Source organism: Accipiter gentilis, chromosome 14 (genome assembly GCF_929443795.1).
Source record: "Accipiter gentilis chromosome 14, bAccGen1.1, whole genome shotgun sequence".
Lineage (NCBI taxonomy): Eukaryota > Metazoa > Chordata > Aves > Accipitriformes > Accipitridae > Astur > Astur gentilis.
Window position 1 is genome coordinate 16197452 of NC_064893.1, and position 138280 is coordinate 16335731.

At 53.6% G+C, this 138280-nt stretch overlaps 2 protein-coding genes across 15 annotated transcripts; both read left to right on the top strand.

Moving 5' to 3' along the window:
• The first annotated feature begins 31950 nt into the window (after positions 1–31950).
• On the top strand, positions 31951–103322 carry EPB41L1 (erythrocyte membrane protein band 4.1 like 1). Of its 13 annotated transcripts, none has more exons than XM_049816195.1 (25): positions 31951–32052; positions 71431–71621; positions 72351–72515; positions 75459–75563; positions 75641–75683; positions 76357–76432; positions 76742–76960; positions 77066–77153; positions 77479–77631; positions 78423–78520; positions 78669–78844; positions 79237–79385; positions 79975–80010; positions 82000–82191; positions 83515–83613; positions 88561–91263; positions 91825–91932; positions 93178–93576; positions 94999–95109; positions 95507–95587; positions 95780–95842; positions 96764–96859; positions 97826–97906; positions 98859–98975; positions 100200–103322. In XM_049816195.1, exons 2-25 carry the CDS (start codon positions 71445–71447, stop codon positions 100206–100208), a joined length of 5544 nt encoding a protein of 1847 aa, XP_049672152.1. In that variant the 5' UTR covers positions 31951–32052; positions 71431–71444; the 3' UTR covers positions 100209–103322. The 13 variants fall into 13 exon arrangements, with proteins under 13 accessions (XP_049672152.1, XP_049672151.1, XP_049672157.1 ...); XM_049816194.1 differs by having other exon boundaries at positions 31957–32052; positions 71426–71621; XM_049816196.1 differs by lacking the exon at positions 31951–32052 and adding an exon at positions 63275–64885 and having other exon boundaries at positions 71426–71621.
• Positions 103323–103933: 611 nt separating this feature from the next.
• AAR2 (AAR2 splicing factor) lies at positions 103934–110872 on the top strand. 2 transcript variants are annotated; one of them, XM_049816266.1, is made up of 3 exons: positions 103934–104897; positions 106346–106575; positions 106794–107184. In XM_049816266.1, the coding sequence occupies exons 1-3, from the start codon at positions 104141–104143 to the stop codon at positions 106923–106925; spliced, it is 1119 nt and encodes a 372-aa protein (XP_049672223.1). In that variant the 5' UTR covers positions 103934–104140; the 3' UTR covers positions 106926–107184. The 2 variants fall into 2 exon arrangements, with proteins under 2 accessions (XP_049672223.1, XP_049672222.1); XM_049816265.1 differs by lacking the exon at positions 106794–107184 and adding an exon at positions 109652–110872 and having other exon boundaries at positions 103944–104897.
• Positions 110873–138280: the final 27408 nt, after the last annotated feature.

Here is a 138280-nt window from a genome sequence, read left to right on the forward strand (position 1 = left end):
TGCTCTTCAAAGCAGCAGTTGTAAGATGAAGAAACAGAAAAAGAGCCTTTGGCCCCTATTCTGACAAATTTAACTTAAATAAAAAAGCCCCAGCAGTTCTCTGTTGCCCTATGCATGAAGACATCACAGCTGCAGGCATCCGGCCTCCTGGTTTGGTGCCATTGTACTGAGACAGCCTCACCAGTCTGGCTTTAAAAGAAGCAGCAGCAGAGTTGGGCTGAGGAGGAAGAATTACCCATGGCTCCGCTGTCTGCTCCTGTGTACCCATGGCTCGTGCAAGCAACGATCTCACCGCTTTTGCCCATGGCCGATCTCCCCAGGCAGTGTGAAACCCCCAGCCACAGCCCTGCCCAGAGCTTGGCCTGCTGTGGCAAGTGGCTTTGATCCCACAGGGCAACTGCGCTGCCATCCTGCGCCGGTCCCTGCAGCACTGCAGCGCTCCTGGTCCCTGCTGGAACTCCACTTCCCGGAGGCTGATGAAGCGCTTCGATTTCACCCAAAAGCAAAATGTTCCCCCCCCTTGCCATGGCAGAGGCAGGCTAGAAAGTCTGATGGGAGCCCAGAGAGCCAAGGGCAATGTCCCTGGGAAAAGAGCCCCCTTTACCAGCTAAGAACAAAATGTGCATGTTCTGAGAGCCCAAACAGTGTGTTCTCAGTGCTCAGGGTTGCGTTTTGCTCCACCTCCACATCTGCACCCCCAGCAGAGCATGGCTGCCCTGAGCCATCCTGTCCTGTGGGCACCCGGCTGCGGCACATTGCAAGCCAGGGTGCCCAGGTCAGGGGCCATGCTGGGCCCTTTTCTGTGCTTGGTGAAAGCCTGGCAGACTTTGAAGAGCTGTGTAAATATCAACCCACTGGCAGCGCTCCCAGGTAAGATGGGGACACAGTTGTTGGGCCCCAGCAGCCTTGCTGATAGAAAGCCATTCTTGGTACAAGAAAAGCTTCCAGAGCAGCTTCCTCTCTGACCCTCTTTTTTTTTTTTTCAGAGGGTGTTGCAGAGAGATGCCTGTGCTTTCAGAAATCATCTTGGCTAGAAGTTAACTCCAGGCCAGCAAGGCTGCTGGAAGTGCCTTGGCAGGTCTCTTATCTGGCTGGTGTTAATCCCTCCAGACTGAGAGAGAAGGAAAATAAAGCAAACCTCACATCTTAATGACCAGGATCTGCTTACCATTTTTTTTCTTCTTTCCAGGGCTCCCACTGGTTTCTTTCCCCCTCACCTGTCAGGAAAGACAGCACTAATGCAGTGCTGAAGCGGGCAGAGCAGTGCATGCCTGCACTGCCTGCTCTGCTGCAGAGTGAGTGTGGCTAATGCTTAGAGTCAGACATCGTGTTTCAGGGGAGCTGTGCTAGAAAGGAAGAAAAAAAAAATCAAGTGGCCAAAACCAGATGAGAGGCTCAAGGCATCTCCTACCTCCTGTCTCACCTTGGGCAAGTCACTGCACTTCTGCCTCAGTTTCCCCTCCGGGGTGAGTTCACACCAGGTGAACTGTAGCCTGGAGACCTCGTAATCTGCTGCTGCCTGCACCCGGCAGCGCTGCCCGGGGTCGCAGGACCCAGCAGGCTGGCTGGGGGTGGGCAGTGCAGCAGCTGCAAAGCCGTGCTGCGATGATGAGGGGTGAGCCTAGAGCACAGAATGAACCCTGCACCCCTCAAACCCCTCCTGGGCAGGAGGGAAGGCTGGTGGATGCCCTGTGTTTTTCCCGTGGCAATTTTTCCCTGCGCAGTGCGGGCAAGGCTGTGCAGTGCTAGCAGCTATCTGCCTGTTAATGCATCTGTGGTGAAAATTGCCTGCCAGACGACCAGGCAGGGGGCACAGAAATGTACTGGAGATCAGCCGGAGGACATGAAAATGGAGCGTTGTTTTAACCCTGCTGCCTTTTGCAGAAGGTCCCTTTCAAATGGGAATGCCAGCTCCTCTGTGCTGGCGTCCATCAGTCTCCACCTGACAAACCCCCTTCTCCCCAGGGAGGTGAGGGGGTGCTGGCACCGCTGGAGGAAGGGGAGGAGGCAGCTCCCTGCACTGCACAGCCAGCAGCACTGTGCACCACTCTACAGGCTCTCTGCCCCATGGGGCGAGAGTGCTGTGGGTTTTGCTGTGAGGAAGAGCACTAACGAAACTCTCCAACACCTGAGCACAAATTTAATTTCTGGCTCTGGAGAGCCCGGTAACATGATGCTGGCACTGGCTGGCACCGGGTGCTCCAGAGCACCCCAGATCAGCTGATGGGGAAAATCCGCATCCAGCCTTAGGTCTCCTCTTGAGCTATGGGCATCATAGGAATCAGTTACTAAAGGACAAGCACAAACACCGTTGCAAATGGCAACCTTATTGCCAGGGAAAGCAGAGGGAGTAAGAACAACACTTGGCTTTCAAAAGCAATTAGTACTTTCAAACACTTTAATGAACCCCCACCTCATTAATCCAACCTTTTCAACAAGCAGTTATGTTCACTGTGATTTTGTGTGCTGCCTTCAACATTGCAAAATTTACCCCATTTCACTGCAAAATGAACGTCTCAATCTTCTACTGTTTTACTCAGTTTCTTATTTAGGATAGAATTCAATCAAAAAAGGCGAAACAAACTTGGTCCTTCCTTCCTCTTCATCATCCTGCTTAGAGCAGAGGGCAGATGGTGTTAGCAGCACCTAGCGCCGAGCACATCTGCCGAAGCAGGTGTGCTTTGCAGAGCTGAAACGGTCCCTGCAGAGTCACTGCCCCCCGTGTGGGACCACCGGCCTCACCCTACAGCACAGACAGCCTTTGTGGGCCATTTGCTGACCTGGTGTTAGGATAAAAGTTTCCCTGCACATGAATGATCATTCCTAGTGCACTCTGAATTGTCCAGCCTTCATATGGGGTGTTCCCTTTGATGTGGGGGGAGGTACCTGTTTTCTCCTGAGCTTGAGAGCCCCAGGGATACAAACCCCATCAATTCCAGGCTGTTGGTTGTTGATTTTTGACATTAGAGCTGTTTCTGTGGACAACACACAGTCCTCTTCCACATCAAAACCTATACTTCAACTCACCGAGTGATTCACAATCACGCTTAATGGAGGCAATTAGCAAGCAAACTGTGATCCCTTATTTAGATTGATGGGATACTGTCAAAAGGAGTTAGTCTTCCAACATGACTTGCTTGACTGCTTTGATCAGCTGTCCTCTTTTGGAGCGCAGCTGTGCAAGGCTCTTGGTGACACTGGCTCAGCTCCTGGTGGCCTTGTGCAGGAGAGGTGGTTTATCACGGCGTCACCTCTCAAAACCAGGTCTGGGTGAAGCAGCCTTGGCTGTAAACACAGATGAAACTCCAGGCAAGTGAGAAGCAAGGGCCATGTTTCCAACTGATGTTATCTGTTGTTTTTCCCCAGGATTGTGTTGCTAGAATGGAGAACACAGCTTCACCTTGAGCATTTTTCCTTAGAGAAAGCCACTCCAGTGCTTGTGGTCTTGAACTTTTGAGGTTATTGAAAATTGCAGGCTTAGAAATGAGAAAAGGAATAAAAAAGTCCTGAAACTGTGTTGTTCAAAATCACTCATGTTTCTTGGGGCCTGGACCCTGACTTGGGAACCCTTGAAAGCTGGAAGCACTCTGAGCAGTCTTGTTTGGCTGTAAAACTGGATGGTTTTGCCAGAACTGGCTGAAGGCTCAGCCTGAGCTCAGGTGAAGAGAAATGCACTCTCCTCAGGGTGGTGGGAGATGATCCTCCCCTTTAGCTCAGCCAGCCCTGATGGGTGGTAGTTGCTGGAGTGCCCCTGGCTGGGACCAGCCACGCTGGCTGCTGGAGGACTTTGCTCAGGATGTCACTGAAAGCTGCGTGGGACTGGGAGGTGCCATAACTTTTGAAACATCTCCTGGGTCCACAACACCAACATCCCCAGACTGCTTTGGAAGCTCCAGCAGCAGCCTGGGCTTGCTGAGCTGTGTCTGGGATGGCACAGGGGAGGCTGCTGGCCCTGGGTCCTGCTGCAAATATGTCCCCACTATGTCACAGCTGGGGAGCCCTGAAAGCCAACCCAAGTGAGGGCATCTGGGTGCAAGGAGGGCATGCTCCTCCTGGCATGAAACTGGGGTTAAAGCACTGCCATGTGCATGCTCAGGCTGTGTAACCCCAAAGTCGTGCAGCGCACCTCTGGAGAGAAGCGGTTGGAAGAGCAATGGCCCAGTAAACTCTGTAAGGATGTTAAAAACATGAATTTATGTTCTGGTTCCTTGCTCTCTGGTGTCACAGCTGGATACTGGTTTTATGCGTGTCTCCAAATCATTGTGCCCAGGGCAGTAGAAGCATGGGATCTCCCCGGTCCTAGGCTGGGAGAAGCTACAGCATGATGGCCCCTGTCTGCACAGGAGGAACCTTGGCAGGGTGCAGGGCTCTGCAGAGAAGGATCATCCTAAATCATCCCAAAGAGGTGAGAGGAGACGAGCACCCCCTGCCCTCCTTCCCTGATGGAGCTGGGTATGGCTGGCAGTCCTTGGGCTGCTCCAGTCACCATGCCACCCTCTTTATTATCTGGCCAGTACCTCAGTGAGAGAGGAAGAAATCAAATGTAAGGGAGCTGCTTCTACTGAACCCCTGAGCACCACAATCTTGCAGACAGGCTTGTTTGCAGGAGAACAAACCATGTTTCTACCAGCACCATTGCAAAGTGTGCACAGTCTCTTGCTGTGCCTCAGTTTCTCTGTGCGAAAACCAGATTGCTGTATTGCTGCCCTGTTGTTGGTATACATTGCCATTGTGCTCAGGGATGATGGGTAAGAGGCTGTCATTTACACGTAAGGATTAAAACTCTTGTATTAGCAGAAGTGAGATCAAAACAGGCCAAAGCTCCCTGGTTTTCTCATCAGTATTCTTGTTAATGACTGCAGTTAACCCCCTTTGCCCTCACTTAAGATGGATCTGGCTTTTTGGATGTTCTTTTATAGGCCTTAATTACTTATACATTTCCTCTTCTCCCAGCCTGGAGGTCTGGCACATCTGAGCAGGCTTGACTGTTGTTTTTCTTCACTTCCATCCACAATGTCTTTGCTGTGTCAGCCCTAGTATTAGTCAACCCACCTCCATGCCAAGGGCCAGGGTTGCTCCTCGAACCTCTCCCCGAAGTGCAGAGCAGTTCCCCAGGGCTGACGTCTGCTTCAGCCTGGCAATCCCTCCACTTCAGTGCATGGGGAGGCATCTGAGCCCCTTTCCTCCTTGCTAGCACTTGCCACTATTTCTCAGCTGACCTGCCTGTCTCAGAACAAAGCCCTCTCCCTTCCACACACCCAGCTGCACTCATGATTCAGTTCAACACTTTTGCTGTTTTAATTAACATGAGTTGCTTATATGACATATCTGAGCTGGGGTGCCTCCACACCTCTTGAACCTTACTGGGATGTTTTGGGAGGTATTTTCAATCCAGACAAATGGGCCCTGGAGCAGGAAGAGAAAAAGAAAACACTTCCAGAGTTGCTCAGCTGACGGCAGCCTAAAACCTTGCAGCAAGCCTTCAGAAACGCTGCTGTCACTTGCACGAGTTCAGAGAAGCAGTCAGAGCAGCATGTCGCAGGGAGGCTCCCCTGTGGCAGGAGGAGTAGCCCTGCTTGAAAGACACGATCTTCTGCATGTGTTCACAACATGGCTGAGCTGTGGACTCTTCTGGTTGCAGGACGTGTGTGCATCTCTTCAGGGAAGGCTGAAGTTGGGATCCTGCATACAGCAGCTGTGTATCAGCAGAGCTGAAGGAATGTCGTCTGCAGCTAAAAACACCACCAGAGGAGTATGGTCTTTTCCCATAGCGCAGAGGATCTGACAGCCCTTTCTTTACGCATCTGGTGATGTTAAAAATATTACTTGACTCAACAAAGATCCACAGAATTGCTGAGGTTGGAAGGCAATGCTGGAGGTGTCTCATTCAACCCCCTGATCAAAGCATGGTCAAGGGGAGCAGGTTGGTCAGGGCCATGTCCAGTTGGTCGTTGAGTGATGGAGACTCTACAATCTCCCTGGGCAACCTACTCCTGTGTTCAACCACCCTCACAGTAAAACAGCTTTTTCTTATGTTTAAGTAGAATTTTCTGTATTTCACTTTGTGTTTGTTGCCTTTCGTCCTGGCCCTGGGCACCACTGGAAAGAGCCTGGCTCTGTCTTCTTTGCACCCAACTTCAGTTATTTATATACATTAAAAAGATCCCTCATGAGCCTTCTCTTATCCAGGCTGAACAGCCCCAGCTGTCTCAGCCTTTCCTCATAGGAGAGATGCTCTAGTCCTTTTATCACCTTCGTGGCTGCTGGTGTACCTGTAGAAACCTTTCTTGTTGCCCTTTGTGTCCCTTGCCAGACTCAGCTCTAGGTGGACTTTGGCTTTCCTGACCCCATCCCAGCACACCTGGACAGTGTCTTTGCATTCCCCCTGCACTGTTCTCCCTGCTTCCATCTCTTATACACTTGCTCTTTATGCCTGGGTTTTGCTGGCAATGCCTTGTTCAAGTCCCCTGTTGCCTTTGCTCCATTCCTTGCTTGTCAGGGTGGACTGGAGGAGCTGAGCCTTGAAAATTAATCATGTTTCCTGGACACCTTTTCTCTCCAGGACTGCATCCCGTGGGACTCTTCCAAGCAGATCCCTCAAGAGGCCAAAGTCTGTTCTCCTGAGTCCAGGTTTGTGATCCTGCTTTGTTCCATTCTCTCAGGACTCTGAACTCCACCATGTCATGCTCTCTGCAGCCAAGGCTGCCCTCATCCTTCACATCCCTGACCAGTTCTTCCCTGTTTATAGGTATCAGATCCACCAGAGTGTCCTCCCTCCTTGGCTCCTCAATCACCTGTGTTAGGAAGTTGTTGCCAGAGCACTCCAGAAACCTCCAAGATTGCTTGCGCCCTGCTGTCCTGTCCCTCCAGCAGATATCGCAGGGCTTGAAGTCCCCCGTAAGGACCATGGCCTGCAAACATGAGGCTTCTTCCAGTTGTCTGAAGAAGGCATCATCTTCTGCTCCCTGCTCAGGCAGTCTGTAGCAGACACCCGCAACTACGTCACCCACATCAGTTTGCCTTCCAACCCAAATACTCTTGACTGGTTCATTATCCATCATAGGGCAGAGCTCCATGAATTCCTGCTGCTCCCTCACACAAAATGCAACTCCCGTTCCTTGGTTTCTTCTAGGTGAGAAGACACCAGGGGAGTCTTCCCCATCCATGGAATGAGGCAGAGATTTATGGAGAAAAGTCCACGAGTATCACTAAAAATGTGGCAAAGTGCCAAGGGAACAAATGGACACAGCTAACCTTCAGCCTGGCACTTCCCAGCTCCAGGACTGGACCTTGCTACCTTACTAACAGTCTCCATTTGAGCATGCAATTGCATTTCACAGTGCAAAGAAATTAACTCTGACAGCTGACGTCTGGCTCTCGGTTTCTCTTGCATGTCCCTCTGTTTTATCTCTTTCTCTGGACTCTCATTCATGTCTTATATTTAACTCTTCCCTTGTTTTCTGACAGTTTTGATAGCTGCTCAAATATGGCCATATTCCAAATGTCATGTCTGCTCGTGTAATGCCTGTATTTTTCTGCCAGATTTTGCCTTCTCTAAGTAGGATGCAGCTCTATGCAGGGGGTGCTGCACTGCTCTGCCTTCAGTGTCACAGCTGGGGATGTGACCTTTGCCAAGGCTGGCCTTCCCCAGGCACATACAGCACCTGCTTTGGGTAACTTCCCTGGGAAGAGAAAGGGCCATATGTTTTTCCCCCTCAGGATATGGCCTGTGAACATGCAATGTTTACACAGCTCAGAAAAGGTGTTTTGCATTGGTATTTTAAAAGGAAGGCAGACTTGTTTTGTTTTGCTGCTGGAGACACAATATACAAACTGGGGAAGTGATTTGGCTAAGCCATCCACCAGGTCAGTGGCTTTCCAGCCCCAAGCAGACCCCATTATAACCTCCTTTTTACAATCAGTAGATGCTACAGCATTAAGACTCCTGACTGTAATACAACAATCTTCACACAGCCAGACTCTTCAGAGTGGCTGGGGATCTAAGAACAAATGCAATAAATGTGGTATGGGGACAGCTGCTCCTAACTGGAGACTATTCCTTTCTTATCCACCCAAACACAGCTGGTGCAGGGACCTGCATCTTCCACTCTGCTCCCAATGGTTCTGCTTCGTATTGGCTTTGCATAGCCAGATCGTGTGTTTTGCTGTTTTCCTCAAGCCATCTGCACTGCTCTCTCTTCCGTCGCTCTAATTGTGGCACACACTACAGTGAATGACTGATGGCTGGGCAGGTTCAGGGCAGTCTCCTGGATTTTCAAAAAAGGAAGGAGGGACAGTCAGCTACGCAGGGGCCCCTGGCTCCTCGGCACACGTTTCCCTATAGCGTGGGCAGAAGTGCAGTTCTATATGGGTATGGTGGGTTTGCATGCCCATGGGTACAGTGGGTTTGCATACATTTTGACAGCAATGGAAGAGGAGAAGAAATCCTGCCAAGGTACCTTGGGCTGCACAGTAGAGTTTAGAAAGGCACCCAGGCAGGTACCCTTATTGCATCTGGGATACAGGAGCTGCCAAATCCTGTCTGGGTGCTGTAAGAACATGGGTTCTGGGAAATGCACACATATTTGCCAAAGACTCTGCAGCCCTGTGGGCATTTATAAACTTACCAACTACAGCAAAATGGGGAGTAACGCCCACCCCTGTTGGTCCAAGTGGCTGTATGAGCTGGGGCTTTTCACCTGGGCCATGGGACACAGCCTGGGGCTTTGGATGGACTCTCTTCAGTCCTCCTTCCCCCACCTGCCCTTAGCAGTGATGAGTAATAGAGCATCATGGTGGCAGAGCTCCAGGGTTTCTATACGAGCTGTGGTTTTCCTTAGCCCCACAGAGATGTCCCACTGCCTTAGCTGCTCTCTTTCTCATGTCTCAGCCTGGTGCTGAGGGTAGAAGGTCCATCCAAGGCACAGCAGAGTGAAGTCCAACCTAAAAGGAGAAAGAACTGCATTGCCCATGAAATCTGACAGGGGATGCCAAGATGAGCTGGTTTTGGGTGTTCCTCATCTGTCACCATTCCAATACTTTTCTTGCTCTTTCTTTTTCTTTTCTTTTTTCTTTTTCTCATGCTCAAAGAAGTTCTTGAGCATGCCAGAGCAATCACACCTTGCAGAACCTGCCTCGCTCTGCAGATCCAGTAGGTATTTAGCCCAGTGTTTGCTGGACTTCACAAAAGGCTCCTGCACATTTCTACCCTCGCATACCAGTAGCGACTACCCTCGCATACCTGTGTGACTCAGGAAAGCTTTAACTTCTTCAAAGCAGGTTCCACTAGTGCCGCTGCAAGGACCAGGGTAAGAAGAGAATGTGACAGGAAGAAGAAGGAGGTGGCTCCTCCTTCCACAGGAGGAACCGTGGAGAGAAGCTCCAGTGCCTGGGTCTGGAAAGGGACCTGGGTGAGGGAATGGAACACACAGAGTGAGAAGCAGAGGGCCCTCAGGATGCTGGTATTTCTGAATACCTGCAGTTCCCAGTCACTGCAGTCCAGAAAGGGCTCATGGCTGCAGGTCCTCGGTCTTGCAGTGCCCATGGGTGCTGAGCTCAGCCCCTGCAGCTGAGATTCCTGGGGCGCTGCGGGGGTTTGCTGGTTGCAGCAGTGGGAGCAAGAGCCGGTGGTGGGCAGGGGGACCTTGGTGGCTCTGGAAGGACGCTGGGAGCTGGCACTTCCTGGGGGTATTGCAACCAGGAGGAAGGATCCAGATTTCTAAGGAAATTGCCAATGTTTGCTCTCAGAGTTTTAGAAAAACATACTTTGATTCAAGAACAAGGCTGATATTTACCTTTTTTCCTCTGTCCTCAGCTGTCAGTTCAGGCCAAAACTGGTGATAGGAAATCCAGAAAACCAGGGAGGAAAGGGGTGAGCAGGAGCCTGTGGCAGGAACAAGAGAACAGGCAATGAGGAGAGACATGCTGGAGGATGGTAAAGAAGGAAAGCAGAATAGGAACCTCCATGGAGGCCTCCATCCAAGCTACCCAGCACTCCTCTCAGCCTGTCTTTCATGTATCGTAGTGTTTGGGTTTCTCTAAACCTAGAAGATTCCCACATAAAGTATTTTTTCTCTTATCAACAAGACTGCTAACACAACCCAAACTAAAGACACTACATAAGAACAAATGCTTAAACATAAAACCCACAGAAGTCACAAGCAAACACTGCATTCGTTATTTCTATACCAACCTCAGGAGCTCCAGTGATGACTGGAGGTAGCAGTGGGAGAGGAACCAGCAGAAATCAAGAGAACCTGGTAAACTTGGGAAGAAGCCAGGAAGGAGAGCACTGCGTGGGTACAGGACTCATGAGAAAAGCAGATTCAGGTTCCTATAAGCAGAATCCTACATCACCAGAGAAACATGGACTTGCCAGCACTCACATAACCTGAATTCTGACTCTGCATTCCATTTACAGATTTCATTTCAATCTAGGAATAGCTTTCTGTTTTTTTCTAGTCTTAGAAGTTCAATGTTGTTTTGTCATTTGTTCTGTGCTAAGTGGAATCCCCAGTATTTACTGCTTTACTCCACTACAAGCTCTGCATTTCCTCATGAACTGCATTTAGATACATGCAAAATCTGATTTTGTACCATGGATTTATTTTGCCAAGAGGGGAAGCATTGCTATTTCAAAGATATCTGGGCAACTGTCATCCTGAAGGTTAGAAACCTGTCTGACAGGCACAGGCACTGGCTCCTGGGCTGGGCTTTGCAGGGGCTGTAAGCTGCCATTGGCTTTGGAGTCTCAGCCTGGCGGGAGTGGTGCATTCTGGAAAATCTGGTCTCTTAGAGGCATGGAGCCTTTAGCCATGACCTTTTAGAAAGTTTGACCCAACATGTCTCAACCTGAGCATTTGACTGTTGCAGCAGACAACGTTTTGGCCAGATTCTGCAATCTTTACCCATTTTCATAACACTTCTCAGCCCAGCAGCTGGCACAGCTCCTTGGCAAGGCTCTGCTGTGGCATATCTCCTGTTCCAGATTCTGCTGAGCCAGATGTGACGCGTAGCAGATGATGTATCACCAGCCTGACCAGGCAGTCACATCTACCCATGGGAGCTCTCCAGGCTGGGAGGGGACTGCAGCGTCAGTGCAGAGACACAGCTTCTGCATCCTGGGAGCTGGCAGCAAAGTGGAGAGGTGAAGGATGAGGGATGACAGCAAAGGGGTGAGCTGGGGAGGTCTGACGTGCCTCCTAACATTTGTGATCCTGGCCATACCTGCATTGCCACCTCCCTCTGGATGTCTCAGCTGCCCTGACACCTGTCCCTGCTCCCTGCGCCCTCGATGCCACAGCGGTCTGCAGTGGATCTGGAGAGGAGCCTGCGGAAGGAATGACTCATCAGACATCCAACAGCAGAGCTAATTGCTTCCTCTCCTGACTCACTCGGATGGGAAGCAGGCCGGAGCTGCACAGCTCAGGTGCACACCCAGCCTTGAGTGTCCCCAAAACTGGAGACCCAAGACCTGAGGATGTGTAGCCCAGGCTGGACCAGTGAGCAGCTTCTGGCATCACTAGCCTGGCACAGCCTTTCCGAGGGCCTGATGGGGTCAGTGTCCTTCCTCACTTCCCAGAAGAGATCTTCCCTCTCCCCCTCCCAGTGGCTCCACAGCTATTGGCCATCCATGGTGCAAGGCAAAGCTTAGCCCTCCAGCATGCAGTGAGGAATGGGATCCGCATTTTGCAGCCTGCAAGAGCCCAGCTGTTCAGTGATGCAGTGGGAATGCGTTTGCTACTGCCCTATATCCCCCTCCCCTGCCCTTCATTTCCCGGGGAGCAGGAAATACATCCCACTCCATTTGGGCAGCATCTCCCACTGTGCCCAGGTGCCAGAAGGTTTGGCTGTGGGAGATCAGTCCTCAGTGCTGCATTGCTGGGCTGGTGCCACGAGCAGAACAGCCTTTGCTCACGTGCCTAATAAGCAGCAAGGCTGTGCTGGGGTCTCGCAGCCACCTTTTCCCCCAGCTGCTGGGCCTCACATGCATTATGGCATATTGGGGTGCCTCAATGGAATAGGCAACCTCTGAGTATCCTGAGAGGAAGTTTAGCACCACTGGGGAAGGTCTTCTGCACTAGTTATTCCAGCACAGCCAGGCACACGAACCAGGACCTGAAACCATCTCAGCATGTGGGTGTGGCATTGCCGGACAGCACCAGGACCTGGGCTGTGCAGCACTGACGGGGAACGGCAAGAAGAAGAGAGAAGGACCAGGAGCTGAAAGGCTTGGAGTAACAATATAGTCATTCCTCTGGGTGTTGAGGACAAAAGGACCTGTAGAAACCTCTGCTGTGCCCTTGTGCTGGGAGTTCGGAGACCACATGGCCATCAAGGGCAGTCACTGCAGGGGCTGGGCACGGCAGGGTTGGGGCTCGCAGGCAAAGTGCAGCAATTTCAGGGATTGCTCCCAAGCATTATGTTCATCTCCGTGCAGCCTAAACCCATCTGCAATGAGGGGGTGGAGAGCTTTAAGCACAAGCAGGAAGCACTGTCAAAAAAAAGCGTTTTCAGTGTTGTTATGCCGGTGCAATCTTGTCAAAAAAACCAAAAAGGCATCGCCACCTGCAAAAGAGCAGGCGCTAACTGTGACAGCCTTGGAACTCCCACCCACACCGCCAGCCCTCCAAGGGATGGGCACAGAGCTCGTTCCTCACGTCCCTGCACTCTGCACGACCCAGTCTCAAGCCCTGAGGCCAGTCTGACTCCCCCCAGCTGACAGAGCAGTTCAGGGTTTCCTCCACTCACCCACCCCACAGCACTGCACTAGGTCCCCAGGACCACCAGCAGCCTAAAGCAACCAATGCAGCCTGTGGTCCTGTCAGCCCCCTTGGCCCCAGCATGAACTCATTCCCAGCACTGCCAGAGACAGAGCCAGGAAGAAGATGCACCTCCTGCTTCATCGGCTGAGCCACAATGGGACCAGGCACTGACTCAGCCTTTCCTGTGAGCCCTCCTTGTAGCTTCAAACTAGGCAGTGTTGTAGCCCAAGGGCAGGGTTTCTGGATGTGCCAGCTGCATCTGAAGAACATCACTACCTGATGCTACCTGCTCTCTGTCTTCCCTGCCTGCTTATCTGTACAAGCTCCTGCTGGTACCTTGAGGAGATGAAGGGCCATACTGAGCAGTCCCATCCTGGTGCCAAGGGGAGGTCTTGCCTGAGCCTGGATGGTCTGGAGGAAGGCAAACTTGCTCCATGACACTGCCTTTTTTCCTAGTCCTGCCCAGCGACCCAGGCAGGCTGCAGGCAGCGTGTTGGCTTATGGGGGCTCCAGGATCAGATCCTTGAGCAATAATCAGTGCTCCTTCCTTGTCCTGCTGGCAAAGCACTGCCTACCAGTCTGAGTCACTGCCCAGCCACCCATATCCTCAGCACGGTGGGTCTCCCAACAGCACCAGCAGCCTGGGAGTCCTGGGGCACACGGGGAGTACAATGGGGTACTTACCTTCCTCTCTGCCAGCTAGATTTCAAAGCACCCGTACAACATCACTTCAAACCTGGCCTGACAGCAACAGGAGCAATATGTGCTCCATGCATAAATCCAAAGGGATAACAATCCCTGAGGATGAGCAAAACGCTGACAACAGCTGACAACAGCCTGCAGGAGCAATTCCTGCCAAAATGCTTATCTATCTCCCCAGAGAGGATTTTCACTGGTGCTTTCTGGCATCCCTGACCTGGGTGTTACCTCCTACAGGCTGGTGAGCTGCCTACAGAGCTTGTGCGTTCATCTTTCCGCTCTGCCACAGCAGTCATTGCCACATTCCTGACGGCCACAGCTAAGCTCTCTGCCTGGCATCCCTTGCATGTTCCCTCTGCACTGTCTGGTGGACCCGGGAGATGCAGTTCAGGAGGTGACTTCAGGAGTGAGCTGAGGATGCCTGGCTTCTGAACCCCTGCACCAGTGAGGCAACACAGCACCAGAGAGAAACGGAAGTGTCACAGGAACTTGGTCGGACAACACCGGCCAGGTACGTCAGTACAGAAGGCAGAACCTGGGAAAAGGGAATAGTGCAGCACTGCTGTGCATCAAGGATGTATGTATAAAGATGAATATGGAGGAAAACACAAACAGGGAAAGACAAAATCAAGCAGACTAAGGCAGAAAATGAGTTCCGCCTAGATGTATAAGCCTAGGGAAAAAAAAAGTGTCTATCTAGGAAAGTCTAGATTAACTAAATGGGACAGATAAGCAAATACCAGTTGATATGTGAGGTGGCTGAATTGTTTGATATCTTTTATGCTTTAAATATTTACACAATATTTAACTGTGACCAGATTACTATTAGCAACAAGAGGCTAGGAACAAGAACAGAATAACAAAGCTGAAGATATAGGATGGGAATATTCAAATTGTCAAGGTCTGATAAAACTTACCCTGGAGTACATAAGGAACTAGCCACCGTAATCTCTGACCCCATTAGCAATTATCTCAGAAAACATACGGAGCATGGGCGAGGTCCTTGTGGACTGGAAGAGGGCAAAATATAGCGCATAGCATTAAAAAGGGAGAAAGGAAAATACACTAGTCATACTAACTTTGATGCCTGAAAAGATACCGAATGAAATTATTACATGATCACATGTTAAGCATCTCGGGGATAACGTGATAAAGAACAAACAACAATGATTTGCAAATAATACAACATGTTGAACCAATTTAATTTCCATCATTGATGGGGAAATAGCCCAGCTGATAACAGGAAGCAGTAGATATGGTATGTCTTGACTTTCATGCGTTTTTAGCGCTGTCCCACGGGACATGCTCTTCAGGAAACACAGATGATGGCATGCAATTGACATTGCTGAGGTGGATGTCCAACTGGTTAAAAACCACTGGACTGCTCAGATGCTATCAGGCTGTGAAGACATGTTAAGTGAGGTCCTGTGAGGTCTGTCCTGGGTCAGGTCCTGGTCAATATTTTCATTAGCCACCAGGTTGATGAAATAGTGATTATTCTTATAAAATGCTGAAATAATAACAGATAGCAAAGGGCTGCAACTGTCTGAGGGACATGATCAGAATTTAAACAAAAACTCAATCACTTAGCAATTACTTGAAATTGATAAAATGCAGTTCAATAAAGACAAATGCAAAGCAAGCATCCTGCAATGCACAAACACTATGCAGAAACTCTGGCTGGAGAGCAGTACTGCTGCTGGGAAGTTTTGGTGGATGACTGCTGATGAGGCTCAGCAGCTTTCTGCTGCTGTAAGCAAGGCAAGCGCATGCTGGGCATTGCCAGCAAGGTGCCCCTGATAAGGCAGGGACAGCCACAGTGCTGCTCTGCTTGGCCTGGGGGAATTTCAGCCAGAGATTTGGTCTGGTCATCATAAGGAGGAGGTAGCAAACAGGAGAAAGTCCAGAGGAGATGCTTACAAGATTGGTTAGAAGTTTGAAAAACATGAGCTGCAAGAAGAGGAAGAGCAAACTGAATCTGTCTAGGTCTGGCAGGCCAAAGGGATATGAGAACAGCCTTCTAAAATGCTAAAAATCACTAGAAAGAGATTAGTGATCATTTATTCCTAGGTCTGCCAAGGATATTTTGTGCAGTAATTAGCTTAATTTGCATCTAGAAAGATTTAGGTTAGGTATTAGGATTGCAAGGAGATTTTCCTTGGGCCACATCATGTTGTACCAAAGGCTGGCTGGGATCTCGCTGCTCCAAAACAGCATGCAGAGGAGCAGCTCCTTGCAGTCCCGCTTGCTCTTTGGGGCTGCAAGGCACCCTGGAGGGACCCCACTGTGCCAGGCACCCTGGGGACACTTCCCTGGTAAATCAGGGCCAGGCAGGGAAAGGCTGGGCAGAGTCATCTCCAAGCACCCAGCACCAGGGGTTGAGGGACCAGGGGAGAGGGGAGGCAGTGGGGGCTCTTGTTCCCACTCCTGAGAAGCTGCCTGCCTCCTTGCCATGGGAGAAGGAGGTCTTTGCCCAGTGGCAGAGGGTGGAAACTTTTGGTGAGCTGTGCCACTGACTAGGAAAATCAGCTCCATAACTGTATTTCCAGTTCCCCCGCTTTGGATCTGTCCCTCTGCCACACCATCCTTTCCTCTCCCGTCTCTGCGTGCCTCTGTTTTGCATCTCCTCCATCATCTTTCTTCTGCAATACCCCTCCTGCTCTCCGTCTTCTCCATCCCTCCAGCTGCACTCCTCCTCCTTTCTAGTCTCTCCCTTTTTATTCTCATTCCTTCTCACACCAGCTTTTTAATTCAGCAGCATGACATTTCCATTTGAATCGCTTTCCCGACTCCATCTAGGACAGGAGCCGAGCCAGGGTGCTGTATCCTGTCCTAGCCCCACATTCATTAGCGTCACGTGGATGGTGCTGGCTGTCACCAGCAAGCCCATTCTGTATGCGTGGCAGCATGCTCCCATACCCTCCTCTCTGCCTGGCGAGCTGAGCTAAGCATGGATTACAGTGCTCCAGTCAGTGTGCAGAGAGGGAGCGACAGTGAGTCTCACCTGGAGACAGACCGAGTGCTCCCCATTGGCATCCCCAGAAGAGTAAATGGGCACTCTGCAGCCACCCATTTCCAGGGGATCTGCTGGGTCTTCAGGCTGCTTTTCTGAGGGTACAAAGGGACACAGGTCTGCGCCATTTCTGCCCATCAGTCCTTGTGGGCCAGCGTGGGAGCCCCTGGCCAAATCAGGCACCACAACAGCAAAGGCAAGAGATAAGTGTGGTGAGACGGATCAGCTGGTGGAGGGTGGATGTCTGTAAGATCTGCTGGCTGGGGGTAGCCATCAGACAATCTTTCTAGCCGGCACTAGGTTTGCTAGGAGTGAAGGTCTGGTCTCACCAGGATGGTGCAAGCTTGGGTTCACTGGGTGGCTGGGTGGGAGTGCTGGACTCAGCTCAGCCCCTCTGAAGCACTCGCAGTGCAGGGACCTCCCCAGCTCTACACGGACCCTTGGATTAGCCACTGGAGCCTGGCAAAGTTCATTCCTTGCCAAGGACCACCTCCACATGTTCCTGCTCCTCTGGGTGCAGAGGGTGGCGTTTTGGGGCAAACTGGCTGTATTCTGCATTTTCTCAAGGCCCTGCGAGCGTGATGCTGTGGTCTGTGCAAAGTATCTGTATTTCTCCTTATTTTCACAGCCATTGCCTTGTCCAGGCTGAAGCAGACGGTGTGTACGTGTTCCCTGAGGAGCATGGCACCAAGTTCCACGCTCCCAGAGCCATCCTCTGCCCTTCAGTCACCCATCACAGTGGCTATTTTTCTACCAGAGGCAGCAGTTCAGCTGAGGGCTTTGGGAGAGCCACCCCTGCTGAAACACCTGCCCCGACTGTCCCCACAGCACACACGGGGTGCGACGGCCACATGGGTTGGCATTGCTACACTGTGCTCAATGGTGTGCTCAGCCTCACCAGGACCCTGCCAAAGCAGAGCCAAACTGTGCCTTGTCCCTCCCTCCCTCAGCCTTCCCAGAGCCAGGCTCTTAGGTGAGAGTGCCTCTCCGGCTCTCCGCTGCCTGTGTGTGTGTACCCCTGAATGCCTGCTCACACACACGAGAATTCACTTCTTGCACATCAGCACAGGTGAACATCCATCAGGGACCAGACCACATCGTTCAGGGGTCGTTGAACTGGGCCTGGGACCCACTGTGGTGGCTCTTCTGCCTCCCCGGCCCCCCTGGCTGAGGTTCCCCAGCTCCTTCACCTGGAGGACAGAGAGCCAGGAAATCCCACCCTGTGGGCTACCTCTCCATGGATATGAGAGGCCCTGTTGTGAAAGTCCCCAAGAGCAGGACACAGTTCTGTCCCCAGGTGCATGTCCCCTGAGGTCCCTTGGTCTGGGGTGGAGGCCTGTGGGGCACATGGCTGCCCACCCTCCCCACCTCCTTCTCTCTTCTCTTGAGGCAGATCTCTACCTCTCTCCCTTGCAATCTTGCAGTCTGCCCAGCCTAAATAAGATTTATTATCTCCCCAGCACCAGGTGGACACACAGGCAAATAGCTTCCAGCCTCACAGGCTGTTTCTTTCCTTCTCTATCAAGTGCCGGTTAATGGTTAACTTTCAGGAGTTTTCCTCCTGGCAAACAGGGAGCCCTTCAACATTTTCTTTAACCTCTTGGTTAAAGAAACAACAAGAGCCTGTTGGTATCTGGTGAACTTCTCTCCATGCCAGGTGGAAACGGTGCCCACTTTGCAGAAGCCTCCTTGCAGGTGCAACGGCAGAAGGGCAGGGCAATGCTGCCAGACCAGTGTGGGCTGCAGGCAGCCAGCCATAGCTGCCGGTGCCACAATACAGGAGAGGGTCCGGGGAAGGTTCCCTTTCACTTAGGGGATGTAGAAGCTTGGTCTGATGAAGGGCTGCTTGAGGATGAGGGGGGCCTGCAGCGACCTGGCTGTTTGCTATCAGGAAAAGGGCTACGCTCTCCCATTGGGCTGTAAATTAAAATTCTGCCTATCTTCTTCTCCAGGGGCAGAGTGGATGGGAATGGGGTTGGCACTCTGATACACTCAGGGGAGCCTCAAGCCCTTTACCAGTAAACGCACAGGACACCCTCAGCATGCAGGCAGTTGGTGCTGAGGCATCAGGTGCTGGGAGCTCCCTGACAGCAGTGGCCATTGGCTTCCTCATCATGGAAGAAAAATGGGTGCACAGGTTTCCACTTACTGTCTCTAAAAGCAGAGCTCTTACCCAGAAGTTCATCTGTTTGAAAGAGGGTCGGATTCTGCTAGTAAGAGTGCAAAGGGGTAGAATATTTTGCAGTCTTTGTGTTTCACTGATGGCCATTCACAAACCATCGACACATGGTTACCCTCGGGCCACATGGGCAGAGCGATGGGGACTGCCCTTTGGTGGCAGCAGCATGGCACAGCACCTTGTCCCTTCATTTTTGACTGGTGTGTTAAAATGTCACTTGATTTCCATTCTCTCTGCCATGATGGAAAAAGCAAACAGGCGAAGAGGCTTTGTGCTTGGGTTGTTAAATTTTCATGGCAATTTAGCAAGGTTGGTCGAGCGTCATTTTCTAGCTAATTTCAGTTCCTTTGCACCACTCCTGGGCTGCAGGGCCTGGGCTGCAAGTGTGACAGCAGGGAGCTGCTCGTTTGCCGCTCACAGTCTTGTCATGGAAAAAAGCTGACCTGGGAAACATTGTTATCAGCATTTGATAAGAGATGATAATGCTAATTTTGATCCTAACATCTTTCCTCAATAGAAATGATCAGCTCATATTTATCCCAGCAATTACAGCTACAAAGAGCTCATGCAGTTAGAGAATATCCACCTTCTGCAGCTGAGAGAGGAGAGGTTTACATGGATCACGAGAACTAATGCTAACATGGCTTCTTGAAGGAAATTCTCCCTTTGAAGAATAAATCAGCACCTAGCTGTTAGAAATGGGGCCCCGTTCTCCCATGGGACAGGCTGTCCCACATCTGCCTGACAGACGGGTGTCTTGCCAGTCCCTCTGATGCATCTGGCTTTTGTCCTTGCAGGAACCAGGAGGCAGGACCTGGCTCTACTCCAGTGCCAGTGTGGCTTGTACTCAAGGTCTGACATTCTGAGTAGTATTTTTGAGGATGCCTGCAAGGGGCTTTTGCCAGAAAAATGTCCCTTCCAGGGTGTCAGGTCTAGGTGGGCACATGCATCCCAGCCTATGCTTGATCTCTGAATCCTTCTGAAGTGCAGCTATGTGCAGTGTGACCTGCTGAGGCGTCACCATACATGTACCAGGGTGTTATCATTGCTTGCAGATATTGGCAGCCCACATTTCTCATCTAGCATGTGTGGCCTGAACGCTCAGCAGGACACAAGGCAGAGCACGTATGGCTCCACAGTGGGGATGCTGGAGCTGCTGCCAGGGAGCTTGGATTTCAGGGGCACAGGCAGAGCTGCAGAGCCTTTGCAGGGCATATTCTTACATTTTGCAGCAGCAAGAAGAGAGTTTTCTAGCCTGCTCCAGCTCTTGCAGCACTCCAAAGCACAGTCCTTGACTCAACACAGCTCACAGACTGCTTTCCACAGCACCAGACATTAACCTTTCTCCTCTGCCCAAATAAATGAATGTGTCCACAGGGCCTTTGGAGCTGGTGAGCAATGCCAGCCAATGCTGGCGGGTTGACCGGGAAAGCGAGGAGCCAGGTGGTGCTGTGGAGGAGTGCGTCAGCCTGGTTTGTCTGGGTCTCATCTGGCTGCTGGGTGATTTGTCAGCCAGAAGGATCAGTGCATGCCACTGGGCTGGTGTGGCTGCTCACAGAGGTGCCCAGACCCCGGCCCTGGTGCCCGGGCAAGGCTGGCACTGGTGCTTCTGCCACATGGGTGGACAAAAAGGCAAGGGCTTAAAATGTGTCTTATGTGCAAAGCACCAAAGGTCCCACAAACCAGTCCAACTGCTTTATGCAAGCAGGATATTACTGGCATTTCTGTGTTCATGCTTATGTCTGGTCCAGGTCTCATACATAACAGTTTCAATTTTGGCATGTCAGGACTTTCAGAAATTTGACTCTTTGACTGACTCCAGTGATCTGGGCTTGTCCATGTAAGCACCTTCAGTGCAAAGCCTGCCAGTGCTGCCCACTCACGAAGGTCATTAACCATCATCTTCCTGTACCCAGTCCCGAAGAAAGGAAGCTGGCACCCACACTGGTCCCCTCCAGGACAGGGAAAGCACATGTGTTGAGGATGATGAGGCCCTAAGCCAGGACCCTGCTAGCCTGAGTTACTTGCAGGGTATGTCCCAAGTGAGGAGGTGGGGACCTGCTGTTTTGCCTGACATGGCTGACACCCCTCAAACACTGGCTTTGCAGTGGAGATATGCAAGGGTGGAGTAGGTCCCCCTGAACCCAGCTGACCATTGGCACTGGAGATGCCCAGCCCTTATTGTGAAAGACAAGAGCATGTCCCCAAAAGCACCCAGCTGTCAGCATTGGCTGGTGGTCCCCATGCCACCTGGGTGCAGTGGCAGCTCTGCCACCCAGCTGGGCTCCTCACCAGGCTCCAACATCTCAGAACAGTTATCAGCGAGGGCCTGACCCAGACAAGTGCCGAATACCCACATCCATCCCTCAAACTGGGTAACTGGAGTGTGTCACTGAGCCCAGGGCTTCTGTGGCTGCCACCAGCACTGGGGTCCCCAGCCCCTTGCCCAGGACATTTGGGGCAGGACCAGGAATCAGGAGATGTTTCTCCTGCACCTCCTCACCTTGCCCAGTGCACCCTGTACCATGGCCACGTGGCCCCTTTGCTGCTGCCAGCAGCATGCTTTGGAGGGGGACCAGCTGGTGGTGTGAAGCCTCCATGGGTTTGGTCCTTCCCCAGCAGCCCCCTGCTTTCCTCCCTGAGCCTGTGCTCGGCCCCCATCCCATCAGGCTGGGGCAGCCTCGGGCAAGCTCTGCACAGTCTGTGAGGGGTCAAGCAAGACCACAGCAACCACAGGACCCCTGGCCAAGGAGCAGAGCTGGCACCAAGGCAAGGTGCCTCCACAGGCCCCTTCCCTCCTCCTGGTCCCATTAATCTGCATCAGCTGAAGCTGGCAGAGGGCTGGAGCAATGCAAATAAATACCCTGAAAAGAGGACCCCACCTTCAATCCTGATCCTGTGCTGCTGGGAGAGGCTCCTGCTGTGTGCTGGACACCCCTGGCAGGGGCTGGCTGTGCACAGATCTTTATTTTCCAAATATTATTTGTGACCTGTATGTGATGAGCAATAATAAAGCCAGGATCTCACTGTGCGCTGCTGCCAGGGTGCCTGGGCCAGGGAAATTGGCTGTGGAGTCTGAAATGCTTTCACAGCATGTTTGGGGGGCTGAGCCCTGGCAGCCCCACAGCTGCAGCAGGGAGGCTGCTCGCTGCTCTCTGTGCCTTTGGCCATGGGGTCAGAGGCAGCTCATGCCAGAAGCTGCAGTGGAGGTTGCTCGGAGTCCAGGGAGGCAGGAATCTGGGACAAAACAGGGTTTGTTTCCCCAGCCATGACTTCTCTCATCAGCTCGGCTGTGGGCTTGTGTTCCCACGTCTCGGTGGGGTAGCATCTCCCAGGGGGATGCTCCTCTCATTCGATGGCATTTGTGGGGTGGAAGCCAAAGGTCCTGTGTCCTCACTAGAGCCTCGCTGAGGACCTGATGACCCCCTCCTTGTACAGCTGGTAGGACTGGGCCCTGTGGGAAGAGATACCACTGGCCGGGGCTGCAGAGGAGGAGAGCTCAGCAAGACCACAGGGCATCGATTGCATCCTGCAAGGGGCTGGGGTGGACAGATGCAGGTAGAGGGTGAGCCAGTGCCTTTCTGGGGCCAACACTGCTGATGGGTCACCTCCAGGCCAGGCTAAGTGGTGCCCAGGATAGGTACAACAGTGGGGAGGTGATGGTGCAAGCTGTACCAGTCCCACGTGGCTGGGACCCTGTGGCTCAGGGGCCCCGGGAGGGTGCAGAGCTCCCTACATTATCCTGCCCATGGGAAATCCGCAGGTGATCTGATGGTCCTAGCTGGGGCCTGTTGGACCGAGGCTATGAGGAGGGAGAGAGGTGGAGTGTCCCTTGCACCACAGGAAGGAGAGGAGAGCTGCTCCCCAGGTTTTGGCAGTGGTTTGGCCCCAGCTGGGGCTGGGCTCTGGTCCAGTCCCTGCACTGCCCTCCCACCCATGGGCACAGCCAGCATTAGGGGTACAGCCACGAGCCTATTGCTGGAGATTTGGCCGCTAATCCTCTCTGGAACAGATGATGGCTGTAATTTAGGAATATTGGCTCACGCTTTTGTTATTAACTTCTCTCAGGCTGCCAGATGCTTCTGGCCAGCACATCCAGAAGCGAGGGACTGCCCTCTCCATGCCTTCCTGGGCATTTGGAGTGGGCAAGTGGGTGAACTGCACACCATTGGTAGGTGTCAGTTTAGTGGGCAATGCTGGGGCTCAGTTCACAGGAGCCCCCCATCAGGGGGTTAGACCATTTGGGAGCAAGCCCTGTGCTCCAGGGCAGGACAAGTATGAGATGGAGCCACTTGGAGAGGGCAGCAAGGAGGCAGGTGCTTCCCTGTTTTGGGAGGCTGGAGAGGGCCATGGCTTCTGACCCTATGTCACCACCTAAAACAGCAACACTGGCCCAGCTTTTGCCCTGGGTCTCCGTGGAAATTTGCCAGCTGGTGGGGGGCCCTGATGCCTGGGCAGGACACTCATCACACTGCAATGGGCCAGAGCTGTTGGGCTGCCTGTGGGCACTGGTGGCAGCTGGGACAGGCAGGAGAGCAGGCATGGGGAGTGCTGCCAGGGGCAGGCAGGTCTGCTGGGGGCGGGCAGGAGCTTTCCCTCTCCTTTGGGAGAACCACCTGTGTGGGTCCAGCCAGCCATCAGCAGCTTCCCTGCCTGCTCTGGGTGGCAAGGGATGGAGGGAGCAGGCAAAGCTCCTGCTTCCAGCACCAGCAGTTTCCCACCTGGCAGCACCAGTAAAACCTGTGCTCCAACCAGGTTCGGATCCTGCTGCTTGCAGGCTCCCTTGTGTCCCCAACTCTCTCTCCTGCTGGTTAGTTATCAGGGAGAGGCTCACCTGCCCCAGGAGCCACAGAGCTCCAGTTTCCCTCAGAGCTGGACCAAAAGCCAATATTCCTGAGGGCTAGGACAAAGCAGTAGGAATTCAGTATCTTGGAGACTGCCTGGGATCCAGTGGGGAGTGAGTTAGGTGCCCACCAAGGAGGAAGCCTGCCCTGCCCTGCCTGCCACCAGCCCCCCTGCCCTGATAAAACCTGGATCACACATACAAGACTGAGCAAAGCCAGTCTCAATCCAAACTCTTGCCAGCAGAGCAAACTAAAGCCCAATTCGTGCCTCCAACAGATCCTGCATCAGAACAGTAACTGGCACAGGCTGGGAGCTAGCAAGCAAAGGAGGCTCCAGCTGCAGCAGCCATCTCTCCATCACAAGCAGATGGGAGAGCAGGCTCTGGTGCTGATCCGGTCTGCCTCTTGTGCCTGATGGAAACTGCCCCAAGCACTCATTTTGCAAACTATGTTGCCTAGGGTTAGGCAATTGAGTCTGTCCTAGTCGCTCCCTGCCTGTAAGACAGGCTGTGGACCAGTGGCCCTGCTCTCCTGGAGGTGGTCCCCAGGGGTGGTCATGCAGTGTGTCTCCTCACCGAGGCCCAGAGATGCTGGTTCTTTCCTGTTCTCAAGCACATCTGCTCCTGCTCAGCTTTCCACTGGCCATGGCCAGGACCTGGCAGCATCCACCCTGCTCACTCTGCACTCCAGGTTCAGGATGAGGAATTCTGTAAGATACTGCTGGAGCAGTCAGGACAGGGGTAGATCAATTTGAAATAAATCCCCTCCTTCTTCCCAAATGAAACTTGGGCTCTAGCTGACCTAATTCCACCTGTGTAATCTCACCATGCTATGCCAGCCTCCACACCATGGGGACTGTAAACAATTTAGTGCCTCTTCTGGAAAAGAAAATGAGTCTCAGGGCTTCTCTGTAGGGATCAAGTAAGCAGAAAGGCCAAGAGCCCCAGTAAAGTGCTTGCTGGTGAGGAGTCTCCTATGCCAACAGGCTTCTGGCTGCCAGTGCCAACTACATCACTGCTCTGCTCAGAGAACTCCTCCCAGGTGCCCTGCACGGGCTTCCCCAGTTTCTGCTGCCCTGCTGATGACTAGCAGTGTGATTGTGCCTGTTGGGAAAATGTGGGAGACTGGTCTCTTTTTATTCAGGGAAGGTTGGAGCACCCTCCAGCTACACTTGGGGCACTGGGATCTGTTTCTGATCAGTGCAATGTCTCTGGGTGAATTTCTAGCACATACTCTGGGATCTTTGGCGGGAGATGGGAACCATGTGAATCCTGCATCCAAACCCATGAATACCTTGCCAAAATCCAGACCTCAGTCCAGAGTGTTTAGGACCAAATGTGGCTTTAGCAGAGGTTTCGCAAGATGTTCAGCCCTCCCCACATGCTGATCCCAGACTAGAGTCCCTTTCCATTGTCCCTGGCAAATCCTTGCAGCACAGCCCTCACAATAATGTCACTCAGCCCAGATGGTTTTATGCCATTGTATCCAGGGGAAGTTTTCATGTACTACCTTCATTCAGAAGACATCCTAGGAAGACACTGTCAGTAACCATGGAGTGTACTTATTGCTTTGAAGATACTGGAGGGAAGCCTCTGCTCCTTGTGACCCACAGCCCTACAACATCTTCCCTGTCTCTGCATCATCAGGGAATGGGGTTGTGTCCACCTCTTAGCTAACTTCATCCCAGGTATGGACCACAGACTCCTGGGGACCCTTGGTAAAGAAAGTGTTATTCTTCCTACACCCACCCTGAACCCTTCCTGTACAAAACTTGGTCTTGAATGTGTCTTAAAACCACAAACATTCACTGGCATCATGTATGAAGTTGAAAGACATCCAAAGAGGGCTGTAAGCCCAGCCAGGGTCAGAAGAACCTGCCTGGCAGCAGCAGACTGAAGAACTTCAGCTCGTTGGGTTTCTCCAGGAGAATGCCCAGAGGTGCACGTGGGAGCTGTATGCACCAGTGTGGGGAGAGGCTTGTGCGTAACAGAGCACTCTGTAACCAGGTACATGCAGCAAGACCTAGTGGCTGGTAATTGGAGATACTTAAATTATGGCTGAGATGCTGCTCATACCGTGGAGGTCATTAACTTCCTTAGGACTGTGGTCAGTTTACCATCACTCCTCAGCTGATTGTCCCTCCCACAGACACATGTCTGCCCAGCCACCAGTCCTGGGCCTCATCGGAGGCTGTGGGGCCAGTTCTCCAGGCTTTGCTGTGCAAGGCACCAGGTTGGATAACACCATGGCTTGGTGCCTTTTCCACCTAAACAGAGCTAAAGATCATTTTGACCCTCTCTTGATTTGTTTTCTGCCATTCCAGCCTTTAGGTTTCCCATTTTCCTGTCTTTGCTGTACTTAGAAGTGTTAGAAGCTGAGATTTCCACATAGTCACCTGGTTCCATGAGCTGGGACACCGGAGGTTGTAACTGGTAATCTGAAAATCCAGAACAGATGGCTTTTTTTTTTTTTTTTTTGGGGGGGGGTGTCCTTTCATGCCTGTGATTCTTAATGGAAAAATCCATACAGTCTCAAAATGTTTGCACTGAGAAGTCATAGCTTAGGCAGCATGAGAGATTGTGCAGTACAAAGTCAGGTTCTTGGGCAGAAATACCAGGTTTTACCGGTGCAGTCCCCCAGATCAGCACTCCTGCTGCAACACTGGAATTAATATTGCACCCTTCTCTGCAGCTCCCCAAAGCAGAGCGATTTAGGACAGTCAGTGTTAAGGACCATCATTCTATAGTGAGGGGAGCTGAGGGATACAGGAGCCATGTGAGAGGACGAGACCCTTTGTTGGGGGTGCTGCGACATCAACCTAATCTTTCCTGCGTCAGAGTGGTGATATTAGCAGAGTGGTTGGCAGAATGGGTTAAAGGAGCAAATGTGACTGCATCCACTCCCAGCTTTGCACCCTGTTCTTCATCTTTCCCTGCTTTCTCTCTCTCTGGTACTACGGGTTTCTGCTGGGGGTCTCAGCTGTTCTCAGTGGGGCAGGCTGGTGTCAGACTCAACTTTGTTCAATCCCTGCCATCTTCAAGCTGGCAGTTAATTAAGCTGTCAGAGCCTTCTCTTTAATCAGAGCATGTCAGACCCGTGCCAGGGGCTCCCCTCAGGAGAACTGTACTTTCCTGGCAGCATCAGGATGGAAAGACACAGGGTATCCCATTGCTCTGCCTGTCGTGCAGTCTGGGGCAGAGCCTTGGCCTTGCTACATTCCTAAACAGGATGGGACTGATGCTCTCCAGGAACTCGCAACCCAGGATTGCATCCAGCTGGTCCATGCAGAAAGGCCAGCTAAGGAAGGAGCTGCTCCCACAGGGCTCTCGCCTGCATGGGGCAGGATGTGCACAGAGGGCTGGGGGTGCTGCTGGGAGCAGGACCTGCCCGGCCCTTCCTCCTTCCCCTGGCAGCTCACAGGACAGGAGTAATCCGTTGCCAGTATTGTCGCTCTCTTTGCTGGTGGCTTCTAACCCCATTGCTGATTCTCTGGGGACCCCGTCTGCCCCACAGGTCTGCTGAGATGGCCATAGCACAAGTGCTTTCTGTGGTTACTTTGCACCTCATTACAGCTCTGTTGGGTGGCATCAGGCAACCCACATCCCGTCCTGGTCTCAGGTTCCCTGCCAGTAAAGTGGGCAAATATTCCTCCCTTCCTGTCTCCCGGGGGGGGGGGAGTGGTGGGGGGGGGTGGGGGGTGGGTGGGTGGGTGGGTGTGGGGGTGTGGGGGGTGTGTGTGTGTGGGGGGGTGCTGCAATTCTTTCCACTGCAATCCTCCCACCCCTGCAAGGTGTCAAAGTGGGATGTGTCATGACTGTCACATGGGTCATTAATCTCTTGAGTTAAATTAAAAAAATGCATTTCCTGCCCCTTTTATTCCTAGTTCTCCACCAGGTGCATAACTATCAGAAGTTATGCCCAACTCTCTGAAGGTCAGCAGGCATTGACAGCAATTGGATACTAGGTCCTGTTCCTTGGGAAGCAGAGGATGAAGGCAGTGGGAGGCCTGTTTGTCCCCAAAGACTTCAGGGCTCCAGACATGCAGGGATAATAAGGGTTTGATCTGATGACTCTGATGACACCTCAGTCCTGGGGACTTTGTGCTTTGAATCCCATTCAAACAGCCTGGAGGAAGATGGCACCAAGAGCTAGAAATGTTTTTTTTGGATGGAAACATTTGCCTGGAGCTCCTGGAGGTGAAGCAGCCCGAGCTCACCACTGTGTTCGCATCATCCAAAATGCATGAAGGGCAGAAAGCGCTGAGCTCCCTCTCCTGCAGGGTGGCTATTTCTGTGAGCCCTCCTCAGCCCACGGGCACCCCCATGCCTTCCTGTGGGCACAACTTTGCTGAGGGGGATGGAGCTGAGGAGCACACAGGGAGCATCTCACTAATCCCAGCTGGCAGCCAGCTCCCCGAGCTGCACAAAGGGCCTTTTCATGCCCTGCATAAACAAGTGGTAGGCATGAAAGGTTGTTATGGCAGAGCATCAGCACTAGCAGCAGTTCAGGCGGGAATTCCCAAAATAACCGCCTCCCAAAACCACACAGACATGCACACCCCTTTTTCCGTGCTGCTGGGCTTTATGGAATAAAGGTTTTGGGTGCACGGAGCTCTGCTGCTGAACCCTGTAGCCTGAGAGCTGACTCACAGGCAGGGCTTGACCCCTGTGCCTGCCAGCGCCTCCTGCCAGAAAAGGCAGAGCTGGTGGTGCACCAGCATGCATGTCTGTGTGTGTGTATGTACACATGTGCATGTGCCCCTTGTGTCGGAAGTGAGGAAGAACACAACCACGCCTCAACATTTGCTGCATCCTTGTGTTTGTAAGTCTGATGAAGAATACTTTGCAATGATTATTAATAACTGATGGTGTGCAAAGGCTAATTAACAGTTTGCTCTGTGCTTGGAAGGTGGAGCTCCAAGAGCTCCAAGGTGCTCTTCCTTGGAGGAGGTTTCCTCTTCATAGCTGCACCTCTGAAGCTGGACCCCTAGCTGCACCCCTCTCTCTTCTCCAAGGAAGAGCAGGTTCCCATGTAGAAATACACTGAAGCGTCACTCCTGGAGGCTGCACTGATCCTCTGCTTTCTCTCCCATAAAGCCAGGCCGGAGTTGCTGCAGAATGAAATCGTTTGCTGGAATAAAAGAGCTTGGAGGCTCTCAAGGAGATCTGGCAAGAGCCTGGTGACCAAACCTCTCCTAACATTGAACCATGAAACATCTGCAAGCCCTTGCAATTTATGCCAGTCCTCATTTATTTGTATGGGCATCTGTGTTTTCTTATGTTGTTGTTTCAATTTGATTCTTCCAGACAATGGGAATCTGGCCAGGAGATCCTCACTTGGGTTGTAAAAATGACCTGACTCCCAGGAGAGGGTTTCCCATGGAGTTGGTGGCCAGCAGCAAGCAGGGCTTGCAGGCTTCTCCATTCACATTGCCGTTGCAGGAGGCTCAAAGGTTTCCCTTGTGCACCGCTGGGGAGCAAAGGTCTCCAGTGTCCAATGGGCAGGCAAAGAGGCAGTTCCACCTAGCTGCCTAATGGCTGGTTTTGGTGTTTAAAACAACTAACTTTTCTGACAATGCATTTGATTTATCTGAAAAAAATAACTGAACAAATGTCAGCTCCTTTAAATTTCTTTAAATCTTTTAAATTTTCAGTTAAGCTCCTGAAAACCTTCTAAAGTTTATACTTCCTCAGTGTTTTCTGGGGGAAAAAAAGTCTTACTGTCCCCTCCCCGCCACCCCATCTGCAATGTGTGGCCAGAGCAAGTATCTCCATCATTCCCATCACTGCAGCAGCAATCTGCCAGGGATGCAGGAAAGCTCATTTGTCTGTTATTGAATAACCAGAAGAAGGTCCAGCACATGGTGGGGTGATCAATAATAGCTCACAGGTGATTATTTCACAGATTAAACTTGTTTCCTCATTTCAGCAGGCAAAGAGCTATATGGCCAGGTACGTGCATAGATGGCATTTCTATGTCTTCAGGACTGTTGAAGAGTTGCAGGTTTTAGCTTGGTGGTAACTGGAAGACTGTTCAGGCCGGGCTGTTTGCACGGGTGCAAGAAGGGGAGTGAAGGATTCACTGGAGGAATTTGTCCTACACGTTCTTCTTCTGGCTCCTTGGCTTTGCAAGGGGAATGCTCCCTGCGGTGGGTACTGGGGAACCATACCAAGGATATCTGTGCTCATAACTCTGCCAATGTGGTCACCCACTGACTTACGTGACCCAAATTCACTTAAAAGTGAATTTAACATTTAAATTTCCTATATTTTCTTTTAGAGTATAACAGAACCCAACCTGTTGAGCAGAAATCACTATTTTTCCCTTGAATGACCCAAAAGATGAAACCAGAGAGTAACAGTCCTCAAGACACCGCACAGAGCTACAATTGCAATTATTTTTTGCAGCAATATGGTGCAACTTTTCTCCTGTACAAATTCCCTACAAATTCAGCGCAGCATGACACGCAAATGATATAACTTGCAGCGCAGCCACCCCAGCAGCGAGGTAAAGCACCTACTTGTCATCGCCCCTTAATGATGCACAGTGGTGGAGGACTGGAGGTGAAAACCATGCCTGGATGGGGAATCTCAGCAGCCTAGTTGAAATGTCTTTTATTTGTAAGTGAATGCCCTCTTCCAAGCTTGGCTCCTATGCTGTGGTTTTGGTTTTTTTTTCCAAGAGGTTCCTGCTATTTACCCAACTTTCCAGCTGGGCTTCTCCGAGGCACAAAGAGGCAGGACCTGCCTGAGTTTTTACAGTGAGTCAACAGCTCAGCAGGGGATTAGAGCCCACAATCCTGCTGGCATCTGCCTTGGCTCGAACCAGTGGACCATGCAGCCTCATTTTGTTCCTGGTACTCTCTGCTGGTATGTGGTTTGTCAGGAAAAAAGCCTCAGTGTGGCTAATAAAGGAGGCACTTTATAAAGAAGTAAAAAACCCGCCCACCTCGTTCCAGCACCTTGTCCCTGTCATGGTAGTGTAGGGGTCAGGCTCCCCGTGTGAGTGTGAAGGGCATGTTTCCCAAAGGCTGGTGGGGAGGAAGCTGAGGAGCAGCACCCAGAGGCGGCCGGCACAGAGCCCTGGCACCCACTGCTGCCAGACAGCCGACGGTGTGCTGACACACCGTGACGAGCTGCCCCGGGCCAGCCCTGGCTTGCAGAGGACAAGAAGAGGCAGCCAGGACAGACCTTCCCTGCTGGGAAGAGTCCCCAAGCCTCCCCTTGCTGCTGGAGTCCTGCCTTTGCTGGGATCCCGCACAGAGCTGCACCCTTCTAACTTCAGAGCACCAACACAGTAACTGATAGCAGATGTGCTGCGAGATAAAAAGAGCAAAGCAAAGGCCCCGCAGGGAAGTCCAGGGGCACAACATGCTGCTTGGAGCACTACATGATGCAGCAAGTGTTAGTGGGCATTGGGTACCAAGTCAGGACTAGCCACAGGCGCTGGGAACAAGGAAATAAGACCCGGTGTGAACCTGTGCATGACACAACCCCTTTGTCCTTTGCTCCTCAGCATCTGCGAGGCAAAGATGCTGTGTGCAGCGCACCTCTAGTCTCATTCCTCCTGTTTATGAGCACCAGTCTGACTTCCCTAAAGGTTTCACCTATTGCCATAGTGGCCATTGCAGCCATGCTGTGCACCCAGTGCATCCATGCTGTGCGTCCAGTGCATCCATGCACCCAGGGAATCCATGCTTTTCATCCAGGGCATCACTGCACCCAGTGCATCCATGCTGTGCATCCATGCATGCTGTGCATCCCTGCACCCGGTGCATCCATGCTGTGCGTCCAGTGCATCCATGCACCCAGGGCATCCATGCTTTTCATCCAGGGCATCACTGCACCCAGTGCATCCATGCTGTGCATCCATGCATGCTGTGCATCCCTGCACCCAGAGTATCCATACTGTGCATCCAGTGCATCCCTGCACCCAGTGCATCCATGCTGTGGGTGCATGCGCGTGTGGTGGAGCAACTGCTCCCCTTTTCATCTGCATCTCCTGGAGGGGGCTGCCTGACACACCCAAAGTACCCAAGTCAGATCTCTTGATGATGTGGAGACCTCCTGGGACCGGCTTAGGGGTGTCCCACCCAAACACCGCCTGCGCTTCTCTGGGGCCGTGGGCAGTGGGTGGGCAGCCCCGGCCGCTCCAGGAAGGGTCAGCCACCACTTAGGAGCTGAAAACCCTGCTGACATGTCCCACGGAAGAAAAGCTCCTTCCTTGAGGGAGCAAACCTCAGTCCGGGGCTGCCATTCTCGACGGGGAAGCGGCAGGAGGAGGCTCTGCAGGGATGGGGGGGTCTCGGGGGCGTGTGTCACGCATGGAAGGAGCCGTGGGCGGTTCCCACGCAGCGCGGGGCGGGGCGGCGCGGCGCTGCGGAGGGGGGGGAGCGGCCGCTCCCCCCCTCCGCAGGGCCGCGCCCCGCCCCGCCCCGCGCTCCCGCCGCACGGCGGGCAGGCAGGCAGCAGGCAGGCAGGCAGGGCGGGCAGCTGCCGCTGCGGCGTGGGGCCGCGCCCGGGAGGCGGCGGCGGCGGAGCGGGCTGAGCCGAGGTGAGAGCCCGGGCGAGCCGCGGGATTTTCTGGGGGGCGGCGGGGGGGCGTCGAGCAGCGGCGGCAGCCCCAGGTGCGCTGCCTGTAAGGGAGAGGCAGGCAGGGCTGCGGGCAGGAAAGCTTTTCCAAGCCGGGCCTGCCCTTCTCGGCAACGGTGGGAGGGAGGGAGGGAGGAAGGAATGAGGGGGGGAGGGCGTGCGGGCAGCGCATCCCACATCGTGACCTGCCTCCCGCATCGTGTCCTCCCTGCCCGCCGTGCGGGGCGGGATGCTGATGTCGGGGCGCGGCTCCCCACGGGGGTCCAGCAGGGCACGGGGAAGTGGGGGACACACGGAACCCGCGCTTCCCACCCGCGAAGGAGCAAAGCGGAGTGCGGGGAAACAGCAGCGCGGGTCGGGTCCTTGCGCCGGGATGAGCCAGCCCCGGGGATCCGTAGCCCCGAGCTGCGGGGTTGCCGTAATAGCGTTTAACTGCCGGGCTGTGATTTCAGGAAGACGATTTACATTAGAGGGAGAATGTGGAGAGAGCCAGGAACAACTTGGAATGGGTCCTCGCATATTTCTGTGGTTATTTTTGGAGTATCGTCATATGGCAGGAGGTGGGCTCTGGAGGTATCCTTGAGCTCAGCATTTTCTCCATAGGCTGGTTACCCGGGAGACTGTACTAGAGGACCTGCGTGGCCCTTTTCTCTATCAGTGGTTTCCGTATAAAACACTATTTCTCTTGCTGTTTCTGCGGTGGTATTGTTTCCCTCTGGCATGCCCAGCCTTCAGCGTGTTATGGTGGGGACCCTTCTGTGGACAAACAATGGTCTGGGTATGCGTGGTTGAGTATTCACAATGTGTTGCAGGAGCAGGCGATGGAAAAGCTGTTTGATTCAGCTGTAGATGGTGTGAGGTGACTCCTGATCAGCCCCCTGTCCGCTGCTGTGGATGAGGTGTGGCTTCTCCAGCATCCCCAGAGAGACCAGCCCATGCATCAGTCTCCTTCCTGCACTTAACTGCCGCTTTGCCTCCAGCTTTCTCATGCTAGACTTGTCCTAACTGATTTTTGCTTCCAAACAACTCAAGATGTGGGAGGCACGTTGGTACCAAGGTCTGTTTCTTGGGGCTGCCTTGCAGATATCTGTGTCCTTTGCGGCCCGCTGGAGGACTCTGCATGTGTCAGATCCCTTTGACCATGGCTGTGCAGGCTGGAGAGCTGTTCTGGTGGCCCTCAGTTGCATGCCCTTGTTGCCATCAAGCAAGTTTGGAGCTGAGGGGAGGCTGGGTTTGGGCAATGATCTTTGCAAGAAGGGAATTCCTCTTTAATTATATTTTTTTTAGAGTCTGGTTTGGTAGGCATGGAGCCTGTCTGTGGACGCCTTCCCAGGGTGCTCAGAGCTGGGGTCCCCTCAGGGTGCTCAGAGCTGTGCTCTCAATGAGGACCCTGGTCTCTGCTGTGTGCAGAAAGGCAGGGCATGTTCTGGAAGCTGTGGCAGACCCCGGCTGTTGTAGCATATGGCAGGTCCGCAACCACCCTCTTTCTCCCAGAGCATTCCTTCCTTATGCAGGGGTAACCTCCATGTTTGGTGTCAAAGGACTGTGATGTACCTGTCCCTTGGGGGGGGTGCGAGCCTCCTCCCCACCTGCAGCCCCAGCTAGGAACAGAGTATTGGTGTCTCCTTTCCTCTTTGCGCCATCCTTGTGCTCTGTTGATTGCTTTAGCCGCAACTTCAGATGGTAATGCAGTCATTAAACCAGACATCACTGTAAATAGCAGAGCCCTGGGTTAGGCTGCAGGGGTACAGGGTGTCTGGGAGGGCAATGATGCAGCTCTGGGTTAGCTGCAGAGCCTGTGTGTTTGTGCTGACAGTAGGCTGGCTTCAGCTGCAGGTGATGTGTTCTTCCCCTGCTGTTTTGGTTACTTGTTGATGTTGTAGCTAGAACTGTCCAGTATTTTTATTTTTACCAATTTTTGAGAAATCAGCATTTTCTAAAATGCTCAGGGGAGATGTTTTGTTTTGGAGGAAGCTTCTAAAAAAGGTTTTTGAAGTCTAGTATTGTATTAGTGGTCAAAAAGCGTAAGCATAGAAGAGATCCTGTGTTCCTGGCATGTGGAGGGTGAAGTCTTTGGTACCCTTCCTGGCCAGTGCAGGCATGGAAGCTTGCTGGGCCCCCTTTCTTGGGCTGCTGCCATGGACCACCACAACAATATTCCAGGCTAAGTGTCTTCTGGCGTGTGGTTTATGGGTGGCCAGGAGGGGTGGCTGGGTCAGCTGAAGAAGTCACTGCACTGTAGAATGGGGAAAATCTTAAAAATCAATTTTCTTCCCCCAGGCAGTTGAGCTCCCTGTTAAGCTCTGGGTGATGACCTTGGTCCTGGTGAGGAGCTGGAGCTCTCATTGACTTGCAGAATAACCTTTCCGCTTTCTGCTGGCAGTGCTGAGCCCTCGTCCCATGTATAACTCCAGCATCGCTCTGTTGCCTGGGTTCCTCCTTGCTCTAGTGTTCCTGCTGACTTCTGCATTACTAGAGGAGTTTTTCAGAGACAGACAGACCAGTCAGGTGCCTGATTAATTTTGTGCCTAAAAGAAGAAATCTTTCCCATAGCTAATTAGGATTTCTAAATTAGGAAGTCACAGAGAATGACCTGTCGGTTAAAGGGCAGGGAGTGGGCTTGGCTGTTCCCAGGCTTGCTTCAAGTTTCCTGCCCAGTCTTGCAGACATCACTTGGGTGTCCTTTGCCTTAATTTTTTTTGGCTATGGACAGGGGATATTTCTCTGCTGCCTTGGGCACAGTGCTACGGCGCCTGAGTGACAGCTGGGATACCGATGGGGAAGCAAGCGTATGCAAGGAAATGGGCTGAGTATGGGCTTAAGCTATGCGGCAGATCAGCGTGGGCGTCTGTAAGGCCTGTGTTTAGCTATATAGTAGACTTTCATGCAGTGCCTGTCACTTGGAGGTCTGAGCCGAGTCTGAAGCTCTGTTTTAAGCATAGATGCAAAAGAAGAAACGTGAAACGGTGGAGGTTCCTGAGTCCCAGATTGCTGGAAGCTCCTGTGCAGGAAGACTTGTGCAGCTACAAATAAATTACTCTCATATGGCATCTAAAAATGTGCTTGTGCTGAGGCTGTGACAGTGATGGCTGTGTGGCTTATTGTTCTCATTAGAGCAGTCGGGTGGCTCTGAGTCAGCAGGTTTGGATTTGTCACAGCTGGGGCGATTGCACCAGGGAGACCTGTGAGGTTCCATGGTGCTGACTGGAGGGGTTGACTGTCTCCTGGCTGTCCCCTGGCTGTCTCCTTCTGCATGGGGACGTTGGGGTTTGAGCCTGGACTCATGCTCACTGTTGGCTCGTGCTGTCACTTGAGCCTGGAAGGAGTTGTATGTATTTGTGGGAGCTGGAGGACAGTCTCCTTTGGGAGCTCCTTTCCAGCACCTGCCCTGTGCCGTTTGGGTCTATAAAGTTGAGCATCACTACTGCCAGGGAGGCAGCTTGCCAAGTAGACCAGTCTTTCTCACGCAAATCACCATGTCTGGATTACAGGAGATGGGAAGCATGATGGGAGGAGATCGTCTTTGATGGGGACGTTGCAGTGTTTCCTTGTGGCTGCAGATCCATCTTTTTCTCTCCTCCCAGCCCTTGGGTGGAAGCTTGTGGGTTGTCCAGGACCTAGGTTTGCCTTAAAGGGAAGAGGAGGAGATCTGGGCAACCACTGTCTTCCACTGTGGAAGTAGTGGCTGCTTTCTGCAGCAGCTTGCCTGTCTCCACAGCGTGCCCCTGGTGCAGAGCAAGATGTTGAGCCCAGGCTCCATGGATGTCCCTTGTCTTGGATGATAGTTGCTTCCTCTGCCCTGACTTTCTCCACAGAGGTGAACTGTCTGGGGGTGCATGGAGGCATCTGTACCAAGAGCTGTTGGGCTGAGCTTTTGTACAACTGGGACAGGAGCCAAGGTTTGCTCTCCTTGTGCCAGACAGGGAACTGTGGGACTGTGTGGAAAGGGGCACTCATCCCAGAGCCTTAGGTGGGTGATTTGGTATGAATACGTCATGTCTGCTTGTCCCAGTACACAGCTGAGGGTGCTCTGAACTGAAGCTGAGAATTAGGCAGTGTGCTGCCTGTAGTGTGTGCATGCCCATGTGCATGCTCATGCACACTCCCAGGTTTGCTGTCTGGGAGTGTGGGAGCAGCAGACAGAGCCTTCAAGTCTGGATGATAATGCTCTGGAAGAGGAATTTCTTACCATCTTCTGCTGATGGTCTGTCTTTTTGCCTTCCGGAGGGCAATACTAGCTCCCGTGGGGGGGCTTAGCACTGCCCTAGGCTGGGTTTGCCCCATGCAGGAGCTGCTGTGTCTGGGAGCAGCTGGGTCTTGGTAAGCAGGAGCATCCTGGGTCCGGAGGGATCACAGCGCAGAGGAGACTGGGCTGACCCTATTGTGCTCAAAACACGAGACAAATGAGGCTGAAGCTGCAGATCTGCAGTTGCCAGCAGGTCAGCAGTTTTGCTGGGGCACTTGGCCTCTTTGTGGAGATGAAATGTGGTAGCAGTTTAATATCTGCTCCATCCCCCTTTCAGAAACCAGCCCTCTGCCATGCCAGGTATAACTGGACCCTGCTGCCATCTCACTGGGCTTTGCTGTCCCTGACCCCTTCTCGGTCCCAAAAGCTGATGCTCCTTTGCAAGGTATTGGTGATGAGGTGGAAACCAGGACCAGGTGCTGCACTAGTGTAAAATGCATCCTGCGTTTGAGGCGATGCTGAATGAGGATTCACAGCCCAGCCTTGCTGCCAGGTTCCACCCACAGGCTCCTTCCTCCCTCTGCTCCTACTAACCCACTGCCGGGGCCCTGCTTGCTGCCTGGCAGCAGAGTGGGGATGTGTGCTGGTATCCTTCCCCGAGTATCAGATGGAGAGGAAGACACAGGGTGGAGTCATCTCTCGCACAAAGGAAATGTTGAGGTATCGTTTCTGCCTTCGGTGGATTTTTTTAGGTGGCTGGGGAGAGATTAAACAGGATCTTAACACATTCACAGCCCCCTTCCCACCTCATTTTCCTGTGAATCTGTTGCTGTCGTGGTATCTTTCAGAAGATATTTTTAGCTTTGGCTTTTCTTCTTTCCCCCCCCCCCCCCCCCCCCCCCGTATCAGGCTTTTGAAGGGAAACACGTTTCTATGGGAGAACAGAATGAGCCATTTCACGAGACATTTTGTTATGGGCAGAAGGGCCGAGAAATCTGATTGTGCGTTTTAAATGACACATTCCCCTTTGTAATCAGCTAATCGTACTCGCTGGGGTGAGTGCCAGCAGAAAGCCATCCTGGCTGGGCCAGGTGCAGGCAGGTGTGGACCCTGGCAGGCTGTGGGGCAGAACTGGGGATGGACCAGCCCTTTGCATCCTCCTCCTGCTCATCCACCCAGGACTGCCACCCAAGTGGCCACACGTGAAGGCTGCAGTCCTGGGAGGGGTCCGGTGGATTTTTCTCCTTAATGATTCTATTGGGGAAGCAGTTACCCCTGTGTATGAGAGAAGCAATTAAGTGTTCTAATTAGGTGCACTATTGATCTGGCAGTGTTTCTGCTGGCAGGAGCTCCTGCTGAACATGGCATGGCGTGGCACCTGACAAAACTTTGGGTCTCTGCTTTGCCAATGAGGAGAGGGATGTGGCACGTCACTGGAAACCGAATACTGTATTGGAAAACATATGAAAAATAACTTTGACCTTCAGGATATACAACACAAGCATTCCCCAAGTTGTTCTCCTGCTTCTAGCCCTCCCTAAAACCTTCTTGTCAGGAACTGTTGCCATGCAGAAAATCTTGAATGATTAAGATAAAGGAGAATAACCTGCTATATTAGCTTTGCAGAAAATGAACACTTTCAGGAACCATGCATGCACTGGGTCCAGGAGCCATGGTGAAATTCAAGGGGTCCTGACGCGGTGGTACAGGACAGCTGTTGCGTTACTGCTGCAGCAAGGTGACTCCTTACCTCTTGGTATCGTCTCAGTTTTGGTGGTGGGTTGATGGGGTACGGCCCCAATTTTTTGATGGGTTAATGTGATTAACTCAGTTTTGGCCATGGGTTAATAAGACATCGTCTCAGTTCTGGTGAGGGGTTGACGTGACATCATCTTCAGGGAACCAAGGTCTCAAAGTGGGAGGGCGGTGCTGTGTTAAGGCCTAAGGTGTGGTCATAAGGCTGGGTCTGCTGCTTGCTATGGGAAGGTGCAATTTTTGACAAGGATGTAAACCCAGCATTGGTGGTGAACTTTGGGGTGGGAAAGTTCCAGCCTGAATTCTCAGCAGTGTTGCCTTTTAGGAGATAGACTGCAAGTCCTGACAGATGAAGGTCCTGCAGAGTGAACTGGCCAGAACAAGGGAAATGTCCTTTGAAGTCTGATCTGGCTCTGGTATATGCATGCCTACATGACGCAGGGGCCATTACCCCTGCAAATTCACTGGGGCTCTTCTTCAGGGAACCAAAAAATGCTTTCTGGTAGTATGGCATGAGTAAATACCTGCAGGTCACCTTGGTCTGGTGTGTGATGCATTTGTAAGGAATGCAGCTGATGTTAGGGTGACCGTTGGAAGTACTACAGGACATAGAGAAAACGCAGCTGCCCATGCTGTGTTTTGGTGGCAACTTCACTGTCGCTGTAAGCTCACCTGGCCACTTCTGTGCTGTTGCAAGAGCTTTGGAGTTCAGTCCCACCCCGGCACGGTGCTGCTGGCTGCAGCAGCCCGGTGTGTATAGGCAGGGCAACCTGGAAGGCTCATGGTGTTGTGGTCCATGGTCATCTCCTGCTGAGCACTGGCTGAGCTGTTCCTTCTCAGCTCGCCAGAGCTGATATGGTCCCAGTGCAAGGTGGAGCCAAGGTGGAGCTGTGTACAGCTGGACCTCTCTCCCGTCATGCTTTGCCCTCGGCTAAGCTGCCCTGCGGCTGCCACGCTGCCCTGCCCTGTTTATGTTCATGCTGTGGTGGACACGTGAAGGAGACAGTATGAATCCTTGTCCCCTTCCTTGCCCTTCGTTGGACCCATCAGCTTTTTTGCAATGCGCTGGCCTAGATTGGAGTGAGCTGGGCTCAAGGTATGGCTCCCTCCTAACACCAGCCAGCAGTTGAGCCTGCCAGCGGTGCTGGCTGGGATCTGCCCCTTGCACAGACCATAGCCTTCGTCTGGCTGCCGTTGGTGTCCCAGCTCCTGCTTCCACAGCCAGCACTCACCCAGTCAGGGTCAGGCTGGATGACTGCAATGACGATGTTGTGACAATGTGGGTCACTGTGGGGTGTTTTTTGAGCCTGGGGCACTGTCTGTGGCTGAGATGGTGTATGCACTGGCCTGGCACCGGGGAGAGCTGCGTGGTAGGAGATTGCGATGCAATCAAGCATGGATTTTTGCTAGCAGGAGTGTTATGGGGAGCTGTTTGTTTGCAGGCAGAAGTGAGCAGGGTTGGGGGAGGGTCTTGCTCCCACTGCCTGTATTCTCAGAACACTTCATTAATATGATATTAATTGATGTAGTAGCTCAGAACCTGCTGTGGTGCAGCCAGCCCTGGTGAATGCTGCTTCACACAGTGGAAGGAGGGACAGTTGGTGTCTGATGGAGAGTACAGGGGCTTTGTTTGGCAGCGTTAACACAGGAGGGTTGGGGAGCATTGAGTGCCACTGTCCTGCCTTTGGTGACTGTATCCTCCATCCTCTCTCACAGGAGGAAGCCAGTGCAGCCCTGGCGAGCCCCGGGTGTCAGGGCTGCTGGTGCAATACCCCTTCTTCTGGTTGTATCGAAAGCTGGCTGCTCTTGTGCCTGCCCATGTGTCTGCCTGCCCGTCTCTGCTGCGTATCTCTTGACTCGCCTTTGAGCTGGGATGGGAGAAGCTGGGCGTACGAACCTGGGAGCTGCATGGGGCCCCCACAAAAATCACTAGGCTTGGCAGAATGGCAGCAGGGCCACGGAGGCTGTGCCAAAGAGGGGAGAGAGCCCCACAGATCCCTGCAGCTTTGCGTGACTGCGAGTGGGAGCACGAGCTGCTGGTATTGGAGTCCGTTCCCCGAATCAGCTTGGCCTATTGGGGCACTCATGTGGTCTGCCGCTGGGAGAGGGCAGAGCTCTTCTCCTGATGGAGCTGTCTCTCCTTTGGCTTGTTAGCCTCTGGGCAGTGGCATCCGCACAAGGAGGCAGGTGAAGGAGAGAGAGGTCTGTCATGAGCTCTGGGATCAAGGGGTGTGGGCACATAGGTAATGGCAATGGGACAGGAGCCTCCACATGCCAGTGGCATCGCTTGGTCTGTGGGCAGCACAGGCTCTGTGTGTAATCGTGAGTAGGTCAGGAAAATGCCATTTCCAGGTCTGGCAGAGCAGCGAGCCGTGCACCGGGGCATGCATTCAGCTCCTGTGCTGGGCAGTGGTGTGGAGGTGTTCAGGCCCTGTGACACTGGCCCTACAGTGCATGTGTGTGTGGGACCTGGGGCTGCGGGTGCAGCCAGCGCTGGTGTCGGCTGGCTGGGCACAGGGGTGCTCCCCGTTGCATCCCAGCCCTGCTCCCCATGTAGTGAGACAGCTGAGCGAGTAAAAACAGTCTACATGCTGGCTGCAAAGGAATCTGTCCCTGGTGAGCAGGGGTGTACGAGAGTGTGCCTACCACCCAATGACATCCTGCTTGCGCTTCCCCTTGTGTGAGAGCGGCAGAGAGCTGGGACAGGACCTTGCACTCGGTGGTGGCTGTAACTCCCCCCTCTTCCTGCATCTCTCATGCAAATCATTTGGGGGTGCAATTTCTCCCTGCTCAATGGTGACTTTGTTTCCTTGGAGGTGCTGAAGCGCCTGGCCTTATTGCATCAGGTTTTCTGCCTGGCGGACAGCAGTGGGTCCTGGATGGAACGGCCAGAGCCCCACATGGTAACTGCCCAGCCATGGCTCAATTGCTGCATGTCACCATGCTGCTTGGGGACGCTGTCCAAATGGAAAGTGGAGCAGCTTTTATGCCTCAAGTGAGCTCTTGGGGAAGCTGCTGTGGATCAGTGTCACTCAGCACAAGCCGTGTCAGGCTATGCACAGCTGATGTTTGCTTGTGGAGAGTGAAAGGTTTTTGCTGAATCCATGGGCGAGGTGGGTGCTTTGCATAGGCGGGTCATCCTGCCTGCTTTGCTTCTGTGCTTAAGGGAGGATGGTCCTTGCCTATTGAAGGTATGTTTGAAAATTAACCCTTGGAAAAACAAGGTGTCCTTGCTGTGCTGTGCGACTGTGCTTCCTCCTTCACATAACTGTAGTGCCTGCTGGGCTGTTTTTCCTCCCCCATTAGATGCAGTTGTCATCTAAAAAGCGGCCCTAAAAATGCTGTTGCAGGATTGGGGCTGTTCCTACTAAAACTGCTGATTTCAGTCCTGGTGTGCCAGAGCTGCTGGTCACTCCATGGACGAGTGAGTGGGGCTGCCTCCCGTGGGTCCTGCATCACTGACCTGCATCGTTACCTGGGGTAACCGTCCTGCCGACCAGATGTTGCCCTTGGCATTACCGCAGGGGCCACGCCGGTGAGCCAGAGGGGCAAGTGACAATGGGGTGGCACAGATGGCCCTGAAAGGAGAACTTGGGTAGTGCCTGGCGGTGTGAGCCAGGAAAGTATCTGTTTCATTTCTCGGAGGTGTGTTTGTTCTGCAGCACTGCCTGTAGTAAATATTTGCTTTTATCACTCAAATGAGCAGAGCTGGCTTGCGATGCACGCAGCGGGCAGGCTGACTGCATGAGAAGGTGCTGTTTTCACATCAGTCTTTTTGGGAGTAAAGCGGCATCTAACGTAATCTGGAGCTTACATTCTCCAGCAAGCAGATCTGTATGGAGTCTAAACACAGTGCTCGGGCTGTGCGGACACCATCTTGTGATGAAGTGCCTGGCTAACGTTCTTCCATGTACTTGCCATCATCTCTAGGAAGGGTCTCTCCCCTCTCTCCCCTCTCTCCCCTCTCTCCCCTCTCTCCCCTCTCTCCCCTCTCTCCCCTCTCTCCCCTCTCTCCCCTCTCCCCCCTCTCCCCCCTCTCCCCCCTCTCCCCCCTCTCCCCCCTCTCCCCCCTCTCCCCCCTCTCTCCCCTCTCCCCCCTCTCCCCCCTATTTCTTCTTTGCAGGTTCTGAATTGTGCCCAAGCAGAGTGCTGAGAGCAGCCCCTGGAAGCAGTGTGAGTTTATCCTGAAAGGTTTTATTCTCCTTTCCAGATCCCACGTAAGGCTGAGTGGGTTTTGCAGCATAGAAGGGGTTGCTCAGCGTGGAGCCAGTGCTGCAGGGAGGCTTGTCTGCCAGAAACCCCCGACAGGACTGGAAATCTGGCCTGCTACCACCAAAGCACAAAACTGCTGGGCTTGGTCTTGTTCTGGCTTTCTTTGTGTTGGGATTTTTTCCTGGTTTAGTTAGGGGTTGGGCAACAGCTTCTTTGCCAACAGAAAGGCTCCTACCGGCTGCCCGAGTCTTTGCCCGCTGACAGAGCGACTTTGGGATGTCACACTTAATGCTGAGTTTCCATGCTCTCTTTTGTGCGGACGATTCAAGGAAGGTGGCATGTTAGCAAACCAGCCATTGTGGTTTTTTTGGGTGTGGATCGGAGCCGTAGGTCCCTGGGCTCACGGGGGCTGGGCATGGCTGGCCTGAGACATGTCCAGGTGAGGCTGGCACCGCTGGGCAGCTGGGCGTGAAGGATGGGAGAGGGCAGCGATAGGTCTGAGCTGCAGAATTAAATTGCTGGGATGCCTGAAACAGCCAAGGGCTTGTGGTCCAGGCCTACTCAGGGACCCCTGGTGTCCATCCAGCTGAGTGGGCTGCTCTGCTCCAGGGCCCCATTGCACAGCGGGTTTGCACAGTGCTATCCCTATGAAACCAGATATGAGCTGCTTCTGTGCGTCTTGCAGATGGTGTGCAGCTGGTGATAGCTGGGAGGATAAGGTCTTGCTTCTGCTTTCACTCCCTGACCTGCAAGGTGAGCCTGGGCAGAGGGCAACACAGCAGTGCTACCCTCGCTCTGGGCCCAAAACGGCAGCAAGGTGTCATCATCTGAAAACTGGGGATGAGGAGCTCTATGGCTGCACCCTGCTGTCCTGGGTCTTTCTTGGGTGACAGGAGCCTGCGGCAGCATGTACTGTGAGGCTCACTGCATCTGTGGAACCCCACTGCTCACCCGGGTTTGGCTCTTGTCCACACAAGGTGAAGGGAGCAGAGGCAGGCATTGCCCTCGATGCGGGCAGGGTATCTGCATCCTTGCTGAGGGCTGTGATGAGCTGCTGCAATGTGTTCCTTGGGGCTAGAGGTGTCTCTGGCTTGGAACGGGGCAGCGTGTTACTTTTTATGAGCGGTTTCTCACTAGTGGTGCTACAAGACCATCCCTCCAGGAGGGCTCTTTGCGGGTCTGGCAGGATGCCAGCTCTGCCCATGTCCGCGGGCATGTGTCTGTAGGGAAAGCAAGGAGAATGACAGGGTTTCTTGTCCTGTCTCTGTATGCTGGAGTTGGGGTGCTGCAAGACCAGTTTTGGAATTGGTGGGGGCAGAGGTGCAGGCCCAACTTCAGTGGTGGATTGCATGTGATCCTGCATCACTACGTGCCTCAGTTTCTCTCCAGCATGGTGTGGGGTGCCTGTGTGCTTCTGCTCTGGGGCTCTGTGCAGGGAAGGCTGCTTGGGAGGTTGAGCACCAGTCACCACTGACGTGGGAGCATTCGGCTGCTGGCGATACCTGGCAAGCTCTGCCCCTACATGGGGGTGTGAGTAAGTCCCTGTTGGGGTTCCCCACACCTGGGGTGTCACAGGGAGTTGGAGGACACACACCACTCTGTGATGACCTCTTGTCCCAGCCAACCCCTTGCTTTTGCTAGTGGCCTCTGTGTCCCGGGTGCAGATGGGGGTTGGTGGCCCAGGTCTGGGTGTCTGGTTTCATGTTTCCCTCTTTCAGTTGCGTCTCATGAACCAGCACCAGGGACTTGGGGAAGCACTTGCACAGCAGAACTGCTTCATGGCTGTGTGCTCTGAGCAGACTCGCCCAGCCGTGTGCTGGTTGCCCACAGGTCCCAGCTCCCTGGCAAGTCTGGGCAAGCGAAGCCTTGCCAGCATGGCCTGGGCTAGTTGCTGCTTTGTGCTGAGGGCGGTGTGCTTCTGGAAGGGTTGGTGACACTCCAGTCATGGCACAGTGATTGTGCTGATGATGAGCTGCTCATTTCTCTGTTTTTCTACAGCTCCCTCACAGCTGATGTAGTGTCCTAACTCCTGGATGTCATGAAGGGCTTGCTGCTGGGATTTGGTAGGTGAACGGAAAGGACTGGCTCCTTGGGAGCTTGCTCAGAGGAGATGGTCATCCATCAGTTGGACTAGATGCTCATTGTAGGTCCCTTCCAACTGAGCTACTCCATCCTCCTCAGAAGGGGTGCACAAGATGTGACCATTACCTTGGGGAAAATGGCACTCTGTAGCCACTGCTTTAGACCCAAACAGGGCTCTTCTGGGGCTGCAGATCAGAAGACGATGACTGTAGGCAGAGAGCTTGGGCCTTCCTTTGGAAAGAAAGAGAAGATGGGGGAAAGGCAGGGCCAAGCCCCTTGCTCTAGGTGCTCTTCACCTACTGGAGCTCCTCTCCTCTTCCAGCACACTGCTTACAGGCTGGCCTTCTGGTTTCCAGGGTGTCTGGTCCTGTGTTCTTCTTACACTAAAGCAGATTATCTTGCCTGGCTGCTACATCCCAGCACAAGACAGCTGAACCCACAGTCTCTACCTTACTCTGCTTGCTTTTGTCAGCAAGCAGTGATTGCTGCAGAGGCAGCGAGTGACCTGGAGTGGGGACGGGAGCTGTTCTCTGCTGTTGCTGGCGGAGGAAGAGTGATCCCTGGTGATAGGTGGTGCACACGGTTTGCAACAGCCCCTACCTGCTTCTGGTGTGTATCTGAGGTGCCTTGCTGGTGCTCTGCAGTGGCCGGCCACAGGGCATATCTGCAGCTGGGTGAACTGGGTTCAAAGAGCACTGGTTGTAACCATAACAGCCTTTGGTTCAGTCTCACTCCCTCTGCTGCACCAGAACAGCCCTGGGCTCCATGCTGGTGCCACCCCTGCATGAGGGTTGGAGTAGGAGGAGAGGGAAGGCTGCAGTGCTGGTGGTCCTGGTGTCTCTCTGGAGAGCCTGGTCCCCACCTGGGCTGACTGCTCCGTTTGGCCGTGGCGTCTCTTGGGCATCCCCTTCCACATCCAAAAAAGCACACGGGGCCAGCGGGACATGGCCAGCTCCACAGCAGGGCAGCCCCATCCCCCAGGCAGAGCCCCATGTGCTGTCCGGATGCGTCACTGAGATGGTTTAGCCCCATAACTCTGGTCTCAGGCAGTTTCTAATGGCTGCAAAAGTGAAGACGAGCGCAAAGCAGCTGCTGAGGTCTCTCCCCAACAGCCTGGGCAGGATTACGTCCTTATTATAAGAATTGGCCCAGGATGCTGCACAGATCACCTTTTGCCTGAGAAATGCTGTCGGTCTGTTTTACGTAGTAGTTGGGAGGATGAAGCTGTTCTTTCCTCCCTGCCCTTTGCCCCGTGCAGTTGTGGGACCATGGCTGGGCAGGCAGTGCTGCCAGCCCCTGGCACAGCCGGTGGGAGCTGGTGGCACTGCTGTGGGGTGTGTGTTTGCTCCGTGGCAGCGCTGGCTGCAGCGGATGCTGGGGCAGTGCTGTGCCTGCTCCCCCTGCCCTGGCTCGGGGCTGCAGGTGCACTTTCCTCTTGATATGGGGCCTGTCCTCGCTGGGAGACATGCCTTGGTCAATGAAGCTTGCTGGGTGCCACCCCAGCTGCTTTGGCCTGGGCTGAGCAAACAGGTTTGCGGTATGTGGCAATGCGTGCCCTGAAGGCTGGTGAGAGCTGCCAGGTCCCTCTAACTCAGCTTGAGAAAGGCTGGCTTCTGGCCAAACACCCTGCTTGCTTTGGCTGATACTTTTAACCTCTTTTGCATCATGTCAGTTAGGAGCTGGGCTTCCCTTGTGCTGTGTTACAGCTGGGGTGAGCTGGGATGCCCACGCATCTCTGACCCCTTCTGCCTGGCTGTTGAAGGCTTCTCTGCCTGAGAGCCGTGCTGGGGCTGTGATCTTTCCCCACCTTTGACGTGTGGCACTGTCTGCTTGGGTGGCAGGAGATGGGACTTTCCTTGGAAGATGCAGCTTTGCTGCTCCAATGGCCGTGTGCTGAGTCCTTGGCAGGTCTCAGCGTGGCGGAGAGCTCTATCCCCTCGTGATGTACCACCCTCACCACTGGTTTTGGCCAAGGGTGTGAAGGGCTGGGATGGGATCCTGCCTTGCTAAACTGGTGATCCCAGCAGGGCTGGGTGAAAAGGAAGAGCTGTCTGTTCTCAGATCCCTGCAGAGGAGGACTTGCTACCTGGGACTGGTGTTTCAGCAGCTTTTTTGGCACAGCAGGACCCAAAGGATGTAGAGCTGTAGGCAGCATCTGAGCAGGGTCAGTGTGGGGTGGGGATCTGCAGGGCTTACTCCCAAGGGTGGATGCAGAGGCTGGACCATGTGGGAGACCACCTGGCCCTGGCATCGGTATGCTCCGGGGCATCATATTCCAACAGATGGGTGCTGGTGGTGGCACCTCTCTGGACCTCTTTCAGCCTGGCTCCCCTACAGCCCTTGCTGCTGTCCCCTTTATTCTGGGACAGAGGCTTTTGATTTTCCTTTCTTGCTTTCCTCCCTATTGCTGAAGGGGTTAAACAGTGTTTGGGCCACTTCCCAACCTCATCAGCTACAAGAGCAGGTGCTGAGAGATGCTCAGTGGGAGGCCAACAGGTTCTGTGGGGCATGATCTGCTCCCCTCATTGCAGCTTGCCAGGCTCAGCCCTATCCAGGGTGCGGGTCCAGGGCACTGGTGCTCACCTGTCTCCCTGGTGCCTCCCCAGGGGATGCTCCTTCTGTGAGGGCTGGGTCCTTGTCATGCTGCTGTGTACAGCATCTCAGCCTGCTGAGAGGGTCCTCAGCATGGCCGGTATTTTCTCTGCTGTGGCATTGCTCAGGGACCTCTGGAAAAAGCCAGTTCCTCATGGAGCCATATGCTGCCCTAGAACTCGGGTCTTGGCTTGTGTCCTTCTCCACCTGCAAAGAAGGCAGGATGCTTGGTAGGGTGATGGGGAAGCTGGCGGGGCACCAGAGGGAGCTTTGTGTTGCAGTGAGGAGCTTTCAGAGCCTCTGAGGCCACTGAATGTGCTGGATGGAGAGTGAGGTTGGGTCTCCTTGCCACTGGTGTCACCTGGAGGATGCTCATCCTGCTCCCATGTGCAAGTAATGGAGGCCATTTGAGGTAGCCACCATTGAGACAGCGACCGTCACTCTGCACGCAGCTGCCGCACAGGTCCCACTTTCCTCCAGCCAAAAGCCCAGGGGGTCCCGGTAAACCCCATGGTGGTGGTGTTTGGTGGGGTGAGCAGGAGTGCTGCCGCTCCCCGTGACCCTGGTGTGATGCTTCTTGTTCCTCACCACAAGGTTATGTTTTAATGATTGATTTTGGATGGAAAGGGCAGGAGAGCGAGGGAAGGAGAGGGCTGCTGTAATCCTGCTATGGATTCAGCATGGCTTTTACTGCACGAGACCACTCAGCTGCAAGTAAGAAGGTGCTGGTACCCAGGTTGCCGGGGAGACGGAGACGTTGGTGGATGCTGCAGCCATGCTGGGCGGATTGCTGTCCCACCCATTCACTGCCACCAGTGACAGCCCCAGTTACTGTCCCCGATGCTGTTGCAAGGGATGCAGTGCTGAGTGGTGTGTTTGCTGCCTCCTCCCAAGAGCCCCCAGACCAGTGGCTCCTGGTGGCCGGCGCTGCACCAGTACCCTGGATGGATGCCCCGAAGCCAGGGCCGGCTGGGGAGAGCCGGACAAATGTGGGTGCCTCTGGCATGGATCAGGGGCTCGTGCTCCAGAGCCATCTCCAAGTGGGTCCCTTGTGCCAGCCCTGGTGGGGTGATGCTGGTGGGGGGTGAGAGGCTGTCTGGGGTGGCAAGTGACCTTCCTGCTTCTCGGCTTGTCCACCTGGTGACCAAGACAGGCAGCCCCATCTCTTGGAACGTCTAGACTTTTCTCCTTTTCTAGAAGGCACCTGTCATGGCCCACCTTCAGGTTCCTGAGGAGTGACCAGGGACTGGTGAGCAGAGGCAGATGGTGCCGTGCCAGCCCGGGGATGGGTGCAGCATGTCGGTGCTCTGCCAGGGCTACAGCCCTGACTGCGTCCCCACATGGTCGTCAGCCATCCAACACCTCTTCCAGGCAAGACCACCATGCCTTCTTCCTGCACACCCAGCCCTGGGCATCCTCCGGCAGTTGCCTGCACTATTCGCACTGTTCCCCCCAGGCACCTTTCTCCTGGCTGGGGGTGTCCTGCCTACTGTCAGGAGGGCACGGCGGGAAGCAGTGAACCCATCAGAGATGGCTGCCGGGTATAAGAGGCATCTCTGTCTTGTTCCCCTCATGATGCTGTGAGAGTGCCGGAGCCTCATGCTCGTGGCAGCTCTGGTGTCACTGCTCCGTGCCAAGGAGCCCTGCTGCGAGGCTGGGCTGCGTGGGACACAGGGGTCAGGCTGGGATGGATCTGGCTGAGCCTGGATCTGCCTGGGAGCTGCCACTAGCTTTATGTTCCCAGTCCTGGCTGAGGCTGTTCTGGTTTAGCTGGGAGGGCAGGAGCCGCACCAGACTGTGTCCAGGTCTGCTAGGCACAAGTCATGTGCCGGGGAGTGCTGCCCCCTCTGCCAGCCACTTGTGTCCAGGACCTCCTGGACACAAATTTCTCCCTTGGGTTGTGCTGTGGTGGGGCCAGCTCGGCTGCAGCAATGGGGTCCCTGTTTCCTGCATTCAGGCTGGCTGCAGCACCCTCCTGTGCTGGGAGCAGGGTTTTGTGCCCAGGGTGCCTGGATTGGGACCTTCGTCTCCAAGCACAAGAGCAGGAGACACTGGTGGTTACCATGGGCTCTGCCCACCTTGGGGCTCTGCCCTTGGGTGCAGTGGGGAGGAGAGACTTCATTCAGGTTTGCTTTTTTCCCCCCCTTTATTTATTTTAATTTTTAATTTTTTTTTTAAAAACCAAAACTTCTCCAGCCCTTCCTGGCCACACAAAACCAATACACCTTCCTTCTGTTGTCGTTTAATTGTCCAAGTTCCCTGAATACCCGTCACCTGCCCTGGGGGTAGAATATGAGACACATCAAAGCTAGATTGAGCTTCTGCAGGCACAAAGTGTACATCCTCTGGGAGCTGGAGAGAGATTAAACAGCCGAGAAAAACAACTGCTCAGGATTGTCCAAGAGGTAAAATGGAAGAATTGGGGGAGAGCAAGGGAAAACCAGCAATATTTATTTACCAGAAGATGTCTGCCTTGTGCCTGGGAGGCTGGCTGGTGTGGTGGGACGCCCCCCTGGGGTGAGGCCTGGAGGATGCTGGATGGGAGAACACCAGGCTGGAGCCGTTCTGCAGTGGGAGCTGGGGGGTCTCCGTGCATCTCTCCCAGTTTTGACCCTGGCATGCATTTGTACAGCTGTTCAGGATTATATCTATGCATCATCTAAATGACTCTTGATTCCTGCCACCCCTCTGGCAGGGTTGGCACCTGGTCACGTGGAAGTAGAGGAGTGGTACCAGGGATGAAAAGGGTTAAAATTAAGTGGCAAACTTGGTGTCATACCTGAGCTGGGTTCCTACATGGGGTCTGCGGGCACAGCATTGGCAGATGTGAGTCTGGGCAGTGGGAGTGGACCTGCACCCACCCAGCTGCCTGCGTGCAGTGGGATGCTGCTGCCTGCAACTGGCAGAGACCTGCCTGCACCTGAGGGGTAAATCAGACTCCAACTTTCAGTTGGGGGGGGGGGGGGGGGACGGGGAGGAATTTTAAGCTTTGTATTTGGGAATAATATAAAGCCAATGGAATAAATCCCAAGTGGTGGCATTGTTTGTAGTCTCAGGCCAGATCAAGCCAGCACTTGGAGAGGTGTCAGCAGCTTGGTCTCTAGCAGAAGCCGGCTGCCCGTGTGCATGAGGGGGCATAGCATGGGCCTTAGCAGAGCGGCTTGCTGTGGCTCCTGGTTGCTGCCCTGGCCCTGCTGATGCCTTTGACCAGTCCTCTGTGCCTTGTTCTCTGTGCCTTATTAAACCTGCATTCAAAGAAGAATGGAGGTTTGGGGGTTTTTTTGTTTGTTTTAAAAAAATCCTATAGTTGTAGTAATTTTGTTGCAGAAATTACCTCCTTCCCTTATCTTAAAAGAAACCAAAAAAAACCCAACTCACCTAAGATATTCTACTCCCCTGAAAAACCTTTGGTTTTGATGATGCCAGTGAGCGAGCTGGGCATGGGATGCCGGGCCATGCCAGCTGGTAGCATCTCCCCGGCCATCCAGTGTGGCCTGGGTGGGGGTGCAAGGGAAGGTGGACACCACTGGGAGAGCAGCCTCTGGAGTCCCAACTGTGGGTATCTTGGGCTACTTTAATGCATGGAGCCTTTGCCTCCTGCGATGCTGGCACCCAATGCCAAGTTTTAAGGAGGCTGTTACAGGGTTGAAAGTTCATGGAAGCCCCTCAGCTTTTTTAATGAGACTTCAGGGCAATGTGCTTGTGGTCCCATTGATTTCTTGCAGGACTGATGATTAATCAGATTTTCAGGTTCCAAGTAGAAGGAAAAGCTTGGTTTGCTCTCTAGCTCTGACCCATGAGAGGTCAGACCTGTGTTAGAGACACCAGTGCTGGGGATAGTTTAAGGAAGCCCTAGAAGATCTATTTTCCAGTCCTGATTTTCCACAGTTAATATAGCAATTTCCTGCTCCTCTTTCCAGCCAGCTAATCTGTCTTCGCTCAGAAGTAAGATGAACAGCAGCATAAATTGCAGGCAGTGTCCAAAAAAACATTTGCAAGAACAATTCTATTCCTTGAGCTCCAGCTCCTGCCTGTTTCACTTAATGATCTGCTCCTGGTTCTCCTATGAACCTGTAGCATTTTCTTCCCTGCAAAGGAATTTTGAGGTGTTTGGAGGGATTTTCTCAAGTACGTTGGTCTCTATCAGTTGGGAAGCCACAGTGATGCTGAGGCTTGTGACTTGCCCTTTGCAGCTTGGGGACTTGCTAGGAGGGAGCCGAGCTGTGAAGGATGATGCTGACCAGAGCACGGGGGGTGCTCAGATGCATCGATGTCCCTGGGAAAGCAGGTTGTGTGGTGCTGTGGGGGATGCTCGTTCCCAGTCAGCTGGGCTGGCTGCTTGAGATGGCCTCAGAGGGCATGAAGTAGTTTGCATTTGCCCTTTTCCTTTCCCTGTCTAGCATTTATCAGCTTTTGGAGGCAGCAGCTGGACTTGGGGTGGAAGTTCTGTCTCATCTAAAAGTGTTGCTCCCTTTCCTGTAGGCCTTGGGTCTGAGGCAAGGCTGGGGGCTGAGATGTGGGGGCCGATGGGGTGCAGGGACAGATGGACAGCAGCGGAGCACGTCCCCGGCACCGCCAGGCCCCAGTGCTTCAGCGGGAAGGAGGAAGCTGGCAGATACCAGGTGGAGGTTTCTGGTCTCACCTCTGCTGCCAGAGCCGTCGTGCAGAGCTGGCGCTGCTGGCAGGGACGTGCAGGCGAGGTGGCTCCTGTGGGATGCTGGTCGCTAAGCAACCAGCAGAGGTGGAGCTTTCTGGGTACCAGCCGCTGCACCGCTGCCTGTCTGCTCCAGCATTGCCCGCATCCTCCCCAGGCAGCACAGTGGGAGGTCCTGCCACCCTGCTGGCTGCACCACACTGTCCTGGGGCAGAATGGCACCCCAGAGTGTCTGTGGGCACTGCTGAACCCTGATTTGGGATTCTTCTGCCAAAGATCGCCGACACCCTCACCTTGGGGAAGGAAGGTGTCTTGAAGCTCCTTTGACCCTTTTATTTGGGGCTTCTACCTCTGCTGCTTTCCTGCCTGATTTTGCCATTTTGCAGTGAAGCAGGGCAAAAAGTGGGCACCCCAAAGCTCCTGCACCCTGTGGCTCACGTGCAGCCCCTTGGCTGGGCTGGGGGCTGTGGATGCAAGGTGGGCTGGCTGTGAAACGCTGGGGGAGCATGTTTCCCCTCTGAACAGTTGTGCCAATGGAGCCTGGGTACCTTCAGTCCTCCTTAGGTGGTTGCTGTGTCGAGACAGGGGCGGTCAGGGTGGTACAAGAAGGCTGAGTGGTGCAGAAGGGTTTGGGGAGGTGTCAGTGGCTGCACTGCGCAGGTGTCCCAACTCAGGGCTGTCTCTCAGGATGACTGCAAACCTGCCTGGGTAAGTTGTGGCCTTGGGTCACTTTTTTTTATGACCTTCCCAAGGCTGGGTGTTTGTGAGGCACTTGGAAAGTCTTTGGATCAAATGACATCCTGCAGCGTGGGCAGGAGCTGTGTTGATGACTGCTCGGGGGCAAGAGGATGGAGAGGTTGCTCTGGATGGTGGCTTAAACCCTTCAGTGCACCCCCTGGGCTGGTTGACCATGTGCCATTGCATTGGAGGATGTTGTGTGCTGAATGTTAAACAACCTGCTTCCTCCCCTGCCCTCTCCTGTAACGTTCCTGCCCATAGCCAGTGCTTCTTGTTGGACCTTTGCTGGAAGAGCTGAATGCCCTGGGTGCACAGTCATATCATAAATCTCCTGTCTTCCTGCTCCTAGTGTGCTCTGAACTGTGCTGCCAGCACAAGCATGCCTTTTAAAAGGTATGCATTTGCCTGGAGGAGGCACATTCCTGGCTTTACAGGGCTGCCTGATGTGACAGAGGGGGCAAGCTGGGCAGCCTTTGGTTTTGCAAGAAGCCGTAATGAACTTCCACACCCATCAGGCTCTTTCCTGGAGCAGCGGGCAGGGTGCGGGCAGCCAGTGGAGGATGATGCAGGGTGGGGTTGCTGGTGGCTGTATGGTTTCTGGCACGGGGACTGCTTGGTTTGCCGCTGGATCCTGGTGCAAGGATCTGTCCTCGCTGCGCCCTTTGCTCCCGAGTGGCTGAGCTGCCATGCTGCTGGTGGGAGCCTGTGCTCTGGGCTGAGCTTTGGGGTCCCTGTAAGCCCCCGCAGGTCGGTATGGCTGTACTGGCATGAAGGTGCTGCATGGTGGTGTGGCTGTTCCCAGTCTGGGAGGGGACTGGTGAGCCATTCCCTGCTGAGACATCCCGGTCCCTGAGAGCCAGTGATGGTGCTGGCACAGCGCAGCCTTGCCACCAGGCTCTCCTCCCATGGAGACAGCGAGGTGGCCATCGCCGCCTGCCTGTATCTGCCTGCTGAGCTGCTTTGGAGATGCTTTGGGGTGTGTGGCTGGTGGGCAGCAGGGACAGCTCTTGGGGAGCAGCAGCAGTGGCTCTGCCTGGGAGCAGGGGATGGTTTTCAGCTGGCTGGTGACAGGTAGGCATTTCTGCTTGTGCTACCAAGTGGCTGACATCAGGGGGAGGGAGCTGAAATGTGAGGGAGTTGGGCTGAAACCGGAGAGGTCTGGAATAGCGTTGGTCCTTTGGCACCTTCAGAGGCTGCAGGACCACAGAGCTGCTGCCCTGGCTGGGCTGGGCAGGTGCAGGCAGAGCCCTGGCATGGCCGAGGGTATCAATTGGACTCGGCTTCTGGAGGGGAAAACAGGTGAGACTGGAGGGACCCGTGGGTGCCAAGGAAAGCAGAGAAATCCCCAGAGTGCTAAGCAGGTGGGTTGTGGTCTGCCAAGAAGATGACGCTGCAGCGTCTGGGCTCAGCGATGGCACACAGCATGCTGTGGCTGGTGCTGCCAGTCCAATCCCACATGCTCATGTGGGCCTCTGGGAGCAGGGAGAGCAAACCAGGGGTTGAGGGGTGACTGGGAGTTGCAGTCTGTGCTGGCTCTTTCATCTCACTGCTGGGTGGTGTCTGGGCTGCACTTTCATCTGGAGAAGCACGGGGTGTTTTTGCAAGAGCTGAATCACCACTCTCCTGACCCACTGGTTGAGAGATCTTCGATTGCATATTAATGATGTGTGGAAGGTGTTTCTTGGCTTCCCAAGCTGTGTGCTGTGAGGGGTCACAGCAATTTATTCCTGGAATTATTTATTCAGCTGGGAGGTGTCACTCGAAAGGGTAGGAGTGAAACCTTGTTTAAAATGGCGCCAAATTGCCCAGGTCTTGCAAAATGACCCTGTGCCACTGTGCGTAGTGGGAGCAGGGCAGCAGGGAGGAGGACATGCTGCTTTTGCATCCGGGCAGGCTTGGAGGAGGAGGTCCCTCAGCCCCGTTCCCCCCTCCTCCTGGGATGCAGCAGAGGTCATGCTTCTCTTCCCTGGTTTTTCCGGGTGCTAAAAGGGCTGGGGCCAAAGCACAGAGGGAGCAAGCTGGAAGGAGGGTTCGGTCTCTCAGGGCACACTGTGCCCTGCTGCTTTTGACGCTAGCAGCTGAGTGGGGCAGGCAGTGAGTTGCCATCGCTGCCTAACTCAAGGCTGACTTGGGGGACAGCCCTGTCCCCTCCCTGTGAACTCGGTGGCTTCTTAAATTTGCCTCCCTCCCCCCCCCCCGCCCCTTCTCATGATTCATTTTTGAACCATGGCACAATGCCTTTGGAGCCGCAGGGATGCTGAGCCCAGTTTCCAGGGTGTAGTTTGGTAAAATAAGCTCAGGCTGCTTTATTAACCCTGGAGCAGGGGGATGCCACTGTGGGCAGCAGGTCTCTGCCCATCTCCCGAAGGTGATGCTGGTGGAGGACAGTGCGGTTTGTGCCAGGGGAGGCACTTTTCTGCCTGTCAGCTGTGTTTGCAAAAGCCCAGCATCCTGCTCTGGGGTCAAATGTCTCCGCACTGCCTGGCTCATGCATGATGAGCGAGCAGATGTCCAGGCTCTTGGCAACTGCTGACATAATATAAATACATAATTGCCCAAACACAGATTCAACAAGTGTCAATTAAGTCTGAGCTTGCTGCAGGAGAGCAGCTGTGCCAGCCCTGTTCAGAGAGGTGGGAGAGCCCCATGCTGTGGGCTCCTTCCACGTGGTGGATCCCAAAGCTTGTGGAGGTGTTACACAGGATCGCTGTGCTCACATGAGTGTGTTGCCATGGGATCATCTCATCCTTGCTACCTTTACTCTCATATTTTTCCCCACTTGACCCTATTCATCGCTTGGCAGCTCTAGCCTGGCTGTCGTGCACTGTGTCGATGAAGAGCCACTGTCTTCTCATCATGGTGCTCGACAGCTGCTTCAGCCTTGGGTTTGACTCCTCTTCCCCAGCTCAGCATCCCTCAGGAACTCCAGGTCAGGTCAATGGTTGCAGAGCACAGCAACTCAACAGCCCAAGCTTGCCAGGCTTGCTTGGGGCTGGATACCAAACACCTCTCCTGACAAAGGTGTCTGAAGTAGCCATCAAAGCCCTACATTGATTTAAGACCTGCTGATAGGGCAGGCTTGGGCCTGTCTCCAGGAAGGGACTGGTCCAGACAGCCTTGATGAGACCTTCCTGCCCTCCATTGCCAGGCAGGCTCTGAGCTAGACTTGTCATCTCTGCTGGAGGAACAGGAGCTGATGTGTCCCTGCAGTTTCACTGGAATCAGCCTCTTGTGGTTAGTTGGTGGTGGTCTCCACTAGCAGGTTCAAACCTCATGGATCTTCCCTACCCGAAGGCAGGAGCTGTGGCAGGACTGGGTCCCCCTGATGCTGTGCTGTTGTGTGCTGGGCCAGCCTTGGTCTGTTAGCAGGACAAGGCAGCAGATCTCAGCTGGGCCAGCATGAGGTCTGCTCACAAGCTGGCAGGAAAGGTGTCTGGTGAAGAGGGAACGCTCACACTGTCCTTCATGCTCCTAGTGTGACCTACTTGAGCTCACGCCATCCTGCTGGGCAGGAGAACATCATGCTGTGTTGGCCTGACATTTTCTTTTCAAATGCTCGCAGCAGGTGGGTGGGAGGGAGCAGGCTCGGAGGTGATGGGAAAAGGGTGAGTTATGGGCAATGTGGCTGTGAGACTACACGTGTATGCAGTGATGTGGATGGATGTGTGGTGCAAGGCTCATGGGTGGATGGAGTGACAATGCCTGCAAGCACCTCATGGTTGCAGGGAGGACTGGATGAGGTGGGTGGTAGTGGCAGGGAATGGGTGAGCAGCAAAGCTTCTCCCAGTGACCATGGAATGTGGTGCCCGTGCTCTTCTGCTTTAGTCCTGCTGGTTGTGTGCGTGTTTAAGTGCTTGCTGGGCAGAGGAGCCAGGTCATTGGGAAATGGAGGATGCCTTTGGTGTGAGGTGAAGGGGGAACTGCTTTACTGTAAATGGAGAACATCAGAAGAGATTGTGGTTGTCTGGAAAAAGACTTGGATGCTAAAACATCCATCTGTGTGACCAGTCTGAGGAATAGAGAGAAAATAGCAGGACATGAGGAGGGAATGTAGAGAAGGGCCTTGAGACAAGTATGTGGGCATGAGGAGTCTTGGAAAGCTGTGGTTACGCACCAGACAGCAAATCTCAGTGCTGCAAATGCAAAGCCTTGCTGTCTTGGCTAATAGGGATCTGCAGGAGCCAGGCAGACAAGATGAACCCCAAGGTCCATCCAGCTACAGGCAGCAAGGGCATGTGGACTAGACCCTTATGGCACAGTCAAGACCCTTATGGCAGGAGGAGGAACAGAATACTTTTGGTTTGGACCCAGCAGCACTCGGTGCCCAACTGCCCATGCCTCTGCCAGCTGTTTTCTGCTCTTTCAGGGTTGAGCAGAGAGGAGCTCCTGGGGCTGGTCCTGCAGGGACCTCCCTGGGCAGCTGTCTTTGCCTTGGTTTAGTGGCTCTGTAGACCTGTTGCTCTCTGAGGGCCTCCACATCATGTCTGGGAAGAACCAAGGCTGGAACCTGATGGACCTGAGAATGCACTTTCCCGTCTGGGTGGACACAGGTCCTGCTGGTTGAACGGTGGCCGCAGGGGGTTGCTGTCCCTGGGCTGAGTGAGCTACTGTGGGTGTTGCCTTCTCCTCTGTGCAGGGCTGAGCTGCTGCTAGCACCGGCTCTTTGCGGGGCTGTTCCCATGGAGGAGTCGTGGTGACCTGGGGATGGTGGGGAGACACAGAACTTGAAATAGTGGAAGGGCAGAAGGAGTTCTGGGACAGGGACAACCACAGCCCAATACTACAGGGAAGGAGGTTTGGTGAGATGCTGGAGAATCCCTCGCTAATGTGATGAGGATAAAGCCCTGGCACGGGTGGTGATGCAGGGAGAGGAGTTTCCACCGCAGGAAGACTATTAAAGGCTTGTCGGGCTGGTATGGATGGAGCTGCTCCCTGTGTTGAGCTAAGTGGGATTAAATGACCTCTTGAAGCATCATCTCCCTGCTGCAGTGGAGGGCTGCTGTGGCCTCCCTGGGGCTCGCAGAGGCAGTGTGGGGACCTGAAGGAGGGTTGTTGGGAGCTCACTTGCAGGAGGCTGCAGGGACCAGGGCTCCCACGTCAGCCGCATCCAGAGCCTCACCTCTGTGAGTCAGCGTTTCACTACCGATGATTCACAGCAGTGCTGCAAGACAGCCACGGGCTGGTGCAGGGCTGAAATTAATTGTCTGGAAGGAGAGACGCGCAAGAGGAGGGAGAGAAGATGTTTTTCCCTCATCTTATCAGCATTTCCCAAGCCTGGCTGTGAGGTACGCCAGCACCAAGCTGGAGAGAGATGTGCTCTGCCTGCAAAGGGAGCTCCACCTTTCGGTCCCTTCCCTGGCAGCAGCCGTGGCACAGAGTTTGGTGCCCTGGCACCTTGGTGAATTCGTGGTGGCATCCAACCATCATTTTCCCAAACCAAGAGCACAGTCACCTGCTTGGCTGGACGTCCTGGGATGCTGCTTCGGTCACAGGCAGCCGGCGGGGAGGATGAGACAACCTCCCTCTTCCCCGTGTGTGCATGGGGAGGCATCTCTGGTCCCTGTAAACTGTGCTGTGGGGCTCCTTGCTGAGCAGGTGTTTCTGTAATTCAGGTTAGAAGTGGGGGTCACCTGCCTCCCTTTTCCTGGTGGGAGGCAGGTTACCCCCAGCACATCTGGCACAACTGTATATCCATTGAGCTATTCTGAACCATCTCGAGGATGATGGACAAGTACTGTTGTTATGCTTCAAAAATATTATTTGGGCATCTTTCCATGTCTTTTCTGGGCTCAGATACCCTCAACCTGAGACGTAAATGGTCAGAACTGCCCACAGGTGTAATCCTCTCGGGAGGCTGGGCCCCATCCCGGGTGCTGTAGCTCACAGCTGGGTCGGAGACTGAAGTACTGTGTCCTCAGTGCATGCATGTCCCGGTTGGTGCTTTCCAGCCTCTGATTTCCTTCTGAAGGATTTTTGTAGACTAGGTGCCTTGCAGCAAGCTGAAGCCTGATGACAGTGGTTTTTTTGGTTGCATTTTGCAAGTCATTGAGGAGTTTTCTGTTTGTCCCCAGTTTGGGTGTCCGTAGTGTCTAGGCGCTTGGGTGCCACGAGACAGATTCTCCCCAGCTCTGCAGGGATACAAATGCTGTTGCTTGCAAATAGGTATTGAAGTGAGACTAGTGAAGTAATTTCTTAGCAAAGTAGAGTCAGAGTCAGGTAAGAAAGGTTGTTCAAGGCCATGAACCTCTTGCCGTCCATCTCCACTGAGGTAATAATTTGAAGGTTGTTTTCTGCGACAGGGCAGCCTGATGGGGGGGTGTCTGTCTGCCCATGCTGTGGTCCTTCCTGGCACATGTAACGCAGGTTTCTGGTTGCTATTTCTGGCTCCTGCTCAGCCCTGTGACTTGTTCAAGCTTCTTGACACCTTGTTGGTCCTTTTGCGTATCTGTGAAATGCTTCAGAGCATGGAAATTTCCAAGTTACAGTTTTCCCTGCAGCAGCTGGAATCCAGCTATGCCGTACGTATATTTTAGGACCCGGGTGTAGGATCGGGCACTGCAGTACCGGTCGCTGCAGGCACGGCTGGGGACCGGCATCATGGTGGCTTTGGGACTTGGACCTTCTGAAGTGATGGTGCTGCATTAATGTATATAGTACATACATTATATATACATTCTGAATATAAAACAGGCAGGGAAAGCAGCCTGGGCAGAGCTAATTGCTGCTGAAAGACAAACAGGGTTCGGATAAAGGATATTAAGCAGGAGGGGATCGGAGTAAATCCATTCCCGAGAACTGGTTGTCTGGTGTGTGGGCACTTCTTGTGTTGTGCCGCAGCAAAGCCAGGGCAGGGCTGGGGGGAGACAGCATCCCAGCTCCTGGGGGATGCGACCTGATGGGGAGCCGATGGGAGAGGAGAGGGGGGCCTGGAGCACGTGGGGCATGAAGGTGGGCATGGGGCAGCACAGGGGCTGAGGCAGCTCTGCTCCTGTTCCTCCAGGCTTGGTGGCATGGCCTGTCCCCTCCCTGTCTCCTCCAGGGTAGGTGGGGAGGGCTGGGGACCCCTTTCCTCCTTGCCCTTGAGGCTTACCCTATGGTCTGGTGAAGTGGGGTACTCCCCCCAATGGATGCCTGCCACAGCCCCAGATCTGGCCAGCACATCTCCTGGCGAGCTTTGCATCAGGTCTGGGGGTGCCCGGGGGGTCTTTGGGGACCTCAGGCACTGGGGCACTGTCCTAGACAAACTGGAAAATGTGAGGATAGGTGGGAGTGAGCCTGTCCAGTGTGGGAGGCCCCTGGAGCCCTCCCCGACAAGCAGGGCACCACTCTGTCCTGTGGGACCCAGGGGCACAGCGCTGTGTGTCCTGCCCCCTGCGGTGGCAGGAGGCGGCAGGACCCCGGTGCAGGCAGCACTAGTGGGAGGTCTGGGTCGGGGTGGTCTGCGCCCCGCAGTGCAGTTGCGCTCCTGGGGCAGGACCGAGGTACTTTCTCCTTAGTACCATTTTTTTCTTCGCAGTAGCCCCAAATCTGCCCGCATGGGCCAAGTCCCTGCTGTGTCCTGTGGTGTCCTTTATGGGGAAGGTTAGAGCCGATGAAGAAAGCCTGTGGGCTGGTCCCCAGCCCACTGCAGCTCCAAGCCAGCTTGCTTTTTCTTCTCCCCACCCTCTGTTATCCCTCTTCCTGTCCCTTCCGGCCTTTGAAACATTTGTCTCTTATCTTGAACAACTCTGAGGCCTCGGAGCTGTCCTTGCCTTGGAAGAAGCTAAAAAGCTCTTTTCTCCTATGCCTGGGCACCTGCAGAGGGTGTGGGTCCTTCTCCGCAGCAGCCTGGGAAGCTGCTGCACCATGGGGACTGGGGTGGGGGGATATTTCTGTGCATAGGAGATGGTTCCTCCTTTTCTGCCCTTCCGTTCCTTGTTGGAGCTGCGAGTCTTCACCAGCACACAGGCTGCTCCCCAGTTTGCTCCTGCCCTGGCTGCTTGCCCTGCCCCAGCAGAGCTGGCCTTGTCCAGTGGGTCAGTGCCCCTGACCTGGCACGTTAGCAGAATGCTGAACCCCGAGATGGGCAAAGAGGCCGTGCTGCGCGTGCTCTTGTTATTTAGTCTTATTTGGTGATGCTCTGGGGTTTCTTGGGGTTCTGATCCTGCTTCAATCTGTTGTCACCAGTGGGGATTTGGCTCATGGCTGCACAGCCACTGGGGTGTCGTTGCTCCCCTCTCCTGGACGTATATTTCTCATGGTTGGAGAGGATTGGATGTGAAGAAACCAGAGTGAAGCCTGCGCTCGTGTCTTTAGGCATTCAGAAGGTATGAGCCAGGCATCCCGAAAGTAGGGGAATTGGGTTAAATCCCACAAATATTCTAATAACAGCTCCTTCAGCACTTGCTTCAGCCTGTGTGAACCTCCAAGGTAGGTGCCAAACTCTTTTTTGCTAATGCAAGGACAGAGCTGAACAGGTGGTGACAGGGACAAGTGGTTCAAGTGGGGTGTTTCAGGAAAAGACTGTTTTGGGCATGGACCAGACGTGCTGTGCTGCATCCCCTGACCCTCCCCCAAATCCTCCCTCCTGCTCAGGCTGTGCAGGGCAGCAGGGGCAGGCACAGGCGCGGTGTCCCTGTACAGGGTGAGCAGCCGCAGGGTGCCTCTGGGTGCCCGTGATATCTGGAGGTTACAAGTAATGATTAGCCCTTGCTTAGATTTAAAGCACTCTGAGGATTAATGTCATGTTTTCTCCTATGCCTACCCCTCCCTGCCCCTCTCAGAGGGGTGACAGGCCTGAGTTGGCAGCTGGGTGCAGGCTCTGGGCAGGGGAACGGTTGCAGGATGAGGTCCATCCCAAATGCCTACATCCCCCACCAGGGTGGGAGGCAGGGAGAGAGCATTGCCGTGGCTGCTGTGTGACCAAGCCCCGTGTGCCTCAGTTTCCCTTGCCGGCAGCTGGGCGAGCTCCCAGCCTGTGGAGCCTGTGGCAGTGCAGAATGCAAATGGTTGCCTTCTGTGCTGGGTGGGATTGCAAGGACTTGAGGAGACTGTGTCATGGGGTCAGCAGGAGTGGTGGGAGCAAGGAGGGACTCGCCAGCAACCACCACCTTTGCAGGAGCTTGGCTCAGTGGCATGGCTCAGTGCTTGCTTGGAGGATGGGCACCTCTGGTGTGGGTGGGTGCCCAAGCTTCTCCCTCCCCCAGGAGGGATCTTGGTGTGGTTTTTTTGGTGGGTGAGGAGGTGCAGGATCAGGCCCAGCCCATGAGTCACATCTCCGTGGGACAACTCGGGCATTAGCTGTGTGCCTGCCATCCCCTGTGGCACTGAGTAGTTAGGGGTGCTCTTCTTTGGGGTGGTACTGCAGCTGACATCTTTCTGCTGGCCCAAATCCTTTGCTGAAATGCCCATGGAGGTCTCTTGGGCTCTGCTGGGACTCTGTGATCCCCTCACTTTTAAAGGGAAAAATGTGCTACGTGGGTTGGCCTGTGCCAGCCTGTGGGATTCGTTTGCCTCTCCTTAGAGTGAAAAGTGGGGGAGCTCATCCATGGGGCAACTTCCCCCTGCTTCCAGCAGCATGTGCCATCCTTGGCCGCTGCCAGGGCTTCCTGCCAAGAGGACAGAGCCAGGCTCTTCTCAGTGGTGCCCAGGGACAGGACCAGAGGCCACAGGCACAAACTGGAACACAGGAGGGTCCTTCTGAACATCAGGAAACACTTTTTCACTGTGAGGGTGGCTGAGCGCTGGCACAGGTTGCCCAGGGAGGTGGTGGAATCTCCATCCATGGACATACTCAAAAGCCGCCTGGACGCGGTTCTGGGCAGCTGGCTCTGGGTGGCCCAGATGGAGCAGGGGGTTGAACAAGGTGACCTCCAGAGGTGCCTCCAACTTCAACCAGCCTGTGATTCTGTGATTCAGTCCTCGAGCACAGCATGGTGGCCTCTAGAGGGGCAATGCGCAAGGGGTTCAGAAGAGCACAGTGGGGTCCTCAATGGGGTGAAGTGCAGGCACCCATGCCACAGGGACCAAGAGGCCAGCAGGACCCTGTTTGAAACTCGTTGCTGTTCAGGTCTCCCCAATGCCTTGTGCACCCTGTGGATCTCACTGGTGGCAGATTTTGGAGCCAGGGAGAAGAGCATTTCCACAGGAATCTCCATCCCTATTAGTGGGTAGCGGGCGCACCGAGTCCCTTCCAGCCTGGCACCCTGGGACCCGAGCGCCTCTGGCTGGGTGCATCATTGCTTCTTGCCAGGGATGGAGGGAAGATCTTTTCTACTCTTGTTTTCCCTAGGCTACCTTATGGAGCCAGCACAGGGATGTTTCCTGGGGTTCAGCACTGATCAGAGAGGGGGGATGATGTCTCATGGTCATTGCCCCCAGGCTGGCGTGACCCGGGGCAAGCAGGCACAGGACAGCCGCAGCTCCTGCTGCCTCCCTCCTGCTTCAGCCAGCATTCCCCAGGGCCGGGAGTTTGGCTGAGCAGGGAGGTTGTGCACAACATGATAAATTAGGTCTTTCCTATCACGTGTCCCATCTGTCTCTCCCTTTCCCCCTCCTTTTCCTGTCTGTGTTTCATCTCCTCTCTTGGCTCTGGGCTGACTCTTCTCTCTACTTTCTGTGTCTCCTCCTCCTTGTTCGTGCGGCTGCTCAGGATAAGGAGTTTTTACAGTTGTGGGTGCTTGGAGATTGGTGATGCCAGCCCTGACCACAGTGGGAGGGGTGCAGAGCAGCCAAGAACTGGTGGCTGCAACGCCCTGGGGTGAGGGTGAGGCGGGGGTTCATGGCTGGAAATGCCATTGAGGATGCTAAGGCCCCCTTATGCATGGGGCTGCCTGGGTGCTGCTCCCATGGGAGCTGTGGGGGCCCGTGCCTGCACTGCCACCCCACCAGGAGCCAGGGAATTGGTAAGCCCGACTGGTCCCCAGCCTGGCTAAACTCGAGGAGATTGCGCTGCCAAGGTTGGTGTGTCGGGTTAGGGTGCAAACAGACTGGGCAAGGATTTCGGAGGGGGGGGGGGGGCTTTCTGGGAAGCATGGAATGACTGGTCCTCCCTTGCCGCAGGCTTCTGTGTTTAGCTCAAACGAGACTCCCCCTACCCTGGGCTGTCCCGTTCCAGCGGCTCAGGAGTCCCTGTGTGAGGCCGAGCTTGCCATCTGCCAGCATGGCACGTGCCAGCCTGCCTGAGCGGTGCCTGGCTCTGCAGGGGACTCATGGGGAGGGGTGTCAGGGCTGCAACCTGGTTCCTGCCCTGCTGGTTCCCCCAGGGCTGATGTTCATGGGTGGAGGGGATGGTCCATGAGCATCCCAACCCATGGGTACCATTTGGAGAACTCATACTGGTGAGTGACTGGGCAGTTAGGGCTGAGCGGGGTTTTCTCCCTCCGCATCCAGCACAGTCAGGCTCTGCGTGGCTGGACCATGCAGGTGGGTGCCTGCACCCTGCTAGCAGGAGCCTGCTGGGGGTCTGCCAGCAAGTCCCAGACTTTGCCTGGCTTGTGCTTCTTCCCCTGGGGCTCCTGATGGCTTGGCGCACTCTGCAGTTTTCATCAGCATGTGTCCAAACCTGTGGGTGCTACCTGAGCACTGCTCCTCCCAGCAGGCTGCCTACACCTGGTAAATTTTACCTGGTCCCTGTCTGCAGGCTGCCTGCCCAGCCACAGCCAGCCCTGCTGGCCCACCCCTGGGCCGCCACTGCCCGCTGCAGCAGCACCCACTGCCATCCTGCAGCTGCTGTGGCAGTGCCCCTGTCTGTGCTCTGGGGTTTCCCACTGCTCACTGAAGGCAGGATCCGTCCCTCTGCTGCGGCGGTGTCAGCACTGTGCTTTATGGGCTCTACGTGCTGTTGCATTACGGGGATACAAGGCACCTCTGTGGTGCGGTACCTAACCCTGGTGTTTGCTCTGTGGCGTTGTCCCTTCCAGGGGACAAGGGGGGGCACAAGGAGCCACGTGCCCTGCAGGCAGGGATGTGCTGCATGTCACGCTCTGCACTTCACTGTGAACAAGCGCGATGAAGGAGCTTCTGTTCAGCTCTCGCTGCTGGTACAACTCCAAGCTGACTAGTGCAAGTGGGGTGCTTGGGTATGTGTTTTGGAGGCAGTGCAGGTGTTTGCTGCCTTAGGACCTATGTAAGAGACGGGGCTGGTGATGCAGGAAAGTGCCAGATTAACTTGGGATGAAGATGTATAGTGGGTCCAGCTCCTTGCTGAGCAGCCAGTGCAGGAGCTGAGCTCTCTGCACGGTGAAGGATCCTGGCAGGATTGCAGCCTGCGCCGGCTCTCTGGTCCCTGGCCTGGGATGAGTCAGGTGTTTGCAGGCAAGTGCGGCGGATGGGGCTGGCACCAGCATCTACATGGAACCCTCCCGCCACACCAAGGGGCTGTGGTGTGGGCACAGAGCTCCTGGTGAGGCAGGAGCCCGATGGTGGGATGGGAAGGCAGCCCAGTTGCCAGCTCGGCTGCGGCTGCGGTACACATCAATCACTGTGCGGGGGTGTTGGGGTTGGGGAAGAGGCGGCTCTGCAGAAAGCACTGCCTCGGACGCAGCGGTAGCCTGGCAGTGACAAGCTGTGCTGGAAGCATGGGGAGCTGGCAGCAAGGTAGGGCTGGCCCTGCTGTGGAGAAGGCAACTACGCTGGATGCTCTGCGGTGCTGCTGGCTGCCTGTGGGACACTCTGGGCTTTAGCCGGCAGCGGGTGCCCAGCATGGGGAGCGCTAGCCTGGGTGGGATGCGGGTCCTGGAGCCCGGGTTGGGGGGACAGAGCACTTTTCCAGCTAGGGAACGGTTTGGGGAATTGCAGATCTCTGCCCCTGCCAGTCATGCATGAGGAGGAGTGGTGTGCCGTCTCCAGAAGCTGGGTGTACCCTGCATTTCTGACACACACCCCCCCTTCACCATAAACAGGGAAGCTCATATGATTTTTTGGCCTTGCTGCAGAGCAGCCCAGGAGAGCTCTCTGGGCTGCCCACTGCACTGCAGAACAGTTTGGGGATTTGCATGTCCCCCACTGCCAGGGGGTGAGAGCTGGGTGACAGTGGGGCTCAGGGGTGCTGCATGTTGCCAGGGCTTTGGAGACTGCATTCCTTGTTCACTTTATGTGTTCCTGGAAGATACCCAGGAGTCCTTGCTGGGGGTCCTCTCATGTTTCCGGGATGGCTGCAAGGCCCTGCCTATGCTGCTTGTGCTCTCATCCTGCCTGTCCCCTGCCTGTCCCCTGCCTGCTCGGCCTCTGCCCCACAGCAGGGGTGCTGGGTACCGCAGCCCTGGTGAGCTCCTCTGTTGTTCCTGGGGGCTGGCAAGTACTTGGACCCCCTGCCCGGTGTCACGCGGCCACTACCACCCCCACAGGGTGCTCCCTGTGCCCAGCTTGCTCCTCGTGTCCAGCTGCCTCTGTGGCAGCCGTCTGTCCTGCAGCATGGCAGTGGGCTTTGCTGGCAGGATCAGCCCCACTGGGCCCTCAGCAGCTGCCAAATGCAGCTGCAAGGGAGGACTGTGCTTGGTTGTTACCTAGCTCTGTGCACCCCTGTTGCACTGGAGCCCGTGGAGACCTGTTCAGGCGCTCAGCATGGGGCTTTGCACAGAGACTCATGCCTGTCCACGTCCGTGATGCTTCAGAAGTAAAGCATCATGGATGGATGATGCCCTCAGCAGGGAGCGAGGAGGGGAGAGCAGGGCCCAGGAGCAAAGGGGGATGCTCAGCCTTGAAAATCAGCCTAGCAGCAGGGAGTGAATGGGCAGGGGGAAGAGGGAAGCAGGCTTGAGTGAAAGCCTGTTTGGAGGTGGCAGGGAAGGAAAGGCTCTGGGAGGGTAGCACTGCGGAGGCTGGAGCCGGGATATGCTAGGGAAGTGCGGGGGCAGAGCGTCTGGGAAAGCTGTGAATCCACACTCCAGCTTGAAGGGGGGGGGGGGGGGGGGGGGGGAGAGGAAAACACCAAGGGAAGGAGGAGCAGGCAGGGAGATGATGGGAGGAGATTACAGGCATGACAAGCAGCTCTACCTCTGACTCTACTAAGGCTTTCTTTGCAGTTGCGGTTCCCATGTGCCTGTTTCAGTAGCCTGGAGCTCCAACTGGCTCCAGCCATTTCACCTGATGTCTGCCCTCAGGAGCATATCCCCCAGTCCATTTTGGGGGATGCTGCAGCAGAAGCAAGCCAGCCCTTGCTGAGAACCAGGGTTGTACTTGGCATGTGGCACCAGGGACCATGGGTGCAGAGGAGTCCTTCAGCCAGTACCCTGCACAGAGCAAGGGTCTGGGGAGATGGTGCCCGCTGTCTCCTGCCTCTGCCAGCCGCTGCCCGGGCAGCTGCCATCCTCAGCACGGGAGCTGCTCTGGCCCTGCCTTTGCTCCTGAGGGAACATGCATGAGCAAGGCTAGGTGCTGGGAATGGCTGGGACTGCCCGGGGAGCCTGCCTGCCCTGCAGGATTGGGTCCTGCTCCTGCTGTGGGTAATATTTAGAAACAAATTAAATCATTTGGGACAGCATTTTGAGTGGTCTCAATCAAGTTTGCTGCAGTTGTGGTCTAAACTTCTAAAGGTTTATGATGGCAAATATGTCTGTTAAATTGTCCCTTTGGCTGCATGCTGGGACCCATGTCCCTTCTTGACCTGTGGCCCCCCACATCGGGGTCTCCTGGGGGGCTGTCCTGTGACATGGGGCAGCAGGAGGTGAGTTTTGCATCCAGAAAGTGCTGTGTGATGGCAAGCGCTCTCTACGACTGGCTCGCTGTCTGAAAGTGTGCTTTCTGCTTTTAAATCAGGGGTAGTTCCTGCTTAAGGCACAGAGATGCTCCCATAATAAACATCATCTGCTTTTGAAGCACTTGAGCACTCTAGGAAAGTCCACGGGGAAGAAATCTAGCTCCCCAGGGGGTAGAAGGGGCTGGGACAGGTCACACTGGCTGCCTCACGAGTGCTGCTCAGGTCCCTATGGCGTCCTGCAGGTGCCCCCAGGGTGCTGAGCACGCCCAACCTGGCAGAGGGAACGGTCGGGGTACTGGCAGTTATGCCGGCCTCAGTGTCCTTCTCCCATGGCCGGGCCTGCAGCAGCCCTGGGTGCAGGTGACCAGGCTGCAGGGGGGGTGGCAGCATCCCACTGCTGGCCTGAGCCCTGGGGGCTGGGTGCTGACGTCCCCAGGGGCTTGGTGCTGCCAGGCTGAGGCTGACACTGACCCTTGGTGCCCAGCCAGCCCTGAGCCTTGCCTGGTCTCCCTGCCTGCGCTGCTGCAAGCAGTGTTGGGGTGAGTGGTAGTGCTGCAGGCAGCCCTGGCTCCATGCTCCCAGCCTTTCTGCTCTGCTCCACCGTGGGCAGGCAGAGGGTGGGCAGGGAACCCCAGGCAGCAGCACTGCCCATGTGGATGTGTCACCAATGCCCCACCGGCTCCTGAATGCAGCCATTGTGGCTGTGCCCAGGAGCATGGCGGTGCCAGCATGGCCCCCCCAACCTGTGCTGCCTGTCCGGGACTGTGCACATCTGTGGGGCTCAGCTGCAGTGGTGCTGTGCCCCCAGGGTCACTGCCTTCCCTGCCAGCCCCATCTACCTCACGGCTTCTCCTGGACCCTTTTACCCCGGCAATGAGTTTGCAGCCCCATGCGGGTGACCAGAGCCTTCCCAGCATGGCTGCAAGCCAAGAGACTGAGGGGCTTCCTGCTCCTCCCCAAGCCTGTCCTGCCCTGGGAGCGTGGAGGGGCTCATTCCTCCCTCCTCTGTGTTCCACGCTGGTGGGGCAGGAGCAATGCCACAGGGCTGGGGTCAATGGGCCCTTGCTGGGACGGGGCCTGTTGGTGCTCGTGTTTCTTCTGAGCCTGTGCTGAGCCTCGTCTCCCTGCTGAGGCATGGGGACAGGCGCTGCTGCGGAGCCCGTTGGCACCTGCAGCAGGTGGGGCAGGAGGGAGAGCGTGTGGCTGGGCCAAGTCGTGCTTGGACCAGGGAAAGGGGGCCGTGGCCAGGATCCCAAATAAGGGTGGCAGGAGAAGCCAGGCCATGATGGGAGCAGGGAGATGGTCCCTGGGGGCTTGCCAGACCCCTTTGCTGGGGATCTGCCACTCTGGCACTCCTGTGTCATGCTCTCACCTGCTTCAGCTCAAAGTTATTGTCCCTGGATCAGGTTCCCTGCCCAACGTCAGAAGGTTTGAACCGGAGCTTAATATGCAAAAGTAGGGCTGGCTGGGAGAGGTGGGATGAATTCCCAGCCTGCCACCCTTAAACAACCCCCATCACTTCCTCAGGGATCAGTGCTTCCCAGTGCAGGGAAGTAGTTTGGAAGAAAGTTTAGAAACCTTGAGTGAAAAACTCGACGTGTTTTTTGGCCCAAAGTGATGGTTGTCATTTTAGAGATTTCACATCAATTAAAAAATTCATACGCTGAGATCCAAATGGAAGTGGTTGGGAATGATCCACACAGGGATTGGAGCTGGGAGCATGCAACTGCTTGAATTTGCAGTGGAAAAACAGCAGCCCTGTTTCCTCTGTGAAACCCCCCCCCACTGGTGACTTTTGAAATCTTCTTGTGCCCTTGGCTGAACATTGGGGTCTGTTAGGAGAAGCTGAGCTGATGTTTCTTAGGGGCCAGTGGCAGTTGTCCTGCCTGTTCTGGCTGGGAGAGCTTGCCCCTGGGGCAGGGGGCTGAAATCCTGGCTCTTTTGGTGTGAACCAAGTCCTTCTGCAGTGACCGCACAGCACTTGCTCGGCCAGCATGGCCAGCAGCAGTGTCACTGCCCTACGGGAGGCACAGGCTGACTCGCTCTGTCTTCTCTGTCCATCCCTTCCCTTGCCTCCTGTCTGTCCTCTCCCACCCCTGGGAGCCAGTTTTAGCAGTTTCTCTGGGTAAGGTTTCACATCTCCCTGTTGTGCTGAGGACATCTGAAAGGCAGAGGTGGGACCTGAGCTATGGTGTGAGATGTGTTTTCTTTGTAAAAGGAAGTCAGCAAGTTTGCAGATGACACCAAGCTGAGGGCACATTTGATTCACCAGGGGGACGGGATGCCATCCAGAGGGACTTGGCGGGGTGGAGAAGTGGGCCCGTGTGAAGCTCATGAAGTTCAACAAGGGCACATGCAAGGTCCTGCACCTGGGTCGGGGCAGTCCCCAGTACCAGCAGAGACTGGGGGCTGGATGGGTTGAGAGCAGCCCTGCGGAGAAGGACTTGGGTATAATGGTGGGTGACAGATTGGACGTGAGCCAGCAATGTGCACTCGCAGCCCAGAAAGCCAACTGTATCCTGGGTGGCATCACAGGCAGCATGGCCAGCAGGTCGAGGGAGGGGATTCTGCCCCTCTACTCCGCTCTGGTGAGATCCTCTGGAGTACTCTGTCCAGCTCTGGGGTCCCCAGCATAAGAAAGACACAGACCTGCTTGAGTGGGTCTAGAGGAGGCCGTGGAAATGGTCAGAGGGATGGAACACCTCTGCTATGGAGAGAGGCTGAGAGGGCTGGGGTTGTTCAGCCTGGAGAAGAAAAGGCTCTGAGGAGACCTTACTGCGGCCTTTCATTGTATAAAGGGGGCTTAAAGAAAGACATAGAGAAACTTTTTACCAGGGCCTGTAGTGACAAGACAAGGGGCAATGGTTTTAAACTGAAAGAAGGTAGGATTAGACTGGACGTAAGGAAGAAATATTTTACGATGAGAGTGGCAAGACACTGGACCAGGTTACCTGGAGAAGCTGTGGATGCCCCATCCCTGGAAGTGTTCTAAGTCAGGTTGGATGGGGCTTTGAGCAACCTGGTCTAGTGGAAACTGTAACTGCCCATGGCAGGGGCGTTGGACTAGATGGTTTTTGAAGGTCCCTTCCAATCTAAACCATTCTGTGATTCTAAAAGTGCTCTTTCCCTGCCTGCCATAGGTCATGGTCCTGACTGGGCTCTTGCTTTCCCATACCTGCTAGAACAGCATTTTAGTTAGTTGGGACTTAGAGGAGGTGATGGTGGTGGGATGTCATGTCACCAAGCAACTCCTCCAGCCCCAGGGTGGCCAGGTGCATGGCCTGGAGTTGTGCTGGGACCTCATCCTTGCATTAGTGCTGCTAGGGCTGGGGCAAAGCCTGGGGTTTGGCAGCTCAGGGAGAAGCTGGCTCCCTGCCCGTGCCACGCGGGCTATCATTCCAGAAACAGAGATCAGAAATATCCCATATGGGCTTCCACACTCCAAAAAAGTGCAGTTTTTCTGGTGCTGCAGGCATTACTCGGGGCTGCTCGTGTGGCTGCTTTGTGGGCAAGGTAGGTGATGTGACCGTATGGGCAGATGCTGTTGACTGAGCCAGCTCATCCAGCCACAGCCACAGCCCTCAGGCACTCTGGTGGTGGCAAACCCAGCTGGTCCTGCACGGCTGGATGTGGCCTGGGGAGCCCAGCAATGGGGAGCTGGTGGGCAGCCCAAGTGGTGGATTGGTGATGGTCACAAAGGGTGCTCGATGACCTGTGCATGTATGGGCTGTCCCAGGAGCTCTTACCAGCCCCACGTTGCATTTGCATAAAAGTTTCAAAACCCAAAAGGTTTCAAAAACAAGTTTCTGAGCTCTCCAGCACGGAAAGTGCCTTCCCCTCCCCTGTCTGGCCCTGGGTTTGTTTTTGCGTCTTGTACAGGACAGGCAGCTGGAGCTGGAGGCAGGTTTTGTCCTGACTGCTGCGCAGGGTCCGGCCACGCTGGCCGTGGGAACCCAGCATGCTGCTGCTGCTGCTGGGAAGTCCAGAGGGGAAAAAACAGCCATCCCGGATGCAATATGTGGAGTTGTCCATGTTTGCATTTTCCTGTGTCAGTGCAGCCTTTAATCTGACTCACAGCCTGTTTTTTCCTCCTGGAATAAACCCTTCCACTCATAAAAAATACTAGTGAAGGTACGAAAGGCCCCAGGGCTGGGGTGAGCAGGGGCTCATGGCCAGCCCCACACTGCTGTGAGTGCGGTGGGTCCCTGCCACCAGTGTCGTTCCCCACACCGCTGGACCTTTGCAAAGCCACTTCCTGGCGCAGACAGGGAGCCGGGCGTCCCGCAGCAGATCCGTGCGTGCGGGCAGCAGGGCAGAGGTGGGAAGGCCCCACGCCTCCCCACGTGGTCGGAGCATCCCGGGCTCCTGGCTGCCTGGCACCTCCATCCCCATGCGCCCCAGTGACACCTCCTGTCTCTCCTTGTGGGTGGTGGTGGCAGAGCAGGGTGACCAGCAGCCATGACGACAGAGACGGGCCCCGGTTCGGAGGTGAAGAACGCGCAGGAGGAGGCTCCACAGCAGCAGCTGGAGGTGGCTGCGCAGGGCCCCACCGCCGCAGCCAGCAACCCCGCCAGCCGGGATGCTGAGGTCAATGAGAAGCCTGGGGCACAGTCCGATGCCCGAAATACAGAGCTGGTGAGTGGATGACGGCCAGGTGCCATGAGATGCAGCAGAGGGGAAGGCATAGCAGGGGAAGGGGATGTGCCACTGCTCTCTGCTGCCCATCGCCATGCCCTTGCTGCAGCGCGGGGGCTGCAGGGAGCCCGGTGAGGTGGACACCTTCCCCTGTGCTGTTGGCCCCAGGTGAACATCCCGGAGGGGAGCCCCCTACAACCAGGCCAGTGGATGGGCTCTGCCGGCTGCCTCCTAGCTGCCTGCACAGGTCCTTGCAGGCAGGACAGGCAGAATGAGCAGTATGGCAGCCCAAAGTGCCGACTGTACTGGAAATGGCACTGCCGTGGCTGCCAACCGGGGTGGGGGGGAGGAAGTGGGTGGCCCTGTGTCCCAGGACTGAGCTGCCCGTGGCAGGGCTGGAGCAGCAGCTGCACCCAGATGTCAGCCGGGGAGCTGTGCTGCTCCCAGCAGGCTCGGTGCTGCCCTGGCCCTGCCTGCTGCACCAGGCAGTTGGGCAGGGAGGTTTTGGGTGCTGAACTGACCCCAGGCTCATGGGTGTCCATTTTCCAGGGGCCCTGGTTGTGCCAGCAGCGTGGGGTAGGGGAACTGAGCTTGGCCGTGGACTCCCAAGAGGTCATCAGTCTGCTCTTCTGCCTGCTCCCTCTTCTTCTGCTGGCAGGGCTTTCCCCATCCTCTGTCTGACCATCCTGGTAGTGGTGCCAGGTAACCCTGTGTGTTTCCCTGCTCCAGGGCACAGAGATGGAGGAGAAGGACTACAGCGAGACAGATGGGCTCTCTGACAAAACAACCCCCAGCAAGACCCAGAAGTCACCCCAGAAAACCACAAAGAAAGTGAAGAGTGCCCTCTGCAGAGTGACCCTGCTCGATGCCTCTGAGTATGAATGCGAGGTGGAGGTGAGTCCCAGCTTCAAGGGGCTGCGCTGGCACCAAGGAGCGGACATGTCTCAGGCCAGGGACCCTGCCCAGCCTAGCAAGTCTCAGTGTCAGGGCTCTTCCAAGGACAGCTTTGTAATACCTCTCTCATAAGGAAAAGGATCCACAGAAATTGCTATTTGAGTTGAAATTTCAAAATAAGGAGAAAATCTGGAAAGACAGACCCCAGCAGGGAATTTCAGCCCAGTGAATCCAAATTTGGTAGCTACTCACAATAGAAAACAGTGTCTAAAAAGCAGAAGCTTAATAGATGGGGGATGGAACTCAGCCTGACAATATGTGCATGACATGTCCATGTGCCAGCCTGTCTGCCAACACCTCAAGAGCACAGTGTGTTGGCTGTCCTGCCTGCTAAGGCGAAAGACATGTGTGCGTGTGTTGGTGCGAAGAGGCTGACAGGCGTGGACCCACATGGCTGCCCCAGGCGGGTTTGCGTCCATCCTCTCTGGGTTCAACTTCTCATCCCTTGCTGTCCCTTCCCATAAAGTTGGCAGGCCAGGGACTGCACGGGGAGGTGTGTCAGAGCCTGGAAGCATTGTGCATGCATGTGTGTGTGTGTGTGCGCGCGCGCGCATGTGTACGTAAGGGTGATGCACGTGCACATCCTTGTGGCTGCATCCTTGTGTGTGCAGGCAGGGCAGTGTGCCCAGGCAGGCGGTCCAGCACCCTGCTCTGAGTGTGTGGGCCACCCACTATTTGTGCAGTGTCCCAAGTGCGTGGTGTGGGTGTGCATGATTGCACGTGGGTGTGCGCCACGGAGTGCATTTCCCTGGTAGTGGCTGTCACTGCAGGGAGAGACAGAAGGGACTGGCACCTGCCAGTGGCTGTTTTCGCATTGGGAGATGCTGCAGGGCTGCTTCAGCTGCTGTCAGCACGGGGACCTCTCCCATCTAGGACAGGCTGGGGGACATCCAGGATTAAATTAGGAGTTGAGGCTGGTTTTGTGGAAGGGTCTTGTGGCCCTGCTGCAGGGGCAAAGGCAGCTGGGAGGAGAAGTACTTGCTGGGAGTGCCTGTTTCTGTCCCCAGCACTTGCTGCTGTCTCCTGCTTGCAGGTTGGGGAAGGCAGTGCTGCTCTGACTTGCGGCATCATCCTGGTAGAAAGGACGTTTTTAAGGACTGGCAACTTTGCTTAAAAATGCAAAAGCTGAGGTTGTTCAGGAGCAGAAATCCTGGAGCCTTTGCCAGGGAGACCTTTGCACGTGCTGCTGGCGAGTGGGCAGATGGGTTTTTGTTGGCAGCAGTGTGGAGCTGCTTGCACAGAGCGGACCTGAATCTGTATGCAGGTCCTGCCTCCTCCGGTTCTTGGCTGCGCAGGACTGATGAACGTAAGGAGCGTGGCCGCCTGCTCACTGTGGCTGCCTGGGACGAGTGAGGCAGCCAGTGGTGGTGGGGTCTGGCCCACGGCAAAGGCATCAGGGCCTTAGATCTGCACACTCCAACAGCCCTGCCTGTCGCTTTAGTGGTAAAATTTGTCACAAAGCTGTGGAAAGATAGGTTGTCATGAAGATGGAAGCCCTCCCACAGAAGAAAAGGAGTGGAGCACCCCAGGGACTGCAGGGGGTTCCCGGGGCACAGGAGCAACTTGTGTGAGCCCTGGTGGGGTCATCCTTCCTCTGGCTCTCCCCATAGCATTGGCCAAGCAAAACCAGCATGCAAGCAGAAACCTGGGTTGCAGGCTCACTGGCAACTTAATGAGCAGAGCAATGCTCCTTGCTGGGCATGGGTAAGGATAAGGACGAGCTCTCTGCTGTTGCGGTGTAAAGGATGGGGTCGACTTTTGGAGAGCTGCTGCTCTGTAAAAAAGCCACCTGGGGCATAGGGGAGAGGGTTTAGTGTAGAAAGGCTGGTGCTGCATTTCTTCTTTCTTTCTCACAGGCCCCGTGGGAATAGTTGTGCCTTGCTCACGTGCTTAATTAAGGCCTAATTCAGTAAAAATCAAAAAGGGGAGTCAAACCATTCAGTGTAATACTCCGGCACATGCCATGGGTGAGCCCCTGCCTTCCAAACCCAGGTCAGCAGGAGGGAGGAGACCCAGGAAGGGTGACTGCAACTGCTGGAAAAGCTTTTCAGGGCAGGAGGAGCTCAGGGTTGCAGTTGGGGGCATTGAGCCACTGGGGCTGTGCTGCTTGGTGCCCTGGGCTGCTGTCCTTGTGGCGTGTTGTGAAGGTGCTCCAGTAAATGGATGCCTTGGAGAGGAGAGGCAGAAGCTGCCAGGCTGGAAGGCTGTAAATAGGGGAGAAACGCACATGGGAGAGGTTGTTCTTCCATCTCCATGAGCAAGCCTGGGCCTCACTGCCACCACTAATGAAGGGAAATTCAGGGGAACTCAAAGGACCAGATAAAGAGGGTGCCCTCCATCCCTGTGCATGGCTTGGGCTCTTCATGGCTCTCATTTGTCATGCCATGCTTCGGGACCCAGCCGCCACCAGCACCAGCAGGGAGGGTGTTGGGAAGGAGCTTGTCCCATGGGCAGTGCGGGCTGTCACAAGCTCTGCGGTGTATTTGTCCCAGTTTGTATGGTCTGGAGCGGAGGTGCCTGGGCTGGCTGGACCCCTCTCTGGTTTGGCATCACTCTTCTGGTGTGATGGCGGATGGGCTGGGTGGGCACCAGGTCCTCCCTGGCCCATGGGACCTGCTGCCTGCACTGCGCTGGCTGGGCTTGATCATGCCTCATACCTGCAGCTCAGGGACTGCCTGCGTGTCCCCAGAGTGGTGCTGCTGGGTGAGGGGGCTGCTCTCAAAGGCAGCCCAGCACCTTTTGGTGGTAACTTGGAGGGCCAGGGCTGCCCTTGACGCTCCCCAGTGCTCCCTGCCTGCACCCAGCAGGTGCTGCCTGCACCTGCCAGATCTCCAGGAGCACAAGGGAGCTGACTCACCATCAGTCTCTCCATGTCTCTGACAGAAGCACGCCCGAGGCCAGGTCCTCTTTGACATGGTGTGTGAGCATCTCAACCTCCTGGAGAAGGACTACTTCGGCCTCACCTTCTGTGACTCAGACAGCCAGAAGGTGAGCACAGGGGGTCCCTCTGTGGCCGTTCCCTCCATGGTGGGGGGCCCCCCTGACCTGCTGTCTCCTTGTTGCAGAACTGGCTGGACCCCTCCAAGGAGATCAAGAAGCAGATCCGCAGTAAGTGCCCAGGGAAGGTCCATCCTTCCCAGCCCTGGGGCATCCTGCGGGGCTGCTGGATGGCTCGGCTGTGGCTGTCCTCCAGTGGGTCCCCTCACCACCTACCCTGGAGGGGACCTTTGGCAGCTGGCCTGGGGACAGTGATGCTGTTGCTTGTTCAGCTGCCTGTTACCCATTGCTCCTCCTATCATAACAGGTGTGGGGGGCAAAGGACCCCGTCTGTGCCACCAGAGAGCTGGCTGAGACTCTGAGCGCCATCCCCACCTGACCTGAGCAGGGAGGACAGGGATGGGAAAAAGAGTGGGGGGCTTGCTGGGACAGGTCCTGGGGTGCCTTTGCCCATCATGTTGCCTTGCTGGGGCAGCAGAAGGGCTGTTGCACAAGTTGTCGCCTTCTGGGACATTTGAGGCTTTTGCTGTGATTTTGGTAGTCATGCTGAGCTGATGGCCTCTGAAGTTGTGATGCTTTTCTCTCCCCAGGGGTTCGGGCAGAAATAACCAAATCATGCTGGTGTCCTGATGGCTGTTCTCGCAACAGCTTCTGGAGCCCCCTTGTCCCTGCCCTTTGCTGGGCTTGGGGAGAGTAGTGAGCCCCAGAGTGGATGCCTGGATGCTCCGGCATGCCTGCACGCAGCCAGCATGGATGCTGCCCTTACTGCTCTCTCCCTCCCTAGGTGGGCCCTGGAACTTCGCCTTCACTGTGAAGTTTTACCCTCCAGACCCTGCCCAGCTCACGGAGGACATCACAAGGTGAGGACCACCTCTCCGTGGGCACAGCTGCCGGGGCTGCTCCCAGGGGATCGGCTGGGAGTGTGTGGAGGGACGGGGCTCAGGCAGGATGTGGGCAGCTGGAGGATGTCTGGGGGCTCACTGCCCTCCCGCTGCATGTGGCATGTCTAAATCATGCAGAGTGGGGCCAGGAAGGTGGCTGTGGGAGGTGGCGGCCCCCACAGATTGCAGTGCAAAGTGGGGTGCACACTACCGCTTCCTGGGGAGCCCCAGCCTGCTCTGGAGGGCATGCGCCTCCAGCCCACTCTCACCCTCTACCCCCTCCTGCAGATACTACTTGTGCCTGCAGCTCCGTGCGGACATCATCACGGGGCGCCTGCCTTGCTCCTTTGTCACACATGCCCTGCTGGGCTCCTACGCCGTGCAGGCTGAGCTGGGTGACTACGATGCTGAGGAACACATGGGCAACTACGTCAGCGAGCTCCGCTTTGCCCCCAACCAGACACGGGAGCTGGAGGAGCGCATCATGGAGTTGCACAAGACCTACCGGTGAGCCCCAGGAGAGGACAGGCTGGTGGCGAGGAAGGCACCATACAGCTGGCCCACACCCACTGAGATGCCTGGCCACATGTCCCCCTCTCTGTCTCCCTGCAGGGGAATGACCCCCGGGGAAGCGGAGATCCACTTCCTGGAGAACGCCAAGAAGCTCTCCATGTATGGGGTGGACCTGCACCATGCCAAGGTACGGGGCCGTGGGGCTGCCAGAGTGATGGGCAGTGCCACCCCATCCTGCCCTGCTGCCTGCACACCCTTCCCTGCCCAGCCCCTTCCTCCCACGATGAAGGTTCAACAAGGACACAGTCCTTGGCAGCCAGCTCTGGGTGGCCCTGCGTTGGACCAGAGGACCTTCAGAGATCCAACCTCAACCAGTCTGTGATTCAGTGACCTCTCTGTCAGCTGGTCCCCCATAGCAGAGCACAGAGCAGGAGGGAGCACGGCACTGCTGGCTGGACTGGTTCTTTCTGGGCAGCTGAGCAGTCTCCTCCTGTCCCTCTTGCCTCCTCCAGGACTCGGAGGGCATTGACATCATGCTGGGCGTCTGTGCCAACGGCCTCCTCATCTACAGGGACCGGCTGAGGATCAACCGCTTCGCCTGGCCCAAGATCCTCAAAATTTCCTACAAGAGAAGCAACTTCTACATCAAGATCCGCCCGGGTGAGGTGGGTGCCATGCCCCAGTGCAGCCTCAGGGCACGGCAGGGTGCCTGCTCTGCTGGACTGGGGCTGCCTGGCAGGGAAGTTGTCACCTGGCTCCAGCTTCTGCCCCAAGGGTCCCAAGTTAATGACCACACTGGCCAAGAGAGCTCATCTCCTGTGGCATATGGAGGCTTTCAGAAAGTGCTTTCTTGTTTGTGCTCTCATTTTCTCACTGGCAGAGTGACTTCAGCAGGCTGAGGGCACGCCAGGCTCCTTTCCCCACTAGCCAGATGCCATGACCCCACTGGCGCAGGGAGGTTGCCCAGAAAGGGGGGTTGAGGGCCATTTTTGATGTGTCTTCCATGCTTCACAAAAAAAACATCAGGAGGCTTTTTTGTTTGTTTTCCAACTTTATTTTCACTCTTTTTCACTTCTATGTGCACTGATGGGAGAATGCATTTTCACCCATGTTTTCCAGCAGGCAGGAGGGCAAGGATAGTGCATCTAAAATGGAGAGTGATGCCCTCTTGCCAAAATGAGCTGTAAAAGGTTTTTGTTTCCTTAGGGAATTTATCTTGCACTGAAAAGCCATTTACAATTGAGGAAAGTGCTTAGGCCAAAAGTGTGGGGGTGTGATCCCACCACCCAGTGGGACTGGGCATGGACCTTTCCAGCACTGCATTGAAGAAGACTTTTTTTTGCATTGTTATGGCTCCTGCCAGGGGAACCTGGGCACCTTGGCAAGGCAGGTCCCATCCCATCATGTCCTCTAGGGCAGGATCTGCCTGTAACGGCATGTTTCTGTCTTCCCCAAGTATGAACAGTTTGAGAGCACCATTGGCTTCAAGCTGCCCAACCATCGCTCTGCCAAGCGTCTTTGGAAGGTCTGCATAGAGCATCACACCTTCTTCAGGTGAGGAGACCTTCTCCAGACCTTCTCCAGGCCTCCCTTCTTGGAGGCAGATATGCTCCTGCCTCTGCCGCAGTGGGTACACATGGGGGACAATGCCAGGGGGCACAGCTGGGGCTTGCTGACAGCACTCTACCTCTCTTGCCCCTAGGCTGGTGTCCCCGGAGCCACCCCCCAAGGGCTTCCTGGTGATGGGCTCCAAGTTTCGCTACAGCGGGCGGACACAGGCGCAGACACGGCAGGCCAGCGCCCTCATCGACCGCCCGGCTCCCTTCTTCGAGCGCTCCTCAAGCAAACGGTACACCATGTCTCGCAGCCTTGACGGAGGTATGCCCCAAATTGGGGAGGGGGAGGGAGATTGGTCCGCTGGCGGGAGCAAGGGGAATGCTGTTCGGCTCGTCTCTGCGAACCCACTTGGCAGGGCTACGGCAGCCATCAGGCTTCCTTCTGGAGGCTGTCCCCAACTGCATCCCCATGGCAGAGGGGTCTGTCCCCACCCAAAGTGATAGCTCAGACTGAGCATGAGCAGGGGCACATGGCAGGGCTGGGGTCGGGCAGCGTGGGGACAGGGCTCCCCCATCTCCCTGTGCTCTGGGACCCCTGGGGCCACCAGGAAGCGGCTCCTAAGCCTCCAGGTCTGAGCTGGCAGGGTGTGGGGCAGGGGGACTGGGGCTGGGGGTGGCAGGGCTGGGGTGACCCGTGCTCTCCCCCATGGGCAGAGTTCTCGCGCCCAGCCTCCGTCAGTGAAAACCATGACGCCGGGGCGGAGGGCGAGAAGCGAGATGAGGACGGTGAGTTTGGCAGCAGGAGACGGTCCGAGACGGAGGACGAGGAGGTGACCACCCCAACGAAAATAAAGGAGCTGAAGGTACAGATGAAGTGGGCAGAGGAGGGTGGAGGTGGAGGGGTAGGCTGGCTCACACCTGGAGAGGGCAGGCAGGGGACTGGGCACAGGCAGCAGGGCTGGGCTGCAGGCAGGAAGGGTCACCTCAGGGCATGGTCCCCTGCAGCCCTTTCTCCACCAGCTGTGCCCCAGGCTGGTGGGACCCTTGGGACATGGCTCTTGGCCTCACCGGTGGAAACAGGGCTGTCACAGGGGCTTGGCTCAACTCTGATTCCCCAGCACCCACCAGGTGGTCTCAAGGCTTGTCCCCAGGCAGGGCTGGACCTGGGAACAGCTCTGCTCCGGGACAGGGATGGGAATGGGGATGGGGACAGGCCAGGCACACCAGTGCCCACTCATGCCTGCCACTGCCCAGGCACAGCCCACCCACTCCCTGTCCCACCCCCTGGGCTGGCCCAGGGACACCCCAGCCCATTTCAGCCCCACTCTGTGAGGGGAGGGGGGGGGTCCAGTCCTTCTGCACCCTACCAGCCCACCAATTTAACTGTGATGTTTGTGACAAGTTCCCTCGACTGACCCTGCTGGTTACTTTTAACCCTCTCTTTGCTGCCAGCCGGAGCACGAAACAACCCCCAGGCACAAGCAGGAGGTATTCTCTCTCTGGAGTATCTTAGTCCTCATTGGTGCATCATATTGTCCATCCTTTCCAAAACAACACTGTGTGTCACCCTATTTACTGGAATACAAGATGCACCGGGGCGGGGGGTTGGATACTAGAGAAGCCCAATGAGCAGACAGCTGGGGATCTGCCCTAGCGTGCACACGGCATCTTCTATCCCACTAAGTAAGGTAGTCCTAATCATACGTGTGAGCAAGAGCCCTCCCAAGGTGCAACGGCCGGGCCGCCACGCCAAGTCCTTGGCCCGTTGGGAAAACCTGGCTTCTGCTCGTGTTACTGACTCCGCCATGTCCTCGCCTCGTGTCTACTCTCCATCCAGCCCTGCATCCCTAGCTCACCTGTGCAGGCTGGTCCCATCACTCCTGCTGGCGCCCCGACCCGTGCTCTGCTTTTGCCTAACCTGAACTGCCTCCCTCACCTGCCCTGCCCGGCGGCTCTGCTCTCCTGCAGCCCCCCTGCTCCCGCAGCATGGCTCCTCTCCGCAGAGAGCCGGGCTGGAGCTCCTCACAGCACTGCAGCTGCCGTCCAACCCTGCTGGGGGCAAATAAGTCTCTGAGCTGCCGTCAGTGCTTGCACAGCTGCCTGTGAGGGCAGGCACTGGCACCCAACCCCTGTGCCAGAGGGCAGCTGCCTGCACCTGCCCAGCCTGAGAGGGGGCTGTCACAGAGAAGAGGGAGGCTCTGCCATCCCCTGCACAAATTCCTGCGTCCGCGGTGGCTCCCCATTGGGAACAATTCATCCCAGCCTAAAATCCACGGCTGCTCCCTGGGAGTTTCCCCTCTGCTCACAGCAGGACGTAGATCCTCACTGGAGCTGCCGATGGGGGCAAACACGGCCAGGCAATGGGGTTTGCTGTGCTGGCACCACACAGCCCTCACTGTCCCACTCGGCAACGCAGGGCAGACCCCGCCGGGGTGGTCCCGGTCCCTCCCCTGCCCACCTCATTGCTTGCCCCACTGCATGTGCATGTGCTGCTGACCTGGCTCCTGGCACACCCTGAGCCCAGAGGTGGGCAAACCATGAAGCACTTCTCCACGGCTCAGACATGCGGGTCCACGGGGAGAGTTTTTTCATGAGTTACACTAGGCCTTCAGGATCTGGAAAATTTGGTAGGGTTTTTTGTGGGACTCTTTTGGGTCTCTGGGTTGTCACTGAGGAGAAATACCTGGGAGGTATTTTAGGTGACTCCTTTCGAACCTCAAAAGAGGTTTGAGCTTGGGTTTGAAGCAGAAGCCAGGGTTCTTGCTCTTGCTCTGAGCCAGTTTGCCCACCTCTGCGGCAGGACGAGGGGAGCCACCCTGGTACCTGAACCGTCACAAAACAATGCTCTAAAGCCTAAACCCCACCTTGCACTTGAGCGCTCTGAGCTGTCCTCTCTCCACAGCAGGCCAGACCCCACCCCAGGCTGCCGTTGGGCCCAGGCTGGTCCATGGTGATCCAGGTTTGGATCCATGCTGACATCTCTGACCAGCCCTTGACCTCCTGCCCTTTGGCAGAAGCCCACTTTGAAGGAGCTCCATTGGAAACACCGGTTTCCTGCCCTGCTAGGACAGAGGCCCAGGCTCCCTTTGTGCCTGGCAGGAGAGAGCAGCAGAGGAGGCTGCTGGTATTTCCAATAAAGCCCTATCCCTTTCTGATCCCAAGGGAGAGCCCACTCTCTCCCTCCAGGTGGTTTAGCTTGTCCTCAACAGGCTGTGCTGGAGGTGCCAAAGGGGCATGCTTTGCCCTTCATGGAGGAAAGCCTACCACACATGTTTGGCCACATGCTGCCTTTTTGCTGCTCCCTGCAATGGTCTTAGTGAGAACTGCAGACCAGGGTGCTCTGACATGCTGTTCATTTGGCTCTTGAGACCCTAAAGTCAAGCCCAGTGTGAAGCAAATCCTCCCAGTGTCCCTGATCATCTCTTTTGCCTTGGCTGGTGCTTTAATCATAGTTATCTTCCTCTCTCCTTCCCCAAGTTTTTAGACAAGCCAGAAGATGTTTTGCTGAAGCATCAGGCCAGCATCAATGAGCTGAAACGGACCCTGAAGGAGCCCAACAGCAAGCTGGTTCACAGGGACCGGGACAGGAGGCTGCCTTCCTCACCAGCCTCTTCCTCACCCAAGCATGAGGATGAAACACCAAAGGGAACCCCAGAAAAGGCCAGCGAGGTTTGTTCTGCTGCTTCTCTTATGGAGGGGATCAGGTTGTTCATGGGGAAGTGTTCCTCACCTGTTGGGCTCTGGGTCTCTGCCTCCTGCACTACCCTGGGGGAGCATGGTGGAAATTATGTGGTGGGGACACAGGATGGAGGAAGGGGACCTTTGGCCAGGCCATTGTCTCTAAGTTTTGTAACGAGCTAACCATTTTCACACTGTTGGTAGTGATCTCCCCTTGTGCCCAGGCACTGCATGGGGTTGAACTTCTCATCCTTCTCTGGAGGGCTGTGTTTTGGGGGTACCTGAGAGTTGGGCTGTGGCTTTGTTGGTCCATGAGATGGGGCTTTCCTCATGCCTCGTACCAGCAGGGCTGCTGCGTGGCAGTGCCCAGTGCAGCTCTTGCCCAAGGGGTGTCCTCAGCAGAGCAGGACCAGGCACCTGTGCAAAGGTGCCCCACGGTGCTCTCAGCAGCTGGGACCTGGGTGGTGAGAGTAGGAAGAGAGGAGAGCGGTGCCACACTGGCATCCTGCACGCATGTCCTCCTCTCCTGGCATTTTGCCTGCTGGCTCTGCAGTGGGACCACAAGTGTGAAAGGAAGGCTCCTGGAGAGTTGGAATCGGGGGTGCCAGGGCATGCAGAGCACCTGGTGCTGCATGAGGGGCGCAGATGTGGCACAGCTGGGTGCTCTGTGGCGCTGTGTTCCTGGTTGCCAGCCTGGAAGCCCTCTCCCTGCCAGGGACCCTCCCTGTTTGCTCTCCCTTCTGCAGTGTTCTCTCCCCCACAGGGGCTCTGGAGCCAGTCCTGTGCCTGCTCCAGTGGGCATGGCTCTAGGCAGGGTGGACGCCACATGCAGGGCCCATTTTGCCTTGGCTCCCTCCCAGGACAGTCTTGCAGAGCAAGTGAGGGTATATGGGGCTGGGCTGCGAGGAGGGCATGGGGTGCTGTGCGGCAGCTGGGCCAAGGGCTCTCTGGGGGGATTTGTGATGTGCACGTGCACCTGTTGGTCCCCAGCACTGACCAGAGACCTGGGGCTGCAGGGTGACCCTGGCAGAGGTGAGCTCACAGCCCCTCATCAAAGCACTGAACTGGGAAGAGGAAGGAGGGACTTCACCCCACATCACTTTTACAAGCAAATATATTAAGTGCAGAGATGTAAATGGAGCATCCAGAGCTGGCATAGCTGTGACCTCTGTTCATCCATCCATCTACTCATACACCCACCTACCCACCATTTGTTCCTTCATTCCTTCTCATGTGCTCTCTCTCTCTCTGTCTTTCTGTCTGTCTCTCTCTCTCTCTTTCCCCATGGGTGCTGGGGTTTCCATGCTGGCACAGATGATGGAAGAGGACACCCCAGACGATTTTACATCTGAGCACGGAGCTTCCCTAAGCATGGAGTCTTTCACGCAGAAAAGCCTTGTCTCCTCTCCTGAGGTTGTCACCATCCTCTTTCTCTCCCCACCCCTCGCTCTCACAGTTTGCCCCCACCATGGGACCCTCCAGCCTGCCAAGATGGCTTCTGCCCTCTGAGCAGAGCTTGAGCCATTTGCTGGCCGCCCCAGGGTGGCTCCCCTCTCCAGTGATGGGCAGGATCCCTGGGCAGCCCCAGGACAGGGCTGGTGAAATCTGCTCCCCTGACTGTTTCTTCTGGGCTGTGAGACAGGGTCCTGGGAGAGACCTTCCAGTGGAGCCCTGCTGTGCACCCCCAGGGCTGGCTGTGCTCTGGGTGAGGGGGCCATGCTGGAGACCAGTGCTGGGGGTCCTGAGGCAGTGCTGACTCTGGCACAGGCACTTTGCGGGTGTCCGCTCCAGGTGCAAGCAGGCAGGCAGCTAGAAGCTGTCTTTAGCAATCCCTCGTGCTTTCCTTTCACTTTGGCTATGGTTACAGTTCCCCAGGCCCAGATACCCTGAAATAGGGCATATCTGGAGGCATCAGAAATGTTGAACTATGCCTGTGCAAAGCAGGGTCATGCTGCTTTTGATGTCCTTGTGCAGTACCCACAGGTGAGGAATGTAGGCTCTCGGCACTGCTTGCATGCAGGTTTTATCTCACGTGATGGTGGTTGTTTCCCAGGACAGCCAAGAGAACATACCACTGAGCAGAAGAAAACTGGTCTTTGAGACTTGATTCTGGTGTGGTAGGACCCAGCCATGCTCCAGTGTGCTGCCCAGTGGTGCTGGGCCTGAGGGAAGACAGCGGAGCAGGAGCAGCATCAGGCAGGGGAGCAGACAAGGCAGGGGCGGGGGTGACGCTGGTCCCGCTCTTGCTCCTTCAGCGCAGAAGCTGCCAGTGTTGGTGGACTGTGCTCTACCAGCACAGCTGGAGCCTGAACCTGGGCTGGCTGGAGCACGCATCCCCAGGAGGCAGTCTGGGTGTGAGTGAGGGCTTGGGCACAGCCTTGGGCTTCAACAAGGGTACAGGCATCTTCAGTGAAGCTTGGGCTGTGCAGCAGCATCTTCTGGTCCACGCTGGGACCCCCTACATGCCAGTATTTAGGAGCTGGTGGACAGAAACGGCGGAAGTGAGGTGCACACACATCTCTTGATTCAGAGAGTCTTCCCCTCCACCCTCCGGAGACCCTTGGGGTGCCAGGGGTGTGCTGGGGTGCAGGTGCTGAGGTGGCCTCGCTGGTGATTTCTCCCCAGGCATTAGTGGCTGAGACTCAGCAGCTGATATGTAAGAATTTGTCCTCTCCTGGCGTTTGGTTGCCATGAGGAATTTGTGACCCCAAGAGGGTGATGACATGAGGACAGCACATCTGTGGAGCTCTCATCACACTCAGCCAGAAAGTCACTCAGCGCTGAGGCTGGATTATCTGTCATCCCCAGCTAGATGCGTCTCCACCTTTTCCTCCATCCCTCAGTCCTCACTCCTGGAGGACCGGTATGCTGGGCTGGGGAGTGCTGGGAGTCTCTTCAGCTTTGGGTGACAAAGCAACCCAGTATCTCAGTGTCTCAGATTCATGCTCCTCTCCTTGTCGTGAGGCTCGTGCTTTCCTCTCAGGTGAGCTGGGTCTCCCTCAGGAGCAAAGAAAGCAAAGGGAGAAGCCTCCTACCTGCCCTGGGCTCTGTCCAAGTTTTGGGCCTTGTTGGCAGGGGCAGAAGGCTGTCTCTGCTCCATGCTGTTGTTTCTTTCCTTTCCATCAGCTTGCTTTCTCTTGTGATGTGTAGGCCACAGTGAGAATGGCCTTCCCAAATGCTCCTGTTCCCAGAGCAGATGCATTTGGGGGGGAGGGGGGGGCGGGAAGTGTGAAAGTAAATTATCCCCTGGGAAGTTAAGGTTGCTCTGTGGACAGATCCTTCCCAGCATCATCACTTCTTAGACTCAGCTCCTGCCTTGGCACTCACTCTGTCCTGCTAGCCTACTGACTTCCAAAGCTCCAGAAGTTCTCTTCTTTCCTGGAGGACATACCCAAGTATCCAGATATTTGTTCTGAACATCCCCGAGAGTCCTCAAGCTCTGGAGACACAAGGGCTGCCATGAGCTGTGGAACCAGAGCTGTGGCCGGAGCTGGCTTTGAGCCCTCTGGAGCAGAGTTCAGATCACACCACAGTAGTTGACTGTTCCCTTGGAGTGGGCTGTGCTCATCCCAACAAAGTTTGAGAAGGAAGCTGGTTTGGAAATAAATCTGGAGCTTTTGGGCTTTCTTTACTGGTTAAGAGGTGCTGCCATGGATGAACACATTGTTCCAGGCTTCAGAAGACTGGCTTTATGATCTACAACATCTATCTCAAGCCTTAGCTCAGAGAAGGAGCCTGAAGAAACTCATCATCTTTGTCCAGGGATCGTTTCCTCCAAAGGACTTTGATTTGCAGCCAGAGAAGGGGGATGAGAAGGCTTCGCTGAAGAGATTTGTATGTGTGCTCACAACCTGTCCATCCTTGCCTTATCTGCAGAAAGGGTTTAGCGATGAGACCACACTGCAGGAGCAGAAGAGAAGCTGCTGTACCCTCGGGAAAGTAAGCAGTCTTCTGGTTGAATTGCCCCCAAGCATCGCTACTGAACAGGAAGACTGGTGTTGAGGGAATGCCAGAGACCACCCCGGGCTTCCCAGCAGACCCAGTGCAGCTGCTGAGTTTGTGATAATGTTGCTTTCATGGGTCAAACCCAACTGTGAAAGACATAGGTGCAACCTGGAGCTCCTGGCAGTCACCGACTGCCTCTGTTGCAATTTCCATGGACTAGGAAGAAATAAAACCTGCATTGGAGGCAAGTGTGGAGGAAGGCACCTGGAGAGCAGACGGTGCTTGGGAGCACAGGGTAAAGGGATATTGGAGAGGCTTGTGCAAGCGATGCTGTAGGGAGCTGGCATGGGACAGGTCTCCTGAAGACCTGGCTCCTCCAGCGCAGAGGGCTGGCTGGCTGTGGCAGGGTGCAGATGCCATGGCAGAGTCCCTGGTAAGGAAGGATCTGTCTTCCATCTGTGGAGGAGTATGCCCTTACTGCCATGCTTGTGGCATGGCTTGCAATGCACGTGTGCCATCCTGGCAGTTGTCCTCGCAGTGCGAAGAGCCTGCACCCACTTCTGCCCTCAGGTGGCTCGGTGTTCCCGCAGGGGCCCGGTGGCAGGCCATAACCGCACACAGCCCCTGGGGTGCCTCCCCGCCAGGCACAGCCCTGCTGGCACTCCTTGGGGATTTTTGGGGGGCAGCCACACTTGTGCGAGAGCCAGGGGCAGGGCGGCAGGCATGAGGTCTGCTGCTTTCCTGGGTGCTGCCAGGGCAAGGCGTGGGGCACTGTGCCTAGGGAGCTTTGCTTTCTTTGGTACCTGGTAAAGAAGGCAGGAGCTGGGAGGTGACATTTTTCTGCCAGGGGCTTTCACCATTTTCTGATTCCCCTCCTTGTGGAAACCCTTCCACTAGTAATTGGTTTTTGTCCTTTCTCTCTCTCCTCTAATCTCACCTTCTTTTCCCTTCCCTCTCGCTCTGCTTCCCTCTGCCCCCCTGTCTGCCCTTATTCAATATCAGTTATCAGGTTTCCATTTCGAGTGCAACTGCTCCAGACATTCACCCAGACATCCCTGCATGGGGCATGGCTCATGTTTTCATGGATTATTTTTCCTAGTTTGAGCGGGGAGTGGGCAGCCAGTCTTCCCAGTCACTGGGGCTGGAGTGCATCCTGGTGCCACAGAGGGTCAGTCTTGCCCAGCCTGCAGAAGTGATGCTGGCTCTGCCCGCAGGCAGGTGCCGAGGCAACCTGTGTCATGGGCAGAGCCAGCCCCATGGTGAACTCCACAGGACCATGCCCGATGCCTGCAGCAATGCCCTTCATGCGTGTGCTGCCTACAGTAGGATGGCTGGGGATGCTGCTGGGCTTCCTCATCGGTGCAAATGTTTTCCTGCTGCTGTCTTCTCTTTCTACCTTCTGTTCCAGAAGCAATTGAATTTTAGCAGTGCTTTGTTCTTGACACTTGTGAAGTCTTTAGCTGTCTTGCAGGACAAACGTGAATGTACAAAGTGTACATAGTAACAGTAATCTGGCATCCTCCCCTGCACAGCAGCACAGATATACTGTGTGGTATATCACACACCCACTGTGTCCTTGCTGCAAGATGCTCCACAACCTTTGCTTGGTCCTTGCTGCAGTACCCATAGCTGTCTCAGTGGCCAAGCCTGTGGTATTCTTTTACATTTCACAGGTAACCTTTTACAGGTTATATTTTCTGAACTGCTTGGTTTCAGCATTGCTAGAAACCTCTGCTAAATAATTGCTTCTGATGAGATTTCCCTGGAGACCTGGAAAGAAAGAATGGACTTTGGAGTGAATCTGAGCAGCAGCATCTGGTAGGAAGGGGAAAGGGCCTTTCTGATGCCTAAGGTGGTTTCTTTTCCTGCTTATGTTCCTGGCAGTCTGACATAGTCTTAGGGCATGTGGATGAAGATGAGAGTGAAGCTACTCAAAACACCGTTGCCTACAATGAAATCTCACCCTTTGCTCATGGAGATTGCTAGAGCCAGCTAAAACCAGGAGTCAGATGGGGAGTCCCAGTTGGGTTTAACCAGCTGTGTTCCCCTGCCTCATGAGAGATGCCCTGATGGCTGTTAATGTGTCTGCTGGGAGCATTGCTCCTGCTTCTGTACTTCCAACAAAGCTGCAGATACTGCAGTTATGTCAGTGAGCCACTGCCCAGAGCAAAACATGATCCCTGGAGAGGCTAGAGGAGCTCAGTCCCCGTCATGGCATCACACCTCTTATTCTGTTCATCAGCAAGTTGCCAGGCTCTCTGTATAGACCCTGCCTCAACTCTTGCATGAATAATAATAATAATTTAGTCAGCCTTGTCCGAGGCAGATCAGCTTTCTGTTATTCATGACAACAGTCATCAGCAGTTAGGTAAAGTATGTTTGATGCTAACTCTTCTTGCTCCAATTGCAATGCAGGGCTCGGAGCATTGGGTATTTATAGAGAGAGAAACTCCTAGGCTGGAAGCGGTAGCTCTAAAGAAAGCTCTGGGAGTCAAGAAAGAAGAAGCACATGCAGGTACCTCAGAGGTGAAAATGAGTGCGAGTGTATCGAAAGTGGAGATGGCAGTAGGGAAAGCCAAGGAAGTGGCAGGCCAGGAAGAACCAGCAGATGCATCCCTGGATATCCGGACGAGAGCAAAAATGATCGCTAGTCCAGAGGATTTTGAGTCTGTCTGGGAGGATGAGATCTATGAGAAGGAAGCCAGGGGGGACCCCAGCCAGGAGGCAGAGCATCTGTCAGCTGAGAGTGCAGAGGAGCCCCAGGAGGAGGGCGAGGAAGCAACCACCAGAGAGCCAGGTCTGCCCAAGCCATGCCAGAAGCCTGAAGAGAGGCAGAGGGCCAAAATTTTGGGGCCAGAGCCTCCCCAGGGAGAAAGCGAGGTGGTCTCCAGGGAGTGTGCTTCTGCAGCCTCCAGGAAGCAGGAGGCCAGAGTGCTGGCGACAGCCACAGAGCTCATGAAAATTAAAGTGAAGGCTAGTGATGAGAGCTCAGAGACTTCTGCAACCCAGAGGATTATCTACTTAGGAGACCCAGAGGGAGAGGAGAAGGACAGTAAAACACACCTGCTCTCAGAGACTGGCTTGGAGGAGAGACCAGAAGCCACTGAGATCACATCCAGGGAGGGATCTGGGCACACGGCACCTGTGGCAGAAGGTTTCCAACCCTCTTCCTCAGCAAGCCAGCAGCACAGGGCATTGTCTGGAAAATCTGCTGAAGCACTGGAGCAGCAGGGGACAGGCTGTGATGGGACCAGCCTGGTGGAATGTCCTACCTTGGGGCAGGAGGAAGGGCTGCCTCTACAGCAAGAGAAAGCATCTGCTGGGCTGACAGGCTGCGAAGCACCTGAGGGAGGTGAAGCCCTGCCATGTTCCCAAGAGGTGGGACAAGAGGAAACAGATCTGCAAAGCCCAGTGGAAGGCTTGAAGCTGTGTGGCCTGGCAGGGGATGGCCGCAGGGCTGAGGAGCACAAAGGGAGCCCAGTACAGAGCCCGGACATCTGCATGGCAGTGGAAGGGCTCTCAGGAAGGACTGGAGCAGACGGCGACAAGGAGGGAAGTGCCAGAGTGGTTCTTCAGATGGAAGAGATAGAGACCAAGTCACCTCCATCAGTTGTGCCTCAGCAGGGCCACCCTCCCACCACCATGGGGTCAGAGGGGGATAAACCCAGCACTCCTGACCCTACACCCTTAACCCAGCAATCCAGCCCTGTCCCTGCAGAGCCAGTCTCTGGCACTGAGCCTGAGAGCAGAGACCTGTCCCAGGGCACCAGCCCTGTAAGAGGTGTGGGCATACCCAAGATTGTGAATCCCTCAGCAGAGGTGGAAAGCAAGGAGGCAAGCCCTGTAGTAGGCAAAGGAGCACCCAAGGACATGAGGCCTGTAGCAGAGGTGGCAATACCCAGTGGTGCCAGTCCTGAATCTGAAGAACAACCCCAAGACATGGGCTTTGCTACATATAAACCACACCAAGGTGCAAGTCCTGTTGGGGGAGGACCATCCGAAAACACAGGTGCTGCAGCAGAGCCGATCCAGGTCAGAGACCCGGCCATGGGGGGGGTGGCCCAGGACATGGGCCCTGTTGCAGCGAAGGCAACCCAGAGCAAAATCCCTGCCACAGAGGAGCTGCTTCAGGAGAAGCCCATGATAAAAGAGCTCTGCCAGGACATAGGGCCCACATCAGGGAAACTGACCAGAGATGAAGGCTGTGGGATGGAAAAATTGTCCGATGACAAAAGCCCTTACATGGAAGAGCTGCCTCCCAAGGCAGAAGAACCAAAACAACAGATTGAGGCCATAATAAGAGACCTGCCCCAAGAGGGTCCCATGGCTGAAGGGCTGCTCCACACTACAGATCCCGAAGTGCAAGAGCCACCTTGGGACTTGGAGTTTAATGTGGTACAAGATCTGCAGGGCCGGAGCCCTGCAGTAGGAGAAACCACCAGGGACAGTGACCTTGCCCCAGGGCAGCCACCGCAGGATAAGTCTCGTCCCAAAGAAGCTGCTGATGTTCTGCACTCCCACTCCACTGTAGCAGGATTGTGTCAAGGAAGCAAAACATACCGTCTCTCTACCTTGATCTATGAAGGCAGAGAAGAGCAGCAAGCGAGCAGTGGGACACATCAAATAGAGTCCGAGTTGTTGATATTTGTGGCTGGGAGGACAGGAGCTGTGTCCCAGGATCATGAAGATGTCACTGTGGCCCCAAGTAGCTGGCAGGACAGCGAGAGCTACAGGAAAACCTCAGTGGCCTCTAAGATTAAGATGTTCGAGCAAAGTGAGGCAGAGCGAAGGGCAGCCGAGGAGGGACAAGAGCGTGTGCCTGAAGCTGAGACATCAGCAAAAGCAAAGGGGAAGATGGGTCTGGCACAGGACATGCTTTTGAACACAGGCCTTGCCTCACCGCCGGCGATGCTAGTCACTCCGGTGGGACCTGCGTCCAGTGCAGGCTCCTTGGCCCTTGGGCAAGGAGCTGGTTCAGGAGACACCTCCCAGCCTCTCTCTCTGAAGAAAGATGTTTCTGTTGTCCTGGAGCACGAAGGAGAAGGCAGTGCTGACCTGGCTGGTGCTGACCTGGCCTCCCCCGACTCTGGCTGCGAACTCACACTGGCAGAAGCCGTGGTAACTCTTCCAATGAACTGTCCGGATGGAAAGTTCATGCGCATGTTGTGTGGCTCTTTATTACCATGTTCAGTGGCTCCTCACACATCCATTGACTGACAGCAGTCGCTTTGCATCCCCTGTCCTTTTATGTATGTGTGTGTGGTCAGGCTTATTTGCTGAATGCAGACCTGCTGGCCAGTTGGTTCATCAGCTTCTGTTTTGTGACCCCCCCGACATTTTGGCTCCCTGGAGAATGCCGCTCGCTAAACCCGAGAGTGGGCACCCCAGCTTCATGACCAGGAGCAAGAAAAAGAGATGGGGGGTGGCTGAAGGAGCTGCGACTCTGTCACGGACACGCACACACACACACGTAGCAGCAGCGTGCTCACGCTTCCAGCTTCACCCTTGCATTTCTTAAGTTGATATCCCTTCTTGCTTAGCTCGCCGGCCTTACCCACCCTCCCTTGTCTTCAGCAAGCTGGTGGCTGGATGATGAAATAGCTTTCTTCGCTCTTTTAAGTGCTAGATCAGCTCCTGTAGAGTTCTTTTCCTTACAACTAACCATTTTCTCTAATCCAGAGCAAATCTCAGGAATCAACTGGGGAAGAAAAGGATTTATCTGACCCATCAGTAAAATCCAGCCTGAAAGAAGAGAATGTAAAGACTGCTGTTCCAGTGGTCTTCCAGGTCTCAGTGCTGTTTTACTAACCGCTTCTTACCGTAGTATGAAAGCTCACCTTAACCAGCTGAGGGCTGTGTGCTTCCAGCTCCTCTCCCCATTGCAGAGCTGTTATGTGTATATTTATACATATACACACACACGAAAACATGTATGCAGGTGTGTTCCTCTTGAGTTTGTTTGACACCCCATTTGTCATACCTCTCAACCTCCCAGCAGTGCCAAGGGAAGGTTGTGCCAGCACAGCCTGGCCCATTGTGGGGATGGCTCTGGCTGCAAATGCTTGGACCAGAGTCCAGGAGGTGGGTTTTCTCTGGCATCAGTGGGCTTAGAGCTCTTCCTAAGGGAGAACTGCCTAGAGTGAGATGCAAAGTCCAGCAATGGGTCTAGATTTCCCATGGCATCATGGCAAAGCATGGTGAGGGGAAATGTACCCTCTGATGGTAGAGTTGAGAGGTATGTCCATGTCTGGAGAAGAGCTAACAGAGGGAGGGCATCCCCTGGCTCTGATCGTGCTGTCAATTACACTGACCAAACACTTAACCAGATTATCCCTAAGACTCACCCCTGGCTTCGTGAGGTCTCTGGAGGGGGACTGTTGTCTTGGTGGGGCAGATTTACCCCCCACCAGTGCAGGCAGCCGCCCCAGCGTGCACGGCTGGTGGGCAGCACCAGCGGGGCCGGTCCTCCTCCCCCTGGGGTGATGCTCTGCAGGGCCCACAGAGATGCTCAGTGGAATTGGCACACTCCTTTGCTTCTCCTTCACCGTGCGTGGCTGCTGGGGCCCTTTTCTTTCAAACTCTTCTCTCTTTCTTTCCCTTTGTTTGTTTTTTTTTTTGAGTGCCCAACCTTACTGACATATGATAGCACTGGCGTCTGAGCTGTTTCTGAATGTCTCTTAACAGACCTGTTGTTTTGCATACATCTGCTTCCACTGGGTGCACTGACGTGCCTCCAAGCTGGCCAAGCTATTCTGTGTGACTGACCCTTTTTTGAGATGACTAATTACTGATAGACTTTTGGCAAAATCAGATTGAATAACCCTTCTCCCCCCACCCCACCCCTGCAAAGTCGCTGCTGTCAGAAAGGTTTCAGTCTCCATGCTTGAGTTGTGTTTGACTCGACTCTGTGATGTTTGCTGCAGCCTTCTTTCTCCTCCTCCTCCTCCCCTCTCCCTCATCGGCACTGCCAGTGCTGCCATGCCACATGGTGCTCACTGTCTCCGTCTCTCTCCGCCATTGTGTCTCATTCAGAGAGCGGGCTTGAGGGAGGGCATTGAGGAGAAAGCTAAGCCGCCTCGGCACAGGGCTCCCGAGAGTGACACTGGCGATGAGGAGCAGGACCAGGAGAAGGACTCGGTCTTTCTGAAGGACAACCACCTGGCCATCGAGCGCAAGTGCTCCAGCATCACGGTCAGTTCAACCTCCAGCCTGGAAGCAGAGGTGGACTTCACAGTGATTGGTGACTTCCACGGCACGGCCTTTGAAGACATCTCCCGGAGCCTGCCTGAGCTGGACAAGGACAAGAGTGAAACGGAAGACGAAGGCCTGGTTTCCTTCCAGCACACTGACAAAGTAGTTCCTGGACCGGAAGAGGATGTCAAAGGCGGAGAGAAGGTCTCCCAGCCCAGCCCAGATGTCTCCCAGCTAGAGGTACACAGAGACGCCGTTCCACTGAGACTGTCTTGGTGCCATCGTGCCTCCATGTTTCTTGTCCTGGTGCCTGGCATTGCTGTGCTGGTGTGCACTCCCACACTGGTTTGGAAGAGCATGCTAGCTTTCAGACATCCCCAGGCTCCTCTCCAGTGTAGCTGTTTTCCCCCAATGCACGCTGTCGTCTGTGTTGCATGGCTCTGTTGTGTGTTTTGTGCATCTGCTAACTAGGAGAAGTCATTGTCATCTCTTAATCCCCCACGTTTGGCTGCCTACCCTGTCCCTCACACCACTACAGCATGTCAGCAGCTGGGAAGGGCACGTGTCACTAACCAACAGCTCTGTCCTTGTGTTTTGCATGAAGTCAGTGACCAGTTTGTGTAGTGAAATGTGCTGCCAACTAACCTCTCTGGTCATGCCGGGGCTGGGAGGGATTTATTGAGTAGCTTGTGGGAGTGCTCCAAAGCTTGTGGAGGGTCACTCCTGTGCTGGGAGCAATCATAACAGGCTAAGAAAAATGCATGCAGCATGCATGTGGAATTTGAGTGTACACCACAGAGAGAGGACAATAGAGCCAGCCCCAGCTCGGACAAAACATAGCCTTGCCTCTGTGCTGGGCCAGGGCCATCTCCTGCCCGGTCAGCGCTGGGGCAGCCCTCCAGCCCTGGCAGGTAAGTCCCCAATGCTGCATGGAGCTGCCAGGGTGTGTCCAGACCTGGAACCAGGAAAAAGCTGCAGAATTAAAGGGAGCTTTCTCTAAGCCAGCCTGGGAACCCTTGTGCAGAGCATCTGACACCGTGGGCTCCAGGGTCACAGTGGGGCCATGGGCATGGGTCACCAGCTACACACTGCCCCATGGCCGGCAGTGGGCAGGGGAGGCTTTTGGCTCGGGAATGCTGAGCACTGGCTAAGCATCCCCTGTGCAGAAGCCCTTGGCAGCTCCAGTTTCCTGTAGTGGGGGAGTGCTGGGAACCTGTCTCCATTCCCCCAAGTTTCTGACACCTTGGGTGTAAACACAGCCTCTGGGAGCTGGTGCAGATCATAAACCTGCTGCGGGGCACAAGTGAAATGAGTTTGGTGGGTCTCACCCACCTTCTGAAGACCAGTTTAACTTAACCCATGGTGTCTACAAATCTATCCAAAAAATCTCTGAAAACCTCGGGGACAGAGCATCAGGTCTGATTTGGGGTATGTCTGTCACACAGGGCCCTTTGCATGGTGGCTGTCTGCCCAGGGCAGCAGCCTGGTCTCTGCTCTTTGGCCAGGTACGACTCAGCATGATGCTTGCAGGATGTCATACGTGTGTGGCACTTGCAGAGGAGTGGGGCAGGGATGCTCTGCTTGTGGGGGCTGGTGCACAAGGAGCACTCAGGGCTGTTGGCATCGTGCCCCAGTACCTGACTTGCTGTGTTTCTTCTGCAGTCATCAGCCCCAAAAATGGATGCTGTGACCGTCGGCCTGGGGCCGGGCATGAAGAAACCTGAAGCAGATGGCTCTGCTCTCCACCACATCGGCACCACAGACACAGCCCAGGTAATGTCGTGGCTCCGTCCTCTTGTGGCCCTGCTCCCTGATGGCTCTGCCAAGTCTCAGTCCAGCAAAACCTGTCCCCAGGCAGCAGCACTGGGATGGCAGGTGTCCAAGTGGGGTGGTTGGGGGCCTCTGCTCACCCTTGTCTTGCTGGACTCCCCAAAACATCAAACTAAAACCCACCCAGAGATATTCTGTGTGCATCCCTGGCCCCATCTGCCATGCCAGTGGGCAGCACTGGCACATGGGCACAGAGGGTGATGGCCACAATACATGCTGCACCACATGTGTCCGTGGCCTCGTGGCCCTCCCCGGCTTCCTCTGGCAGAAAGGACATTCCTGTGAGTGTCACCCCCTCCCTGGCACCTCCAGGCTCACCAGGTTTCCTTTGCCCTGGCAGGTGGAAGGAGGCACCCCGGGCAGCAGGGACGCCACTGCCACTGTTCACGCTGGCACCGCAGAGATGGCACTGGTGACCTCAGTAAGCAGGGCTGGCCCCTTGAGAGGTGGGGGAGCTGCTGTCCCCTGCAGTCCCTCTGCTCCGGCGAGGGCAATGGGCCAGCTGTGCTGGGGGGGACGACCCTGCCCCACTGGGGATGTCTGCGGAGGGTGACCTGCCGTGTTTGCCCCCGCATTGCATCTGAGCCAATGCACCCATCTGCTCTTCTTTCAGGATCACAGCACCAAGGCTGGGAAAGGGGCTGTTCCCACAACAGACCTTCGCTCCCTCTCACCGGTGAGGGGGGGCATGTGGTGCCAGCAGCCTGGCCAGGTGGTGGGGAGAGAGGGAGGCAGACCTGTGGGGCGGGGAGTGGCTGGGGTTAGTCCCACAGGGCCCCCTCCTGTGTTCCCAGCACTCGCCCCCTTGGCTAGTGTGTTGGTACTGGGAAGAGCATAAGGATGCTCAGAAGGTTGGGAAGTGAGATGGCACGGGACGCCCTGCCCGTGGCCTTTCTCCTGGGCTAGACATGCACCTTGAGCATATGCTGGAGGAGGAGAGTTCCTAAAAAATAGCCCAGTCTCATAGCAGGCTGAGGTATCTTTAGCCCTGGGTGTCCTGCCTGGCCACCCAAGGCCACACGCAAAGTCTCCTGACTCCCAGTGGAGGTGACGACCATGAACAACCCTGTCCAGCAGCAGGCCTTCCTGTGTAAAGGAAGTTTTCTACTCAGTTGCCTCATTCTGACGGAGTCAAGCCTGGCCAAACGCCACGTGCTGTCCCAGGCTCATCACTTTGTGCAGCAGGGAGAACGTACCCGGCCGGCACTGTGTGGCTGGAGCACCAGCGCAGCCTTCCCAGCCCTCACCACACAAAGCAGGGACAGGCAAAGCTTAGAGGTAGCCCAAGAGCTCTGCAATTAGGGTGTCCCTTAGGATGGATGGAGAAGACCAAAATGCAGCCATGAAATCATCTCCCTGCTGCAGAGGCCCTTCCTGCAGCTCTGGGCTTGGGGCAGCTCTGGAAACCTCTCCCTGCCGCCCCCCCAAAACGTCCAGTTGGAAGCACACTGCAGTGTCCTTTTTTCCCTTGCCACTCTCCCTTCCCGTGCTTGGCTGCGTAGGTGCATCCCGGTGGGAAGGTCCCAGCTCTTTGGGAGCCAGCATTGGGGGCTCCCCCGTGGTGGCCCTGTTGATGCCGCTGCTCTCTCTTCTGCAGATCAACAGCAGCTCTGCTGGGAAGGAAGTGCTCACCAGCATATTCAGTGCCACTGCAGAAACCCTCTCCACTTCCACCACTACCCACGTTACCAAGGTAAGAGCAGCTCCAAAGCGGGCAGCCGGGGGGTTCCTGATGCAAGCCACTGGAATTGGAGGATGGGTGGATTTATATTGTGGTTAGTACAAGCAGAAAATGCCGCTTTCCTCCTTACAAGCTGAAAAAGTGTATGCTGTCCCGTGGGGGATAGCGAGCGAGCACAGCACCCCATGCCCCACTCTGAGTGCTCTGTGCCCGCTTTGGCCCTGCTGTGCTGCCCCTCGCATCCAGCCAGGTGTGACCGCGGGGGACTGCAGGCAAGGACAGCCAGGCATTGGCTGTTCGTCACCTGCGTACCACCCACGGGGACTGTGAACACTTGCTGTGCCCTCCTCTACTCCTTGGTAGATTGGGAGGGCAGGGAGTCATTGGGGCAAGAAGGAAGATCAGTGTGCAGTGTTGCTGACTTCCTGGAGCCAACTGCAGTGGTGGAAGGGACTCCAAGTTAGGCTGCCAGCAGCATGCGAGTCCCTGCCTATGCAACTGGGGTGAGTGTTCCCAGATGTACCTAGAGCCAGACCCCAGGTCCCTGTGGGCCAGGAAGCCCACAGCACCAGTGCTGGAGCATCTCACCTTGTGTCAGCTATGGGAACCGTGTTAGCATGGGGTGTATTGGGTTTATTAGAGCTGGAGTGGCACAGGCAAGGGGGAGTGATGGTAGGAAACGGAGTTAAGGCTGCATCAGAGGACCTCAGCCATTGCCATTTCATTCCCAAATTAAGGACACATAAATGAAAGCAGAAGCTCGGTACCTGCCACCTGGCCCTTTTTCTCCCCACCTACGGCCAGCTGTGTCTTGCCAGTTCTAACCACGCACCTAGTCAAGGGTAGTGGGAGATACACTTAATTACGGGGGGGAGTTCCTAAGGTGATGCTGGCATTGTCCCTCCTCCCGTGGGCAAAGCTGCATCCACCAGGAGCTGGCTTGGACAGCTGTGGGTGAGTGCTCTCCTTCTTGTGCAGACTGTGAAAGGAGGGTTTTCTGAGACCCGAATAGAGAAGCGCATCATTATCACAGGAGATGAAGATGTGGACCAGGACCAGGTAGGAGCAGGATACCCTGCCTTTGCCCGTCTCTGGCTACCCCCAGCTGCAGCACCACATGCTTCTGTTTCTGTCTCGTACCCGTTTACTCCTTCTATCCAAACACTGACCCCTGAGGCCCCAAACCTACCAGCTCTGTCCAGCAATGCAGGTCCCCATGGGGTGTAGTGGCACCCATGTGAAGCCCCAGCCCAGCTCCCATCAGTGCCCACTACAGCAGTGAAGCAGCGGTAAAGGTTACATGCCAGCACCGAGCCCAGTGATGGGATCACTTTTTTATTTTCTTAATACGCATTTCCAGTTGCCCTTTCTCCAGAGTGACCCAGGTTCTTTCTCTCTTTCCAGCACAGTCTCACTACAGATTGACTCACTCCAAGTGATGGTGTTTTGCATCTGCCTCCATGATAGAGGAACAAAAAGTGACAAACTTTTATAATGAAATAACAAAGATTGACATAAATCTCTAGGGCCACAGGATCATTTTCCTGTGGCCTAACCCTTTGGGATTTCTTCCTTAAGGAGAAAAATGAAAGAGCTAAAGTATTTAAAAGGCTCTAAAATAATTTTTAGATTTTTTTTTAGAATTATAATAATTTAAATTAGATTATTACCGTAAATTTTTCTAGGGTTTTGCTGCAGAGACAATTGTTGCTGTTCCTTTGCTTGGGTTTCAGTAGGGAGCCTGAGACATAGTGCATCTCTACAGAAAAAAAACAGCAAGAGAAAAGCAGTGCATGAGGCATTCCAACGGTGTACGAATCCCTGATCTGTGGTGGGTTCCAGCCTCTTCTGCCAGGCTACTGTAGGTTCAGCTTTGAACCTCTGTATCTGTGTCCTCCTGGAATCCCACTCGGCTCCAGCTGCTTTCTGTCTGCTGGTTCTGTCTGGCTGAGAGCAATGTAGCAGGCTTCAGGGAAGCGACAATAAATGCTTTCATCCTTCTGGTTTCTAGGCACTGGCTTTAGCAATCAAAGAGGCAAAACTACAGCATCCCGACATGCTGGTAACCAAAGCTGTGGTATACAGAGAAACAGAACCTTCTCCAGAGGAACGGGACAAGAAACCTCAGGTGTGTAGAGAAGTTACTAGGCATGATTTATACCTGCTGTGTAAGGGGTGGAAATAACTAGGCAAGTGTCTCTGATCCCCACCAGCTGCAGGAGCTGGTAGGCATCACTGCTCTCTGGCACTGAGAATGGGAGCTCACAGCCAGCAGTTCCAGTTCCGGTGTTGACTCCAGGCACGGCCACCCGGCTGTGGTTAGAAAGCCAGTGCCATGCCACCAAAAACAGTTCTGCAGATGTCGCCTTGCTATTCTGCTCAGCAGAGGGGTCAGAGTCATTTGCGTGTAAAGAAGAAAGGACCTGCTTGTCCCCGTGGGGCAGGAAGGGAAAGAGGTGATGCCAGTTTTGCGGATGGGCTGAGTAACTTGGCTACAGGTTCTGCAAAGCCAGTCCAAAGTATCAGACCAATATTTGCAAAAAAGAGCGGTTTCTTTAGTCCCATTCAGATCACCAAGTTGTCTTTTTATACACATGCAGGTGCACGCAGCAGCACCCAAGGTTTGCACCTCCCCACAGATGCCCCAAAGCACTCACAGCCCCAGACATTTTTCTTCAGGGCAAAGCTGGCTTGAGGAGTCCTGCCCCACTCTTGACCCCATACTCTGACCCTGTTGCTCCCCCATCAGCCAGGTTGCTGCAGCTCTTCAGTGCTGGCACAGCCCAACAGACCTCTGTGTCAGAGCAGCTGAGGGACAGAGGAACATGGTGGAAAGGGGAGGGGAAGCTTCTGAAGGCAGCTTCACTGCTGAAAAATGTATGAGGAGATCTGTCACCAGCCAGGCTGCAGGTGCATTTTGAGAGGCCTCTTTGGAAATGTGATTTTGTGTTTCTTTGTCATGTGAAGATTTTGTTTGGCAGCTTTTAAGCTTGGAAAAGTGCCCAGTTCCATTGCAGCTTGGAACATTGCAGCAGTCAGAAGAGGCTCTTGCATCTGCCTAGTCTTACCTCCCACAGCACAGTACAAACAAGCAAGCCCAGACACTTCTGCATCACTTAGGGAGCCACCCAATTTTAATTGAATGGCTTAAAGTAAGTTATCTCCATACAGCAACACCAGCCCAGTGAATTAGGAGTTCCTGCTAATTACCAGAGGTCCTGGTAATTAAGTGTAAGCTGTAGCCCCAGGTGTTTGCAAATTTACTGTCCAGTGCCCTCATACAAAGAGGAGCCCTTTTATAGCTGAAGAAATCACCACCCCATGACTGGTCATTTCCATCTGCCTTGTACAGGAATCTTGACCAACATGTTCAAGGAAGTTGTCATCTGTATTCAAACCTGGAGAACAGCGGAGAAGGAGCCTTCATGCTGGATTTGTCAGCAAGACATAGACATCCTGGCTGCAATGTTCATGGCGAGAGACAAAAATTTTTTAAAAAGGAATAGCAAATATATTATATATATATATACATACATACATATATATATATATATAAAAAAACAGGAAACAAAATGCATCCTTGCACTGCTGCTAAATGCTGGAAATGAATAGCAAACACCACCAAGAACAAACAAAGCCAACCCTCTGCAAACAAATTGAAGAATTTACTGGATTGGTGATAAAATAAGATTTAAAAAGTCATAATAATAACAATAATATTGTTAACAATACAATAAGCCACCATCTTGCATGTTACATTAAAGGATACACAATCATGAGTTCATTTGTTGCACACTGAATGGAAAGGAAAACTGCTTTGCAACAAAGCAAGAAATAAGCAAACTGAAATAAAAAAACACAAGCAGAAGCGAGACTGTTCCCCACCTCTGGAAGGAAGAGAGAAAAACAATGAATTTATTACCTTAGAGTTATTTTCCGATTCGCAAGTGTCATTTCACCCTTCTCATTCCATGCTGGTTCTTTTGCTTCTTCTGGGGTTCTGTTAACTCTTTCCCTTCCGTTCCTTATCTTCTTCTCTGTGCACTTGTCCAACCTCTTGTTCTCTGAAGGTATTTAAGAATGGATTTAATTTCAAACAAAACAAATTATATGTATATGGTTTCTCATTTATAAAATGCAGCCGGTAGGGGTTTCATATGGATGTGCATTTAAGTTATGTATATTATTATATATAACAAGGGGGGAGGGAGGGAACAATACTGAAATACTTCAACAGTGCTGGTAAATATGATGATGACATTTTTAAATTATTAACTCTTTGATTGACTGTGGTTGGTGTATTTTGAGACTCTTAGATCACGTGTGGGACTCTCAGTCCTGCAAGAAGAGAACGGGGAAGGTTTCAGCCACTGCTGTTTTTGGGGGGGGAAGGGGAGAGGGTGAGAGACGGGAGATGTCCCACTGGGTGATCTGCAGTGTATGGTGATTGGATTTGGAGGGTCAGTGGTGATTTGGAGGGGCAGGGAAGGAGGTTGAAGCTGCAGCTCCGGCAGCTGTAGGCAGGATCATCTCCCTGGCCCCCACCCAGAGCCACGGGAGTCAGTTGGGAGCAAGGTAGCAGCTGCAGGACTGCATTCATCACTCCTCTCCAGCCTCCTGAGCCGTGCTGGTGGTTGGGGTGGTTTTGCTTTGTTTCTGGATCCCAGTGATGAAGTTACTTGAGCTTTATAGTAGGGTCAAAGGCAGAGTGGTTGTTTCTGCCCTGTCTCCCCTGCTGCCCGGCGTGTGATGGCAAGGGCTGCCTGAGGCGCTGCGGGCTGGTGACAGTGATGGCAGGGCAATGGCAGTCCTTCCCCTGACCTGCCTAGGGATGAGCAGTGGAGAGACCGTGCTGTCTCCATTGCTGCAGAGCATCCCCAGCATCCCAGGCTGGATGAGAGAGCCCAGGCCCTCTGTGTAAAAAGGTGCGTGTTGAGGAGATGTCAGTGGAGCTGCCTTCCCCCAAATCATCCCAGCTCAGCCTTTAGCCCCAGGCTTCCTCTAAGGCTGCCTTTGGAAGGGGATCATGGGCCAAGCCCAGGGCCTCGTACACTGTGAACCAGGCAGTTAGGGTAGACTTGGAACCAAAATCAGAAAGGAAAGGAAATAAACAGGTTTCCTTCTTGGAATCGTCTCTAGCTCCTGCGGAAACAGAAGGGCCCACAATTCTGCACCATTTTGCCTTTAGTCTCCCACCCCTCACACAGACTGTGCCCAGAAATAGGTGCATTTTGCCAGCTCCTGCAATGGCTCAGAGGATGACAGTGAGCAGGAGAGCCTGTGCTGCGAGGATGTTGTGGGCAGACCCGGCTCACCGCCTTTGTTGTCTGAGGAGAGAGCCGGCTCCCTGGCAGCCATGGTTTACCAGTTGCTTGCTAGTATGTCCCCATGAAGTCTGTTCTCCTTCTGGCAGAGAGGTTTCTCCTGCAAGCGTGAAAGGCATGAGCACAAGCTGCTTGGGAATCAGACAGAGCTGCTGGCTGGTGCCAGTGCTGCCAGGTTGTGAGGGTCTCCTCAGCTTCCATCCAAGCACCTTCAGCTACCTTTCGAGACCAGACCCCCAACGAAAAAAGAGTTAAGGCAGTTGCAAAGAGGCTACTTTTCTCTTTTCTTTTTTCAATGCACCCAAACCAGCCGTAATCAGCAGTGGCACTTTCAGAGAGAGAGGTGGGGTGGCGGAGGACTCGTGGTCTGCACATGGTGCTGGTGTTGATCAGCACACTGTGTGTTTCATACTCAGAGGAGCCCACCTGGCTTTGATATATTTACAACCCACCAGAGGCTACTGTGAAACTAGATACTTGCTTTTGACATTGTGTACAGTTATAAAATCGAAGGTTACTGTTAAAATTAGTGGCCTTACAGAGTTAGACTTGATGTGTGCTTGGACTGACATGAGTTACATTTGGAGTGAGCAGATCCAGTCCCTGGCTTCCGCAGCGTGTTTAATGGGTGGCAGTGTTTAAAAACTTTAAAAAAAAAAAAAAAGAAAAAAGAAAAAAAAGGAAAGAAAAAAGCTCGCTGCTTGTTTGCCTGGCGAGGTGTGGGTTTCTGCGGCTCAGCAACAACTGAGGCCCCTGTGGGCTCAGCTCCCCCAGCCTGCCCATAACCTTGCTCTGTTTCAGATAGCTGATCACTGCTTGTTTTCTTCCAGGGGCCTTTCTGTTGAAAGGGGCGGGAGACACGAGTGCCTGTTTTTACCTGATCCCACAAATTCATTCCAAACCTGGCCTGTGATTGCATGAGTAATAATAACAGTAACAATAATTAATAATATTTATTTTTATTTGAGAACCACCTTACCAACCAACCGCAACGCTCTGTTGTTCCTTCACTAACTCTCCTTTTCTCTTCCCTTGTTCTCCCTCTCCCCCTTCGGTCATACTCCTTTACAGTGCTCAGTGGTGTATGCGTGTGTGCTCACTGTTCTTGTATTCAATAAAAGTGAAATAAATGTGTTTGATGCTAAATCATCTTGGGGCCTCAGCAGACTCTTTCCTACCAGGAGGACGGAGCAGCGAAAGGGGGACCTTGAAACCTGGGTCTCTGCACATGGCAATGCTGGACTCTGTCTAAAGCGAAGAGTCCGCCAGGTTGGGTGGTGGGGCTGGGAGCGGCTTCACGTGGCAGCTGCCGACCCTCGTAGGCTGGCGTGGGGCAGCAAAGGCAGTTGTGGGGGATGCTCAAAACCCAGAGAGAGGAGGTGGCAGCCATCCCTGAGGAGCCCGACTCGTCTGTCAACCTGGGAGGGAGGATGTGGTGCTGTGAGGGCGTCTGTCCTGCAGTGGGGTCTTGTAGATCTGTCTCACTGCAGGGCTCTCAGTCCCCGGCTGGGAGGACTGGGAGGCCAGGGAACGGCTGCCAGCTGCGGGGGGCGGGTCTGAGGCAGCGAGACCGTCTTTGGGGGTCGTTGGGTCAGAGTGGAGTAACCACCAGCCATGGCGGGCCCTGGGAGGGCAAAGGGGGAAAGAGCTGCCAGGTTTGGGGTCTTGGGAGCCAGGGGGGATGGACCGGGTGCCCCGTGCCTGCTGGGGGCCGTGGACACGACCGCCTGCAGTGAGGGCCCGGAGAACCCACCTCCAGCCCCGGGCGAGGGCACGCGGTGCCGGCGGCTCCCCCCGCTGGCCAGAACCGCCGTGCCCGGAACTGGCGGCGCCTGGAGCGACTGTGCCGCCCGGGCGCTTTTGGGGAAGGACCGGGCGGTCTCGGCGGCGCGGAGGTTCCGGGCGGTGAGGAGCGGGCCGGGGGCCCTGGCAGCGGCTTGCCCTGCCCTGCCCTGCCCGCGGCCGGGCCATGGCGGGCCCGCGGCTGGAGCCCGAGCTGGCCAGGCAGCTCTTCTTCGAGGGCGCCGCGGTGGTGGTGCTGGGCGTGCCCGAGGGCACCGAGTTCGGCATCGACTACAGCACCTGGGTCGTGGGCCCCAGGTTCCGCGGCGTCAAGATGATCCCGCCGGGCGTCCACTTCCTGCACTGCAGCGCGGGGCGGGCTGGCGGCGGCCGGGAGACGGGCCCGCGCACCGGCTTCTTCCTCAGCCTGCAGCGGCGGGAGGTGCGGGTGCTGCGGTGGGACGCTGCCAGCGAGGCGGTGGGCCTGGCACCCCGGGCCACGGGGGAGGCCGAGGCCTTCAGAGAGAACCTGCAGGAGATGGACCAGTTCCTCGGGCCCTATCCCTACGAGACCCTGAAGAAGTGGGTCTCCCTCACCAGCTTCATCAGCGAAGCGGCGATGAAGAAGCTGCAGCCAGAGAGCGGGCAGATCTGCGCCTTCTCGGAGGTGCTGCCGGTCGTGGCTGGGCGGCTCACCAGAGACCGGGCGGAACAGCGCTTGCCGCCCTTCGGCGCCATGTGCCGGAGCTACGCTGAAGGCGTGGCACGGCTGCCCCAGATGAAGCCGAAGGCTGGCACCGAGATCAGGTTCACGGAGCTGCCGAAGCAGATGTACCCCGATGGTGCTACTCCGGAGGAGATAACCAGGCACAGCATGGACCTCAGCTACGCTCTGGAGAAGGTGATTAACCAGCGATACGCCAGCCAGCCTGTGGATCTGCTTGGTGAGTACTACGTGTTGCCCAGGACAGTCCTCGGGTGCTCTGGGAGAATAAAGTCAAGAGCCCCGGGATGAAACCCGCACCTGTTCTGCGGGCCCTGTTCCCTGGCACCTTGCGGCATCTCTCTTAATTGCAGGACAGAAGTTTGTGGAGTTTTTACCAGCTATAGGGCCTGTTTCAGTTGCACTGGGGTGAGGACGTGGTGCTGGTGTCGGGAGTTGCCAGCCTGCCACATTTGCCTCTCTTGCTCCTGGGTGCTGTGCTTGGAGCCCAGATTGCCTCAAATTAAGTCAAAAGCAGCAATCATAGGTGGCCGTGAGCTGTATCTCATGTGAAGGGAGCCTGTCGTGTGGACCAGCCTGGCAATTTGCCTGTTAAGTGAACCTCTGGAGGATGGAGCTAAGGGAGTCCTGGGAGCATTGAATGGGGCAGAACATGGTGATTTTCAGATTCTCATTCCTGTTTCAGTGGTGAGGTGGTTCCCAAGGCAGTGGCTGGTCCCCTCCCTGGCTGGAGTGGTGGCAGCTCTGCTTTGTGCTGCTGATGACTCTCTGTGGCAGCGTTTGAAATCTGCCACCCCTGCTGCAGGAGACATCCACAGCGAGGCCTGCGGCTCCCAGTCACAGGGTCTCAGTTACTTGCCAGCCTTTTTTGACAACTTGTGATATGAATAAATATCAAATCTGTGGAGGTCCTGGAGTGTGGTTTTGTTTCGTGGCAGGATGGAGGGAGGGCTTGGGAACCCAGCTGAGCTGGAGCCTCAAGGCTACTGAGGTTTGGAGTAAGCCTTTGTTTTTCCCTTCTTCCATTTTTCTATATTAATGTTATACAACTTATTCTTTATCAAAATTATGAAAGACAACTCTAGGATATACAAAGAATGTATTACCTTAGGAAATGGTGACACCATCATTCTGGCAAAATAACTGATGCTAAGCAGCCAGTGAGACAAACCTGGATCTTAATTCAATGAGGAAAAAACATCTGTTAATGTACTGCTCACCTCTCCCAGTGTTCCCACAGCCCTTGTGTTCAAGGGCAGTAGCATTTGCGTTTCTGTGTGGCTTTGGAAACCAGGCGGACTGAATCTTTGCAGAATAACAGCAATGTCTGACTTCTTATTTGGGTGTAATTTTGAGAACACGGATGATAGTGGAAGTCCTTAGGTGGCTCTTTACTCTGCCTGTGAAGTCAGATAATTGCAGTTCCAGGTGGACCTGCCTGATTATGCTTTGCTTTTTCTCCAGCTGAAGAGCAGAGCATTAGGAAATAGTCAGTTTGAAGCATTGATTGCTATTAGCAGAATCGCTGGAAGGGCAGAATGCATGTGCAAAAGGCAAACCCAGAGTTTTATGCAATCATTTACAGAGTTTTTGAGAGTATGTGTACCTTGGATATGTTTTTAGTCTTACGTGTGTTTTGTTTTGCTTTCCTTTGCTGAATATGCACAGCTGAGTTGCAGTTTGCTTTCATCTGCTTCCTGATTGGGAACGTATATGATGCATTTGAGCACTGGAAAAGACTCTTGAACATCCTGTGCCGATCCGAAGATGCCATAGGGAAGTATCAAGACCTTTACATCAATCTAATTTCTGTATTGTATCACCAGCTCAGTGAAATCCCAGCTGATTTTTTTGTGGACATTGTCTCCCAGGACAACTTTTTAACCAGCACCTTACAGGTACATTTGCTGCTATCTCTTGAAAAATGGGAGTGGGAGGAGAGGGCATACAGGACATCAGAGCAAATTCGGGGAGAAGCTGCAAAAAGAATTAAGCTACTGTTGAGCTGCGTGGGAGATAGTGAGCCTATGTAAGCACACGCTTTTTTTTCTTTTTTTTTTTTTTTACTTTTTCCCTGTGTTACTTAGAAAGAAATGCCATTTGCTTGTCGTCTCAGAGTTTGATCTGCTCAAGCTATGCCTGGATGAGTATAATGCAGTATAAAATTGAGTTAGTCCACATGCAGAGAGGCCAGCAAAGTGAGGCAACAAGAGGAAAGGCTAATGAAGATGACTGTAACAGAGAATAGGGACTCAGTCTTTTTTATTATGTTTTCCTTGCAAATAGTGCTGAAAGTAGCCTGCTACAGTGGCAAGGTTTTAGAGTTCTGGAGTGGCGCATGTAATGCGATGGGACTGTACCAGCATACCTTTTCTAAACATTTTTAAGGCCTTTGACTACATTCAGCTGAACAACGAGAGAGGCTGAGCAAGTGCAAGATGATGTCTGTTTCTTTATTTTTTTTCCCAAATGCTATTCATTCTTTAAAAAAAAAACACCAACAAAACTTTGGTATAAAAGACTGATGATGCTGATTTTTGGTCAGTTTAAATGGTATGCTTAGTATGCAGAGAAGCTGCAGTGAAATCTTATTGAGCTTAGGGTATTGATAGTATTTAAGAAGCTTTTCCATTCCTTTTGCCTTAACCAAAGTTGAAGATTTCCTGTAATTAAGTTCTTATCCAGAGGGAATTTATGGTTAGTCCAAAATGCAGAAAACACTGCTTCTACTGAGACAGGCATGGGCAAATCTGTAATTCAGCGCTAGTAAAACCAGTTACTCCCACTGATTGTAACCATGCTAACAGTTCAGCAAACAGACTAAGCAAAACTTGGTTTAAAAAAAAAAAGGCCCAAACCAGATACACTGGTGAAGCTCACCAATGGAAACTTAATCCCCGCAGAAACAGTAGTAAGTTACGTTGCAGCTGCTTGATGCAAATTGGTAGCACCTTCTTTCTCAGGGAGTGGTTGCATTTCTCTACTTCTAACTCCAGGTTCTTGCTGTAGATTTGGGGAGGGTGAAGGTGTTTGTTTTTAATTTGCTGGGTAAAATGTTGAAGGAAGCATTGCTTTAATCAAGTGACTTTCTTCACTTTTTCAGAATTTGGATTAATAAAAGTCTCATTTTTTAAATTTTTATTTTATTTTTGTTGGTGTGTTTTTTCCATCCCACTACAGGACTGGAAAACCTAGCCCTCTTGCAGCACACTCACAGAGCAATGCTTTGCACTGTCAGTTTGCAGCAGTAGAAAGAATCTGTCAACCAGCCATTCTTTCCATCTGATGGGAATCTTGGAAGCACCTTGCCTTGCTGGTTATCTTTCCTTTTTGGATACCTGAGTCTTGTACACCCTTGGCTTTCATCAGTCTGTGCTTTTTACTTAAGCAGTAGAAGCTGATGTCTTTAGGTGGCTGTGCTGGCTTCAGTGATCACTGTTAAGCCCTAGCAGGAGTCACCACATTCCTAGGAACATAGAAGAAATTTGCCTTATGGTTGAACTGAGCCTCTCCTTGCTAGAAGTGCTCCATTTCTCTGCTCCTGTGGGATTTCCCTGATGCGCTGAAATAGTGCCAGGGAACCTCTGGAATATGCCTTCTCCAGTCACTTTTTGTACATAGCTGTCAGAGTTAAGTCTTAACTGGATGTGGGCGGGGGCAAAATGGTGTGGGTGTGTGTGGAGTGTATTATCTGTGTTAGCTTTTGCTCAGCTTTGAATACAGCAAATTTATTTTTGGAGTTTTATCTAAGGCAAGAAGAGTACAGCATAACCTCCACTGAATATGTAGCCCTAACAACGTTTAAAGAAAAATAATTTTGATTAAATAACTAATGTGTAGTTCACTGAGCAGAAGTGGGAAGTATAATCTTTTAATCTTTTTTTTTTAATAGCAGCCTTGCTGTGTAAGACAGTTATGTTATAAAGAGGGAGTTTCATGGTAGAATGAACAAGGAAAAGGCAAATGATCATAAACAAAGCAACGAACTTTGCTGCTCATTGTCAGTGTTTTATCCAGCTGCCAGTAGCCCTCTCCCAAATAAGAAACCCGCTTTTTCCCCAGAGGGCTTTCCCTTCACTTCCATCATGCAGTGATTTTTATTTTTTATTTTTTTTTGGCTTTGAAATACAAGTTTCTTCCTATGAAAACAAATTCTGGATCACAAGTTCAGAAAAGGAGCAGAAGCAAGCGATGAGAGATGGGCTCTGAGGCTAAATGCCCTATTTAATCATACATAGGTGCTTTAACTCTCAAAGTGTTAACAAAAGCTGTGAATTTGTGAAAAGTTAATAGATTTGTTTGTGTTTGGATGATGGAGGGGAGCCACCCTTAGAGGTTAGTCCAGATTTCAGTGCCTTGTGCTCAAGGGAATGGCTGTGCTGGGGATAACTGGACTCTTTCCAGAGAGCTCCCATTCCTCTCTTACCCTCAAGGTAATTTTGTTAAGTTTCCTCTGTATCCTAAGGTATTGGTGATACCATATTACAAAATTACCTTGGGGGATCTCCTGGTCCATCCAACGATGAAAAAGATGGGTATAATTACCTGTTGGCCTTTTTGACGCATGCTGTAAAATTGGCTATGTGCCAAATGAAAACTGGTAGTCCTTTTTTTTCCCTTCTGCTCAGACATTTTTCTTTGCTCACACTTATGCATATTTCAGAATTCCATAGTACATATTTAATTACATATATACTCCTCCTTGAAACAAAGTTATTACCTTAGTGCAAATACTTCTAACACTGACTCAGTGGAGTGAAGGCAGGATGTTGGTCTTGGCTGTGGGATGAGAGAAGCGTAGGCTTTGTTTAGGTAGCCCCAAAGCTGGAGTGGTTTCCAGGGTGGTAGATCCCTTACCAGTGGCCTAGCCTGAAACTTTTCCTGGTGCTCCCTGTTCGTGACATCTTTGTAGGAAAGAGATGCACAGCTTGTGCTATGGCTGAGTTCTGACTGACCTCTACTTTGTTCTTTTAGGTGTTTTTTTCCTGCACATGCAGTGCTGCTGTTGATGGGACCCTAAGGAAAAAGGCTGAAAAATTCAAGGCTCACCTAACGAAGAAATTTAAATGGGACTTTGAGGCAGAGCCTGATGACTGTGCTCCTGTAGTGGTAGAGCTTCCTGAGGGTGTGCAGGTGGACTAAGCAAAATGCTCACTTAGAAACAAACAGCTTTTTAAAATAACTCTTTCTCCACATCTTCTCCAACCTTGCCACCTTCCTAAAGTCTGTTTCTGAAGCTGATTCCTCTTTCTGCTGTAGAAGCAGATGTGGAAAACCCAGGAGGATTCCTAACTTTGCAAGGAGACCAGAATTATTGGAGGAGTTTGAGTATTGTCACGTGGCTACTTTGGACACCTTGGTTTTTTCCTCTAGCTCTTCTGCAGCGTCTCCTCATTCTGTACTTGGCTGACTTCTAGATCCCTGGTCCCTTCCATCCTCTTGGACTGGAGGTGACACCCTGTTTGGAGAGCATCTGTGGTTTACACTCGAAGCCTTTGCTGCTCCAATTTGATGCCTCCTGAGCAAGGAGTGTAAGTCTACACGACTGGTCATTGCAGCTTTTGACAGCCTGAACCCAGGCTGTGAACTAGGAGGTTCTGCTCTTCCTAGGCTTGCATTACAGGGGTGTAACCACAAGTGTTTCAAAACTGTGTTGGATGCTTATGCTGCTTACTGTGATTTATTGCAATGATCTGTTGTGGAGGAGGACTCAAAGCCAAAGCAAAATTCCTCCCATTTCATACCCCTAATACTGAGGTATCTTATTCTTCCCATTCTGTTAAAGCCTACTGTATTTACTGCTGACACTGTTTAGCCTGATGTAAAAGAAAGTTAACAGTTTAGTAACAAGAAGTAGTTATTTGGACAGTAGTCACCCAGGTCTTGAAGAAGAGAGCGAGCATGAGATATAAGGTCAGACTTCCACATGAACTGGATCCTCTGTTTTGTTGTAATTGGAAATCTTACATATTTTCACTGGTGACAGTCTCTTCTTTCTCCCCATTTCCCACAGGTAGGCTGTAAGAAAACTTGTGGTGCCTGTTGGGAGCTGCACAGGGACTTAGTTCTACCACTCACTTGTTACTTTCTTGGCTGTTAGACTTCTTCAGGAATTTGTCTGTATGCATGTCTAACAAGATACTGCTGTTTGTTAGTCTTTTATAGTTCAAAATAAATCTCGAGAGCCTTGCCTACAAAAAACATCTGTACGAGTGTTTTTTTAGTTATTTAGCTAAAGCTTATAGTACATTGACACTGCTCTCTCTTTCTCATTGGGATGTCCAGTGTCCCCAGAAGTAACATCACAATGGTATCTGTAACATCCAAGGACAACTCACAGTAAAATGGTACATGGCATGGCAGAAAGCGTGGCGTGTTCTGAGAAGAAGGTATGTGATGAGGTGTTTCCAGATAATTGGGAATTTACCACAGGAATCAGCTGTCAGAAGCCCTCATCTACTGCTTGGTGCCATTTCCTCCTTTTCCTCAAGGGCTCTGCACCCATTACTCTGGTGTCTTGGTTGTGCATTTTAAATGGACTCCATATTAACCACACGCCCTTAGGGGAGGTTACTCTGATATGGCAAGTGTTTTGTTCTTAAATCTTTCTTTCCGCGCTTTCTTGTCCTTAAAACCCTTGAGATCTTTTGTACAGTAGTTTGACTGTGCTCTCCGCTTGATGTCTTGCTCTTTGTACCCACAGGCAGTGCTGTTTTTCCAGTTGCCAACTGGACAAATCATTTGTAATGAATAGTCCCCGCTTTGATGAAAGATGCCTTTTCGGTTTGTTGGCTCTTTGCACCAGCCTGATGACTGGTTCTGTTGCTTTAGAGCAGCACACCAGTCACTGATGTAAGTAGTGAGGGTAGCATGAAGCCTGGGGACCTGCCTGTCTGCAAGGGAGAAGAACTGTGCTCTGTGGCTGCAGACCAGGCTGGCCAGGCAGTGTCAGTACTTTGCAGGCTGTCCTGGCAATGCTCCCACTTGTTTGATGGTTAGGTTAATTTGAGTGTGTCTTTGTTAAATCTCAAAAACAGTAACTGAAAATTAACTTCCAAAGTGTGTAATAGTCAGGTTCCCATAATGAGCTACACTTTTAGCAACTGAGAAAAGAGAATATAATTGTACTTCCATTGTGCTTTTTTTCTTTTTGCAAGGTTGTAATAGGGAGAGGTAATATCTTATTAGACCCACAAAAAAGGTGGGGAATAAACAGGCTTTTGAGGACGCAGTCCCTTTGTTAGCTATGAAACAGAAGCAGTGAACTTTCAGCTAAATACAGGTTGAGGTGTTCAAATTCAACTCCATTATATGACACAGTTGCACACTTTGAGGGAAAAGGGAAGCTGGCACATATGAAGCAACATATGCTGGATGTTTGCAAAGGGGGGGTTATAAATTTGGGAGGGAAAAGAATGCTGTTATTCCTGTTGAAGTCAGCAGAAAGGATGGTATAAAAGGAAAGCGGTAGCATGTAATAGAAGGAATATTTTCTTGCTCTTATATAGCCTTAGGCCAGCTATGGCTATGATAACACCACCCCTTCTTCCAGCTAAGATGAATATAATGATCTGAAAGCAAAAGAGAGATTGTGTGTGTGTAAATACACATTACTGCAAGCCAATGAAGTGTAATATGTGATGTGTTTGCAACACTGATTCAGCGATGAACTAGGGTCAGGACAAGCAGCTTTCAGCACGTTGTGAAGTGGCATTGAAGCATGAGGTACATTGGCCTCCTGCTTATGTGGAGAGTTGTCCAGCTGCCAGAGTTGTGCAAGTGAAGCAAATTGGCATCATTCCTGTCCTGTGACATGTGCCTTCACTGCAAATTGTGTAGGATCATGGGCCCTGCTTAGCCGTAGGTGAAGTTAATCACTTGTGAATCAGCAGTGGCATGAGCTGACCACTGGATACCCCCAAATATACACTGCATTTACAATGCAAACCCCAGTGCGAGTGTATTCAACCCTGAGAGCTGCTATTCCTTTTTTTTTTTTTTTTCACTTTCCCCATAGGCTCAGTAACGTTAGCCAAACCAGAATTTTAAGACGGTGATATTTATCCTGTGTGGGGCCTCTGTGTTGTCCTGCACCAAACTGAAGATGGTTCCTGCTTATTTCATCAACTATGCAAATTCAGACATGTGGAATGTGCTGCCTTAGGCTGTAGAAAGCTGCCTTCCTATCCCAGTATTGTATACCCTTTTTTTATTGGGAAGAGAAATGGCACATCTTCCTTTGCCAGTTCATGCTGCTTCCTTTGTGATTTCCACCACCTCCTCCCCAGCTGCTAAAAAAGGAGACAGACCACTTCTGTCTTTTTTCAGGTGGATTGCTGCTGACTTCATTGTGTCACTGATGAACATCCACAGTGTAGAACCCACAGTTCAAATTGGGTTTGTGTGGCAGCTGTCTCAGCAGTGATTTGACTCATGTGACAGCAACGCTTGCAGACCTTGAACAGCACCAAGTTCGTATACTGTTAGATGTTACCCAGACATGCAGAGGTGGTGTTCTTGTCCCACAACTCTTGTCCTCTAAATGAAAACTAAAGATGAAAGGGAGCAGGTGGGGAAGCTGTAGAAAGCAATCAGTGACTGTGTGTAGCTTGTTAGTGCTGTGGTTTTAAATCTGAATTGAGCTCAGGGTTAATTATTATTTGAACAAGCGACTCTTCCTTGGTGCTTTCGCTTTCACTACTTAATGGTAAGTTGAATTTTTGGTTATTTCCTCAGTGTTTTCTTATGGTGACCCTAGCCTTTCTCTGTGTGTCTTGTTTCAGTTCAAGTCTTCTATTTTTATTAGGCTTTTCTAGTGTTTGTTAGTATTGTACCCTTACTTTTCTAATCCAGAAATAACAAATAATAGATATCCACTTGGTATTTGTGCCTCTAACAACTAACAGGAGTGAGAGATTTTTCAGTGTCTCTTAGACATACACCACCTTTGTTTGGAGCAACACTTATTTCTGCTACTGCTTTGACAGCTGGACATAGACTATGCCAGCTGCTGCAGATGGAGTGGCTGGCACTCAGCTCCTGGAATATGGAAAAAGATGAAATGGAACATCTTGATTCCTTTCTCTGAAAAAGGAAATCATCTTCCCCTGATATTGCTGTTCATTGTCAAACGCAGCTACAACAGTGGCTTATTCCTGCAGCCCTGTTACTATAAAAGGGATGTGCTGTGAATGGTCATTCCTTCCCAATGTGGTCAGCTATTTCATAGCTATTTCTGCTCCCCTTCTGAGAATGTGCACTGCTGCGGGTGGTGCGGCTGCGATCTCCTGGGCAGACCCAGGAGCTGGGATTTGGTAGTGCGGGAGCCTGTCCTACGGAGGCAAGTGTTGTACAAACCACAGAGTGGAGCTGGAGCGTGGGAGGGAAGATGCTCCGTAAAGCATGAGCTGTGATGGAGCCTGTAATTAATGCACAGGAGGCATCGACTCTGCAGGGGCCTCATTAAGAGAGCGTAAATGAGCTGCAAGGCAGCCTTAATACAAATAAACAAACTCCAAATGGGTTAATCAATAGGAGGAAAAATCCATACACACAGACTGTCAGAGCTGCGGCTTTGGGTGTGTTGGTCCAACTGGCTGCCCTGCCTGGCTTGGTTGGTCTGTTTCAGCTCGTTCGGAGAGCTTTGGGTTTTCCTGAGGAAGGAGCTGCTGTCAGGGCACAGCAGACATGGCTCGCACAGCTGCAGCATGGGCAGTGAGATGCCAGGTCTGTGCCTTGCTCACTTCCAGCAGAGCTCAGATCTTGCTCTGGTGGCTCTTGTCTGCCTTAGCTTGAGGGCCTACGGAGATTTGAAACAAAAAGCCTGTGCTCATGCTCGTCATGGCATGGTTGGAAGCTGAGACGGCCCCTGCCAGGTTGCAACTTTGGGCAAGCAAGAAGCGAGAGGGAGAAGGAAACAACGAGAGGGTTTACTTCTCATCTCATGCAGCCATCACACGGGCTGTGTCAGTGGCCCGGCTGGCAGGTGGTAACTCCCATGTCCTGCACAGGATCAAATGGGATGCTTAGCTGAAGTGCAGTGGAAGTTTCCCAGACTTCAAATCCCTGAAGCTGTAACACTTGAATGCTTTCCCCCTCTGTGAGGGAGTTTGCAGCTCAGTCAGTATCTTAGAGATGCCATGCAAAGCTGACCTGGTAAAAGAAAGGTGCCAGCAACAGGAGTGTTCCTGCAGTGCCGCTTTGCAATTTACTTATTGTCTCTTTGCCTGTAAAAATTATGCTTCTTCCCACCATAGTCATTAAATAATTCAGGAAATCAACTGGTATTTGTAAAGGAAAAGTGGTGAAAAATGCAGGTGTTGAGCAGTGAGCGGGGAGATGATGGGCAGGGAGAAGAAGGGAGAGCAGCTCTTGGCTGTGCTGGCTGCTGGAGTTGATCAAAGCCCCTGGGTTGGGCTGGAGGTCGGGGGCCAGTGTTTGCCTGGGGCATGTGCAGGGCTCACCAGAAGGGGAGTTAGTTTTACCCTGTGCTGTAGGTTTCAGCCCCCCTTCCCCCCGCCCCTGCCAAAAGCAGGTTTAGCCACACTTAATTCAGAAGAAGGTGGTTTTTAAAAGCAAAAGTTGCTTCTCCTCCCCAGCTCTGATCACTATGCCTGCATTTGTTAGGATGAGAGGGCAGCATAAGGGTAATTATTAATATTTTTATACATTTCAGTAAATTTAAACTCTAATACAGATGGCAAGTTTCAAGTTTAAAGGTATTTCTAAAAAAAAAAAAATAAAATTTAAAAGGAAATGGTCATTGTTTTGTATTAAAAAATCCCTGATTTCTCCCTCAGCTGGGGAGCAGCTGGAAGTGTGAGGAAGACCGGGTGGTATCCAGGAAGGCCTAACCCAGGGGTAGCTGTGGTCTCACAGGAAGCTTTTGAGGTTTGGAAATGAGGGACATCAAGGATGTTATTATTGAAAAAGCTGGGTTTGGAAAAGACATTCCCTTTCAGCACTGACTTAGGCACGGTTTTATCCTTACTTTGGAGGTTTCGGATGTTGCATGAAACAAGAGCTGTTCTTTTGACTGGACAGAATTTGAGATTCTTCTTGCACTTGAGCAAGCAAAGAGGTGGCTATGTCTGTTGGGAAGGGATCTACAAGGGACATGAATTTCCTTGAGAATCTGATGTGTTTCATCCTGTGGGGTTTTGGGGGGTTTTGTTTGGGTGTTTTTAATGAAGCTATCCTTGTTTAAACAGTGGGAGTTCCTGTTAATTGTTTTTCAGGAGCCTGTGTTGGGCAGCCCAAGCTAATTCTGTAGCTGGAAGATTAGTAGTGGCACAAGTTACCTGTGGGACTCTTCCCTTACTGTGAAAGTTGCTCATAACTTTACTGAACTGGTAAGAAGCTTGTGAGTTAATGTTCCAGGAGTAGTCCTGTTAATGATGGGATTTTTCACAGCTTCCCCCCCAAATATCTTTACTTCTGTTCTGGGAGGGGCAACTTGCTCTGCCTTTTCTGTGAAGGTTCCTGTGAGGAGGGCATCACTGGCAGGAGCACAGGCTTCATCATGTATTTTAAAACAAACTTTACCGTTAAAATTTGTTTGGATCGAGAAAACTGCTTCCTTTGCAGAAAAGGGGTTTTCAGTGAAGGAGAAGGACCTCTGGGTGGCTCCATCTTCACAGGTTTGGCATTGGATATTGTAATTTCTACATGCGTACTACATGAACAACTTTATTTTCCTGATCTATCCTTATGTTTTAAGTACTCGGCAGCAGTGAATATTCATGCCTGGCTAATGCAGCTAGCTGGAGATAGTCAGTCCAAGGACTTGTTTGTAGCAGGCAGTTAGCCCTGGGAGTGCTGCCTCATTACTGAACATTGGTGACGTATCCGGAGTCTGTACTGGATGTCCCGGCTGGGAAGCTGATGCTTCATGCGCATGCTGAGGCCCTGCAGTCACGCATTGGTCTGGAAAGGGGCTGGCTGCTCCAGAACCCAATATTGCCTAGTCCACAGAGCAGCAAAACAGGCTTTGGACTATGTAGTTCTGCAATAACCTGCATTTCAGGGATGGTTGTTCCCTCTGAGCAGAGGTCGACTGTTCCCAGTAAACAGGAAGGTGGATTGTTCTTTTAATAAGATTTGCTGGAGGATTTTATGAAGCTACATTAATAAGTATTCACTCAATGCTGCTTGTTCCTTCCCTGTGTAAGTTCTTGTACCCTTCAGACTGCTGTGAGCTGCTCAAACAGGTTAAATGCTGGGTAGGGCTGAACCCACTGTGTGCTGAGGGGACCCTGAGCCAAGCCACAGTCGGCTGCTCTGCTGATGGGGATGGCTTTCTCCAGGGACACCTGTGGTTAGCGGGGCCAGGTATGGGGGGTACAGCCTGGCTCCTGCTGCAGGACCACCTGTTCCCACCATGCACACCTGACCGCATCTGGGCAGGAGGTGATGGAGCAGGGATGAGCTGGCACACCTCGCAGCAACTGGGCAGATGAGACGATTCACACAGGAGAAGTGCTGGGTGGCCCCTTGGGCTCCATTCTTCCATTTGTGCTGAGCATGGCCTCTTGTCTGTTGGTATTTTTGTTTTGTTTTTTGAACAGCCACTTCAGGATTTAAAAAGCATCACTTGAGAGTCTACTGATCGTTGCTGTGAGCTTTACAGACTTCTGAGAGACCTTCCATGTGCAATCCAGCAGGGATCTGTTAAAGCACATCACCCAGCTGTGGTGTGTGGTCACTCGGGGCCTCTAATGGCTTTATTTCATTAGCAAGAGTTCGCTGGGGAGGGCTGTGAATGTTCATCATTGCTGGAAGTTCACACTGCCCAAGTGTGTTCATTTAATGGACTTATTTTCTTAACAAGACCAATAACCAGTGTGATCTAATGTTCCTTCTGGGGCTCTCATTCACTTTATTCCTCAGCAGAAGCAGGCAGGTCAAGAGCTCTCCTGCATTAGCAAGGAGATGTTCCACCTTCCTTATTATCCACTGTTCCCTGCAAAGATTCTTTTAAACTCCCAAAGAAAATGTTACCTTTGATTTACAGTTTTTCTCCCTCTTCCTTTGCTTCTTCAGTGACAAAACATTTATTGCTACTTCAAAAGACCAGACAACTTCACTTATTGTGTCAGGGGTCCTAGTCCAATTCTAATGTGACTTAACTCCATCAGTCTTCCCATGCTTCAGTACTAAAAGGAGATGGCAGGTTTTGTCTTGTGCCAGCAGTAAACCAATTTTTTTTCCAATGTTCCTCTCAGGTCACCACTCAGTGAAAGCATCTTTTGTCTGGCTTTATCACTGCCATCAGGTAGGGTCCCTCAGAGCTGGCTGACCAGCTTGTGTACTTGAAATCATAGGTGTGTGGATGCACACGGAGCTGAGCTATCGGTGTGTGCATCACACTGCTGAAGTTACTGAGCAGCTGGGTGGGTTTGGGTCCTCAAGTAACAGCTCTGCTTCTTTCCCTGGTTACTGCCAATGCCTCTCAAATCTTCTCTCTCCCTCTTGTCACATGGTGGGTGATGGGAGGGCTCACACCTGTGTTGTTTCTTCTCTTGCAGTGCAGGACGGGAGGTGCTGAAGAGAGGTGTGCCTAGGAAAGGGTTCTGGGTCTGCAGCCAGCCCTTGGTCCTCTGAATGCACGCCAAACATGCTGAGTGTGCACCCGTGCAAAGCAGGTGTAAAGTGCTCCATGGAGTAAGGAGCAAGTGAGACTGAGGCCTGGGATGTCCTGAGGATGTCTTGGTAATCAAAGTGCTGTTGCAAGGCAATGAATTCAGTTTGTTTGGCATGTGAGCAGAGGGTTACTACATCCAACCTGGCTGTTGGGGCAGGACCCATACAGACGTGGCTGTGGTGCCCATGTCAAAGGCTTGTGTCCATGAAATTAAGCCAGCAACATCTATGCTTATTCTGCAGCTAGTGGAGGCAAGGGAAGAGCTGGGGAACACAATCTCCTCCTCAGCTGCTGCCTGATGAATGCTATTCACCGGTAGTCCTGTGTCTGTGGCCTGGGTTTCAAAGCTGTTTCTCCTCCTCCCTACTCCACTGATTTTCCCCTTTGCTACTTATTCTGGCCTCTCCTGATTCTACTGTGAATCAATAGGAAAATGCAGTGGAGGAGAGCTCTGCATGCCTTTCCTGCCTTCCTGAGCTGATTGCTTCCCAAAGGGAAGTGGGATGGATGAGCGGGTGGATGAGTGCCCAAAGTACCTGCCATTGACCACTGGCTGCCTGCACCAGCAGCAGGGCAGCCCTTCCTCTGGCTGGGAGCTGGCCCTTGCTTGATGTGGTGGCTGTCCAGACCTCTAACGTGAGATTCGACAGGAACCTGTCCTGTGTGAGTGGACATCAGATATGTAAGCGAAGCGCCCAGGATGGTGAGGCAGGTCCTATAATGACACAGCATATGGTGGAAGAGCTCTTTGCCCTGAAGAACCAGCAGAGTCAAAGGCAGGAATGGAGCCTGTGCCTGAGCTGTTTTGCTAGTGATGAGGGCACCAGTTACATCTGGCAAGATGTGGCTTATTGGAGGTGTGAAGAAAGTGTGGAGATGCTGAGCAGGCTGCTGGTCAGGCAAGGTGCGTGGGGCTGAGGACTGGAGGGGCCACGAGCTGGGCTGAGGAATGGAGGGGCCACAAGCTGGCCTGAGAAGGTACTGGAAGTATCCCCATCTCTCCCAGTTTTGGAGTCCCTGTGTGGCACCAGCAGCCCTGCTGGGTCCAAGCAAACACATGGTGGGATCTCCATGAGAGCAGTGTGTTGGTTGAACCCCTGCAGATGTAGGGACGAGAGCAGTGGTTTGCTCTGAAGACCTTCTCCTGTGGGGATGATGGCCTGTGTCATCAGGAGATGAGTCAGTGGGTTTTAGGAGATGGAAATTTGGATGCTTGCTCAAATTTGGTAGGAAGACACTAGGAACACAGTTTTGGGAGATGTTTGAATAAGATGAAGGGGTGCTGCAGGTAGGATGGATAGCTGACTATGTGATTTGGGGAAGTGAGACAGGTTGTGTATGGTATGATGAGGAAGGACAGCAAAACCTGACAGAGCTGGAGGGTCGGGGAGATGGGATTGAGGAAGACGACCTCTGCCCCCTGCCCCAGCTCTTCCTCCCTGTGATGTGCTAGGCCGGGAGTCCAAGCGGTGAATTGCTCAACCACAGGGCTGTGAGTGGTCCTCAGCTGCTTGGCCCATGTATGGCTGTGCAGGCAGGCTGCCGGCCCACTCCTTGTGGAGAAATGCAGGCAGATAGCAGCACACCTTTCCGGTGGGCAGCAGGAGCTGGGGGCTGCTGGCAATGCTGACCCCTGTGCTCTGGCAGTGCCTGGCAGCAGGACTTCCCTAGGGGGACCTCAACAGGGGTCAGACCCAGGGAAAGGTCTCTGCAGCTCACAACAGGGATGGAGACGTGTGGGTGCCCATGAGAGGTCCCAGTTCTTCAGCAAGTGACCTGACCAGCATCTGGCAGTCACTACTTGATGCAGGTTGCAAATGTGCTGGTGGAAAGATGACTTTGAGTAGCAGGATTTCCCCCTGAAGGACAGCACCATGAGGGGTGGCTGGAAACCTGTGCTGCTGTGTGTGCAGCCCTGCCCAGAGCTGGGGCAGAGCTGCAGGGACATCCCTCTTCCAGCCCTTGCAGCTTGATGTGCTCCTGAGCTGCCTGGCTGGAGAGTAACACATGTATAAGGAGTGACCTGCCCAACGGGCAGCACCAGGCACCTTGGTATTGTCCTGAACTCCACTATATACTGTGGAGGAGATGGATGCAAAAGCAAGAACACCTTATCTGTCCTGCAGGCTGATGGCTGTGCTGGGTCTGAGTGCAGTCTTCCATGGGGTGAGCACCTCCTGTGGTATATGGGGTCACAGATGCTTCCCTATGCCCTTCTGTTGTTTGAATCACCCTTTTGCTGGGTAGCAAAGTCCACCTGGGTAGCGCTCTGCCTGTCAGTTCCCCCTGCAGCTGATGCGTGCTATGAAGGCTTCAGGAAATAATCCTTCTCCCTGTGTCCTTCCAGGCCAAGAGAGCTAGTGTGGAGGACAACAGGAGGAGCTTTTCCTTGGGGTCACCTTTCCTGGAACAGTTCTGCTTTCCTTCTGATTCTGCCTGGGCAACATCTGTCAGATTTTCTGTTTTCTCGCAGCAGAGACAGGGTCTGAAGATGCTCGCTGGAGGAGAGCTGCACTTTCTTGTTGTGATGCTAATCGAAGCCAGCTCTAATATTTTAGTGTGCAGTAAGGCAGAGCACAAGTTGGGTACTGTCCTCAGCCTGGTCCCCTTCCCAAAGGACAGTACAGCTTGTGAACAGGACCGCTTCTGACAGCTTCTTCAGCAAGTGCCTTCACAACATATTCATTTGTTTACCTGTCCCTGAACCCTGGTACCAGGCAAGGCAGCATCCGACACACTGAGGCCTGGCAGAGCTGGAAGGAGATAGTGGCCACCTCTGCATGGGTAGGACCGAGGCCCTGCAGAGCCTGTTGAGGGCTGCTCCACTTTACAGGCCGCAGGTAGATCCAGTGAGCTGGCACCAGCTGCAGTGGGCTCTGTGAGGTGAATGGAGTTTGCAGCTGTCCCTGGAAAGTGTTTTTGAAGTGGCCTAAGCACTAAAAGTGCTATTTGTCTGTAGGTGACAAAGAGTTATGCTTGCATTTTACCCTGGGGTAACTGGGTGGTGTAATCTCAGCTTGCACAGTGAGAGTGTGACGGAGCTGGGAGGAGACCCAAGGCTTCTTCAAACATCTTCTCTGCTTCTCCTGCTTTTCCCACTGCCAAGGCTGCATCTGACTGTTGGGGCAACACTGGTACCAGGCTGTCTGCCACAGCTGGTGTGGTTGTTGATAGTGCTGAGATATGCAGGACAGGCATGGTGAGAGCACCCACATGCACTCAGGACTGTGGTGGCATTGGGGGTGTGGCTGGGAGCAGCTTGTGGCCAAGGGGTGAGGCTGCGTGGTCAAGCCCTGACCCCTCAGTGTCACATCAGGCCCCGGGAGGAGCTCCCGACCCTGGCTGTGGGTTGTGCTGTTGTCCGTGCCTGCCTTCCTGGCACAGCAGGAGGAACGGTGAGTGTCTCCTTCCCACGTGTAGCAGCCCCAGGTGCGGAGGAGTTGAGGAGCAGCTAATTGCCCATACGAAGAAATAAATAAAAAGGACTTCTGCAAAGAATATAATCTCCTGAGGAAGAAATTGCTGCTGTGCTCCACCCACACCATGCATGAGTGGCCTTCATGCACTGACTCATCCCTTCCTTTCCAGTGACCGTGGGCAGGGTTTTCTGAGCCTGCTGCTGAGGATGCTCTGCTGGCCTTTCCACCCTGGGGCAGGACCAGGGCTCTCTGCCCCTCTTATCCTTGTGCTGGGCTGCTGGAGCTGGGACAGCTAATGCTCCATGGGGCCTTCAAGGGACCTCAGTGCTTGGAGGATTTCAGCTCTGGGTGACTGTGGTCCTTCAGGACTTCACAGGATGGCACCTGGCCGTGCAGCCCATGTGGCCCTGACGATGAATCCCACTCACTCTGTGCCGTCAGTCTGTTTGTCTCCTACTCAGCCAACACATCCTTGTGATCCCAGGGGACCCAATGGGTGTCAGTGTCCATGCACCTGCTCTGCAGTGAAAGGGCTGTGGTGGGGCTGTGGGTGGTGATGGGATGGTGGAGGTGTGCCTGTGTCTCAGGTACAACAGCCACTACTGAACACCCTCTCTGAGGAAACAGAGAGGTGTGGAGGAGAGGTGGGACCTGGGACAGCTTCCATAGAGCTGGTGGGAAGTTCCTGATGACCTTGAAAGCATCCTTCCACCCAGCAACCAATTTTCTTATGAAGCAGTTTCTCACAGGATGTTGGAAAGACCAGAACTATGAAAAGATATTTTGAAAAGATATTTTAAAAAGAATTGGGCAAATATCTGCAACCTCTGACTGAAGAAACACCCCAAATGTGGCTGGCCAGGGAGAATGTAACATCTGTCTCATTCCCATGCTATGGGCCCTGGTGGAGAGGAGTCTGTGGGGTTTGCAGGTGTCAGTGATGAGTCCTTGTCCCTCCCTACTAGGTGTGCTCATGGGAGCTGGTGGAACAGAAGGGCTGTTTCTGAAAGGTGGCTTGTCCATTATGAACTAAGCAGGTTCTTCTAGATGCCTCTGTCCCACACAAGTGTCTTGTCTTTCCTCTTTGCATTTTCTGCTCCTTAATCATCTCTTGATATCCTTCACCACAGACACCTGCATGAAGCATCTGGAAACATGGTGCTGAGGTTGGAGACTGTCTCTTGGCTAAAAGGCTTGTGCTCAAAGTGTGGCACTTGGCGCTGACTTGAGGATTTGGAGTGAGTAGTGGAGGACAAGCTGTGGCTCTCAGCATGGTCCCTCAGCACTGATGCAGCACATGAGAGGCTGGTCCTCCTCAACCATGAAGTCCTTTCTGTCTATGCCTCCATCCTCATTGCAGGTCAAGCAAGGAGGGAAGTCCAGGGCCCTGATATGGCTTCCTGACCGCATGGGGCAGGGTGGCCTGCTGTGGTCAGGGGGCCAGTGAGGTGCCCCAGCGGTATTTTGCTCTCCATATAGTGTGTCCTGGTTCTGGTCCCTCACAGGTAACCCTCAGGGACACCATCACAGTGATGATGGGAAGGTGAAGGAGTGGAGTGCCCTTTGCTGCTCCCAGCTGCTTGGCAAGCTCAGCAGCACAGCCGTGGTAGCTCGGGATGAGGCTTTGCGGTGGTGTGTGGGATATGCAGCAGAGGAGCAGCACCCAGGAGGGCTTTGCAGTGGTGTGTGGGACATGCAGCAGAGGAGCAGCACCCAGGAGCTTGTCTGGAGCCGCTAACTGCAGTGAATCTGTGTTTGTGGCTTGAGAGTGAAGGCTCGAAGTGGCCAGTCCAGACACCCATCTGCACACGTGCGTGGTGCTGTGCAGGGTGTTGGAAAGCACATGGAAGATGACAGATAAGAGTTAGTGTTGCTTTGCTCATTGCAACACAATTTGGCTTGTACTGAATGAAGCACTGAGCTGCAAGGAGCTGCCTCCTGATGAGGACGCAGTGTACCAGAAAATCAGGTGCATGGCTTGATAATAATATGATGATACAATTTGGGCTCATACAAGCAGTAACAAGAGACAGGAGCAGAATTCAAGGAGCCAAGCATCTCGTGAGAAAAGAACTAGAGAGATGTGGGAAGGAGGTAGGGAAGACTAGATCTAGGCTGTGATAGGATTGTTGCCTCTAGCTTAGGGCTATGAATCTATCCATCCTGGGGAGAGGATGGGTGGGCAGAAGATGGCCCTTTCCTTTACCCTCCACCTGGTAGAGGGATCCTACCTTTGGCTACTCTGTCACATGTGCAGGAAGGTGACGTGTTGGTTTGCCCCTCTTGTCTGAAGTCTGCTCTCTGTTGGCAGGAAGGGGTCAGCTCCCCCTGCCAGGCTTTTTTCATTTTTGCTTTGAGTTTTGTTTTCTTAATAGAATAAAACATTTTGACATGCAGCCACTGATTCTGTGAGCAAGCTGCTGGTGCTCGGGGGAGGCTGGCTAACAATGCAGGAAGCATCACTGGGGGATGCTTCATGCAAATGCATAATATGCATAATTTACCAAGACATTAATATTAATTATCAACCTAGCCTAACCCCTTGTAAAAACAATCAGGAACAAAACTGCTCCTGCAGATGTGTGGAGGTCTTATTTTTCCACAGGCAGCAGCAGGGCTTTCTTCCTGCTTCCGTCTCATGCTCGCTTGGGTTCCCAGCTCCTCCATCAGCACCAGGTGAGGCCATGAAAGACAGCTTTTAACAGCTCCTTGCTGCTCTCCAGGGCCATACAGGATCTTGTGCTGTACCTCTGAAGCTCAGTGCAGCCGCAGGACTCCTTGCCCTACCTTTCCTTCCAGACACAGGGTAGATTTTCACAGAAGTGGCTTTGTGACTAAGGTAGGGTTTTTTCCTCCAGCTTGGGCCCAGCTTATCCTGATGCCTCTTTTCCACCCTGTTGCTGTGTAGCAGCTGTATGTTACTTTATAGTCACCGTTCAAATTGTCTCAGGTGGGACAACATGGTGTACGAGTCAATGCTATGGTACTAAGACTAAGCTGATGTCTCCTGGAATGAACTTCCATTCCCATGTTCAGCTGCATTCAGACCTTTATGGGTGGCTGCCCTGAGCCCATCCCAAAAGAGTTGGTTCCAAGGAAGTGGACCCCAGGTCTGAGCCCAGAGCCAGTGGCTGTGCCACCAAGGCAACAATACCCTTTTGGAAATTGCTTCAAATTGTGGCCGCTTCTGGAGGCAAAAGCATCTGAGAACTTCTCTGAGAGCATCTCTAGGGAGCCTGGTCCACTGAGTAGTCACAGCCTTGTGGGCTGACCTCCCTGCTTATGCCTGTTGAGCAGCACCCTGGTGTTTTGGAAACATTCCCCCAGTTCTGGCTCCCTCATGCCCAGTGGCATGGGCTCCCAGCAGTCTGGGAGAAGACATGTGAACCTGTGGCACCATCAAAGTTTAGGAGATGTTGGCAGTGTGGAAGGAGATGGATGGGAGGGAGGGACTGAGGGAAGGATAATGCACCAGCTTCTTTCTAGCCTGCCCTCACACCAAGAAGGCAGGAAGCCAGGCCAGACTGATGCTCAGATACCTCTTCCAACGTACTTACTTACATACCTGCACGTAAGCTGGTAGGAAGGCATGGAGAGGGCCCTGCAGTGCATGAGGTTGGGCATTAGCAGGTCCCTGTGTGCAGAGCAACATTCTGCCTCTGTCAGAGGGATTAAAGGTGAAGCAGTCATGTCCTCTGGGCACTCTTCCCTGTCCTTTCCTCTCTGCAGACACCTTGGCCTTTTTTTCTAGAAACTCTTGAATTGTTTAAACCTGAGTAAGCCTTCCAGTTTTAGGGTTGGAATGCAGGAACTGCCGCCTTCTTTAATGGCTACACTTGAGCAATCTTTCCTCCCAGAAAATGGGAGACTGAATGGAGAGCATCAACCCATAATTCAGCCTTCCTTTCTTCTGCTAATGTTCAGTCACTAGTGAGGAGGGAAGCTCTCAGCTCCTGCCAACCAAGTGATGCACTATCATTAAAGTTCTGAAGCAGCAAAATGCTTAAGAATATCTTTGAAGTGCTTTCCAGAGCCTGGAGTGAAATCTCACAGCTGCAGCACAATGCTGAGCCCCACCAGATGCTTGGAGGAGCTCTCCTTCCCCAGCTCTGTGCCAGGAGATGGGACAGCCAGGAGGCCTCCTCTCCAGGCCCTGGACAGCCACACCAAAGTCCAGCCCCTTCCCTGGGGCTCACCCTGCTCACAGGGACAGGACACATCCCCAGAGGACCCTTGGGAAGTGAGTGGAGAGGTGTCTGTGTATTGCAGACAGGTTTGTGTTTCCCTAGCAAAGCTGACCATGCACTTGGGTTTCTCCATTTATCACCTGATGTTTTGAACCAGGGTGGAGGACGCATTTGGACTGTGATGGTCCAACCTGGTGCTCTTGCAGAGAATTCTTACCTTTTGTTGAGAAAATAAGGACTGCCACATGCAGGATGCGTATGGAATGTGCTGGGGTCCTGGTTCAGATTTCTGGTGGTGTTTGAAACTCCCTCAGTGTCAGAGACACAGCGCAGGGCTGGCAGACTGGCACAGGACCTGGGGGCCTGTGGCTGCTGGCAGCCTAGCAGGGTGTGCTGGGTGGGGAAGGGGGGGGGGCTGCACTGATCCCTGGCTGAAGTGACCCAGGGACCCTGACTCAGAGCCATGGGTCTGCACTCAAACACCCCTGCTCTGCCCCTTTGGGCACAGCCCACAGCTCCCGTTTGCCACACATCCCTCGCTGTCACAGAGCAGGGCAGGACAGGAGGGGGAGCAGAGATGGGGTCAGCAGGGCACCCCCTTTCTAGCCACCTGCCGTGCCAGGGAGGGGAGAGAGTGCTGCTGAGCACAGAGGCATTGCCTCTGCCTCGTGGCTGCATTGCATTGCTCATCTCTCCTCCTCCCTGCTGCTGCCCTCATTTGGCTGCTTTTTGCAGATGAAAAATGGCCTTTAAAATGTAGGACAAGGTCACCCTTCCCTCCCCACACAGCGATCGCAGCCCCGTGTGGCTGTGCCGTGGTGCTTGGTGGCAGCAGCTTTGCAGAGGCACTGCCTGCAGGTGCTGAGGGCTGCCGCACAGAGATGCAGCACCACTGATGATGTGCCCCTTGGATGGGCTAGGCAGCGGCAAGAGTGCAAGTTGATGCCCTGCTCTAGTGCCACCTCAGTGCCCAGGCAGGGCGGTACTGGGCTGGTGGCCAGAGGGCTGGAGCTGGCATCTGCCTGTGCCACTGCTGCTCTGTAGCAGGCTTCTTTGCATCGCACATTCTCCTACACCCTCTCCTTCGGCCATACTGCCAGCTGTCCCTTCATGCCCTGCCGAAGTCCTGCTGCTCACCTTGCAGGAGAGATGCCCAGTCCTCCCTGGGTATCTCCAGAGCAATGGGACTTGGGTGGTTGAGTTTTCAGTTACTCGTGGCCCATCATGAACTGCTGCGGGTGGAAGTTTGTTTCCACACAAACAGGAAATGTTCCTTTTGCTCACCAGTGGGCTTGCTTGCTCCTGCTGGCAGTGCCAGTGCTACTGACAGCCTTATTCCTCTGTGGTGAGTTAGTGGGGGAACCAACATGCCAGCAGCCTGGCAAGTGTTTGTAGAGTTGATGCCTTGCAGACCAGCGTCAGGTGGGCATGCTTGAGTGTTCTTGCAAGGTACCAGTGTGAGACCCTGGAGTTCTGTCTGGAAGGGGTCATCCACGTCAGAATGGCCTGAGTCCATTTCATTGCACCTTTCTGCTCCTTTTGTTGCCACTAGACAGTGTCTTCTGAGCACCTAAGTCTTCTGCAGTCTGGACTGTCACCACTCCAGACCGACTGAGCCAAGGCAAAGTGTGCAAATTAACTTCCTTGGGAGCAATCCAAGCCCGAAAGTCCTCTGCCCTCCTTCCAAGCATAAAGATATTTAATATGAACAGGCTTGTTATTTCAAGGGGAAACAGGGGTCTAAGGCAGAGCCTCCCAGAAGCAAATGCTGAGCAGCAGCAGCTCTTCTTGATGAGAAGTTTCCTCATGCCTGTCCCTGATGGCTTTCCAGGTGGATGCCAGCACTCCCATAGTGCTTTTAGTTAATGGAGAAAGATAATCCTGATGTCCTGGCCAGCACTGTGCCTGTGCAGTGCCCACGGCTGTCCAAGCTGCTGATGACTGTTCTGTTTCTTTGTGCTGCTGTGTGCTGCCAGGATCTAACGCTCTTGCTGGAGTTTTTGGTGCCCCCAGGAGAGGACAAGCTGCTGCACCAAGCCTGGGGACCATCCTGTTCTCAGGGGTGCCACAGCATGCAGGGGGGGCTGAGACAGAGGTGGAGGGACAGGAGGCCAAGGGCAGCACTGGTTTAGGCACCGAGCACGCCTCTCCACCGAGGTGTTGGCTGGGTGCCTTCTACCTGCAGTCCTTCCATTGCAATCTCTTGGCAGAGATGCTGTTACTGAAGAGAGGAGGCAGGTGGTCAACCCAAAATAACCAGATGGTGCTGTGCCTCTGAATGTAGGACAGGGTGGACCTGTAGCTCCCAGTGGTCTTGAATAGTGTCTGAAGGCCTTCTTTCAGATCGCTGAATAGAAGGGCAAGGCCTGGACTGGTGCTGCTGGCTCCTGCCCCAGGAGAGGATCCAAAGCACCACAAGAGCCACACAGGTCCACAGTCATGCCTGTGGGTGCCATGCTGGTGCTGCCACAAGGCTGCGCTTGGCCCCATGGAGTCAAGGAGCTATTCCTGTGACAGCAGATGATGGTTTTGCTGTCTGGGCTGAGATTATTTCCAATCTGATTTCTGAGAGATGGAGTTGCCAGTGCAGCAGACCCTAGTGCAGTGCCTGCACATCCCAGAGCTCGGGGAGAAGGGGGAGGCGGGCTGCAGCCTTGCTGCTGCTGGAGGAGCAGTCTGTGTGTGCTGATGGCAGTGCACACCTGTGGGCAGAGTCCTTCCCGCACATGCAAGTCAGATTTGCTGTAACAAAAGCACTGGCTGTTACAAAAGCACTGGCTCTGCACACCCAGTGTGTATGTTCCTATCATGGACCTGGGCCTCCAGGTGGTACCAGGTGAAGCACTGGTTGATTGTTCTTCAGCAGGGACCTCCTAGATCTGTCTCTGGCTGAGACTAGGAGATTGGCCCTCTGAGAAGAGTCTATCTGGAAGATAATGGAAATGTCCTAGGGGTGACTGCCCTTGACAAAAAGGTGTCTAGCTGTTTCTTTGCCTTGTACATTTCTCAAGGATGCCTTTTGGTCCTGCGGCCTGGAGGCATTTGCTATTTATATCTTTCAAAACCAAGAACTCTGGATTCAAGATTTATAACTCCATTAGGATATTTTGTTTATTCACTTACTGTATTATGCTGAGGTGTGACAGACATCCTTCTACCTTTCCTCTAAGGAGATAAGCCCACTAGAAAATGTGCCCATGATTAAGTGCTAGTCTGTTCACTCCCTTGACAGTGCACAAAGCTGACTCCTGTTCATTTGCATCCTGATGGGTACTGACAAGCTGGGTTTGTCCCCCAGCTTGGGCTGTGATTCCAGCCATGGCAGGGAAATGATTGCCTTGACCCTTCCCCATCCTCCTGATATCTGGCTTGATCCATCTGAATCTGAAAATAACAAGGTTGGTGTCATACCAGAGCCCTGAGTGGTATCTTTTATCCCAGTGGCTTCCAATTTCCTGAGCATGCAAGTTCTGAGATCCCATTTGGCTCTCAGATCTCAAACCTGTGGTGCCCAGAAAGGTTTGTCTCCTTAGATCCTATCAAACTGGGAGTTTTCCATGCATTAGTCAAAAAAGCAGTCCAGCCCTTCAGACTAAGGTTTTGGGGTAGTCTCCAAAACCATTATGGATATGCTAGGAACAACTTTCAGGTGTTTATGGAGCATTACATATGGATAATCTGGTACATGGCACAGAGTTGATCTGAACTGTGTCTCTTAAAGGCTTAAGCCCCTCTTAAAGACTTAAGCAGCTTGTTGATGTGTTTGGCTCGAGGCTGGGCTAGGTGGGCTTACAGCACAAAACTTCAGGCAAGAGTCAGACTGGGGTCCTGCCGTTGCTGTGCTGGAAGCTCTACTCAGGCAGTCCCAAGGGTGCTGAACAAATCTGTAATGGAGGTGCAATTGTTTGGTCTTTCAGGCATGCACTGACAGAGCCTGTTGCAAGATCACACTGGGTCATGTCCTGTCCAGTTACATTGGCCTTACCCATATCTGCCTGGACCAGCCACCTCCAGACATCTCTGAGTGATAGTAAGAGCATTTTGCTGGCTCTCTAATTTAGACTATCTTGATTCAGAATAAAACCCAATGGTATTTGGTTTTAATACCTAGAAAGTATATTTTGATGATGCTGACTCATTTACACAAAATATCCACAAATGCATGATGTTTTCTCTGCTGTCTCATAAGCACAAATGCCACGTGGCTCACAATAGCTTGTTCTTTATGCTGAGAAGTCAAGTGAAGATGACACAGTAGGGATGAGCTCTTCCACACTCCCTCCACCAGGGAGTCTGTAAAAGAACTCCACTGTGAAGTTGAAGCACCATCAGCCTTTATTAAACATCATTAAACTTGTCCCAGCAGACTGGCAACATGAAAATTTCATGTGGCTTTTAGTAAGGCTGGGTGGAGCTTTTTAAACATCTATATCTTGAGAAAGATACAGGAAGAAATCTGTGCCAGGCTAGGCAATCAGGAAGAAGTGCATTGAAACTACACCAGTATGATTTCAGGACGGGAGGTGTCCTGTAGTGGACCTCCAATGACTGTCAAAACCACACTTATTTTTTAAGCATCTACCTGATTTTGGGGCAGGGATTGTAGGAAGTAGCTGCTTGTTGCAGAAGATCTTAGAAACTCTGACCCAAGCTGACCCTTTTATTCCTGTACCTGTGAGGATAGGAACTGAATGTAAAGAGTTTAAAGGAGACTTGCTGTCCTGGTCCCACTGCTGCTCACAGCAACAGTTGGAAATAGGAACAAGCCCACAGCAGACATTGGCTGCAGCCTGCTGCAATTTGGTTACTATGGGCAGCATCAAAGAAACTGGTCCCTCTGCACCAGTCTGTCAATAACCATCAATTCAGTGAAACTGGAAAGACCAAAACTTGCAGCAGAACAGAGTTTTTGTTACGCAGGCTAGCCATGGTCTGTAATACTTGCTTCTGTAAGAGGTCAAGAGCTGAGAGGGTGCAGGATTTGTCTTGGAGAAAAAGCCAAAAGCTGCCATTCCTCAAAACCATTAGCCTCGTGCAAAATACCTGAATACAGGGATGTTCTCAGTACTCTTTGGGTAGGAAGCGTTTTCATCCAGAAAGCCTGGCCCACAGTCAGTGATGCAATGCTATATGGCAACAGGACCACCACGGCACAAGTGGGAATGCAGTGAACTGAACCCAAGGTATTCATGGGGGAGCTGGATGGGCTTAACTACAGCCTGGAAGGAGGGTGGACTGGCACGGTATGGACACAGGTAGGGAAACCTGGCACAGGCTGTGTCCAAGACCACCTTGGTCCTGACAGCCTGGATGAAGGCAGTTCTGCAGCTGCTGTATCTCAATATCACCTCCTGCTTTCCAAGGCCTCCCTGATTTTGGGAGGGCATGCTGGTTTGGCATTTGCCGTGGCTGTGCTGGTCCTGAGCCCCCTGGTAGGTCTGTGGGGTTAGTTTCCCCACATCATTTGCACCATGCATTTTGGCCTTGTTTCCTCTCAGAGCTGTGATCTGCTGGGCCCTCTCCCAGGACTTGGTGGGGGCTGAGGTGGGACAAATGTATCTGGAGGATAGAAGCTGTCTGGCCCCCAGTAGCCTGTGGCAAATGGCCCAAGTGTCAGGTATCCCCAGGCAGGGGGGTCTGGTTTTAGTCCTCCTCCAGAGGCTGCTTTGCACTGGCACTACGAGACCCTAGCAAGGAGCAGTGAGCACAGCACAGGACAGTGCCCACGCTGCCCGCATGTTCCCAATTGAATGTTAAGGCTTTGGGAAGATCCCAGAACTGGGAGCCAACTCAAGTGTGAGTTTTGCCAAGTGACAGACCTGGAGGTTGAGCTGCAAGCCAGCAATAATTAATGTAGCACTTACTTTAATGACTGCCACTAATTGCAAAAGCAGACAACTCAGCACCTGTGTGTCACTGCAACCCTGCAGGTGATCCATGACTCCTCATTTCAAGAAGCGAGGAGGGGGAGCAGGATGCCTGGTTTTTCCTGCTCCCAAGGTGGCACTGGATCATGCTTCTCTGTAACAGCGAGGGGTTATACAAAGGATCCCCCCTCCAGACTGCACTCCCCCTGCAATGGAGGGGCAGCAGGATTTCTCTGTAGTCCAGCTCTTTGGGTGCCACAGGAAGGTCATTCCATATTGTAGGGCAGTTGCACTTGTGGAAGGCAGCCCAGCACCAATCTCTTCGAGCACATCTGACCTCTGGACCCTATGAACTTGCACTGTCCCTTATTCATAGCCAGTCTCTGGCCCTGACACGATTTTAAGTCTCCCACCTCACTGGGCTACTCCCCTACTTGGGGCACTGGGCCAAAATCCTGTCTGCGAATCAGATGCTTTCACGTGGGGGGACTCTCAGAGAGATCTCCTTTAGGGCATATGAAACAAGAGGTGAGACCCGCTAAGCACAGTGTGATCACCAAGGCCTGAGATAGGAGCCTTGAACCTAGAGAAACAGGGAAGAGCCTGGGAAGTGGCGAGGAGGGTCTCTTGCAGCTGGTCCTTCCTTTCACTGCCTCTGACCTCCGTCTCTCTCCTTGCCTGTGGAAGGCTCCCCAAAAGGCAAAATCACCATTATTTTGTTTTCCCAACCTGAGCTTTAAGTAAAAAAAAGAGCTAACTAAATATTCCTGATGCAGCAGTGGTTTTCAGCAAAGGCAGCAGCATGACTGTCTAGGTCTTGCCATGGGGTAGGATGGGGATGCATGGAGGGTAAGAAGCTGTCCTGGAGCCTTCCAGGATGTTTGTGTGTAGGATTCATGTCTCATCAGCCCAGGCTGCCAGACTTGCCACCCAAACTGGGCATGCAAACCTAGGCATGCTTAGGGCATCAGCTCGTGTGCACAGAGCTGTGGGTCCCTGTGTGTTTGGAAACCTGGTCAGCTCTGTTGTTGCTGGGGAGGGGAACAGGGCTTGTATTTGTTGATGATCTGTTGATGCTTTGTGTAAAACCAACAAATACTTGCTGAGGCTCATGAGCTTGGATGGGATGCTAGTGCAGCAAGTGTGATACAGCTCTGCATTCCTACCAGACTCTACAACTGGCTCTTGCTCTCAGGGACTGAACCCAGCCTCTTATGGCAGAACAAGGCAGGCTTGCTTGCCTGAGCTGACTGCAGTCCTGGGAGTTCAAATCACTGTTCCTTCTCGGGCTAAGACTGGAGGACCTCATTCTGCTTTGTATGACCCATCCTGCAGTGATCCTTCAGCAAACCTGTTCCTCTCTCACTGGCACTGATGTGATGGGCAGCATTGTCTGAGGGAGGCTGGTGGAGGTCCCCTGGGGTAACCTGGTGTTGGGCACAGTAGCTCTGACTGAATCGCAGGCTGGCAATCTGGTTCATTGGGTGGGTGGGAAAGCAGGGATGCTCCAAGCAAGGTGAGGAGGGGGTGAGGGCTGCAATCCCCCACCTGTCTGTGGTAGCACCCCTTGCTGTGGGGGGTCAGGTTGACAGGAGAGGCTGCTCATTCCTTTCTGCCTGTGTTGGGGCGGCACTTGCCAGTCCACATGCCTTTCTGAGGGGCTGCACCCCACAGCCCTTACTCCAGTTGGCATGCAAGTGGCCATCTCCTTTTTTAAGTCCCTTTCTCAAAATCCTGGCTTAAATGCACAAGTCTTTGCCTGTGCTGCTGCCTGCCTCTCCCCCTGCTCCCCTGGGGTCACTCCTGGTGTGGCTCACACTGACTTCAGCACTGGTGGCTTTTTCATATCACAGAGCAGAGATGTTGCAATAAACACCCTCTCGGGTGGATGCGGGAGGAGGACAGAGAGGGAATCACATTGCCTCTAGTCATCAAGCTCCTCAGCCGAGGACAGAAAGGGTGGAAGAGGAAAAGCCATTGCCCCAGTCCTTCTGCCACGACTGGTCCTGGTCCAAGCCCTGGCACCAGGGATGGGGCTCCTGTTCCCCTCTGCAGCCGGAATCACCTCCTCCTCTGCTGCTGGCGCTGCGGTGGCAGATGCAGGTTGCTCCTTGGAGAGCCGATGCTCTGCTCCCTGTCCAACTGCCACCCACTGCAGGAGCCCACTGCCCTCCCCAGCCCCAGGGATGAGCACCAGGTTTATAAGCCCATTAGAGACTTTGCAGAAGTATGGCTGGGGGTGTGTGCGGGGGATATATTTATAACCTCCCTGGTTTCACCTGTCTGCTCAGTCATAACAGTCCCAGACACGCTGCCTTTCCTCCCCCGTTTTCCATATGCTAATGCTTTCTTCTCACCTGCCAGGGGCTGCTAATAGACTTGTTCGTGTCAGCCTGATAGACAGCCCTTTAATTTTCTCTTCCTGCAAACTGTGTGGCTGCAGGAGAAGGAGGCCACATGCCAGGGGATGCATGGTTGTCCGGCGGGTTTCCGAACTGCTGGGGTTCCTGGGGAGGTGGGTGTCCAGATTCGAGCTCTGGGTGATTTGGGACAAGCAGCCTCTGCCCTGTGCTGCTATGCCCAATCTGGCCCCAATGGGAGGCTGGGGCTTCTCACCAACTGGTGGCAGGGACAGCCAGGTACTGACCACAGCAAGCTCAGCAGGTCCTTCACCTCCCTGGCACTCTGCTCCTTCCAGGACCTCTTCCCCTCCAGTTCCCAGCCTGGCAGAGGGGCCAAACCCATCCCCAAAGGAATGCTGCTCACCCAGGAGCAGAGAGCTGCCTGCCTCTCCTGCTTGCCCAGCACACACACGATGAGAGACAAGGACGGAGGGAATAAGTCTTTCAGGACAGGGATGCTGCAGGAACCCTAGAAGGTGACAGCAGTGCCAGACTTACCGCCAGTGAAAGGTGGTGGAAGCCCTGCCTGTGCTTGAGAGCTGGGTGCCCAGCTGGGCTGACGGTGTCTGCTCTTTGGGCAGGTTGGTCTGCCAGCTCCCCACCTCAGTTTCCCCAGGGCAGTGCCACAGCCCTGTTTTGCCTCAGTGCCTTTGTTTCCACTTATCTCTAAGCCAAGGCAGTTGTGCTGTCCCTGGCTTTGCTTTAGGGGCCCACAATAATGTGGATCTTTCCAAAACTGGGAGCAGATGTGGCATGAGCTCCATTCCTCACCTTAGTCTCCTGCAAGCTCTCCAGTTCTGTGCTCCCATGGCAAACCCAAATGCTTCCTCCTCCTCACCCTTCTCCCAAGTGCCCGAAGAGCCCAGTGCCCTGACCCAGGACCTGCAGCAAGCTGGAGACGTGCCAGGAATCAGCAACCCACAGTGGTGGGGCCGATGCTGGGCTGGCCCTGCAACTCCCTGGGTGGGTGGCAGGGCTGAGGGCTTGGCAGCCTCCCCTGCCTGTCTGCTGTCCCTGGGCCTCTCCTGATGTGAGGTTATTTTTCTCACTAGATATTACTCGTGTTGAGCACCTCCCTCTATTTGTGGACCTTTTGAGCATCGTTCGTTTCCCAGGCATTCTCCCCACCCCCCCTTTATTTTTAAATTAAAAAGGAAAAAAGAGATGTTTCCATAGGAACTTGGTGAGAGGCTGATCCCAACCTCATTATTTGCTCAGTGAAAGGAACTTTATTTTCGTCTGTTTGTGTACATTGTCAGATTTTGGCTAAACCTACTTTCCTGACTTTGTACAGTGTGTTCTTTTAATCTTCATTTCAAATGCATTCATCCCGTGGCTTAATTTATCCCGTATTGTGATCAAATTTAGCTGAAAGCTATCTGCTTTGCCAATTCCGAATATTCATCAGCTGCCTCATTCATTCACTGGAGCAAACTCTGCTCGGAGCGGGTGGCTGCAGCCACCTCTGCCGGGTGCTGCCGACCGGGTTGCTTGCTCAGGTTGCTGCCTTTCTGCATGCCCTTACCCGCTGCAGAGGTGCTGCCCACAGCCTGCACCCTCAGCCTGTGCCTGCTGCGAGGGAGCGCTGCCTGCTCAGCCGGCTGGCAGTGCCGCCAGCCTTGCACCGCGCCAGCTGACTCACCAGCAACAGCCTGCCCCAGCAGCCGGTGCGTACGGGCTCCCCGGCACCGTTGGCTTTGGACCTGTCTGAAGAGAGAGGGAAGGAGGCTGTCTGGTCCAGGGATAATCACAAGGGATTAAGAGGAGGAGGGATGGATGGCTTTGCCAGGTTCACCTGGCGGATCTGCAGGTGGTCGAGGACATCTCCACCTCCCTGCCCTTCATGCCTGTTTGGGACTCGTGCATAGACAGGACATTTCTGATCTCTCCTTGTGACCCAGTTGGTCCCCTCTTTATCCAGAACTGCCTTGTTTCAGCCTCCATCCCCTGGGAGTGTATGAATGCAACGACGGGAACAGGAGGTGAAACACCCACAACGCAGAGCCTAGAGGAAAATTCATGAGACGTGGAGAAACACGGTCAGCACAGGGTATAGTCTGTGTTTTGCAAGAGTCCCCAGCTGGCACTGGAGCACAAGCTGGGAAGGTGCTGTCACCATTTCCCTCTACTCTAGGCCTGTTTTGCCTGTGACTCAATGTCTGCACAAAGTGCAGAACAAAGGTCCTTCATCTCAGCCATGCATTAACAGTAGCATAGGTGATTGGTGGTGGTGGGAGAAGTTACACATGCTCTCTCCCAAAAACACGGTGACCTGTTCTTTTTCAGGAGACATTGCACCCATTTCAGCAAGTCCCATGCAGTCAGCACGGCTGCTCAAGGCAGTGCTGGGGTGAGTAAGCCCCCTCTGTGGCTCAGGGGCTCAAGCCCCATGCTGCTCTGCGCAGACGCAGTGGGCAGGAGGGACGACAGGAATCCCGCAGGCTCTGCTATCCAAGTTGCTGTTCTGTGGGAAGGATTTTGTTTCCACCTTTATTTTCAGGCTACAAGTAAGCATGACAAAGTGGAAAGAAAGTGACTTCACTTTAGTGCTGATGTTGAGATTTTCAAAGGAGTTTTTGGTACAGATTGAATTGAAAAGATGTGGGATTGCCCCATTCCCTTTTTTACCTTTGTCTCTATGAATCAGCAGCGTCTTAAAGAAGTGAAAAAAATTGTTGGAGCTGAAACAGCACTTTTCACTAAATATTTGTGAAAAAAAACCCCAATAATTTGAGAGGTGGATTGTTTTGATGAGTGAGTGCCTCTTCCCTCTCCCCCAGCTCAGCCTCACAGGTCCCAGGGGCTGAGGAGAAGCCAGCAGACCAAGAACCCCCGAGCTGCAGAGCTGCAGAGCTGCATCTGGGTGCGGGTATCCAGGATGTGAACAGCCCCAAGCAAACGTCATGGCCAAAGGGACTCAGCAAAGTCAGAGGCAGGACTTGTAAAGGGACTGAGCACTTTGTGCATCACCTTTCTCTGCAGAAGTTCTAGTGTGAGATGTCCGGAGTGAGACAAAACAGAAATTCATGCATAATGCTACCTCCAAATCTCCCGCTTAATCCATCCCTCTGTATTAATGTCACTTTACAGCTCTTGCACTAACGTTGCGCTGCCCCTAGAGACTAGAGAGATTACTGGGAAGGAAGCACACTGGTGCTTTGTCATGGGCTCCCACAGCACTGTGCCACCTTATACCGGCTGAGCATCTGCCCCTAATCTGGTTTAGCTGCATACAGTTCAACAAAACCACTAAGTGGATTGGCTTATCTCTCCTCCAGTAACCCAATCTGCAAATTAGATCTGGCTGGTTTTTACATGGTACGCAAGTCTGTCCCTGAATCATTCAGGAAATCTGTACAGACGGGCTGCCGCAGAGGCTCAGTGCCATCCCCGAGCTGGCTGGCTGCAGCCACCTGATCCTGTCCGCTGCCAAGCTATTGGGAACACACCGTGGTGTGCCACGGCCCTGCCAGTCCTGGGCTGCTGGCCATGGTAAAACGCACCTTTACCCCATCTCCTCGGTGTCCTTTGCAGACCCACATTACCTTCTGTCTCCCTTTTGTGGAGCAGCAAGGGGAGCAGCAGGATGAGTCCCTGGACTGATTCATTCCCTTCTCTGCAGCCTTGTCCAGACTGACAACACTTTAAAGGCAGGAGCTGGGAGTGCTGCAGGGGCAACTATTACTGGGCTTTGGCACTCTCAGTGGGATGGGGAAAGAGGAAGGGATGAGGAGGGTCATGGCCATCGGAAGGTTGCTGGAGGCACTGGTGTGTGTAATCTGTCCTTTGTTTGACTTCAGTGGGTCTGATCCTGCCTCTCAAATCCTTCAGGCCACTGGGCTGGCAGTGTAGCACAACCACTAATGCTCACAGCCCATGTGCAACGCTTGCACCAGAGACAGCAGCTCCCAGCCCTGCTGGGACTTCACATTGCTTGCCTGTCTTTCCCATGTCAAGAAAGCTAGGATGAAGGGCAGGTGGGCAAGGGCTCAATTTGGACCAGAGATCTCAGGCTGACCCCCTTCCAGAGGCATCAACTGAGCATAGCATGGTGCAATGCCCCCGCAAGCTGTCAGCTCACATCTG

Coding starts and splice junctions, on each gene's coding strand:
- EPB41L1 (XM_049816195.1), top strand. CDS start 71,445: ATGACGACAGAGACGGGCCCCGGTTCGGAGGTGAAGAACGCGCAGGAG. Junction 72,516..75,458: donor AGTATGAATGCGAGGTGGAG/GTGAGTCCCAGC, acceptor TGTCTCTGACAG/AAGCACGCCCGAGGCCAGGT. Junction 97,907..98,858: donor AAGATGTGGACCAGGACCAG/GTAGGAGCAGGA, acceptor TCTGGTTTCTAG/GCACTGGCTTTAGCAATCAA.
- AAR2 (XM_049816265.1), top strand. CDS start 104,141: ATGGCGGGCCCGCGGCTGGAGCCCGAGCTGGCCAGGCAGCTCTTCTTC. Junction 104,898..106,345: donor CCAGCCTGTGGATCTGCTTG/GTGAGTACTACG, acceptor GAATATGCACAG/CTGAGTTGCAGTTTGCTTTC. Junction 106,576..109,651: donor TTTTAACCAGCACCTTACAG/GTACATTTGCTG, acceptor TTGTTCTTTTAG/GTGTTTTTTTCCTGCACATG.